The 144,179-nt window shown below is 40.3% G+C and overlaps 2 protein-coding genes and 2 non-coding genes across 18 annotated transcripts; 2 read left to right on the forward strand and 2 right to left on the reverse strand.

Moving 5' to 3' along the window:
• Positions 1-6,081: 6,081 nt before the first annotated feature.
• Positions 6,082-50,011, forward strand: ZBED3 (zinc finger BED-type containing 3). 13 transcript variants are annotated; one of them, XM_066381722.1, is made up of 9 exons: positions 6,084-6,215; positions 28,928-28,976; positions 29,171-29,219; positions 29,929-29,995; positions 31,153-31,253; positions 32,849-32,934; positions 35,763-35,923; positions 36,764-37,002; positions 45,872-50,011. In XM_066381722.1, exons 8-9 carry the CDS (start codon positions 36,912-36,914, stop codon positions 46,516-46,518), a joined length of 738 nt encoding a protein of 245 aa, XP_066237819.1. In that variant the 5' UTR covers positions 6,084-6,215; positions 28,928-28,976; positions 29,171-29,219; positions 29,929-29,995; positions 31,153-31,253; positions 32,849-32,934; positions 35,763-35,923; positions 36,764-36,911; the 3' UTR covers positions 46,519-50,011. The 13 variants fall into 13 exon arrangements, 11 of the variants coding, with proteins under 11 accessions (XP_066237818.1, XP_066237828.1, XP_066237821.1 ...); XM_066381723.1 differs by lacking the exons at positions 28,928-28,976; positions 29,171-29,219; XR_010751118.1 differs by lacking the exons at positions 28,928-28,976; positions 29,171-29,219; positions 29,929-29,995; positions 45,872-50,011 and adding an exon at positions 40,865-41,203 and having other exon boundaries at positions 6,082-6,215.
• TRNAS-GCU (transfer RNA serine (anticodon GCU)) lies at positions 16,457-16,532 on the reverse strand. The gene has a single exon. It is a non-coding gene; the product is annotated as a tRNA-Ser (tRNA).
• LOC136404760 (small nucleolar RNA SNORA47) lies at positions 33,980-34,117 on the forward strand. Its single transcript, XR_010751454.1, has one exon. It is a non-coding gene; the product is annotated as a small nucleolar RNA SNORA47 (small nucleolar RNA).
• Positions 50,012-51,603: 1,592 nt separating the features above from the next.
• Positions 51,604-90,170, reverse strand: AGGF1 (angiogenic factor with G-patch and FHA domains 1). 3 transcript variants are annotated; one of them, XM_066381719.1, is made up of 15 exons: positions 89,596-90,169; positions 87,096-87,195; positions 84,620-84,822; positions 82,710-82,874; positions 79,915-80,103; positions 76,613-76,940; positions 75,933-76,044; positions 74,529-74,580; positions 69,957-70,058; positions 68,126-68,291; positions 66,553-66,635; positions 61,898-62,025; positions 61,673-61,772; positions 59,885-60,087; positions 51,604-57,374 (listed from the first exon to the last, which is right to left on the reverse strand). In XM_066381719.1, exons 1-14 carry the CDS (start codon positions 89,803-89,805, stop codon positions 59,887-59,889), a joined length of 2,139 nt encoding a protein of 712 aa, XP_066237816.1. In that variant the 5' UTR covers positions 89,806-90,169; the 3' UTR covers positions 51,604-57,374; positions 59,885-59,886. The 3 variants fall into 3 exon arrangements, with proteins under 3 accessions (XP_066237816.1, XP_066237817.1, XP_066237815.1); XM_066381720.1 differs by lacking the exon at positions 51,604-57,374 and having other exon boundaries at positions 59,427-60,087; positions 84,620-84,681; positions 89,596-90,170; XM_066381718.1 differs by lacking the exon at positions 51,604-57,374 and having other exon boundaries at positions 59,427-60,087; positions 89,596-90,168.
• Between the last annotated feature and the right edge of the window lie 54,009 nt (positions 90,171-144,179).

The raw sequence follows: 144,179 nt of genomic DNA on the forward strand, positions 1-144,179 counted from the left end.
TTTGCCCTCCCTGTAAGTTATAACCCAAATAACTTACAGTTTGCGTCACAATCTCGGCCTTCTTGGCGGAGCCTCGATACTCTATTCGCCCGAGATCTTGTAGCAGGTCCAAGGTAGCTTCCTCACACTCTCCTTTATCCTTGGCAGCTATGAGGATGTCATCCACATACTGGAGCAGTACAATTGACGGATGGGAGAAGCAGAAAGCCTGCAGATCTTTGCTGAGGGCTTCATTAAAAATGGTGGGGGAATTCTTAAACCCTTGTGGTAGTCTGGTCCAAGTGAACTGCCCTACCAGTCTATTATCTGGGTCATTCTATTCAAAGGCAAAGATCCCTTGGCTCTGAGGTGCCAGGGGAATACAAAAGAAGGCATCCTTTAAATCCAGGGCAGAATAATAGGTATGAGTTGGAGGCAATGAGCTCAGTAAGGTATACAGGTTGGGCACCGTGGGATGAATAGTCTCTACCTGTGCATTCACCTCCTGCAAGTCCTGGACCGGACGATAGTCTTGGCTCCCCAATTTCTGGACATGAAGCAGTGGGGTGTTCCAGGCTGATTGGCACCTTCGAAGGATGCCTGCCTCCAGCAGGCGTTGCAAGTGCCGGGTGATTCCCTGTTTAGCTTGGGCTGGGACCGGGTACTGCCTGATCTTAACCGGTCTAGCAGTGCTAAGCAGTTGCACCAGGACAGGCGGTTGGTGAGCAGCCAAACCTGGGGGGTTGGTTTCCGCCCAAACCTCAGGTACCCGGGCACGCAGGGCATCTGGAACCCTTTCCTCAGCCTCCTTACCTTCTAGGACGGTGGCAAGTAAGTGTTCTTCAGACAGTAGGACAATTACTTCTATGCTGACCTCTGCCTCAGGATCTAGAAGGGTATATACTCTATAAGCCCCTATGAGTCTCTCTAGAAAGGCTGCTGGGGATTCCTCTCTTCCCTGGATGACTTCACTTACCTTGCTAAAGTTGATTGACTTTCTAGCTGCTGCCTTGAGCCCCCCCAACAGAGCCCAGCGATACTGGAGGAGCACGTCCCTTCCCCCAGTGGTATTAGGGTCCCAGGTAGGAGGTTGAGACGGGAGAACGTCTTCTATTTCCCTTTGTCCCTCCTAAGTTTCCCTTTCTTCTCCTAAGTTTCCCTTTCTTCTCCTAATACCGCCTTAGCAGCTTCTCTCATTATTCTGTCCCTTTCTTCAGAAGTGAAGAGGGTTTGTAAAATCTGCTGACAATCGTCCTATGTGGGCTGATGGGTCCAAAAAAATGGTCTCAAGGAGAAATATTAGTCCCTGAGGTTTCTCGGAAAATGGGGGATTCTGATGTTTCTAATTGTATAAATCACTAGTGGAAAAAGGCCCATAGATGAGGCGAGGAGGTGCCCGTGGGCCAGCATCTGGTGCCAGCGGTGCCTCCCAGAGAGGCAAAATAGCTGCGCCTCCTGGAGGAGGAGGCAAAATGGCTGCCCTCCCGGAGGAGGAGACAAAATGGCTGCCCTCCTGGAGGAGGAGACAAAATGGCTGTATCTACCCACACATCCATATACAGGTATTGGTCTGGGTGGGGAGCCCTATAGACCGTGGCTCTGACAGCAAACAAAATTGGAAGGTCAAAAGTGCCCTCTGTGGGCCGTCCTACATTAAATGCAGGCTATTCCAGCTGGCTCAAGGTCGGGAGGAAACCTGGACTTGGCTGCGGACCTCCGTACCCCTGAGCCCTCTTCTGGAAATCAGAAAAATTCTTCAACAGGCACTCGAGCAGGGATCCTGGCACAGACTCCTGTTGTCCCATCCTAGATGAATCAGGAATAATGAGAAAGGGTAGGATACAGGCAACACACACTATTAACACAAGGAACACACTTGTCTCTCTCACACTCAACTCAGTCATTTGAGCTCAGACAAAATGCAGCGCAGCGCAGCGCAAAACGGATTCTAATGTGACCGGTCACTCCAAAGTTAACAAATCCAAATATCCAAATTTCAGAGAGCGGCGTCCCGCTTCTGAAAGCCCTGGGTAGGTTACCAGCAGCGTCCCACCTACTACCTCAGGTTTATATGCTCCGGAGCCCAAAACCAAACCAAATGAGGATCCTCCGTGAATACTTACTCAGCTCGAGCTGTCCTTCCAGTCTCCAACCCAAAACTCCGCCAAGGGAGAATCCCAGACGAGCCCCCAAAATGTAGCATCCACCGGGTACGAGAACAAATGTTGGAGACTTTCAGGAGTTAAGATGTTACTTTATTGGCCAGTTTAACCTGCGCAGGGGCGAACTCCCGAGATGTCCGGAGACACCTTGCCCACAAGGAGCTGCAAATGGGAGCCGCGCCTGGAGCTTACAGCCAGGCCCTTATATATCCTAAGTGAGCAAGCATAGACAGAAGCAGATGTGGCAGTTTAGCTATTGGCTAGGGAGGTCACACGCAGCATAGCAACAGGGGCCGGCATAGCAACAGGGGCCGGTTTTAGCTTAGTGGCGAATTTCAAACCTAAACTTCTGATAAGGGTCTCTGACCTTCTTTGTTCCCAGCCTCACAGGAGCCATATCAGCACTTACTGTTCCTGCAATAGTTACACTCTTTGGCAGCTCCAGTACTCCCTGAATCTAACAGTTATCTTCTTCCTTTTTCCTTCTTCTCCCTCTTCCTGGTCGGTTACTCTGTACCCTAGTCTCTGCCCCTGTGGCACACTGAGGTAGAGATTTGCAGTTTATGAGTCATATATTAGGCCTCAGTCTTGTTGGTAGTCGGGGCTTTTGCAGGCTCCCACTATGGGAGAGTCCATTTTCCTGGAGCCTCTCACCTAGTCTCTCCTTCCTGAATTAGCAGCCCGATGATCCAGCTATGAAAACCCAATAAATTTTTAAAAATAAAAACCAATATTGAAATTTGTTAAGAAACAATAAAATTTAAAAAATAATAAAACAGAAATAAAAGTGGAGATATTACTACCAACCTTACAGAAATAAAAAAGATTATAAAGGAATGCTTGCACAATGGTTTATTAATATTATACATTAGATAACTTGGATGAAATGAACAAATTTCTGGAAAGCTACAAACTACCAAACCTAAAGTCAGGTTTAGAGTCAAGAAGGAATAGGCAATTTTAACAGAACTATCACAAATAAAGAGATTTATTCATTAATCTTTATTAAAGAATTAGTAATTTAAAAAAAAACTACTCATAAAGAAAAGCCTAGAACAGGGTGGCTTCATTGTTAAATTCTATTGTACTAAACATTTAAGGAAGAATTAATACCAATTTTCACAAACTCTTCCCAAAAACAGTAGAGGAAAGAATACTTGTCAAGTCATTTTATGAAGCCAGTATTACTCTGACCCCCAAACTAGACAAAAACATCACAAGAAAACTACAGACTAAAAGCATATATAGTATGACATTCGAATAAAAGCCATAAAATACATTAATGGGCTTTAGAAATAACTTCAAAGGAACTAGTCCAGTAAACAGATGAGCCCAGACTCCCAGGATGGCTAGGAGCTGAAGAGTCCTTGAGATAGAGAAGTCGTTAGACTCCCAAGATGGCTAGGAGCTGAGGAGTCCTTGAGATAAGGAAGTCGCAAGAACTCCTAAGATAGTAAATGTAACCACATCCTAGGGGATAGATAGGGATATTTCCAGCTGGGGCTTTCAACTGTATGACTGGTTACTAAGGCATGTGACTAGAATTTAATTTGGGGGAGCCAATTGCTAAACGCCAAATTCGCTTCTGTATGAACTGCTTGCTTGCTATGCTATAAAAACCCCTAGACTGTAGGCGCTCGGTGTGACTCTTGTGACTACCACTTGAGTTCACCCCTGCGCAGGTTTGTTTTGTTTTGCTTTGTTTTCTTTTTCTCTTGGCCATAAAACTTTGTCTGAAACTCTCCAAACGTCTCCAGTGTTTGTTTTACCCGGCGAGTGCAACATTTAGGACATAACAAAAGAGTGTGGTCCAAGTAAACAACTCTGTAATTTCATGTTTTTGAGGTAGTTTCCTTAAATAATTTTCTCAAACTGGGTTTTGGGGTTGTTTTGTAAGAATTAGATAGCAGATTTCAAGGCTATAATTTTTGGCAAGAATCTGGAGAGTAAATATTTTGCACAATAAAATGTATGTCCTAATGCTTTGCCAACTTCCAGGGCATGGGACAGAAATGAGTTCTTCTTATGAAAATTAAATGTTATTCCTTTATGGTTAAAAGCATGATGAAAAGGGAACTGCCACTACTAAAACAAAAACTGAATAGTATTTTTCTTGCTGAAAATTGAACAAAAATGTTGGGCAAGGAAAAAGAGTTATTAGATATTTGGTATTTTACAATTTTGTTTAAAACTTAATTTAAAATAACAAGAAAGCAGTCTTGGGGTTATAAGAAAGCATTGAATCAAGCACAGAACAGCCTCCTTTACTGTGGATTTTAAAAATAAATTAAAAACATACCCTGTTTGGATTAGTAAACATATAATTCCAGGAGTCCAAATCCTACCCCTTTTTAGATCTTAGTTAAATGCTGCCAATTTCAAGAATACGTAAGCTGTTCTCAATATGGTGTGGCACTTCATTGTTGTCTGTTACATCATTTTTCACTTCTTGGAGTTGCATTTGTTTTACTGTCTCACTGAAGTGTAATCTTTGTGAGGTCAGGAATGATCTCTTGAATCTCCAGATTCTTATTCTGGTTTAGGATAATGCTTTGCCCATAACCAGCACTTACTAAACACTATTTTTATTAACTAATAAAAATGTTATGTATCTCATTAAATGGTCAGTTTAAAGCCAAATGGATTTTTAAGGTACTCAAGTAATAAGTCTCTTGTTGAAAGAATTACCAGATATAGTAAACTTCAAACAGTTGTTTATGAATTAAACCATGAATAAGATGGCTTTAACCTGATTCATTTATATTAGCTGCTTTTCTTCAAGCGGAGGTCCACAGCTATAATTGGTCCCTTGGATGAGAAGGAAAATATTAACCTAATAGTTAACCCGCGTGTTACAAATTATCCCTTTGAAGACATCCAACCAGTTTCTTCATCTAAAACCATTCTCAGAATGGTAAGGTTAAACTCCATTAACGGACTTCGAAACTCTATTTTCTAGGAAGGATGAGGTTAAAAAAAATTCTCCTAACCAAAACATGTAAATTGGATAGTGTAACTGTAACCGGTATTTCCTGTTCTCTTTTAAAAGGATTATGCAAATCTCTGCACATTGTCATATGTATGATTTACAAGGCTTCCTTACTAGAGGAGTATACTTCCAGGCCCCATTGCCAGCAGGTTTTGTCATGTGACTTACTTTGGCCAATAGAACGTGAGCAGAATTGAGGTATGCAGAATGTGAGCTATTTTAAGAGCAGCACCTGATAGTGGTTTGTAAAAGCTGATTGTCACATTTCCAAAAACTTGGCAAGACACTTGTTAAACTGTCAGCTGCTTGAAATCAGCCACGGTGGGAGGAGTACTTACATCAAGAATAGCAAATACTACAAATCAGACTACTCTTCCCTCACAGTTGGTGCCAGCACGCAGTGAGCATGTCCCAAAAAGTGGATCTTTCACCTTGGAGCTAGAATAAAGGAGACTAGTAGAGAACAGCCAAACCTGCCAGCAGTGGAGGGAATTTCCTTGAAAAATGAATCCTTGCTGTAATAACTGAAAACAATTATCAAAAGCTGACTGCTAACACCTTGCTAGTGTTACTAAGTTTTAGTGAACACCAGTGAGCCCTAGCTCCCTTTATCTGTCCAGAGCTTGGTTCGCGGGATTTGTTCTAACAACTTGTACCATCCTGCACCTTGAACCTGAAAGGATAAAACTGCATTCAGAGACTCAAGACAGGAATCCAGGTCTTGGAAGGTTAATGTAAAGATACAGAACAGAACTTACATTTTTAGAAAATCACTAAACAATTGTTTAATTTCTAAACCTTGGCAAACATGAATCTATCACTCGTGGACCTAGATGGTTTAGGAGTGACTGCCCAGTCCCTTCAACTACAGTTCACAAGGTGCCGTCCCCCGCCCTCTCTCCCATTCCCCCCAGACGCGGAAACGGAGAGCTGTGTCTTTAAGGGGGACGAGCGGACGTTTCCATACAAGACAAAATGTCTGCGAGAATCATGGAGGGGACCAGAGATCCAACCTTCCCAGCCCGCCTCCCTTCCTCGCGCCGGGGATGATAGAGCGAGTGTGAGCCTCGAAGCTAGAGTAGCAGGTACCCAGGGCAAGGCTGGGGCGGAGGGGTTCCCGCGGTCCACTCGGGGTGTCGCTGGGGGAGGGGACGGTAGAGTAGGCTGTGGGACGAGCACGGGCGACCCCGCAGCCCTGAGTAACAAAGGCTGCTGTGCGGGAGGCGTCCTCGCCTTCTGGCGGAGGCTCAGGCTCTCTTACTCTGCAGAAAGGCACCATTTAATTTCTTTCAGGACCTCAGTATCCCTTCTCTACAGTATCCCCTGAGAAAAAGCTATTTGGGAAAACTGAAAATCATCTGCTCTCCTTTTATTAAAATTGCCTTATTGCAGTCAGACTTTTTAACAGTGGGCCAGTGGTTGGGGACCCTCTCTCTAATGTTCCCTTCGAGAAGAGAAACCCAATGCAAGCCCGATACTCAAACAAGAGACCCTACCCGGTATCCCCGTTGTTCAAACAAAAGAACTTTCTGATCCTTTCAGATAATACAGAACCAGTTTTCTGTAACTACTTACACTAATCAAGTGCTTGACTTACCAAGCGAACTTATTTTTCCCTCCATGAAGAAAAAAATAAGTACCTGCTACTTTTTAAACTTCTAATTAGCCCAGACTACAAAGACTGTGTGTTTGATAGAAAGTGTTGTGAAAATAGCTTAATAAATTGACATGATTAGGGTAATTATTTTCTGCACTTTTCATTAATGTGTTATTTGTACACCCCTTTGGGCCAAAAATAGCTTGAGGCAATCCAAAATAAATAATATTCAACAATGCCCAAAAAGGCCAAGAGTCCAAACCAGGTAATTTTCAATTTAAAAATCTTGGTTTTAGGCCCTGGCCGGTTGGCTCAGCGGTAGAGCGTCGGCCTGGCGTGCGGGGGACCCAGGTTCCATTCCCGGCCAGGGCACATAGGAGAAGCGCCCATTTGCTTCTCCACCCCCACCCCCACCCCCGCCTCCTTCCTCTCTGTCTCTCTCTTCCCCTCCCGCAGCAGCCAAGGCTCCATTGGAGCAAAGATGGTCCGGGCGCTGGGGATGGCTGCTTGGCCTCTGCCCCAGGCGCTAGAGTGGCTCTGGTGGTGGCAGAGTGAGGCCCCGGAGGGGCAGAGCATCGCCCCCTGGTGGGCAGAGCGTCGCCCCTGGTGGGCGTGCGGGGTGGATCCCGGTTGGGCGCATGCGGGAGTCTGTCTGTCTCTCCCCGTTTCCAGCTTCAGAAAAAAAAAAAAAAAATCTTGGTTTTAAAAAGGCCTTCAAAGTGCAGCTTAAAATCTCTCTAATTAATGTTAAATTATGTATTTAACAAGATAAAATGGATCAATACCCTTCTATTTAGGAATGTATCTGTTCAGTAAATAATGTAGGACTGAAATAAAAATCCACTTTAGGAGAGAACACTTTTTATAATTTTCATTTAAAAAAATACATTAATAGAGAGAAAATACTTCTGAACCTTTTGGCTAATGGTAGAGGTATCAAAGAGTTTGGCTTACAACATTTAGAGAACATCTCTGATTCACCAGATAAATTGTGTGTCGAGTAAATGTTTTACAGTCCATTTTTAACCATTTTCTAAACATTGTCACACTTGACCCTTTACTGCCTGACCCAGATATCCACACTTTACAGTTTGGTGGCATTTTTACTTGCTGTTTATTTAAGCGTTCAGCCTGGTGATTCCAAACTAATTTTTCCAATACATGGCAGTAAACTAATATTTTAGCAGAGACCAGCAGCTAACGAATGATTTGTGGTTTCCTTGATTCTTCCTTTGTCAAAGCTAATTATTTGTTTTAACTATTATATTCTGCTTTGATTTAAGTTACTAGTGGATGAAGTAAATGACAATATTTTTAGTGTTTTTACAGAAGTCTGTTTAGATTTTACATTAGTAAATTTCTTAGCTAAGATCTAGATTCAACCCACACATAATTGTTTAAAAATGTGGTGGATTAATCCAACTGAAGTGATTAGCCTTTACTATGGAAGAACAAATAAAGCTGCAGTCCATTTGTTACTTCCTTTTGAGAACAATACCTGGTTCTTTGGCCTTTAGCCTGTACAATATTTTTGTCTATGAACAAGTATTAAGTATAAAATAATAAAATTAACTTTTATGAGTGGATTATAGGATGGTTCTCATTATGATAGTCATACATTGTGTAAGTATTATCATTCTTACAAAAATTATTCATCTAGGTTTTGGTCTCTTCCCTTATTCTCTATATTAATATTCAGAGAGATCATACTGAGGAATCTGGGTTTTAATCTTACAAGTTAATAGAAGAGAAGAACTTTTTCAAAGAACCAAATCGAACTTCAAATGCAGATGTAATTAATGTAAATTTATTATCTTCCACAGGCTTAAACTTCTTTTCTTTTTTTTTTTTTTTTTTTTTTTTTGTGACAGAGACTGAGAAGGGACAGATAGGGAAAGACAGGAAGGAGAAAGGGAGAGAGATGAGAAGCATCAATTCTTTGTTGCAGCTCCTTAGTTGTTCATTGATTGCTTTCTCATATGTGCCTTGAGCTACAGGAGAGTAAGTGACCCCTTGCTCAAGCCAGTGACTTATGCTGAAGCCAGCAACCTTCGGGCTAGAGCCAGCAACCATGGGGTCAGGTCTATGGTCCCATGCTCAAGCTGGTGACCTCAGATTTTCGAACCTGGGTCTTCGCATCCCAGTACAACGCTCTATCCACTGCGCCACTGCCTGGTCAGGTGGCTCAGACTTCTTATCAACCCTTCCAGGTAATAGATACTTAATGAACTCACTCATAGGAGAATTCCGAGTCGTGGTACCAACAATACTATTCTCTCCCCTTCCATGGCATAACTAAAATCTTCTTTTTTTCCCAGCTTCTTTCCCCCAAAACTGGACTGAAAATATCCCACTGTTAATTCCTTACTAGCAGTTCTCTTGTTTGGTTTTAAGAAATTTTATTTTAAAACATGAGCTTGGAAGCCTAGTTCTATGACTAAATAATTGGAACTTTATGAGTCAGCACTAGTGGTAATGTGTTTTTTTGAATTTTGTACCCTGGGGGAAGGGGAAGGGAAGAGATGCTTACACAGGTAGCGTCTGCAGAACATCTGTGTTAGGGCCCTCGAGGCCCACCCCTCTCCCACTGTGGACACCCTGTGATGGAATTCACCCTCCTGAGTGAACCTTTACCATGGGTGTGGGAATTATTGCTGGAAGCATCTCTCACTACCAGATGGTGAGCTTCCAGAAGGAAGGAACTAATTATATGGTTTCCTCTTGGCATCCTGGAAATGAGTGAGCACGTGAGCTGGTGCACAATGAGCGAGCACCGACACAGTGAGCACTTGAAAGAAAGAGTGGATGGAGTGAACAGATGGAAGGAAAATAACCACGTTCATTGGCACCTTTCTGGTCATTTATAAACTATTCAGGGAAAAATTAAGGGACTTTTAATTTTTCATTTTCTTCCTTTTTTAAAATTTTTATTGATTTTAATTTATTGTGTTTACATGGATTCAAGTGTCCCACTCAATATAAAACCCTCACCTCCCATCCCTGTGTCCCCTATTACATTCCTTTTATTCCTCCCCCCCTCCACCCTTCCTTCTGGGATTTGCTGTCCTGCTATCTGTATCTGTGTGTTATGTATATATAGTTTTACTAATCCCTTCACCTTCTCTGATCCCATCCCCTCATCCCCCTTCCCTCTGACAGCTGTTCTCTCTGCTCCATGTGACCCTGCCTCTGTCTCTATTCCGTTCCTCAGTTCACTTTGTTCATTAGATTCAGCATATAAGTGAGATCATGTGATATTTGTCCTTCTTTGCCTGCTTATTTCACTTAGCATAATAATCACCAGGTTCATCCATGCCATTGAAAAAGGTAAGATTTCCTTCTTTTTCACGGCCGCATAGTATTCCATTGTGTATATATGCCAAAGATTTTTAATCCACTTGTCCACTAACGGACACTTGGACTGTTTCCAGATCTTGGCTATTGTAAACAATGCTGCAATAAACATGGGGGTGCATTTCTTCCTCTGAATCAGTGATTTGGTTTTTTTAGAATATATTCCTAAAAGTGGGATAGCTGGGTCAAAAGGCAGTTCCATTTCTAATTTATTTTTTTTTTTGGATTTTTCTGAAGCTTGAAACGGGGAGGCAGTCAGACAGACTCCCGCTTGCGCCCAACCGGGATCCACCCGGCACGCCCACCAGTGGGCGATGCTCTGCCCATCCGGGGCTTCTCTCTGTCATGACCAGAGCCACTCTAGTGCCTGGGGCAGAGGCCAAGGAGCCATCCCCAGCGCCCGGGCCATCTTTTGCTCCAATGGAGCTTCGGCTGCGGGAGGGGAAGAGAGAGACAGAGAGGAAGGAGAGGGGGAGGGGTGGAGAAGCAGATGGCCGCCTCTCCTGTGTGCCCTGGCCGGGAATCGAACCCGGGACTTCCGCACGCCAGGCCAATGCTCCACCACTGAGCCAATCGGCCAGGGCCCATTTCTAATTTTTTGAGGAAACCCCATAGAGTTCTCTACAGTGACTGCACCAGTCTGCATTCCCTTCAGCAGTGCAGGAGGGTTCGCATCTGTGTGTCCTCTTTGGAGAAGTGTCTATTCAGTTCTTTTGCCCATTTTTTAATTGGATTGTTTACCTTCCTGGTGTTGAGTTTTAGAAGTTCTTTATAAATTTCGGTTATTAACTCTTTATCAGACGTATTGGTGAATATGTTCTCCCATTGTGTGAGTTGTCTTTTTATTTTGTTCATGGTGGCTTTTTCTGTGCAAAATCTTTTTATATATTTTGATATAGTCTGATTTGTTCATCCTGTCCTTTATTTCACTTGCCCGTGGAGATAAATCAGCAAAAATATTGCTGAGAGATACTGGAGAATTTACTGCCTATGTTTTCTTCCAAGATGTTTAGGGTTTCACAACTTACATTTAAGTCTTTTATACATTTTGAGTTTATTTTTGTGAATGGTGTAAGTTGGTGGTCTCGTTTGATATTTGTGCATGTACCTGTCCAATTTTCCCAACAACATTTATTAAAGAGACTCTCTTTACTCCATTGTATGCTCTTACCTCCTTTGTCAAATATCAGTTGTCCATAAAGGTGTGGGTTTATTTCTGGGTTCTCAGTTCTGTTCCATTGATCTATATGCCTGTTCTTATGCCAGTACCAAGCTGTTTTGAGTACAATGGCTTTGTAGTATAACTTGATATCAGGAAGTGTGATACCTCCCACTTTATTCTTCCTTTTCAAGATTGCTGAGGCTATTCGTGTTCTTTTTTGGTTCCATATAAATTTTTGGAATATTTGCTCTATGTCTTTGAAGTATGTCAGTGGTATTTTAATTAGTATTGCATTGAATTTATAAATCACTTTGGGTAATATAGACATTTTAATGATGTTTATTCTTCCTATCCATGAACACGGAATATGCTTCCACTTATTTATATCTTCCTTGATTTCTTCTACCAATGTCATAATTTTCTGAATACAAGTCTTTAATTTCCTTTGTTAAATTTACTCCTAAGTACTTTATTTTTTTGGTTGCAATAATGAAGGGGATTGTTTCCTTAATTTCTCTTTCATACAGTTTATTGTTGGTGTATAAAAATGCCACTAATTTCTGAATATTAATTTTATATCCTGCCACCTTGCCAATGGGATTTTCTATGTACAGTATCATGTCATCAGCAAATAATGATAGCTTTACTTCTTCTTTTCCAATTTGGATGCCTTTTATTTCTTCTTTTTGTCTGATTGCTGTGGCTAGGACTTCCAGAACTCTGTTGAATAAGAATGGTGAAAATGGACACCCCTGCCTTGTTTCTGACCTTAAGGGGCTTGCTTTTAATTTTTGCCTATTGAGTATGATGTTGGCTCTGAGTTTGTCATAGATGGCCTTTATTATGTTGAGGTATGATTTCTGTATTTCCACTTTGCTGAGTTTTGATCATAAATGGATGCTGGATTTTATCAGATGTTTTTTCTGCACCTATTGATATTATCATGTGGTTTTTATCCTTCCTTTTGTTTATGTGATGAATCACGTTGATAGATTTGCAAATATTGTACCAACCTTGCCTCCTTGGAATAAATTCCATTCGATTATGATGGATTGCTTTTTAAATGTATTGCTGGATCTGGTTTGCTAATATATGTTGAAAATTTTAGCATCTATGTTCCTTGGAGATATTGGCCTATTATTTCCTTCTTTGTCATATCTTTCCCTGGTTTGGAATGAGGATAATGCTTGCTTCATAAAAGGGGCTTGGAAGTCTTCCATCCTCTTGAATTTTTTGAAATAGCTTGAGAAGGATAGGAGTTAGTTCTTTGAATTTTGGTCAAATTCCCTTGTGAAGCCATCCGATCCAAGACATTTGTTTGCTGGGAGTTTTTTGATAACTGTTTCAATTTCACTTGTTGTAATCAGTCTGTTTCGGTTTTCTGATTCTTCCAGATTGAGTTTTGGAAGATTGTATGTCTTAGGAATTTATCCATTTTGCCTAGGTTGTCCAATTGTTTGGCATATAGATCTTCATAACATTTTTTTTACAATCTCTTGTATTTCTGTGGTGTCAGTTGTTACTTCTCTACTTTCATTTCTGATTTTATGTATTTGAGTCTTTTTTTGTTTTTTTTTATGAGTTTGGTTAAAGGTTCATCATTCTTGTTTACCTTTTCAAAAAACCAGCTCTTGGTTTCATTAATTTTTTGTATTGCTTTTTAGCCTCTATGTCATTTATTTCCACTCTGATTTTTTATTATTTCCTTTCTTCTACTTCCACTGGGCTTTATTTGTTGTTCTTTTTCTAGTTCTTTTAGATGCAGAGCTAAGTTGTTTTATTTGAACTTTTTCTTGCTTCTTTAAGGTATGCCTTTTATGCTATGAACTTCCCTCTCAGGACTGCTTTTGCTGTGTTTCATAAATTTTGAATTGTTGTATGTTCATTTTTATTTGTTTCAAGGAAATTTTTTATTTCTTCCTTGATCTCGTTGTTAACCCATTTATTATTTAATAACATGCTATTTAGCCTCCAAGTGTTTGAATGTTTCTCAGTTTTTATAATGTAGTTGATTTCTAGTTTCATTCTATAATATTTTGATCAGAGAAGATGCTTGATATGATTTCAATCTTCTTAAATTTATTGAGACTTGTTTTGTGTCCTAACATGTGGTCTATCCTAGAGAATGTACCAGGAGCACTTGAAAAGAATGTATATTCTGCTCTTCAGGGTGAAAGGTTCTGAAGATATCAATTAAATCTAGTTGATTTAGTATGTCATTTAAGACCTCTGTTTCTTTGTTAGTTTACAGTCTGGAGGATCTATCCATTGATGTTTGTGGGGTACTAAAATCCCTTACTAGTATTGCTGTTGATCTCTCCTTTTATATCCATCAAAATCTGCTATATATATTTAGGTGCTCCTGTATTAGGTGCATAAATATTTACAATGGTTATTCCTGCTGTTGAATTGCTCCCTTTATCATTATGTAGTGACCTTCTTTATGCCTTACTATAGCCTATGTTTTGAAGTCTATTTTGTCAGATATAAGTATTAGTATCCCAACTTCTTTTTCATTTCCACTTCCATGAAATACTTTTTTCCATCCCTTTACTTTCAGTATATGTGTATCTTTTGTTTTGAGGTGGATCTCTTTTAGACAGCATATATATGGGTCCTGTTTTCTTATCTATGAAGCTACCCTGTGTCTTTTGATTAGGGCATTTAATCCATTTACATTTAAGGCTATTATTATTTTAATAAAAATTTTCAGGTAACGATATAGTGCTTTCTACAATGGCTGTACCAGTCAGCCAACAGTGCACGAGGTTTCTCTTTTCTCAACATCCTCATCAGCACTTGTGTGTTGATTCATTGGTGATAGCCCTTCTGATAGATGTGAGGTAATATCTCCTTGTGCTTTTAATTTGCACTTCTCTGGAGATTAGTGATATTGAGCATTTTTCTTTTTTTATGTAAAAAAAATAACTTTATTTTTCCAGACAAAAAATAGAGAACAGTGACATTGTTTAACACTTTGTAAACAGATTGTAAAAAAATTGGCAACTCTCTCAAATCTGGTTTAGTTGGAGATAGCTGGACTCTCAGATCTGCTGTAGCATTCAGTGTGTGTTGAAAAACTCCACTGTGTTTTCATAAGAGAATGAAAGTGAAAAAGACAAGCAAAATGCTACTATTATTATAATAAAAAATAGTGTTGACCTGGCTGATATCCTGACAGTGTTGGAAACTCTCAAAGGTTTCTGGCTCACATTTGAGAACTGCTATTAGAAATACACATGGTATTAATAATTGACATAATTTCTGGGTTTCACTTTAAAATACTCCATGGAAAGGGTGGTGGAAAGGAGTTACTGTGAAATGAATGAATAAATATTATCAACCTGTTGACCCTGTTAAGTCTGAGTAGTGAATCATGGTGGTTCTTTAGATCACTCTATTTTAGTTTAAAGCCGAAACTTTCCATAATAAGAAATTCTTGTTTTTGCTTTTATATATTATTATTATTTTACAGAGACAAAGAGAGGAGCAGACAGGGATGACAGACAGGAAGGGAGAAATATTAGAAGCATCAATTCTTTATTGGAGCTGCTTAGTTGTTCATTGATTGCTTTCTTGTATGTGCCTTGACTGGGGGGAGGGGAGGCTACAGCAGAGCGAGTGACCCCTTGCTCAATACACCAACCTTGGGCTTCAAGCCAGCGATTTCTGGGCTCAAGCCAGCAACCATGGGGTCATGTCTATGATCCCACGCTCAAACCAGTGACTCTGCTCTCAGACCCGGTAAGCTTGCAGTCAAATGGCTCAAGCTGGCAACCTCGAGGTTTCGAACCTGGGTCCTCTGTGTACCAGTCTGATGCTCTATCCACTGTGCCAACGCCTGGTCAGGATTGCCTTTATTATTTATTTATTTGTTTTTTAATTGATTTTAATTTATTGTATTTACATAGATTCTAGTGTCGCCCCAAATGCATTCCCCTACCCCGTATTTCCCTCAGCATCTCCCTTGCCCCCCTCCCCATAGCACCCTCCTCCCTTCCCTTCAGATTTATCCCATCCTATCATCCCCTTTCCCTCTGTCCTTCCTTTGTCTGGTTCCCTTGATCCCACCTCGGTCTCAATTCCGTTCCTCGGTTCACATTGTTCATTGGATTCCTCAAATGAGTGAGGTCATATGATATTTTTCTCTTTCTGCCTGGCTTAACATAATAATTTCCAGGTCCATCCATGTTGTCGCAAAAGGTAAGATTTCCTTCTTTTTAATGGCCCCATAGTATTCCATTGTATATATGTACCATAGATTTGTAATCCACTCATCCACTGACGAACACTTGGGCTGTTTCCAGATCTTGGCTATTGTAAACAATACTGCTATAAACATAGGGGTGCATTTCTCCTTTTGAAACACTGCTATGGTGGTCTTGGGATATATTCCTAAAAGTTGGATGGCTGGGTCAAAAAGCAGTTCGATTTTTAAGTTTTTGAGGAATCTCCATACTGTTCTCCACAGTGGCTGCACCACTCTGCATTCCCACCAGCAGTGCAGGAGGGTTCCCTTTCTCCACATCCTCGCCAGCACTTATTAGGTGTTGTTTTGTTAATGAGCGCCATTCTGACTGGTGTGAGGTGATATCTCATTCTGGTTTTAATTTGCATTTCTCTAATGATTAGTGATGTTGACCATTTTTTCATATGCCTGTTGGCCATCTGTATGTCCTCTTTGGAGAAGTGTCTATTCAGTTCTTTTGCCCATTTTTTAATTGGGCAAATTTTTTTAATTGTTTATCCTCCTGGTGTTCAGTTTTACAAGTTGTTAATAAATTTTGGTTATTAATTCTTTTTCAGACGTATTGTTGAATATATTCTTCCATTGTATGATTTGTCTTTTTTTTCTGTTCATATTGTCTTTACATGTGCAAAAGCTTTTTCGTTTGAGATATTCCCATTTGTTTTTTTGGAGGGGGGTTTGTATTTTTCTGGAGTTGGAAATGAGGAGGCAGTCAGACAGACTCCTGCATGCGCCCGACCGGGATCAACCCGGCACGCCCACCAGGGGGCGATGCTCTGCCCATCTGGGGTGTCGCTCTGTTGCAACCAGAGCCATTCTAGCACCTGAGGCAGAGGCCACAGAGCCATCCTCAGTGCCCGGGCCAACTTTGCTCCCATGGAGCCTTGGCTGCGGGAAGGGAAGAGAGAGACAGAGAGGAAGGAGAGGGGGAGGGGTGGAGAAGCAGATGGGCGCTTTTCCTGTGTGCCCTGGCCGGGAATCGAACCCAGGACTCCAGCACAGCAGGCCGACGCTCTACCACTGAGCCAACTGGCCAGGGCCTATAGTCCCATCTGTTTATCCTGTCTTTTATTTCACTTGCCTGTGGAGATAAATCAGCAAATATATTGCTGCGAGAGATGTTGGAGAGCTTACTGCCTATGTTTTCTTCTAGGATGCTTATGGTTTCACGGCTTACATTTATGTCTTTTATACATTTTATTTTTGTGAATGGTGTAAGCTGATGGTCTAGTTTCATTTGTTTTTGGAGGTAGCTGTCCAATTTTCCCAACACCATTTGTTGAAGAGGCTATCGTTACTCCATTGTATGCTCTTACCTCCTTTATCAAATATCAGTTGTCCATAAAGGTGTGGGTTTATTTCTGGGTTCTCTGTTCTGTTCCATTGATTTATATGCCTGTTTTTATGCCAGTACCAAGCTGTTTTGAGTACAATGGCCTTGTTTTATAACTTGATATCAGGAAGTGTGATACCTCCAACTTTATTCTTCCTTTTCAAGATTGCTGAGGCTATTTGTGTTTTTTTTGGTTCCATATAAATTTTTGGAATATGTGTTCTATATCTTTGAAGTATGCCATTGGTATTTTAATTAGTATTGCATTGAATTTATAAATCACTTTGGGTAACATAGACATTTTAATGATGTTTATTCTTCCTATCCATGAACATGGTATATGCTACCACTTGTTTGTATCTTCCCTGATTTCTTTTATCAATGTTTTATAATTTTTCGAGTACAAATCTTTAATCTCCTTGGTTAAATTTACTCCTAAGTACTTTATTTTTTTGGTTGCAATAATAAAGGGAACTGTTTTCTTAATTTCTCTTTCTGACAGTTTATTGTTGGTGTATAAAAATGCCTCTGGAAACCTGAAGATGGCAGCAGAGTAGGCAGATGCACAGACTTCCAGCTCACACCACTGAACTGGATTACAAACTAATAGGAACAATCAGCGTGAAAAACCAACTCTGGACTACAAGAACAGAAGCCACAACAAATGTGGTAGGGAGAGCCTGAATCTCCCCTGCTTACAGGAACAGGGTGGGGGTATGAGGCTGAGAACCCAAAAGGGCTCTGATTCCAAGGAAAAGAGTAGAAAATACTGCTCACAGCCACTTGCCTGGAATTCAGGGAATAATGTATGTTGAAAGGGCTGGCTTGCCTTCCAAAAAGAAAGGGGAGAGAGAGAGAGATAGACAGTGAGGGGCAGAGGAATGCAGGGGATGACCTGAGAAGCTGACTCATCTAGTGCTGGAGGCAGCCATAGCTGGAGGAGGGGATGATTCTTCCACAAAACAAAAGAATAAAGTGCTTCCAGGTCACAGATCTCCAGAAATCTCTCCAGCTGCAATCAGCTCAACAAGACACAGCTGAAAACAAGAAGTGAGGAGGAGGGGCAGTAACTCAGGTCTCCATGGAGATCTGAGATATACCTCCACCTACTGAAGCTGAGAAAACACCCTGCCCCCAGAGAGACAAACTGGCAGAAGAGGCCTTCAGAGTTTCAGGTTACGCCAACCACATTCCTGGATACAGCTTCAAATAAGCCCCCTGCTGAGATCAGTAAACAAGACTATCACCTGTTAAGAAAACAAACAAATCAAGACTTCAAAGCGGCCCAAATCTGAAAATGGATTACAAATAATAGCTGATGCCAACCCAAGAAGACCTAGAAATAACACAATTGAAAACTGGAAGCAGACAACACCAAGGCTAGACTCAACCAGCTCTACAAACAAAACACCCAAACACACAGACATAATGAGAAGACAGAGAAGTGCAATCCAAATGAAACCACAAGAGAAACCTCCAGGAAATGAACTGAGTGATACGAAAATAACCAAACTTGCGGATGCGGAGTTCAAAATTATGATTGTAAGGATGCTTAGGGATCTTAGAACAACAATGGATGGTCATTACAAACACCTAAATAAAGAAATAGCAAGTATAAAAAAGGGTATTGAAATATTAAAAAAGAATCAGTTGGAGATGGCAAATACAATATCAGAAATGAAGACCACAATGGAAGGAATTAAAAACAGGATGGATGGAGCTGAGGATCGAATCAGCGAGTTGGAGGACAAGTGGAATGAAGGCATGAAAGCAGAGAAGAAAAAAGAGAAGAGACTCAAAAGTCTTAAGAAACTCTTAGAGAGATCTGTGACATCATGAAAAATAACATTCGCATCATAGGGGTTCCTGAAGAAGAAGAGAAAGAACAAGGAATAGAGACTTTGTTCAATCAATCATAGCTAAAAACTTCCCTAAATTAATGAAGGAGAAACTCTCACCCGTTAAGAAGCACAGAGAACTCCATTAAAGAGAAACCCAAAGAAACCTACACCAAGACACATCATAATTAAAATACCAAAGCTAAGCGATAAAGAGAAAATATTAAAAGCTGCTACAGAAAAAAAGGCTATCACCTACAAAGGAGCCCCCATAAGGATGACATCAGACTTCTCAACAGAAACATTTGAGGCCAGAAGGGAATGGCAAGAAATATTCAAAGTAATGCAGAACAAGAACCTACAACCAAGACTACTTTATCCAGCTAGGCTATCATTTAAAATTGAAGGAGAAATAAAAAGCTTCCCAGATTAAAAAAAAAAAAATCTCAAGGAATTCATTATAACCAAACCAATGCTGCAGGAAATGTTAAGAGGCCTGTTGTAAACAGATCAAAGTGGGAAAAGAATATAGAAGAAAAGGAATACAGCTTTAAAGAATAAAATGGCAATAAACAACTACATATCAATAATAACCTTAAATATAAATGGATTAAATGACCCAATTAAAAGACATAGGGCAGCTGCATGGATAAGAAAACAGGACCTGTACATATATAAAAATGCCTCTGATTTCTGAGTATTAATTTTATATCCTGCCACATTGCTGAATTCATTTATCAGGTCTAGTAGTTTTTTGATTGAGACTTTAGGGTTTTCTATATACAATACCATATCATCTGCAAATAATGATAGTTTTACTTCTTCTTTTCCAATTTGGATGCCTTTTATTTCTTCTTGTCTGATTGCTGTGGCTAGGAGTTCCAGGACTATGTTGAATAAGAGTGGTGAAAGGGGCACCTCTGCCTTGTCCTTGATCTTAAGGGGATTGCTTTTAATTTTTGACCATTGAGTATGATGTTGGCTGCGGGTGTGTCATAGATGGCCTTTATCATGTTGAGGTATGTTCCCTGTATTCCCACATTGCTGAGAGTTTTGATCATAAATGGGTTGTGGATTTTATCAAATGCTATTTCTGCAGCTATTGAAATTATTTGATTTTTCTCCTTCCTTTTGTTTATGTGATGAATCACATTGATTGATTTGCGAATATTGTACCAGCCTTGCCTCTGCAGAATAAATGCCACTTAATCAGGGTGTATGATTTTTTTATATATTGCTGGATCTGGTTTACTAATATTTTATGAGAATTTTAGCATCTAAATTCAGCAGGGATATTGGCCTATAATTTTCTTTCTTTGTGTTGTCTTTGCCTAGTTTTGGAATCATAATTATGCTCAGTTCATAAAAGGAGCTTGGCAGTCTTCCCTCCTCTTGAGTTTTTCGAAATACCTGTAGCTTGAGAAGGATAGGAGTTAGTTCTTCTTTGAATATCTGGTAGAATTCACTTGTGAAGCCATCTGGCCCAGGGCTTTTGTTTGTTGGAAGTTTTTTGACAACTGTTTCAATCTCATTTGTTGTAATCAGTCTGTTTAGGTTTTCTGATTCTTCCTGATTGAGTTTTGAAAGATTATATGTTTCAAGGAATTTGTCCATTTCATCTAGGTTGTCTAATTTTTTGGCATATAATTCTTCATAGTATTTTTTTTACAATCCTTTATATTCTGTTGTGTCTGTTTTTATTTCACCCCTCTCATTTCTAATTTTATTTTTTGAGTCTTCTCTCTTCTTTTCTTGGTGAATCTTGTTAAAGGTTCATCGATTTTGTTTACCCTTTCAAAGAATTGGCTCCTGGTTTCATTGTTCCTCTGTATTGTTTCTTTAGCCTCTATGTCATTTATTTCTGCTCTGATCTTTATTATTTCCTTCCTTCTACTTCCACTGGGCTTTACTTGCTGTTCTTTTTCTAGTTCTTTTAGATGCAGGGTTAATTTGTTTATTTGAGCTTTTTCTAGCTTCTTACGGTATGCCTGTAATGCTAAGAACTTCCCTCTCAGTTCTCAGTACTGCTTTTGCTGTTTCCCATAAATTTTGAGTTGTTGTATGCTCATTATCATTCATTTTTAGGAATTTTTTCATTTATTCTTTGATCTCATTGTTAACCCATTCATTTTTTATAACATGCTATTTAGTTTCCAAGTGTGTGAGTATTTTTCAGTTTTTCTGTTGTGGTTGATTTCTATTTCATGCCTTTGTGATCAGAGAAAATGCTTGATATGATTTTAATCTTTTTAAATTTGTTGAGACCACTTTTGTGCCCTAACATGTGGTCTATCCTAGAGAATGTATCATGAGCACATGAAAAGAATGTACAGTGTGTCTGTAAAGTCATGGTGCACTTATGACCGGTTACAGGAAAGCAACAAAAGACAATAGAAATGTGAAATCTGCACCAAATAAAAGAAAAACTGTCCCAGTTTCATACCTATTTAGTGCAGTTCAAAGTGAGCTCACGCACAGATTTTTTTAGGGCTCCTTAGTTAGCTATTCCGTATAGTGTCTACAAACTCGTCACTGACTGATGGCCTACCAGAATGGGGTTTCTCCACCAAACTGCTGGTTTCCTTCAACTGCTTATCCCACCCAGTAATGTTATTCCTATGTAATGGCGCTTCATTATAAATGCTCCGATATTTACTTTGCACTTTGGTCAGGGATTTGAATTTAGCAAGCCACAGAACACACTGAACTTTCCTCTGTACTGTTCACATCTTGACTGGCATGGCCGTGGTCTGCTCCACTGTATACACGGTGTTGCTTCATCATCTGCGCATGCGCAGATGCTGCCACATCATCCTACAGAAACTGGGAGGGTTTTCTTATTTTTGTTGCAGATTTCACTTTTCTATCATCCTTTTTTGCTTTCCTGTGACTAATCAAATGTGCACCATGACTTTACAGACACACTATATATTCTGCTACTTTAGGGTGAAAGGCTCTGAAAATATCTATTAAATCCAGTTGATCTAGTGTGTCCTTAAGTCTGCTGTTTCTTTGTCAATTTTCTTTCTTGAGGATCTATCTAGTGATGTTCGTAGGGTATTGAAATCCCCTACTATTATAGTATTGCTGTTGATCTCGCCCTTTATATCCATCAAAGTCTACTTTAGGTAGTCCTATATTAGATGTGTAGATATTTATAATGGTTATATCTCCCTGTTGGATTGCTCCATTTATCATTATATAGTGGCCTTCTTTATCTCTTACTATAGCTGTTGTTTTAAAGACCATTTTGTCAGGTATAAGTATTGCTACCCCAGCTTTTTTTTATTATTTCCTTTTGTATGAAATATTTTTTTTCCATCCTTTTACCTTTAGTCTATATGCATCTTTTGTTTTGAGGTGTGTCTCCTGTAGACAGCATATGTATTGGTCCTGTTTTCTTATCCACACACCTACCCTATGTCTTTTGTCCATTTACATTTAAGGTTATTATTGATATGTAGTTGTTTATTGCCACTTTTTTCTTTAAAGCTATATTCTTCTTTTACTATATTCTTTTCCTCTTTATTCTGTTTACAACAGGCCCCTTAACATTTCTTGTAGCATTGGTTTGGTTGTAATGAAGTCCTTGAGTTTTTTTTGTCTGGGAAACTTTTAATTTCTCCTTCAATTTTAAACAATAGCCTTGCTGTATATAGTAGTCTTGGTTGTAGGCTCTTATTCTGCATTACTTTGAATATTTCTTGCCTTTCCCTTCTGGCCCCAAGTGTTTCTGTTGAGAAGTCAGATGTCATCCTTATGGGGCTCTTTGTAGGTTATAGCCATTTTTCTGTAGCAGCTTTTAATATTTCCTCTTTATCTCTCAGCTTTGGTATTTTTGGTGTGGATTTCTTTTTAATGGAATTCTCTGTGCTTCTTGAATTTGTTTGACTTTACGTGCATCAATTTAGGGAAGTTTTCAGCTATGATTTGATTGAACAAAGATTCTATCCCTTGTTCTTTCTCTTCTTCTTGAAGAACCTCTATGATGCTGATGTTATTTCTCTTCATCTTGTCACAGAGCTCTCAAGGGTTTCCTCAGACTTTTTGAGTCTCTTTTATTTTTGCTGCTCTGCTTCCATGCCTTCCTTTATCTTGTCCTCTAACTTGCTGATTTGGTCCTCAGCTTCATCCATCCTGCTTTTAATTTCTTCCATTGTGGTCTTCATTTCTGATATTGTATTTGTCATTTCTGACTGATTCTTCTTTATTATTTCAATGTCTTTTTTTATACCTGCTATCTCTTTATTTAAGTGTTTGTTATGTCCATCTATTGTTTTTCTAAGATCTTTGAGCATCCTAACAATCATTATTTTTAACTCTGCATCTGGTAATTTGATTATATCTGACTCATTCAAGTCCTTTTCTGGGGATTTCTCTTGATTCATTTGAGTTGCATTTCTCTGCCTTCCCATTTTGTCTGTGTATAAGAAGGGTGTGGCACTGGAATCCAATGGTATGGCCTCTGTGTTCCCTAGGTGTGGTCTGTGTGCAGGCCCACCACTCCTTCTGCCACTGCCTCAGGCATTCAGGTATGGGTGTTGCCAGTGCTGGCCCACTTCTGCAGTCACTGTGGTTTCTGCCTCTCCTCCACAGGCAGGGATGTTTTCATGTACCTGGGTTTACAAGCCTCAGCCTGCCTCGGCCTTTGCCTTGCCCTTTGGGTGGTGCTGCACACCGCACTGGGGCCGTATGACTTGGCACCACAGGCGGGGCTGCGAACCTATCATCAGTTGCGGGTATCTGCCTGTTCCTCGGCTTTTGCCCTGCCCTCACGGGCAAAGCTGCACTCACGCTCAGGCCACGAGTCCCTGCTCCATGGGGCTGTGTGCCCATGCTTTGCCACGTGTCTCTGCAGTTCCTGGCTTTTGCCTTTCCCCTGCGGGCGGGATTGCAGGCAGGACCACTCTCCCTCACCTGGCCCGCATCCTGGTTGGACCACTTTTGTACTTCCCTTCCGCCCCCACCGGGTGAGACTGAGTTGTTTTCGGACTTTAGTCTTGCCCAGCCCGACTTCCGCCTGCACCCACGGGACCACGCTTCCAGGTTCCGGCCGCTGACCGCCCTATGGCGAGTCCTCAGCAGTGTGTGTAGGGGCACTGTAGCTCAGACCTAAGCACTCAATACTGTATTCCTGAAGGCTCCCTCCTTCTAAGCGACTCTTCTCTGAGTGCCACGGGAGAGCTTGTTTGACTGGTGTCCTGCTTCCCTTTGCTGGTAGTGCTGTTTTCAGGGGAAATACTCACTTTAGATTTGGGGGGTGACTCAGCCCAGGTGTTAGGTTGGCTGTCAACTTTGTTTCCTCTTGTGCCTCCTAGATTACACTCTCTTCCTTATACTCTGGTCCTCTCAACTCTCCCAATCTTCCAGAGTCCGGGGTGAGTGGTTGTAGAAGAGGTTTTCTGCGTGGTTCCTTTAAGAAGAATCGTGGATCTGAAAAATCTCTCTCTTTCTCACAAACAGTATCCTGACTTGTTTTGTAGCTAAATACTGTCCATACGCTTCTTCTAGACTCTCGGGCTGCAGGCTGGGGCTTTGTTCCTGGGACTCAGGACTCTTCCCCTCTCTGCTACACTCACTTCCCACCACGTGAGTCCCTCTGGGCTGCTGTTCGTGCCCGGGAGCTGGGCAGCTCCCTCTGCATTTCCGCTTTTCCTACTAGTCTCAGTGTGGCTTCTTCAGTGTTCAAGGCTATTATTGATATGTACTTATTTATTGACATTTTATTCTTTAAATCTATAATCCTCATTTTCTTGGTTTCTTTTTTTTCCTTTGCTCTTTTTACAGCAGGCCTCTTAACATTTATTGCTGTTCTGGTTTGGTTGTAATGAATTCCTTGAGTGTGTTGTTTTTTTGTTTTGTTTTGTTTTGTTTGTCTGGGAAGCTTTTTAATTCTCCTTCAATTTTAAATGGATACACTTGCTGGATAAGGAAGTCTTGGTTGTAGGTTCTTGTTTTGCACCACTTTGGATATTTCTTGCCATTCCCTTCTGGCCTCAAGTGTTTTTGTTGAGAAGTCAGATGTCATCCTAATGGGGGCTCCTCTGTAGGTAGTCAAATGCTTTTTTCTTGCAGCTTTTAGTATTCTTCCTTTGTCTCTTAACTTTGGCACTTTAATTATGATGTGTTTTGGTGTAGGCCTCCTTGGGTTCCTCTTTAGTGGGACTCTATTTCTTGAACTTGTGTGACTTTTTCCTTCATCAATTTAGGGAAATTTCCAGCTATGATTTCTTCAAACAGGTTCTCTATCCCTTGTTATTTCTCTTCTTCTTCAGGAGTCCCTATGATGCAGATGTTGTTTCTCTTCATGTTGTCACAGAGTTCTCTTAGAGTTTCCTCAGTCTTTTTGAGACTCTTTTCTTTTTGCTTTTCTGCTTCCGTGGTTTCGCTTATCTTGTCCTCTTAAGTTGCTGATTTGATCCTTTGCTTCATCCAGCCTGCTTTTAATTCCTTCTAGTATAGTCTTTATTTCTGATATTGTGTTTGTCATTTCTGTCTGGTTGTTCTTTATGATTTCAGTGTCCTTCTTGATGCTTGCTATCTCTTTATTTAGGTGCTCATTATGTCCATCCATTGTTACTCTAAGATCCTTGAGCATCCTAAAAATCATTGTTTCATACTCTGCATCTGGTAGTTTGGTTACTTCCATTTAATTTAGTTCTTTTTGTAGGGATTTCTCTTGATGATTTATTTGGGTCACATTTCTCTACCTGCCCATTTTCTCTGTGTCTTAGGTAGTGCTGTCTGACTTTGAAATTTTTGTGGGGTGTTTATGAATAAGATGGGCTTGGTGGTACTGTCTTTCAGGCCACTTGTTTTCCTTGTTCTAGGAATGCTTCTTAAGGGTACTATTTTCTCTCTTCTTGTATGTGAATATTGAATGCAGTTGGTATGGTTATCCCTTCCAGCTGGCTGACTCTAAGGGGCAGCCTTGTTCATGTGTATTATACATTGTGCAATATCTGTCCTGTTAGACGTATGTATTCTGCATAGTGTCTGGTGCCTGCTAGACTCCTCCTTTGGGCATGCTGTTTGTGTAGCTTGCTGAGTCTAGGGTTGGTGCTGTGTGCCACCCACTACCAGCTGTGTTGTCTTTAGATTTTCTTGGGTTGGTGTCAGTTGTTGTTTGTAACCTGCTGTGATCTACCTGTCTGCAGATACTGCTCTTTTTGCTGTTTGTGTCTGTGTTTTCTGTGCCTGGGCAGTGTGGGAGGGGCCAACCTCTGTATAAGGATCATTCCTCCTGCTTAGAGATGACAGCATCTCTGTAAAAGCCCCAAGCTCCCTAAGATTTGTCTCTGCTTTTCTGCTGCTTCACCTTCTCTTACAGCTGCCTGGTCTTCCCACAGAGTCTTCTGTAGAAAGACTGTAGTGTGGGCCCAGACTGGCCTCACTCAACCAACCCCTCTACAGGTTGCAAGCTTGGTGGATTAGGGCAGCTGAGGTTGGAAATACAATGTTAGTGAAACCCCCTACTTCAGGGGTCTATCAGGAGCTCAGTATGGGGAATATGCCCCCTACTTCAGAGTCTATTCCCTCAGCCACTGCTGAATACTTAAATTTTATTTCTCCCCAACAAGGTGAGCAGCAGGTTCAGATCGAGTGTGGCCGACAGTTCCTTTTGCAGAAGTTCTTACAGCTGGTGAGACCCTGGTCTCAGGGAGGAAGACTGAGAGAGTCCTCTCCTGGGGCTGACTGTGCGCCTCCTAGAAAGTGGCTAAACCCCTTGACCAAATCCAACAATAAGCTCACAGGGACCCACACATTAAATGCTTCAAGCCTCTCTATCTTCCCCCAGTGGAATCTAGCACTGCAGGACAGGATATCCAGCATGCAGTCTGGCTAACTGTTAAGCTCTACCCTATCCAATGCACATGAGCCGCTATGCTGGTGCTGATCACAGAGAGTGGAACTCGCCTCAGCTGGGCCAGGTTTGAGGAGCCTTTCCTTAGAATACTACTGTAGCAAGGTTTGTTAGGTCCTGAACCAATGCTCTCCACTGCTGGTCCCTGGATGTGCCAGCCCTGGGCATCCCTGGCAGGAACCTGGCACATACCAGTGGGCGACTGTATGGCCAGTGGTCACCACCATCATGGTCATGCAGTTCTCTTTGAATTTGGGCAGAGAGTAAAGAAACAGTGGAGCCAAAAATTGTAGACCATTTTGTTTATTGAAGTCTCATACCATCAGATGAGCAAACAGGCAGGGAAGACCACTTACCTTTCATTCAGAGCTCCGAAAGCCCTGATGCATTGTCCAGTTCCACAACCCGAAAAATCTTCTCTGGTTCCTCCTGGAATCAAAGGCCCCCACCAGCCTCAGCAGAGCTCCCAAAGCCCCTCAGCTCCAGTTCCACATCTGCACTCCTTCTCTCCCTGCAGAAAACATGCTGGGGCAACAAAAATCCCTTCTCCAGCAAACAGTAGCAAAACAACAGCCCCTTCCAAAGCAGGAAGGTAATCTGCAATTTGCAATCTGCCACCCTGAGGGCAAACACCACAGCGTTCCATAGACTACATACACATAGCGCTGCCAAGGCCAATATAAGCAAAATGTAAGTGAGCAAACCTAAAAAACATATTTTACAAACTTATTTGCCCAACAGAGACACTGTGACTGGCCCTCAGCAACCTTTTTGGAGATACAAGCAATCCAGAGTTTGTGGCTGCCGCTGCTGGGCCCAGGTGCACATGGAACTACAAGCTGCACACCAAGGCTGGCTTTTACCCACACTGGGCTTGGGGAAAGTTCCACTTAAAAGGCTAAGGTTCCCTGAGTCCTGCCTCTTGCAGCCTTGGTCTGCTGGCTGCTTGTTGGGCTCAGCCACTGAAAAAAAACCTCTGCTAGAGTCTAGAGCAGCGGTTCTCAACCTGTGGGTCATGACCCCAGCGGGGGTCGAATGACCAAAACACAGGGTGTCGCCTAAAGCCAAAAATAAAATATGTATTTTCCAATGGCTTTAGGCCACCATTCGGGGCCAGGGTCGGGACCCACAGGTTGAGAACCGCTGGTCTAGAGCCTGTGGCAATTCAGGGATTAGGAAGAGTGGTGGGTGTGGCTCCGCCCCTTGGCTTCAGCTGTCAGTCTGTACAGACACTCCCCCTCTACCCCACACACTTCAGTAGGATGTGGCCTCTGAGACCCAGAGGTGTGGTCTGCCTGCACTCCGGAAAGTTTTTACTGAATCTCCTGTGAGGCGGAAGCATCAGTTTTAGATTGAGGAGCATGCTGGAAGGGGAGGCGGGGTGGCTTCCGCCTCAAAATAAAAAGACAGCGTCACTGAGGTGCCCCCTGCTTTCTGGCCTCTCAGAACAACCCTGTCTCCGTGACTGGGGTGACTGGGGTAGGAGAGTCTCCCAAGGGAGGAGCAGTTGCTTTTTTTATTTTTTTTGTATTTTTCTGAAGCTGGAAACGGGGAGAGACAGTCAGACAGACTCCCGCATGCACCCGACCGGGATCCACCCAGCACGCCCACCAGGGGCGACGCTCTGCCCACCAGGGGGCGATGCTCTGCCCCTCCGGGGTGTCGCTCTGTTGCAACCAGAGCCACTCTAGCGCCTGGGGCAGAGGCCAAGGAGCCATCCCCAGCACCCGGGCCATCTTTGCTCCAATGGAGCCTCAGCTGCGGGAGGGGAAGAGAGACAGAGAGGAAGGAGAGGGGGAGGGGTGGAGAAGCAGATGGGCGCTTCTCCTATGTGCCCTGGCCAGGAATTGAACCTAGGACTTCTGCACACCAGGCCGATGCTCTACCACTGAGCCAACCGGCCAGGCTTTTCACCAGGCTGATTCCACTCAGAGGGGACTAATCCACCCAAGAAAAATGAGTACTGCAGTATTGGAGAATAACTCAGCACAGGGGTTCTGGTGGCCGTCCTACTGCAGAAATCAAAGGAGGACAAAATCGCCCAACTTGATGAAGGAAGTAGAATCTATTAAAGCTGGCAGAGCACTTGGGGTTTGTAGCTCCAAAACACGGTGTCCCCGAAGTTGACTTTCTTACAGGCTATATACCTTTACAGTATCTAAGCCAGTGGTTCTCAAACTTTTTGAAGTTAGAGTGCATTTAAAATCCTACAAATAATTGTAGACGCACTATATACAAATTTCTGAGCCATATGTTATAATAATTAAGTCAAATATTAAAGAAAAAATATAAAGTCCAAGTGTGCTTTTATGGTAATTAAATGAAATAAATATGACAAAATTAAATTTATTCTGACATTAAAAATCATTTTTATGTTACATTTTTTGTTATGCTTTTTAGAATTTGTAAAGAAGAGGGATTAAAACATTAAAAGAAAACGACAAAAAAGGTATCTTTTTATGTATATAGATACATTCTTAGTAAGATTTAGTAAATTCAGCAGGTCCCAGTGTGAATATTAAAGAAAAAATATATAGTCCAAGTGTGCTTTTATGGTAATTAAATGAAATAAATATGACAAAATTAAATTTATTCTGACATTAAAAATCATTTTTATGTTACATTTTTTGTTATGCTTTTTAGAATTTGTAAAGAAGAGGGATTAAAACATTAAAAGAAAATGACAAAAAAGGTATCTTTTTATGTATATAGATACATTCTTAGTAAGATTTAGTAAATTCAGCAGGTCCCAGTGTGAATGTGTTCAGTTTTTTCACTCATACATATCATCTTAACTTTACACCAAACAAAGGATAGAAGAAACTTGCCTCCAGTCTTTCCGGGGAACATGGGGGGTAGTGTAAACAATCCAGCACCACAGCTTAACAGCCTTTTGCAACCTAATCAGGCAAGTGAGGTGGGGGGTTGGGCAGACTGTCAGCTTACAGCCAATTCCCCACACCTCTGTCCCCCAAAAATCTAAACTCCAAAAACCCTGTTGGTTTTTTGGTCCCCAGCAGGCACATATTTCTCTGGAATACCATAGGGTACACCTGGAAATCTTCTAGGGCGCACCAGTGCACCCTAGCACACACTTAGAACCACTGATCTAAGCAACGGGCATGTGAATTCTTTAAGGTTTCCCAGGACTCAAGGAGAGGGGAGGGAAAGCTTTGGTGGGGTCAGCAAGGGGGAAGGAGTTTCCAGATCACTGGCCATACTTACATACAGACCCTGCTATTCTTGCTTTGTATTTTAACTATGGGATACAGATAATGTATCACTGGCTGACTCGGTTACCCCCACTGGCTCCCTGCCCTTGTATTATTTTCATTTCTTCCTTCTCAGAGAAGAGGGGGCCTGCCCCTCCTGCCTCAGTCCCCCATCATGTTTCTCCCTAGGCCTCCAGATTTACACTCGCCTCACGCAACTCTATTCCTCTCAGCTCTCCCTCCACTGGAGCCCCAGGTAAGTGGTTGTGGAGAAGATTTTCTGTGCAGGCCCTTTAAGACTGAGCCTGCATCTCTGAGAGCTTTCTCTTTCTCACGGACAGAAACCTGGCTTTTTTCACCTCCAAATGCTGTGTGGGTGCCTCTTCTAGGCGCTGGGGCTCTAGGCTAGGGCTCCGGGTCTGGGACTGAGCATCCACACCTCTCAGCATGACCCTCCCTACAGTGAGAGTCCCTCCAGTCCCTTATCCACCCCTTGCTCCTGGGAGTGGGGCAGCCCTCTCCACATCTCTGCCCTTCCTGCTAGTCTCAGTGTAGCTTCTTCTGTGATCCTCGGTTATGGACTCCTCTTTGTTTAGTCCAAAGTTGATTTTTCAAGATGATTTTTCTTAAGTTGTAATCCAATTTGGTCCTGGGAGGTGGTAGTTGGAATGTTTGCCTACTCCATTGCCATCTTGGAATGTGGTTCAGAAGTCTCTAGCAACTTCTGTTTATCCCTTGGAATTTTTCTCTCATTTTCTTCTTATTAACTAACCATCTAGTTCATGTATGTGCATTTTTGTTGGGTATTGGGTAAGAAAGAAATGCATATTACAGTGCTCCAGCTAACCAGACCTCCCTGCCATCTTCCTACTTAAGTGATGAGTAACCTATTTTGCATGAAAGTCAATTTAGGAAACAAAATAAATTTGGCTGGGGAGAGTAAGTGGATCTGTGATGGTTTTTTAATTTGCTTTTGTATTTAAAAATCCTCATGAGAATTCTTCTAATTTAAACTACCTACTTACTGTATTGAATAATAGGATGTCAAAAATAAAAACACTGCCTTTTAGCCACTAAGATCTTAATGTGGGCATGTCTGTGCAGTAAATATTGATCATTTCTTTTTGTTAATCCCTTGAATTTATACAGCACTGGAGAGTCCAACAGTGAGTAATTTGCATTATCTGATTTCATCCACCAGCTTGCGGTAGATCATCTTATCATGTCCCTTGACAGATGGGGATATGGAGGCTCTGATGAGTTGGGTCTAGGAAACGTAAGAGTCGGGTTCATTGCATATACTGCAGTGTGCCTTAAGTGCCTTTCCTGTGCCAAGGAGATAGATGAGTGAGGTAGGCTGCTCACCCATGGCATCCTCCATGGTGGATACAGAATCTCTTTCTGCTTGGGCAGGGCACAGCAAACCACTGCAAACGGAACAACCCCACGCACTGGGTCCCCTCTAGGGCCAGACGGCACTCCACCCACAGGACTGTTTCCTCGCACCTACATAGGTAAGGCTGCCTCACCCTGCACTCACATACATGAGTAATGTTTTATAAATATTTTTACTTTATGTATGGTTCCGGCTGTATACATACACTACTTAAATATAAACAGATGTTCACGTGCATGCTTAGTACTTTTCCCTTTCCCCTCCTTTCACATCAGCTGTCACCCCCTCAACCCATAATTTGTTCCTTCCTCATTTTTCTTTATAACTACATATCCTATACAGATCTGTATATTATTTAATAACAAGGCCCTGACTAGGTAGAGCATCGTTCCACAGCACAGAGGGTGTTGGTTGGATTCCAGGTCAGGGCACAGACAGGAGCAGATGGGTGTTCCTGTCTCTCTTTCCCCCTTACTCTCATTAAAATCAGTGAATAAATTTTTTTAAAAATAATAATGAGATCATATACACTTTTCTGAAATTTGCTTTTCTCCAAAGAAACCAAACAGTTCCTCCAGAAATCCCTCTAGATCATCTGTCCATCCTTTATAGTTTTATTTTTTTTTAATATTTTTAATTTTTTTTCTGAAGTGAGAAGCGGGGAAGCAGAGACAGACTCCCACATGTGCCTGGCCAGGATCCACCTGGCATGCCCACCAGGGGGCAATGCTCTGCCTATCTAGGTTGTTGCTCTGTTGCAACCAGAGCCATTCTATCGTCTGAGGCGGAAGCCATGGAGCCATCCTCAGTGCCCGGGCCAACTTTGCTCCAATGGAGCCTTGGCTGTGGGAGGAGAAGAGAGAGATAGAAAGGAAAGTGGGAAGGGTGGAGAAGCAGATGGGCGCTTCTCCTGTGTGCCCTGACCGAGAATCAAACCCGGGACTTCCACACGCCAGGCCGATGTTCTACCACTGAGCCAACAGGCCAGGGCTCAATCCATCCTTTTTAAGGGCTGCATGATACTCCCTGAAGAGGCCATATATTACCATATTCCCCCATGTATAAGATGAACTCTTTTCTGAAAAATTTAGGGTCTAAAACCTGGGTGCATCTCATACAGTGGTTATGGCATTTCAAATGCCATAGATGGGCCCTGGTCGGTTGGCTCAGTGGGAGAGCATCGGCCTGGCGTGCAGAAGTCCTGGGTTCGATTCCTGGCCAGGACACACAGGAGAAGCACTCATCTGCTTCTCCACCCCTCCCCCTCTCCTTCCTCTCTGTCTCTCTCTTCCCCTCCCGCAGCTGAGGCTCCATTGGAGCAAAGGTGGCCCGGGCGCTGGGGATGGTTCCTCGGCCTCTGCCCCAGGTGCTAGAGTGGCTCTGGTCGCAACAGAGCTACGCCCTGGAGGGGCAGAGCATCGCCCCCTGGTGGGCAGAGCGTCGCCCCTGGTGGGCATGCTGGGTGGATCCCGGTCGGGCGCATGCAGGAGTCTGTCTGACTGTCTCTCCCCGTTTCCAGCTTCAGAAAAAAAAAAATGCCATAGATGGAACTGAGGACGAGGCATTATACGAAGACAGTGATTTGTCATCAGACACAGAGGAGGACAAGCTATGGATAGGAGTTTTGACAATGATGAGGAGTTGCATGAATTTTATGATGAATAAAACTTGAGTTCAATAACTTTATATAACATATTTCTTTTCAAATTTCAGGCCTCCAAATTAAGGTGCATCGTATACATGGGAACATCTTATACATGGGGAAATACGGTATTTACCAGGCCACTCTCCGCTGATAGGTATTTCCTTGTTTACAGCTTTTTGCCATACTAAAGAATACTGTACTAAAAACATCCTAATACATATGACTTTACATATTAGTACTTTTAGTTCTGCAGAATTGATTCCCTTGAGTGGAATTCCTGATTACATCTATTATTCGTAAAAATTTCCAGACTGCTTTCCTGAAAGCTTTCACATCTCACTAGTAATGCATGAGGGTACCCTTTTCGCTGTCTCCCTTCCAGCTTCAGCTGACAGACCTCTTCAATTTTTTTTTTTTTTTTCTGTATTTTTCTGAAGCTGGAAACGGGGAGAGACAGTCAGACAGACTCCCGCATGCGCCCGACCGGGATCCACCCGGCACGCCCACCAGGGGTGACGCTCTGCCCACCAGGGGGCGATGCTCTGCCCCTCTGGGGCGTCGCTCTGCCGTGACCAGAGCCACTCTAGCGCCTGGGGCAGAGGCCAAGGAGCCATCCCCAGCGCCCGGGCCATCTTTGCTCCAATGGAGCCTTTGCTGCGGGAGGGAAAGAGAGAGACAGAGAGGAAGGAGGGGTGGGTGGAGAAGCAAATGGGCGCTTCTCCTGTGTGCCCTGGCCGGGAATCAAACCCGGGTCCCCCACACGCCAGGCCGACGCTCTACCGCTGAGCCAACTGGCCAGGGCCCAGACCTCTTCATTTTTGTTACTGTGATGGATCTAAAATGAAACCTTAGTGTTACTTTAATAGCACTTCCCTGAATATAAGTGATATTCATCTTTTCACAAGTATTTTGGCCATTTGCTTTTGTGCTTAGGCCCTTTGCTTACTTACATTTCTTGCCTATTTTTTATTGGGTTGTTTGTCTCTTGTAAGTTTGTATGAGTTCTCTATGTATTAGGGTTGTGGCTAAAGACTTTAAGGCTTCACTTCCAAGGCAAATTGGCTTACAGGGGCAGTTGAAATGAACTCAGGGGTTGCTCAGCAGAGCTGGGCAGGCTGTAATGACTGACAGTCACAGAGTGCTGGTCACTCTTTAACTACTGAACAGCAGATTGTATTGAGCCAGAATGTAGCTGTATGCGGAGGACTGAGAAGGTGAGGCAGTTTTGTACCGTGCTGCCTTCCACTGGTTAAGACCTCCAAGAGCAAAGGCCTACCAAGGTAGAGGATGTCCCTCTGTCACCCTTGGAGGGGCAGCACTGAGCTGGCTGACATTTGTGGCACTGCTTGTCTGTGGCTCAGGTGAGGTGTTCCATAAATTCTAAAGGATTAAGACATCAAAAGCAGTGCTGCTCACCCTTCTTTCCACCTTAGCTCTGATAACAGATGCCATTCTTGTCAGTGGCACTCCTCTAGGCATCGCAGATTTGGAAGAAACCCAGAGATATCTTGCAAGGAGGTAAAAGCATGGCAGTAACTAGTGACCTCTGGCACTTTTAGGGTTACATCAGGGATGATTACCCTAAAACTTTGGCATCGGTAAGATAGTCTGCAGGTTATGTACAATTTTCAACCCCCAGCTCAAGATAGCATATCAGAGTGCAACGTGATAGTCGTTATTATAAAAAATTTTTAATCTTTTCATACGTAAAATAAAAATAGGAATTCACTCTACTATTTAGCCCACTTTTGTGTATATCCAATAGCTTTTTTTTTTAAAGGAGGTGTATAAAGATAACATTCAAATGTAGAAGGAAATTGTTTAAAAAAAAGAAAAAAGTGTAAAAAAAATTAAGGTACAGATGGTTTACATAAACATTTTTAAGACTAAAATCTGCTTCTTTTTACTAACCATAATGCTTACTAACCATAAAAAAAATATCTTTAAAGGTGATCTGTAACTCCCCCTCTAAACCCCAATCCCCCATTCCCTCTTTGGTAACTTCAGTAATTAAATAAATCTCTTGGGAAAAATCTGGCTCTTAATTTCTAAAGAGCTTTTATACTAATTGGTCTTCTTGAATAACCATATTCAAATCAGTGCCTAATGTATCAGAAGATATGTAACTGGCTATTTCCTTTGTTAGAAGAGGCCTGGTACTTATCTTTTCTGCCGATTCTTGTAAATTCATTATCTTTTTTCAAAATGCAAGATATATTAAATGTCATGCCTGATCCGAAGTGGACTTGCTTGATGGGAAAAGGAATAATGAGGTTTAGAAAGTGGTAATTCATCTGTAACAAGACTATTAGCAATTGAATTAAAATCTTAAATTCTATTAAGATAGCAACTTATTTTTCCTGTTCTCATCCTTGTCTTCAGTCATTCCTAGTTGCATTTAATAAGATTCTGGAACTTTATCATCTCACAGCTGCTGGTTCAAAACCTGACAGTATTTGTGGGCATTAATTATCTCACTGTGCATAATTATCCCACCTTGGCCTTGGTATTCCCCCCTGAAATGAGTTCTCAGATGAGTTCCAAGGGTCTCTTGTGTGTTCTCTTATTATCTTTAAACTTTCAAAGCAAGTCTAGACTCACCTGTTTGGTCCTTTGTGAGGTTATTTCCTAAAGAATGAACTTCACCTTTTCTAGCTCCCTTGTGTGATAGGTTACTGCAGTGGTAAATTGTTTTCCTAATAGGAAAGACATTGCAATGACAGTCACTGTGTTGTGTTTGGATCTCTTTAACACATATTTTGTTGGACAAAGCAAGAAGCTTCCTTAATTAAAAGTACTGACCAAACTATATATGCAAATATATAGAGGGGGCCAAGTAGTTGGGATGAGCTATATAGAAAATTAATTTTATTTGTTTTATGACTCAAGCAGCTATTAGAGTCTGAAAAAATGACCACCAGGACATGGTGTTAACCAGTATTTCTATCTGTCTTTAATTCTGTTTGACTCTTTTTTACCCAGCTGCTTGTCCTCTGAATTTACTCCTAGCACTGCTGTTGGCTCTCACAACTCAGGGCTAATGCTGCAGTCTTTCTACCTGAGAACTTGGGTTGGTTGGAAACCCTGAGGCAATGACAGGGACCTCAAAATTCTCAGGACATGACCCGCCATCTAATTTAAAGGTAAAGGTTTAGAAAGCTGCTTTGTATATTGCTGTTTCCTAAGTGTGCAAATTTTAAAAATATTTTAATGGTTTTTAGTACTGTCAATTTTTTCATAAACATTGTTTTCAAAATCACAGTGATACAACTGAAACTAATACAAAATTATATTGAATGTAAACTGTAATTTAAATATAAAATTTAAAGTTCTTTTTTAAAAATAAAAAATGAAAATACTTTTTTCCCCCACTTTCTTGACAGAGACAGAGAGAGAGTCAGAGAGAGGGACAGGTAGGGACAGACAGGAAGGGAGAGAGATGAAAAGCAGCAATTCTTTGTTGCAGCACCTTAGTTGTTCAGTGATTGCTTTCTCATTAAATGCCTTGGGAGGGAGGGCAGGACAGCAGAGTGAGTGACCCCTTGCTCAAGCCAGCAACCCCGTGCTCAAGCTGGTGAGCCCGCGCTCAGGCTGGGACCTCGTGGTTTTGAACCTGGGTCCTCCATGTCCCAGTCCAATGCTCTATCCACTGCGCCACCACCTGGTCAGACTGAAGATACTTTTATCTTTAAGAAAGTACCCTATTGAAACCATTTTCAAAGGCTGCTCACTACTGTACTTTTACTCCTGAAGTTTAAGAGATTAACTTTTCACTCCTAAAGCTTTATTTTCTGCTTGTTTCTGAAGTTTATTCTGCAATACTGAGAGAAGAATACAAAAGGGAACTTTGCTCTTATTTCCTTATTGTGAAAAGACAATGACTGTTTGTGTAGGAAAGCAGAGGAGACAAACTCACTTATATAGAGACTTCCTGTGAAGATGGTGTAGGTAAGTGCTGTGCTTGCTCACTCTTCTGACTACAGCAGAATTACAACTAAATGACAGGAAAACCATCACTGAAAACCATCTGGAAACCAGCTGAACAGAAGTCCTATCATAAAGATATAAAGAAGAACCCACGATGAGATTGGTAGGAGGGGCATAGACATAGAACGAGCAGATCCCACACAAATGATGCAACAATTAAGAATCTGGAGGAATATCTCAGCTACAGAGGTCTCCTCTGAGGAGCGAGAAGTCCAAGCCATATCAGGCTCCCCAGGTAAGGGTATTAGTCCCAGGAAGAGGAAACCTCATAACACCTGTCTGCTAAAACCAGTGGGGATTGTATCCAAATGAAACCAGGGATGGGAGTGAGAAGAGCTGCAGGAGATTCAGGCATCCTCTCCAGGGCATGTGCATAGATTCACTCATTCACAAACTCACTTGTTCTGGGATGTCGTGCAGGGGCAGCATATCAAAAAGCACCAGGGACAGAGGGAGAAACTAAATTGACTAGATTTAGAACAAGAGCTGGAGGGTCAGGGGTCAGAGCAGTTCTCTCCAGGATGGAAGTGCTGGCAGGAACCACTGTTCCTTTGTTGAGCACTCCTCCCACAGAGCCTGCAAGTATAGGGAAGCCCTAAATCTGTGCTCTCCATTAACCTGGCTAATATTGCCTGGTCCTAGTGACTCCCAGAGATACTGCCCCACCGAAGCCACTGGAGCCACATCAGCTTGTTTTTCTGTGCAAGTGGACTGCCTTGGCTTATGCTGCAGACTTTCTTAAAACTTCCTGAAAAGCTACAAACCCAAACAAGCAGCAAGTGGCCTTAGCATGCCCTGTACTTCTTGATAAGTGGCCTCAAGCCTGGCATAAGCAGGGACTAGTCTCAGCTTGCATTGTAACTCCCAATCCTGGAAAAAGCTGTGGTGAGTGCTGGCTTGGAATGTAGCTTCAGCTAAGTGGCCAGAAGCCTAGGACAAGTGGTGGCTGACTTCGCACACATTGTAGTGCCCACCAAATAGTCCCAAGCCCAGCACTAGTGGCAGCTGTACTCAATTCACAGCATAGCATCTCCAAAGCACGTTCAAGTCAAGCCCAAGGAGCAACCAACCGCAGATCACTTTGTAGCTCCCAGCAGGCAGCCCCAAGCCTGGAATAAATGGCAGCTGATCTTGGCCTACACCAGAGTCTCTCACAAGAAGCTCCAGAACCAACACACATAATGGCCAGCTTCAGACCACACCAAAGAAACACCCAAACAGCTCCACAAATGACACACCCAAAGGGCAGACTTGGCTGGCACCAGAGCCACTCTAAAGTGACTCCCCTTCCATGGGGTAAGCCACTGCACAAGAGATTGTCTACTGTGGTCATGGCCAGCCCTCATAGCCAGTCACCCTGAGGGTCAGTTCCACCCACTGATATGCCAACAGTAATCAAGTCTCAACTATAACAGGAGGGCACACACAACCCACACAAGAGATACTCCTGGAGTGCTAGCTCAGGTGACCAAGGAGATTGTACCACTGGTCCCTAAAGAACACCTACTACATAAGGCCATTATGATAAGACTGGGAGATGTAGCAGATCTATCCAATATATAGGAACAAACACACATAGTCAGCCAAAATGAAGAGACAAATAAACATGTTCCAGATGAGAAAGCACAGAGCAAAACTTCAGAAGAAGAACTCAACAGAATGGAAACAAGAAATCTACCACATACAGATTCAAAACATAGGTTATAAGGATGCTCAGTGAACTTGGGGGAAGAATAGATGAACTCAATGAGAACTTCAACAAAGATATGAAAACCATAAAAAAAAAAACTAGTCATAAATAAAGAATATGGCCCTGGCTGGTTGGCTCAGTGGTATAGCATCGGCCCGGCATGTGGATGTCCCAGGTTTGATTCCCAGTCAGGGCACACAGGAGAAGTGCCTATCTGCTTCTCCACTCCTCCTCTCCCCCACCTCCTCCCCCCTCTCTTCCCTTCCTGTAGCCATGGCTTGATTGGTTCGAGTGTGTTGGCCCCAAGCACTTAGGATGGCTCCATGGAGCCTCTGCCTCAGGCACTAAAAATAACTCAACTGCGGCCCTGGCCAGTTGGCTCATCAGTAGAGCATCAGCCTGGCATGTGGGAAGTCCTGGGTTCGATTCCCGGTCAGGGCACACAGGAGAAGTGACCATCTGCTTCTCTACGCCTCGCCCTCTCTCTTCTCTCGATCTCTCTCTTCCCCTCCTGCAGCCATGGTTCAGCTGGAGCAAATTGGCCCCAGTTGCTGAGCATGGCTCCATAGCCTTGCGTCAGGTGCTAAAATAGCTCAGTTGCCAAGGAGCAGAGCAATGGCCTCAGATGGGCAGAGCATCCCTGGTTAGGGAGCTTGCTGGGTATATCGCAGTCGAGGTGCATACGGGAGTCTATCTCTTTGCCTCCCACTTCTCACTAAAGAAAAAAAAAAACAGCTCGGTTGTGAGTATGGCCCTAGGGGAGTTGCCAGATGGATCCTGATCAGGGTGCATGTGGGAGTCTGTCTATCTCCCAACCTTTCACTTGGAAAAGAAAAAGAAATAAAGAATACAATATCTGAAATAAAGAATACACTGGCCCAGTGGTCGGCAAAATCATTAGTCAACAGAGCCAAATATCAACAGTACAACAAATGAAATTTCTTTTGAGAGCCAAATTTTTTAAATTTAAACTATATAGGTAGGTACATTTATCGAGGTCACACCTGCATGTGGTATTTTGTGGAAGAGCCACACTCAAGGGACCAAAGAGCCACATGTGGCTCGCAAGCCAGTTTGCCAGCCAGGGAACTAGCCTGATCTGTGATGGTGCCACCAATAAAGCGTTGACCTGGAATGCTGAGGTCACCAGTTCAAACCCCAGGTTTGCCCAGTTAAGACACATACAAGAAGCAACTATGTACTACAAGTTGATGCTTCCCACTCCTCTCCTCAACTTTCTTTATCCTCCCTCCAAAATCAATGAATAAATATTTTTAAAAGAAATTTTTAAAAATACACTAGACTAAATCAAGAGCAGGTTAGGTGAAGCAGAGGATCGAATAAGCAATCTGGAAGACAGGGTAGCAGAAAACACCCAATCAGAACAACAAAGAGAAAAAGAATTTGAAAAAATAAGGATAATTTAAAAGACCTCTGGGACAACATCAAGCACACTAACATCTGCATCAAAGGGGTACCAGAAGGAAAAGAGACAAGGGATTGAAAACCTACTTGAAAAAATGACTGAAAACTTCCCTAACCTGGTAAAGGAAATAGACCTATAAGTCCAGGAAGTGCAAAGAGTTCCAGACAAGATGAACCCAAAGAGGCCCATACCAAGACTAAAATGCCAAATGTTAGAGACAGAGAATCTTAAAAGTAGCCAGAGATAAGCAGTTAGTTACATATAAAGGAATACCTATAAGACTGTCAACTGATTTCTCAACATAAATTTTGCAGGTCAGTGGAATCAGCACAAAATTTTCAAAATGATGAAAAATAAAAACCTACCACTAAGATTATTCAACCAGCAAGACTACCATTTAGAATTGAAGGAGAGAGAAAAAGCTTCCCAGATAAGAAAAAGGTTTAGGAGTTCATCATTACTAAACCAATATTATAAGAAATGTTGAAGGGACTTATTTAAGTAGAAAAGGAAAGATAAAAAATGTGAATAAGAAAATATAAAAAAGGAAAATAATTTCACTGGCAAAGGCAAACAGTAAAAGCAGTGGATCAACCAACTAGTGCAAAGGTTAAAAGCTAGTACAAAGTAGGAAGAACATGTATTTACAACAATAAATTAAGGGATAAACACAAATGTACACACAAAAGTAGTAAAAAATAATGACAAAAATAGAGGGGATAAGTAAAAACTGTGGTGATTTAAAAATGCATTTGAATTTAAGCAACTGTCAACTTAAAATAGACTGCTATAAACATAGCCACACACACACACACACACACACACACAATTTTTCGCTCCATAAGATGCACTTTTTTCCTCCCAAAAGTGGAGGGCAAAATGCTCATGCATCTTATAGAACTCAAAAGATGGTATTTTATTAAATATTTTAACACAGCATTTGGTTCAAAATATTTTTTTTCTTATTTTCCTCCTTAAAAGCTTAGGTGTGTTGGCCCTGGCCGGTTGGCTCGGTGGTAGAGTGTCGGCCTGGCGTGCGGAAGTCCCGGGTTTGATTCCCGGCCAGGGCACACAGGAGAGGTGCCCATCTGCTTCTCCACCCCTCCCCCTCTCCTTCCTCTCTGTCTCTCTTCCCCTCCTGCAGCTGAGGCTCCATTGGAGCAAAAGATGGCCCAGGCGCTGGGGATGGCTCCTTGGCCTCTGCCTCAGGCGCTAGAGTGGCTCTGGTCACGACAGAGCAATGCCCCGGATGGGCAGAGCATCGCCCCCTGGTGGGCCTGCCAGGTGGATCCCGGTCGGGCGCATGCAGGAGTCTGTCTGACTGCCTCCCCGTTTCCAGCTTCGGAAAAAAAAAAAAAAAAAAAAAAAAAAAAAAAAAGCTTAGGTGTGTCTTATGGTCAGGTGCATCTTATGGAGCGAAACGTGTGTGTGTGTGTGTGTGTGTGTATGGTAAACACAATGGTAACCACAAACCAAAAATCTGTAAGAAAAAAAGAGAAAGGAATTCAAAGACAACACTATAGAGAGTCATCAACATGCAAGAAATAAGAAAGGAACATAGAGGCCTGACCTGTGGTGGCGCAGTGGATAAAGAGTCGACCTGGAAATGCTGAGGTCGCCAGTTCGAAACCCTGGGCTTGCCTGGTCAAGGCACATATGGGAGTTGATGCTTCCAGCTCCTCCCCCCCTTCTCTCTCTCTGTCTCTCCCTCTCCTCTATAAAATGAATAAATAAATTAAAAAAAAAAAGAATAATAAAAAAAAAAGAAAGGAACATAGAACTACAAAAACAATTAGAAAACAATAAAATAGCAATAAGTAAAGGCCTATCAATAATAAGTGTAAATATAACTGGACTAAATGCTTCAATTAAAAGACATAGGGTAACTAAATGGATAAAAAGAAAGACCTGTACATATACTCACTACAAGAGACCCACTTTAGATACACAATACAGACTGAAAGTAAAGAGATGAAAAAAGATACTTCATGCAAATACATTTTTTAAAAATTTTTATACTTACAGACAAAATACATTTAAAACAAGGCTGTGACAAGGGATAAAGAAGGGCATTTCATAACGATAAAATGATCAATCCAACAAGAAAACATAACTCTCCTAAACATCTATGCACCCAGTGCAGGAGCAACTTAATATATAAAGCAAATGTTGATGGACATACAGGGAGAGATCAACAGTAATATGGTAATAGTAGGGGACTCAACACCCATTGATATCAATGAGTGAGTCATCCAAACAAAAAATCAACAAGGAAACAGTGGCCTTAAATGACACAGATGGACTTTATTGGTATTTTTTAAGACAGTTCACTCCAAAACAGCACAACATACATTCTTTTCAAGTGCACATGAAACCTTCCTTCCAGATTAGACCACGTTAGGATATACTGCAAACAATTATATGTCAACATATTGGACAACGTAGAAGAAATGGATAAATTCCTAGTAACATACAACCTCTACAGCTGAATCAGGAAAAAAACAGAAAATCTGAAGAGACTGATAACTACTAATGAAATCAAATCAATAATTAAAAACTCCCAACACACAAAAGCCTTTGACCAGGTAGCTTCACAGATGAATTTTATCAAAGAAAATTAATACCTAGCATCAAACTATTCCATCAAATTGGAGAGGAAAGGATTCCAAATTCATTTTATGAGACCAGCATAACCCGGATACCAAAACCAGACAAAGACACTATAAAAAAGATTATAAGCCAGTATCCCTGATTAACATAGATGCAAAAACCCTCAACAATGATCTGTTGTTGTTGCAGGATCCCAAAGAAACCATGAAGGAGACCAGATGGAGCAAACATAGCCTTTATCACTTATATACAGGGGCAGCACTAATGGAAGCAGATCAGTGAAAGCTCTGTACCCCATTAGGGGGGAGTGTGGTTTTCATAATTAAGCCCTGGGCAATTGCTCAAGTGAAACTCTTTGTATACAGGTGGGTAAGCAGGGGGTAGGAGGTACACATAAGTGCCATTCTATGCTGTTTCTTCTTGATATCTGGCGACTCAGTTCCTTTGTCCTTAGTAAAACCTCAGCTAAGTTTTATTACCCCCTCTACCATAACTCATGGCCAGGGACTAGGGAGGAGGAAGAACCATGTCCTACAACTATCATCAAGTGGGATTTATTCCCAGAGTGCAAGGTCGGTTTGATATCTACAAATCAATTAATGTGATATACCACATAAAGAAAGTGAAGGATAAAAATTATATGATCATATCAATAGATGCAGAAAAAGCATTTGATAAAATCCAACATCCACTATGATCAAAATTCTCAGCAAAGTGGGAATAGAGGGAAAATACCCTAACATAATAAAGGCCATATATGACAAGCCTACAGCTAACATCATATTCAACAGTAAAAAGCTAAAAATGTTTTCCTTAAGATTGGGAACATGACAAGAATGTCCACTTTCACCACTTTTAATCAAGGTAGTACTGGAAGTCCTAGCCACAGCAATCAAACAAGAAAAAGAAATAAAAGGCACCCAAATTGGAAAGGATCATGTAACACTGTCATTATTTGTAGATGACATGATACTATTATATATACAAAGAACCCTAAAGATTCTACCAAAAGAATTATTAAAACAAATAAATGAATTCAATAAAGCAACAGGATACAAAATTAATATTCAGAATTTGATTGCATTTTTATACACCAATAACAAATTATCAGAAAGAGAAATTAAGGAAGCAATCCCATTTACAATTACATCAAAAATTATAAAATATCTAGGAATAAATTTAACCAAGCGGTAAAAGACCTGTAATTGGAAAATTATAAAACATTTAAGAAACTGAAGAAGATACAAATAAATGAAAGCATACACAGCGCTCATGGATTAACACCATTAAAATGTCCATACTGCCCAAAGCAATCTATAGATGCAATGCAATTTCTATCAAAATACTAATGGTATTTTTCACAGAACTAGAATAATTTTAAAATATACACGGAACCACAAAAGACCCCAAATAGCCAAAGCAATCTTGACAAAAATGGACAAAGTTGGAGGTATCATGTGACCAGACATCAAGCTACACTTCAGGGCTATAATTAACAAAACAGCAGGATACTGGCTCAAAAACAGACATGGATCAATGGAACAGAATAGAGAGCCCAGAAATAAACCCACACCTATATGGTCAAGTAATATATGACAAAGGAGGCAAGAATATACAGTGGGGTAAAAAGTCTATTCAATAAATAATGTTGGGAAAAATGGACAGATACATGCAAAAAGAATGGAACTGGATGACTTTCTTATACCATATACAAGAAAACCAAATTGTATTAAAGACTTAAGTGTAAGACCCAAAACCATTAAACTCCTAGAAGAAAACATAGGCAGTAAACTCTCTGACATCACTCTTTCACTCTTAGTAATTATATATATATATATATATATATATATATATATATATATATATATATATATATATATAATGATTATATGTATATAATCTTCTTAGACAAGGAAAACGAAAGAAAAATTAACAAATGGGACTACATTAAACTAAAAAATTTTTGCACAGCAAAAGAAGCCATCAACAAAATGAATGGGAGAAAATAGTCACCAGTGATACATCTAATGAGGGCTTAATACCTAAAATATATAAGAAACTTATACAAATTAACACACACACAAAATCCAACTGAAAAGTGGACAGAGGACCTGAACAGACATTTCTCCAAAGAGAACATACAGGTGACAGACATATGAAAAGATGCTCAACATTACTAATCATCAGGGAAATGCAAAGCACAATGAGATATCTTCATACCTGTCAAAATGGGTATCATCATAAGTAAACAAGTGTTGGTGAGGATGTGGAGAAAAAGAAAACTGCATTATTAGTGGGATTGTAAATTAGTTCAGCCAATACAGAAAACATACAGAGGTTCCTCAAAAAGTTAAAAATAGAACTACCATATATGACCCAGCAAGTCTACTTCTGGGTATTTATCAAAAGAAATCCAAAACACCGATTTGAAAATATATATACATTCCTGTGTTGATTGCAGCATTATTTACAATAACCAAGATAGGAGCGTAACCTAAGCACTATGGATGAATGGATAATGAAGTGGTATATATTTATAATAGAATATTACTCAGCCAGGAGAAAGAATGAAATTTTGACATTTGAGACAATGTGGATGGACCTAGGGGGTATTATGGTAAGTGAAATGTCAGACAAACAAAAAACAAATACCATATGATTTCACTTGTATGTGAAATCTAAAGAACAAAATAAATGAACAAACAAACTCATAGACACACAGAACATTTTGATGGTTGCCAGATGGAAGTGGGGTTGGAAGGGTGGGCGAATAAAGGGAAGGGATTAAGATGTGCAAATTGCCAGTTAAAAAAACAGTCATGGGATGTAAGGTACAGCATGGGGAATATAGTCAATAATATCGTAATAACTATGTATGATGTCAAATGGGTACTAGACTTAACAGGGTACCACTTCCCAAGTTATAAAAGTGTCTAATCACTATGTTGAAATCACTCCTGAAACTAATATAACATCGCATGTCAACTGTAATTAAAAAGTAAATTTTAAAACGAATGTATACATACAGCACTTACATCTTTTCTTTCATTTAAGAAGTTTGGCTTTCCATTCTTAGTATAAGTACTTGTAAGCTGGGGACCCACTTGCTTTCCAAGAGAAGTCTTAGTTTTTAGAAAAGAAAAAAAGAGGGCTGGACATTTTTAACATTCTTTTCCTGAGCAATAAATAATACTGAAAAAGAAACCCAGGTATCTACCCAAAACTAACCATAGGATTTTTATCTGTAATAATAGGAAGGCATGGTTTCTTCACAGGCAAACTGTAATCGTAGAAGTTGTTTGAGTGTATGTATATTTATGTATATGAAATTTTGCTGTAGTTCTTAACCTCTTTTCCCCTCCTATGCGGACACTGCAGAGAGAATGAGGAGCGACCAGCTGGCTGTTACCATGGAAGAGAGCAGTGCGCAGGACGATGCTGCGACGCAGGGCGGCCCTCTTCCCGGCCGCCTGGGGGCGCCATATTCCGAGACCTGGGGGTACTTTCACTTGGCCCCGGCGCGCCCCGGACAACCACCGGGCTACTGGGCCACCTGCCGGCTGTGCGGGGAGCAGGTGAGCCGAGGCCCAGGTTTCCACGCGGGCACCCCGGCGCTGTGGAGACACTTGAAGAGCGCTCACAAGCGGGAGCTGGAGAAGAGCGCGGCCCGCCGCTCGCCGCCCTCTGTCTCCGCCGCCGAGGGCGACTGGGCGCAGCTGCTGGCGCAGATGGGCGCGCTGGCCGTGCGAGGGAGCCTGCGGGAGCGCGAGCTGGCGCGGCGTGAGGCGGCTGTGGAGCAGGGCGAACGCGCCCTGGAGCGGCGGCGCAGAGCCCTGCAGGAAGAGGAGCGCGCGGTGGCCCAGGTGCGGCGGGAGCTGCAAGCGGAGAGGGAGGCGCTGCAGGCGCGGCTGCGGGAAGTGAGCCGGCGCGAAGGCGCCTGGGCCGCTGCCCCGCTGCAGACCCCGCTCAAAGAGGAACCCCAGGGGGACAGGGATGGCTACGTCATCACTAAAGTTCTCCTGTAGGTTGGCCGCTCCTGCCACTTCCACGGACCTGCGTTTTCAGCCTCAGCAGGCACCCACTGCCTCCTGATGAATGGAAACCTCCAAACGAAGGCCTTGAAAAGCCCTGCGGAAGCCTGAGCAGATCCAAAATTCATTTCCACTCAGCAGTCGAGGTGTCGATGAGCGCAAGCTCCAGTGTCTTTTGCTGGTGGCATTTCGTGGGCATATGTGCAGGAGGCGGTTTTCCTCCAAATGCCTTTGGAAATGATGGCTCCAGCAGCCCCGTGAACCTAAAGCACCCAAGATCTTATACCTTATGACTCTGCAAGGACAGAAGTTCCTTACAAACCCAAGTTCCTACATACCAGCCAGGACAACCCAGGCTGGAGATTCCATGGAAACTGGGTTAGAGCTTTTTATCCCAAAAAAAGGGGTTTGCTCCTTTTTTAATGAGTAAAACTTTGATGAGCCGTCTGCTGAAATACCACGTTCTGAAAAAGGGGCCATTTAGTTTCCACGACTGCTCTCTACCCTCATCATCTCTTAGGCCCCAGCAGGGCAATCCTGAGAACCCTCTGATTACTCTCCTCCCCAGTTTGCACAATACCAGGTGCACTTTGGTCTTTCTCTCCTCAGCTGCCTTCTTTCCCGTTTCAGACCCACTGGCAGCTGTGGTCACCCTCCCCACTTCATGCTTCACAGCTGCCTCCTTACTAGCAAAACATGACCTCATTTTTCATTGCTAGTAAGGGCGCTTCTTTCCCCAGCTGTTTTTACAATGCTCACTGCTATGTCAAAGAAAGGTTGTCACTTGAGGCACCCTTCTCTCATGTTTACATCCATTCCTTCTCCACTTTCACTGGCTCTTTGCTCCATTAGTGTTCCTCTTTTCCTCTGTCTTATTTGCTCCCATTCCCCAGACTTCCTCTTCCTCAGAATTGCCCAATCTCCCTCCAACTGAAAAGAAAGACTTACCCAGCCAGGACGCTCTCAACTGAACCACCATCCAAGGATGGTGAAATAGTCCTTGCTGCCTATACTTCCTCCCCGTTCTTTATTCCTCTACTTCATGGTCAATTTTCCATGTGACACTGGACTCTTAAAAAGCCACCACAATCTCCCCAGTGACTAAATATGATTACTTATTCATCCTTCATTTTGCTTAATCTCTCTCTTCTTGAGATTTCTCCTTTGATAGGTGGAAGCTGCTTTTCCTCCAGAGAATTCCTTTTCCTGATACAGACTGGCTCCCCCCAAAATTTTCTTAGGTCTATTTTCTTCTTATTTTTTACAGACCAAAAAATTTCAAGCATCCAGAAAACGTTGCAAGGCTAGTACAATGAATACCGCTCTATACCCTCCATCTTCTAGACTGAACAATTGTTAATATTTTGCCATATTAACTTTTTCTTCCCTTTGCCCCATACATCTATGGCATTTCGTCCTAAAGTATTTCAGTATGTATCTCCTAAGAATAAAAACATGGTTCTACATGATTACAATGCAATTACCATACCTAAGAAACAATTCCCTAATAGCCTCTTATATAGAGTCCTTAATCAAAATTCCCAATTGTCCCAAGAATGTATTTTTATCTTTTTTTAAAAACAGGGTCCAAAGTTAATATAATACTTTTGATTATAACCCTTTTATAGTCTCTTTTAGTCTAGAATATCCCCCTTACATTTTTTTCCCCATGACACTTTTTGAAGAGTCCTAGCCAACTGTCTTATAAAATGTCCTGTAACTGGATTTATCTAATTGTTTCTGCACTCACTCTTAGCTCATCTAACTGTAAGAACTGCAGTAATCACCACTGTGCCAACAACTCCTGTACACTTCCAGCCTTCAGTGTTCTCCCCTGGCCCTGCATGTTCTCCTGCATGTCCAGTCCCTTGCTGCATGTTCCCATTTCTACTTGCATAACTGCCACTACATGGAAAGTGCAAATCTACTCAACTCCACATTCCCAATCCTCACCTTTACTGGACTCAAAATGTACCAGGTACATACAGTACATGTATTCTCTGATTCTCTTCTCACAGCAGCTCCATGGGGAGGTAGTAATACTATGCGTGCTTTACAGCTAAGGAAACTGACAGAGAGGAGTTAAGTAGCTTGTATAAGAACACAGCTGTTAAATAGTAGAGCTGAGATACAAATCTAGTCTATATCTCCAGATGCCAGGCTTCTAGCTGCTGTACTGTCCTTGTTATTCAGTCACCTGGCAGACACCCGTTTCCTTCCTAACTCCAATCCCAGCACCATCAGTGATATTAGTGTGCACTAAGCAGTAACCATGTCCCAGGGCCATGCTAAATGCATTACAAGAATAATGGCCTATACCACAGTAACCCCATGGCATAGTGCTCTTACAACCATTTTGCAGAGGAAGAGACAGATCCAAGGGAGGTAAGTAATGTCTCCAGTCACACAACTACTAAGAAACAGTGGGACCTGAATCACAATTTCACTGACTCTTTAGGCCCCTGATCGACTGAGTCTATTTTACAATACAAAGTATCATGCCTGTCTTCCTTAAGATGCCACCTGTCAAGCACAGGCCCCATTCCTCATCTGGGTTCATCTTTCCATCCTTGTCTTCCCCCAATGTCCCCTCCTGACACTCAACTTGGCAAAAAGAATTGTACTAAGCCAACACTGATAACACTTTCCCTGCTCAAAAGCCCACAAGATCACCTGTTTACTACAAGCTTCAACTTTGTGGCCTGACATCCAAATCCACCCATCCTGGCCAAGTCTTAGTTGTCCCCTCACCTCCATATTCTCCAGCCAAACTGGATTCCTTGTTCTTCCTGACATACCCTGGTCTTGGGGCCTCTACGCCTCTGTTCACCTTCCCTCCACTTAAAAAGCCCCTTTAATCTCCAAGTATGAAAAAATCCATTTTTCTAACCCCAAGTCCAAATTTGACTGCGTGCATAAAGCTTTCTTGGGTTCCTCATTTAGAGATGATTCCTTACTTCTCTGGACTCATAACATTTTGTATCTCACAGCCCTTAAAAGAGGCCACCTAGCATTTGGCTATATGGGTTCTTATTTCTCTTGCCAGACCCTGAGCCCTTGGAGTTAATGCATCCTTCTACTGCCAAAACGCCTTGCATAAAATAGCTGCTTAATAAATATTTGAGGATCAAATCCACTCAATGTGTTTAAGATTTTACAGGTTAGTTTTCTCAAAATTATTAACATAACTTTTCATTTATCTTAATTCTAAGTAGAATTCATAACCAAAAAAAATAGCCTAAAGTGAAACTGTAGTAATGATTTTTTAAAGCTGTCTAGTCAATAAAAATTTGTTAAGTATCACTTACTGGGCTGTTCAGTTTGAATCCAATAAACTATTTTAGCATGTTACTATTAGGAATGTTTTTCTTAAAACTTTTCATTACACAAGTAATACAAATGCAATGCTGCAATCTGGGAAGAACTGCAGAAAAATACAATGCAACACAGTCCAGTCACCTTACTAAAATTGCTTGTAACGTGTTAATGTATTTTTGTCTTCTTTTGCAATTTTTACATTAATAATAGTATGTTATTTCTCTTAAGCACCAACATTTAACTGCTTTATGTGGATTTATAAATTAAGCTGTAAGATATGAATCTGGACTTTTTAGAAGGAAAAAAAATCCTTTATAAGTGTGACTCTTCTATTTCACAATCAGAACCATTAAAATAAGCAAAGATTAACTTTTAGAATCCAAACCACTCCTTCAAGAAAGCTTGCTAATGAGAGCCCGGATAGCAGTTCAGGGCAGGGAGAACAGTTAGCCTGGCTGCTGACTGAGTGCCAGTTGTAGGAGTTGTCACCTTGACAACCACCTTGAACTCTCTGAAATCCAGTTTTCTCATTAGTTAACTGAGGATAATAGTAACAGGGATATTATGAGGATTAAGCCTATTATTCTGGCAAATTCTGACATACAGTTAAACTTAGTAACTATGACTTCTATCTCTCTCACCTAAATGATTAGTGGACATTTGGTCTGTCCAAAAATGCCCATGGAGACATTGATTCATGCCAAAATGTCCTTAAAACTTGGTCCTGTAAAATATATTCATGTTTAGAAAAAGTCCCCGTGTTCAAATAGCTCATGAATGTTTATTTATACTTTTGGTTTACAGAATACATAAGGATACAGTACCATGTTTTACTGGCTCAGTAATTTTGTGGTGGCTATATTACCAATAACCCTTCTTGCCTCAGTAGCCTAGCTGGCAGACATAGCTCATGGAGGTGAGTACCAAATGTCTCATGGATGTTCTGGTATAGGACCAAATATCAAGGACCTTTTGGTAGGAACCCAATGTCCTGCAAGAATCTTAATGGGAGCTCAAAACCAATCCTAAGAGCCTCAGAAAGAACAGGTTCTCTGGGATGATTCCTGAGAGAATATGCATACAAGTCACCAAGGTTTGCCAAAGTCATTTTCCTTCACAATAGATCTACTTTTCAACCTAAACATAAATTTCAAACCTGATTTGCCAAATGTGCTAATTAGTCAAATCTTACAAGTAAATATTGGGTTGGGGAATAAGTTCGTAGCGTTTTTACCGAAGACTTTTATTTAAACAAAAAACAATAATTATATCAATAAGTTAATCAATTATATATTCGCCGTTGCTGTTTACAACCTCTTCTCACCTCTCGACCAATTTGTTGATGCCGTTCCGCCAAAAATCGCCTGCTCTGGTGTCAAAGAAGTTGTTGAGCCAGTTTTTAAGGACCTCTTTATTATCGAAGGTAACACCCTTCATATGGTTTGACAGGGAGTGGAAAAGATGGTAATCGGTTGGTGCAAGGTCCGGAGAATACGGCGGATGCTGAAGAACCTCCCATTCAAGCTCTTGGAGTGCGGCTTTGACGACTTGTGCAACATGGGGCCTGGCATTGTCGTGAAGGAGTATGGTTTGACCATGTCGATCAGGTCTTTTCAGTTGAATAGCCTCATTCACGTGGTGTAGCTGGGCAATGTAGAGCTCCTTGTTGACCGTGGCATTCTTTTCGAGCATTTCCCAGTTCTTCATCAAATTCAGAAGGCCTTCCGCTGCGGCACGTGTCATCGATGTCAAAGTCGCCCTTTTTGAACTTTGCAAACCATTTCCGTGCTGTAGACTCGCCTATGACACCTTCTCCATACACGTCGCAAATGTCCCGGGCTGCTTCGGCAGCTTTTTGACCTCGATGAAAAGCAAAGAAGAGCAGGTGTCGAAAATGTTGCTTTTTGCCTCCTGGGTATTCCATTTCTAAGCCTCAAAACTAATAAAAAATTAAGTAACTCAAAAATACAATTAACATAGTTTTGTAGAGCAGAAAGAGTTTTATCAAATGAATACTTACCCTTTGCCAAACAGCAAACAAATCGTTGTCAAATATAAAAACGCTACAAACTTATTCCCCAACCCAATATATCTAAACCTACCCATCTAAGTACTTTCCCTTCAAAGTAGTCACCTTGGAAGATAGCTATTCCAAAAATGTTTCCATGCTTTAAATATTTTTGAAACTCCTGTTAGTTCTTGCAGTTGCTGGTACACTCTAAAAAACATCCATAAGTTGGTAAATATTCACCTTTCCAGGAAAGATTTGATTTTTTTTATAAGAGCTGACAATTATTCAGAGCCCATTCTGATGAATGTGGTAGATGATTAACCAAATTATCTTTTCTGGACAATACAATGTGATTTTATCAAATCAATGATAATGATTTTTGTGTGGCTCATAAGTTGAACTTGATAGTGTTATATATTAAGGTTAAGTAAAGACAGTATAGTCATAGTCAAGATTAAAGCCCATTTTAGTGACTTTATGATGTGAATGAATTCAGACAGCACTGGGAGTCATTACATATTTAGAGAGCATTGAATGTTTCTTTTTATGAAAATCTTAATTGTTACATTCTCTGAAATCTGATTTCATAGTACTAAAAGGAAGGTTTTAAAGGAAAGCATTAAATACTAATGAAAGCTCTATTATTTCAGTATATATTCTCCTGGGCGTTTGGTCAAGACAAGTAATGATCAGATGAATGAGCTGGCAACCTTCCTGGCCTCTGAAGTCTACTAGAAATTGGAAGCTAAGTAACATATTGTACCATGTTAAAATAATTTAATAATCTACCAACTTCTCCCTGTCTTGCTTTCTGGGCAATGAAATACCAAGGCATTTTGACATAGATGAGGAAAGCTAGCTTTTTTGCTGGAAGAATTTCTGGAAAGTTATTCTTACACAGCAGGAAGAAGATACTGTTTGCCTCCATTCACATTAGCTGCCCCAAGTGTGTCTGCTCCTTATCCTCTGACCTTTTGATTTATGTTCTCCATCAACTCCAGTTCCAGTGACCTGAACCATATTGCATTTTTTGTACTTTAATAATTTATTGTTTAGCTTTAGAGCCCCAAAACCCAAATGTCTGAGCAGGCAGAGATACTATTATTCTCAGGTGATTAGAACAAATACATAATTAAATGAGGGGCTGCAGCATCAATAAGTTTTTACTGTTGTGCACATAATCCAAATCCCTCAAAAACATGACTAAAATCTTGAAGGCAGAATTTATAAGATTACCCTAAAAAGGTCTCATTTGGAGACAGATCTGAAAACAATAAACAATGAAAAAACAAGCCAAATGTCCCCTTCCCTCTTCCAACCTAAGAACTTTGTTTTGGCTTGTGAAAAAACTTTCAAATGAACAAAAACTATTTTGATTAATACTCTTTGGGAATCTATGAAGACCTTTGTGTGACTACTTGGGCCTTTACATTTTCCAAATGGAGACAGACAAAAGTGAAGCGTTACCAGAGGAAGGCTAGGGGGAGTAGAGAGGGACAAAAATACAGTGATGAAAAATCATTTGATTTTGGGTGATAGGTACACAACACAATCAACAGTTCAAATGCTATAGAGATGTTTACCTGAAACCTATAATATCTACTCTTATGTCACCCCGTTAAATTTAATTTCGGAAGGGAGGAAAGGAAAGGAAAAGGGAAAAGGAAAAGGAAGGAATTTAAGTTCCAAGAATGCAGAAAGTCTTACCAGTCTGTTTACACTGCTGTGTCTGGAGTACCTAGAACTATGCCTAGCCTGTGCAAAGCACCTCATAGATGTGTCTGCTGAACAAATGCATGTTGTCAAAAGATCGTCATATAAATCTAGTTCTTGGAGTTCTCCCTGCTCCCCCATGGTACTGAGTAAGGCTGGGCCTGCTAGATCTCCCTATCATTGTCCAGATAGCTCCTTCTCCAAAGTCATGCAGAATCCATCCCTTCTTTGAGGATAAAGGTTATCACAATAGCTTCTACCTTTTCTCACTTTCTCAGTACCAATCTCCTGCTCATTCTCCAATATTCATTAAGAAATCCAGCTCCTGACTCATTCTTGTCCACACCTTTCTCCTATTATGACCTCGAGGAATAAAGATGGACCATCCACTAACCTCAATCCCTGGCTTCAATAACCACCATCTGCACTCCAGGATTCTTCTACAACTGTGCCTGTGGTAACAGTAGCATGGCATAATACTACTAATAATTTCTATCATTTAAGGGTTTATTATGCACTGGACATTGTGCTTGGTGCCACAAAGACCTTATTATCTCATTTAAATTTTCAACAACCCTGTGAAGACATTAAGGTACACAGGTTGAAATAATTTTTAAACACTCAGCTCAGGAGTAGTGGATCTGTAATTTGAACCCAGGTCAGTCAGACCATTTAGTCTGTGTTCTTAACCATCCCACTGGGATGAAAAGAATCAAGATTTAAACCCTAGCTCTGCCACATGGGCTTTATGACCTTGAGCAAACTTAAAATCTCTCTAGGCCTCCGTTTTCCAATTCATAAAATAGTCAGGAATAAAGAAGATGATATAAGCTAAGTGCCTGACATGCCACAAGAGTGTTCCATCCCATCCTACCAACAAGCACTTACTGAGCCCCTCCTAAGCACCCACCTGTGGTAGATACTGAAAACAGCAGTGGATGGACAAACCAGGTCCTGCCTTCACAGGTCTGCAAGCATCTGATGTGTGCTCAACAAACATCTGATAGATAAAACAAGCCTTCGAGGAAGTCCGCCAGCCTCCACTTGCCTTTCATCAATCTGCCAGTTATCCTGCTATATAGCAATCTAATGAGGGATCTTTGCTGCTTAAAATCCTTCATCAGAAAGACAAAATCCAAATTTCTTAACACAATATGCTAGAATGGCTGTAGGTTAAAGTGGCTCAATTCCCCTCGTCATCCCACCCCACTCTACCCCCTTTTCTTTAAGCAGTGAAAATCCTTCTTCATGTATCATCTATTTGGAAGGCTGAATTAAAAACCAAATCAAAATATAAACCTATTCTGGTAACGGGCAAAAGAACTGGAGTCACCAGTTTGGCATCCTAACCCCTTTCCACCCTCATCAAGTGCGTGTGCACACACACACTACTGCAGCTTCTAAGGCAATGCCACGAGTTGTCAAACAGTGTGAAAACCAAGCATTAGATCAATGTTCCTCTAACTCAGCGGTTCTCAACCTGTGGGTCACGACCCACAGGTTTAGAACCGCTGCTCTAACTGCAGGGCACAGTCCCATTAATGGATTATGAAATCAATTTAGTAGCTGGAATCAGTGATTTGGAAAACACAAATAAGAGTGCACTACATAAATTAATGTCTAGGTATTGGTATATAAAACCTGTCACATACGTAAACAAACACACACTAAACTGTGATATAAATTGTATTTCTTATTGTGGATTATGGTCAAAATGATTTGAAAGCCATTGCTTTTTATCATCTATGTAGCCTTAATTCTTCCCATGTTTCTTGTCATATAAAACTCCCTCCGTATCAAGCCACTTGCAGTCCTCCAAACTCATCTAGCTCTTTCACTTCTGTGCCTGTGTGTAAGCTAGGCCTGGTGCTATACTAGTAATGTAAGTGTGAGAAAAACTAAGGTCTTGTCCACATGGCATTTAAGAATCTAGACATACAAATATAATACTAGTCATACAAATATAATAAGTGATTACAGGGACTAGTTACAAGCCTAGGGAATAATCCAGTGACAGTGAACTTGCTTTAATATATAATGTGAACCAAAATAAGCAATCTAAGTGAAACAAATATGGATTTCCAAAAACATTAATCAAAGGCAATTAGTCTAGGGAGACAAAGGAAGCATCTCTAAATAATCAATTAGCAGAGATCTAAAGAATATGTCAGTTAACTAGGAAATGGAGGCGGGGGGAGGAGCATTCCAGACATAACAGAATATAAGCCACCATGAGAAAGGGAAGCATGCCAGAGCCCAAAATCCAAGTGGGAGAGAGATACCAAACAGATCTGGAAAAGTGAGCAGTGACCCCGGTAGGGTCTTAAGGACTAGGATTTTGTTTTCTGTCCTTGGAGTAACAGGAAGCCACTGGAAGATTTTAACAGGTGATGATGCAATAGAAGTTGTAAAGAAACTATGACTGGAAGAAGCGATTACAGGGACAGTTACAAGCCTAGGGAATAATCCAGTGACAGTGAACTTGCTTTAATATATGAAAAATTAGGGGTAGGGGAAGAGAAGGCAGTGGTACTGAATACAGGCTGATGAGTTCTGGCTTGCAAAACTGGTTGGATGGTGCTGCCAGGTTTGGAGAAGACTGTGGGTTCGTTCTTGGATGTTACATTTACAGTGACTTTGAGTTAGGTATGTATCCTGACTAAAAGAATCTGGTGTCAGGGGTTTGCAGACGGTACATGAAAGTGGGCATACGAGAGTGGGGAAAATGTCTGGAGCTAAGCCCTTTTAAAGACCTCTCCATTTCCAGGTGTTATATTCCTACTTCTGTATGATTACACATAGTTAACTACACAAGTCTACCTACTTTAAAGTTCAAATATAGAAATAATAAAATAAAAAGTAAAATCTGTTCACTCCTTGGGTAATTAATATTAATAACTCAATATGTACCCTTATATATTTTGATGGGATTATTAAATTCCAGTTTTCCATAACCTATTTTATTTCTTAATCAGCAATATAGTGAGAATATTCTTCTATAGCAGGGTATAGATCTATTTTACTCACCTGGAGGGCTACAAAGTATTGTATGGTAGGACTGTATCACAATTTAACCAACCCCTGGCAGACAGTTACCTGATCCCACTTCTGCCCCACTTCTGCCTTGCTCAGCAAACCGTAATTCTGTTCCAACAGTAACATGGTCAGACTTAGGTGATGGTTCATGATTGGCGTTAAGTCAACTGAGGCCATTCTGTTGCCCACCTTGTCAACTTCCCTTGCAGCTACAGGTAGTCATGTTATCAGGTTCTGGCTAATGACTCTGAAAGGTCCGCTATGCGAGTTCCTGAGTAAGCTTTTGCTTTCTTGATAAAGAAGAACTCACACAAATACTACTCTCTTTACCTTCTCTTCCTGTTTTGTACATAGAAGTTCCAAAAAGCCCTTTGCAACTACAAAACCATAAACTAACACTAAGAATAAGCAGAAAGGCAGACAGAAAGCCTGGGGTGGTAAAAATAGACACACACATGAGCACCAATTCATTTTAAAGAATCCAAATGTATTTCCAGCTTAAAAGTCTAAAAAAGTAAAATAAAATGTTTTGAATCAAAGATTCAGAGACATTAAGTGATGCTCTACAAAAATAAGAAACACATTTAGAACAACGTATTAGAGACAATACTTTCAACTGTTACTGAGAACATCTTTACATGTTGGGTCCAGAAATGCCTTTCTGGTTCCCTGCCAAGCATATCCTCTGTCCTGCAACTTGAAAGGATGGCCTGCGTGCACAATCTCTCATACCGCTTGAATTACCTTGTTTGAGATTTCTATCTTCTTTTGCCTGCAATTTGAAAATGTATCAGATTAAGAACTAATCTTTTACACAAAAGCTGGAAGGTATCTGATTTGGGTAAATAATTACTTTTCTTAAATTCATAACTAGAATAAAAATGCAACTCAAAAAACTAAAAGCAAAAAAAAAATTCTCTTTTTGAAAAAAAGTGTTTCCTAGCTATTTAATTCTAGAAAACAATTTCTATTATTTTACTCTAAAGTCGATGGTTTCTTCTGTTCTCAATTTTACCAGCTTCTCATATTCTAGCAAAAATGTAAGATGTTAGATTTCTGAAGTTTAGCAACATATAGCTCCACTTAAATATACTCAAAGGCTATTAAATTAGTAAATTTATACCATGAGTAAATTATAATTAAAAATATTAGACACAAAAAAATGTGTAATCCAAAACACAGTTTACATCTATGCGTCTAAACAAACAGAAGCTCACATTTGTACTACTTTTACAGTTTACAAAGTGCTTTCATATATATTTCTTATTTTCTATTCAAGAAAGACACATACGATATTCTTATTTCAAAGTTGGAAATTGACCCAGACATTTTTCAGTGCTTTAACCACTATACAGTGTAGCTCTGAGAGTTTGATCTACAAAAGGTGTTAATAATGCAAATATCACATATATCTCGGGGTTTTATCACCATTTTAAAGTTTCCATTTTCTTAACAAAAGAAAATAAAAAAGTTTTCTGCAACCCAATAATAAAAATGTGAAATATATAGACAGTATACTAACCCAATGAGTAAGACCTACCAGAAGCTAAGTCTACTTTGGGAATTCTATAGTTATCTAATATACAGGGCACCAGTACCAAAACCACATTTAGATGAGTAATTTTTTTATTTTCGAAAAAATAATGCAGGAAACTCTTGTTGCCTCCAAATATAATGTACAGACATATGTGTTAGGGTGTATAGGTAGCCAGGAGGAAGGATACAGAAAAATACTTTATCCAGATCTCGAGTTCTAGGGCCTCTGATTACCCCAGCTTAGGCCAAAAGGAACCTGACAATTTGGTCACATGTCTCATCTTCAGTAATAAATTTATTTTTCTTTCCTCACTCCCTTTTTTTTCTAAGTATCACTTAGACTAGAAATTCCAACAAGTAGCTTTTTAATAATTTTTTAATATATACTTTATTTTACAGAGAGACATGGGGCAGTATGAATAAGAAGTAATTGCTTCACTCTAGCTGTTCACTGGTTGCTTGTCATATGTGCCTTGACTGGGTAAGCCCAGGGTTTCAAACCAGTAACCTTGGCGTCCAGGTTGGCACTCTATCCACTGCGTGCACCACAGGCCAGGCATACAGGTAGCATTTCTTTCTGAATTTTCTTCCCTACTACAGAACAATTTCCAGAATTTTCCTTTCCTATTCTAAATCTTAAAGGCATTTCTTTACAGTAGATGAGGGAGCTATAGCTTATATTCACTGGCAGAAAAGGGTCAATTCCAGCATTAATTTCCCAGCAAAGAGCTAAGAGAAGTGTGAACAGAACAGCAGAGTGGTAAGTGGCAGAGCAGTGACACCTGCAGTCAGAAGGCTGTACTGCAGTCCCCAGGTCTGAGTTCATCCTTTTGTTTCTGCTCTGCCAATTTAGAAAGGAAAGTTCTGGCTGATACTGAGTTCAAAGCAGACCCAGTATGTTTAAATCATTGGTTCAATGAATCACTCTTTTTGATGTTATAATGTTTTTATTTCATTTGAGAACATTTTCAATAAATACTTGAGTTTGAGGCCTTGGCTAGGTAATCCATTTGTAGCAGAAATCAGACTTCTCTGGCTAAAACTCCATCGCCAGCAATGGACTCCATCAAAACTACAAATGTCAGCACACTGAATATTTCAATACTGTTCTCAACTGTTCATATCTAAATATTTCAGCTATGAAACAAACCAATGTAAGTGCTTAATATATAATACAAATCAAGATTCTTCACAGAAGAAAACAATGAAAGACTAATTCTCTAAAAGTCACCTGTTCGTTAGTTCTTCAATATTACATTATTTCAAAAATAATAAAATTTATGCACCATTACACGTTTTCTCAACATTTTTTATCTAAGTTCTAAGGAGCACAAACAAGGAAGTATAAGTCAGAATTATTTTTATAAACTTTCGATTTTTTGTTGTTGCATATCTTATATTAATGAATATATGGAGAAAAGGACAAATGTACATTTAAATCATTAGTGAATTTTGCCTCTATGGCTTATACATGACAAGATAAAATAACAAAGTTCATTAAGTTCATCCATGCCCTATGAACTTTAATGCACTCATCAAATAACTTGATTCAGTCACTATTTGTTAGTTTAAAAAATTTTTTAAAGCTGCACACCATACTTTATTATACATTTCTGAATCAAGAGGGGGTAAATTGTGATACAGCTCCCTCATGCCACTCACTCCTTTGGACGAAAAAGTTCAGCAATGAAATAAGAGTTTCCAGACTCTTAGTTTAAAAAGCTTGAATTGTGTTCTATGACTGACCTTCACTCTACAGTTCCTTTGACCCAAGGCACGGTCCCTGGTGCATTTTTCTGAGGTTTAGTTTCTGGGAAGTTTTCTGCAAACCTCTCTCGTGCTTTCTCCCAGTTCTTTTTGTTCTTGTTTTGGAGAAGGTGAACATCTTCAATTAAGGATGGTTTGCCGGTTCCCAAGCCTGCATGTGTTCGCCGAAGCTGAAGCTGGATCTGTTACCGAGAGTGGAGCATAGGACTTACTACTGTACAGTCAGAGCATATTGAAATCTGCTGTGTCCAACATGGTATCTTAACTATAATGCTTTGACTTAGAAAAGATTGATGTAAAAAAAAAAACCTGTCAAAAGCATCAGATACTACAGGAATACATACATGAAACTTATACATGGAAAGTAAACTCATTTTCTACATTGCCTTGCCTAACAATAAGGATAGCTGGCTCTACAAAAAAAATAAAGTGCTCCTTAAATAGCACTGAATTTCACTGAAATACTGCAGAATCTGTCATCCCACTGTCACCAAAAGTAAGGCAATAGAGGTGTTTTTTTTTACAGCGACAGAGAGAGAGTCAGAGAGAGGGATAGGGACAGACAGACAGGAACGGAGAGAGATGAGAAGCACCATCAGTTTTTTGTTGCAGCACCTCAGTTGTTCATTGATTGCTTTCTCATATGTGCCTTGACTGCGGGCCTTCAGCAGACCGAGTAACCCCTTGCTCGAGCCAGTGACCTTGGGTCCAAGCTGGTGAGCTTTGCTCAAACCAGATGAGCCCGCGCTCAAGCTGGTGACCTCGGGGTCTCGAACCTGGGTCCTCCGTATCCCAGTCCAATGCTCTACCCACTGCGCCACCGCCTGGTCATGCGGCAATAGAGGTATTTAAATCTACTGTCCTAGCCTCACCTAAGTAAGTGAACAAGTAAGTTAAACATTAAGTCATAAAAAGAACTTGACTGCTTATTTTCAGTAAAGGAGTAAAATAGTTATTATTCTGAGATTAAAGCTACCAGTTACTGAGTGCCTAATGTATGTCAGGTACCATGCTAGGGGCTTTATCTTCATGACAGCACTGAAAAACAGTTCTTATCATCTCCATTTTTACACATGAAAACTGAAGTCTAAATTTGCCCTGAGTCCTACAGAAAGTTAAGTGATAGAGCACATATTCTAACCAGGTCTGACTAAAACCCATGTTTTTCCCATTGTAACTCAAGGAAGTGAGAAAACTTACATTACATTCACAGTGACCCATTCATTATTTCTTTAAGTATTAACTAATTACAAAGAAAGTTCTTTAGTCATATTACTTTGTAAAGTTTTTGTGAAAGAGAATTCGAACCCTGATGAACCATGGGACTGCAGGATTAAATCACTGTATTGTTTTTCAAACACTATTCTATTGCTTGTTACATGCTCTGATTCCGGAAGCCAACAAATTGTCCAGTGAATACAGAATCTGTCTATTTGTAAAGAAACACTGTAGCTGCTCCTGCAAAGCTTAGTACCAGGAAATCATAAAAAAACAACTAAAAAATACAGAAAAACTTATAGCTCAGGAGATAACATTTACCAGCTCCTCTGAAGGAAAAAACTCTAAGAGGCTTCCTGAAAAACATTAAAAACTAAATAAAATAATGCATGCATATGTATTTGGTAATCATAATGTCACAAAGGCAGAAATCATGTCTGTTTTCTCTTGCTATTATACTACTAGTTAAGGCAATGGCTGACACATATTAGATACATAGTAAATATATCCACTATAAAAATAAACAGTTAAAGAAAACACAAGTCTTACCGGAGTTTTCATTCCTCCACCATCCTTCCCTAGGCCCTCTCCTTTTTTCCAACCCATCTTCTCCAACATCTTCCGACCTTTGTTGCTATCAGTAATTTCACTTTAAAAAAATTAAGATAGTTGATTTCTAAAAGACCATTTTGATCACATTTTTAATGAATGAATAAATTAAAAACAGTTGGCACTACTACTTTAGAAAACTACTTTGGAAAAGTTAAAACTTACAAATGAACAGATGCAGGAGCATCATCTCTTTGGAAAGTTCCTTCACTTCCAATATGCTTCCTACGTTTTCCTGCTCTGTCTTTATATTTTGGATTCTTCAAGGCCTTTTCATCTTCATAGTCTGTATTCTTTATAAATGCAGAATATTCATTTAAAATAAGCTGATAAATAAAAATGTAACATCTGTATATTTGCCTTACTTAGCAAATATGGTTCAATATGGTCTCTAATAAACAATGTATTAAAACAAACCATGGCCCTGGCCGGTTGGCTCAGCGGTAGAGCGTCGGCCTGGCGTGCGGGGGACCCGGGTTCGATTCCCGGCCAGGGCACATAGGAGAAGCGCCCATTTGCTTCTCCACCCCCCACCCCATCCTTCCTCTCTGTCTCTCTCTTCCCCTCCCGCAGCCAAAGCTCCATTGGAGCAAGGATGGCCCGGGCACTGGGGATGGCTCCTTGGCCTCTGCCCCAGGCGCTAGAGTGGCTATGGTCGCGGCAGAGCGACGCCCCGGAGGGGCAGAGCATTGCCCCATGGTGGGCAGAGCGTGGCCCCTGGTGGGCGTGCCGGGTGGATCCCGGTCGGGCGCATGTGGGAGTCTGTCTGGCTGTCTCTCCCTGTTTCCAGCTTCAGAAAAATACAAAAAAAATAAAAATACAAAAAAAAAATAAATAAAACAAACCATGATGTAAATGAAGACAATTATGTTACTGAATATGCTGTTTTTATTCTACACCCTTTAAAATGTTTATTTGAAGTAGTACTTAAACACAAATTATAGAGAGTATAAATTATATGTGAATTATAATAGGTAATCATAAGATATAGTGAAACAAAGTATATTTTGACTTAATGTTGTATACTCATATTCTCATATTAACTACTAGTACTCAAAAAAATATGTAGAACTACTTTAAAAAAAAAAACAAAAAAAACCCTCCATCCCTCCTTTCCTCTAGGAATTGAAAACAAAGGACCTAAAAGAATTTGATCACTATTTCCTAGAAAGGAAAATGTAGGCAGTCATTTAAAAATTGGATAAAAAAGCAAACTCTTTAACCCTGACTATAATTGTACCTTTTTGCTTCAATACAGCTCTATCTATACATATAATTCATCAATCACTCAACAAATATTTACTGGTAAGGAGTGTGTGCTCCATGCTAGATGATGGAATGGAAAGAAATTTCTAATTCCAGAAGACAGACACACACAGTCTCTAACAAGCTACAGTACGATTGGTTCAACAATAAAGATATGCACAATACACAAAAGAGGAGGAAGTCAATTCAGCTTGGGGCTTCAAAGAAAGTTTCCCTCCACTATTCATTATTCCTTGCTGATCTTTATAGAAAAAGTCTGACATTCACCCACAGAAATGCTAGGGGCTGCTAGAGCAATTCAAGGAAAGTACCACAGAAGTTTTTACTTAATTCTGCTTTTAATCAGAGAAGAAAAACTGATCCTAATGAGTTTTTTTTCCTCCAAAAGACGATAGAGAAACTGAGTTAAAATTTTTAGGAAAATAGTTTATTCTCTCCTTAAATATTTTCCATTTTCCTCCCAAATTAGCCCCTTGACATTTTTTTGTTATGATTTATCTCTCAGTACAAAAGTAACAACAAATACATATTTTGCAAAATATGTATTATTTTGGCAGCATCTTTTCCCACATCTTCATGTGTGAAAAAGTACTAGACAAACACACTTAAGACTTACATTCTATATATCTAGCTAGTTCTGTCATTTAGTAGTATAGTAGTTGGTTGACCCTTAGCTTTAGTTTCTCAAATCTACACTAAGAAATATTAATTACCTTCTTGGGATTAAATGGCAACATTTCCTTACACCCTGATTGAGGTATATAAACATATAATAAATTACACATAAAGTGTACAATTAGACACATTTGAGGTGTTTACACCTATGAAACCATCACCACAATCAAGATAATAAACATATCCATCTCCCACAAAAGTATCCATGTCATTTTTTGTACTCTATCCCTCAGATCCTCCCTGTGCATCCTCCTTCTCTTGCATTCAGGCAACCAGACCTTTCTGTTGCTTACATACTTGCTTTCCTAGACGGTTATTTAAGTAGAAATATGTACTATGTACTCTTGTTGCCTGGCTTCTTTCACTCAGCATAACTGAGATTCATCCATATTGCAGCCGGTATCAATAGTTCACGCTTCTTCTTTGCTAAATACTATTTGACCATATAGCTATAACAACTTTATTTTCCATTCATGGGATAAACACATAAGTTTTTTCCAGTTTTGGCTATTAGAAAAAAATCTGCTATGAACATTTATTTACTAGTCTTTGTATGAACATATGCTATCATTTCTCTTATATATATTTATTATTATTCTTGGAGTAGAATAGAATCGTATCATAGGTGAATCATATATGTATTTAACTTTTAAAGAAACCACTAAACTGTTTTCCAAAGTAATCACACCATTTTATGTTCTCACCAGCAGTGTGAGTTTCAGTTCCTCCAATAACCACCAACACTTGGTACAGTTAGTCTTTTTAACTGGTTTTAATTTGCATTTCCCTCAACATCTTATCATGTGTTTATTTGCCATCTGTACATCAGCTTGAAGTGTCCTTTCAAATCTTTTGCTTATTTTTTAATTGACTTGTTTTTACTGAGTTTAAGAGTTCATTATATATTCTAGATATAAGATATGATTTTTAGCCTGAGCTGTGGTAAGGCAGTGCATTAAGTGTTGACCTAAAATGCTGACTGAGGTCGACAGTTCAAAACCCTGGGCTTGCCTGGTCAAGATACATATGAGAAGCAACTACTACAAGTTGATGCTTCCTACTTCTCTCCCTGCCTTTCTCTCTCTCTCTCCTCTCTCTGAAATTAATAAATCTTTTTTTTAAAGCAAGAGAGAGAGAAACAGCGACAGACAGGCAGACTGACTGACAGGAAGGGACAGAGATGAGAAGCATCAAATCGTAGTGCGGCCCCATAGTTGTTGATTGCTTTTTATATGTGGCTTGACCAGGGGGCTCGAGCTGAGCCAGTGACTCCTTTCTCAAGCCAGCAACCTTGGGCTTCAAGCCAGTGACCTCTGGGCTCAAACCAGTGACTATGGGATCATGCCAATGATCTCATGCTCTAGCCAGGGACCTTAGAGTCTGGGACCTCAGCATCCATGGTCAACATTCTATCCACTGCACCACCACTGGTCAGGCAACAAATATACTCTTTGAAAAAAAAGGGCCCTGGCCTTACCTGGTCAAGGCACATATGGGGGTTGATGCTTCCTGCTCCTCCCTTCTTCTCTCTCTCTCAGGGTTTCTAACCGGCGACCTCAGTGTTCCAGGTCGACACTTTATCCACTGCGCCACCACAGGTCAGGCCTATTAATATGTTCTTTTATGGACTGTGCTTTCAGTGTTAGATATCTAAAATAATCTGCCCTTTTTAAAAAATTTTTTATTTACTGATTTTTTTATTTTAAGAGAATGAGAAACAGAAACATCAATCTGTTCCTATAAATGCGCTGACTGGGGATTGAACCCATGTTCGTGTAATCAGGACGATGCTCTAACCAACTGAGCTACTCAGCCAGGGCCGCCTAACCATTTTTTTAAGGTTTGCTTCTACAAGTTTTATAGTTTTTGGTTTTAAATTCTTATCTATGATCCATTTGTGTATTATATAATGTGAATCAAAGTTCTTTTTGTTGCTGTTTTTGCACTTGGCAATCCAAATGTTCCAGTATGTTTGTTGAAAAAGATCATCCTTTCTCCACCAAATTGCCTTCACACCTTTGTAGAAATCACACACATATACACACGTGTGCACACACACATACACATCTGTTTATATGGATCTATTTCCGAATTCATTATTCTGTTCCCCTAACCTATTTGTTTATTTTTATGCCATATTATACTATCTAATTCTGTAGTTTACAATAAGTCTTGAAATCAGGCAGGGTTAGTCTTTCAACTATGTTCTTCAATGGTAACATTTTAATGCAAGTTTTTAAAACCCAGAAATAGCTACTCAAATGTAGAGTACTATTATCATTTTTCTACTTCAACCGTAACAGTTGTTAGGGCAACAGTAAACAACCAAAACAATTACATCAACCCGAAAATCATTTTAAATACCGGTAACTTTTTTATATTTAAAATGGACTAGCCCTGGCCGGTTGGCTCAGAGGTAGAGCATCGGCCTGGCGTGCAGGGGACCCGGGTTCGATTCCCAGCCAGGGCACATAGGAGAAGCGCCCATTTGCTTCTCCACCCCCACCCCCTCCTTCCTCTCTGTCTCTCTCTTCCCCTCCCGCAGCCAAGGCTCCATTGGAGCAAAGATGGCCCGGGCGCTGGGGATGGCTCCTTGGCCTCTGCCCCAGGCGCTCGAGTGGCTCTGGTTGCGGCAGAGTGACGTCCGGGAGGGGCAGAGCATCGCCCCCTGGTGGGCAGAGCGTGGCCCCTGGTGGGCGTGCTGGGTGGATCCCGGTCGGGCGCATGTGGGAGTCTGTCTGACTGTCTCTCCCCGTTTCCAGCTTCAGAAAAAAAAATACAAAAAAAAAAAAAAAAAGGACTATGCATATCTAAAGGCATTTTTACTCAAAACCAGGTATATAATTTTGAACACATACAGCAATATTTAACATCCTTACCCGCAAACCATATTTTACTCGTATTTTCTTTAATTCTTTTCTCCTTTCCAACTCTTTTTCCTCCTTGCTTAGTGTTGGACCAACTAAAAGGAAAAAGTGAGTTTGGTTTAAAAAGAAAATCTCAATAAATCTAATAGATTTTATATAAATTAATACTCTTATTTAATAATAAAAAAACTAATTTAAGCCTGATCAGATGGTGGCGCAGTGGATAGAGTAACGGATTGGGATGCAGAGGACTCAGGTTTGAAACCCCAAGGTCACCGGCTTGAGCATGGGCTCATCCAGTTTGAGTGCAGGCTCACCAGCTTGAGCGTGGGGTCACCGGCTTGGGCCCAAGGTCACTGGCTTGAACAAGGGATTACTCGCTCTGCTGTAGCCCCACCTCTACCCCCTGGTCAAGGCACATATGAGAAAGCAATCAATGAATAACTAAGGTGCCACAACAAAGAATTGATGCTTCTCATCTCTTTCCCTTCCTGTCTGTCTGTCCCTCTCTTTGTCACAAAACAAAAAAAAACTTATTAATAATATTAGCATCCCATCTATAGATTAATCAAAAGTGCAAATAAACATTAATATAAAGGCATCTTGGGTTGTGATGATGTCCTTTCAGCATTTGGGTAATTAAACCTACTTGGAAAGTACACCAAAACTCAAAGATTATAGGAATCTTACAGTATAGATAACAAAAGAAACACCACACATTTCAATTTTTTGTTATTATTATAAGAGCATCCAAATGTAGAAATACTGTGAATCTTCCAAAGAAATGTAGACATGTGCAAAAGAAAAATTACAGAACCCAAGATTCACATTATTTTATGTGTCATCCTTATTTTCATAATCTACAATCAGAAGACAGAAAATATACAATGACCATGAAAAATTAGTATCTATTTAGGGGAAAAGCTGAGGTGAAAAATTAGTTTTTACTAGTTCAAAGTATTTAAATTTTAAAAGCTTAGATGAGTGGATTTAAAGCAAGATGGCAACTTTCTACAATGTTATTTACTATAGAAAATAATAGTATATACACAGATGATATATCAACATAAACTGCAAGTAGGAAAGCAAATGTATCAATAACTTAATATCTTGGCTAATATTTTCTATATTACTATTATATGACAGAGTTTAACTGTGGATAACTTTTTCATATCAGTAAATAGATGTTAAAATAAAACAATCTTTATTATAGTTATGTCACAATTACTCTTTTGAAGATTTAGCTAATATTGCAGTGCTGTGCTTCAAAAGCCTATTAAACTAGATTAGCAAAAACAGAGCTAATGATTAGGTCAGAAAGTGACCTAATGCTATAAAAGCACAGCTAATTATTACATAGAAAAATCAACTACAATCATAATTGACTAGCCTAGGTCTCAAATTTGAAATACATGTAATTTCTTAGTCTCTTTTGATACTATTCACTGAAATATAAATTATCTCAATACAGTATTATATCAAAATGTATTATATAGATATGAAACTTATAGCCAAGTGATACATTTTTAGAACACTCCAGTGAATTAAGTTATCATGCCAACATATAACAATATGTTTCACATACCAAAAGATTCATCTTTCTTATCAAGACGCAGGTGAGCTCTAACCTGCCCTGGCTCACAGCCGTCACAGGTGTCACTGCCCGGGTGAATGTGAAAGGACAGCACAGTCTCTCCAATTTTCACTTCATCTCCGTGCTCAAGTATGTAAGGGTCACACTTAGTTTTAGGCTGAAGGGGAAAATTAGAAAACAAATCCAAAAGAGTTGCACATGATTATTTTATGTTAAATAGAAGTAATGTCTGTCTGATTATATCAAAAATTTTGAGATGAGTCTCAATAAGATAGATACACATAGGCACACACATTTTCACAACTTGAGGATGATCCATATGATCTACTAGTGGAGAAAATGACTGAGCTGACAAACTTCTAATTTTTATATTATCAAACACCACAATCTCCTATTTTCATTACTAATCCTATCAGAGAAATGCCCAACCCAAATTTCAAACAATCTATTACCAAAATGAATAATCACAGTAAAAAAGATAAAAGGTAAGGAGGATAAGTACATCATTATTCTTTTTCCTCTTCTTTTCTCTTTAAAAATCAGTTTTATTTCATTTTTGATTCTTACAGACTAAGAATATGGCCTTCCTTCCAGTGCCAAGCACTTTGCTATATGTTGAAGATAGAAGAGTTAATTGGATAAACACAGCTCCTGCCTTCAGGGAGTTTAATTAGTTTAGCAACATTTACATTAAAACAAATTTTTTAAAAACTCAAAAAAGCCTGACCAGGAAGTGGCTCAGTGGATAGAGCGTTGGACTGGGACATGGAGGACCCAGGTTCGAAATTCCAAGGTCGCCAGCTTGAGCACGAGCTCATCCAGCTTGAGCACAGTCTCACCAGCTTGAGTGCAGGGTTGCCAGTTTGAGCATGGGATCCAAGACATGACCCGATGGTCGCTAGCTTGAGCCCAAAGATCACTGGCTTGAAGCCCAAGGTCGCTAGCTTGAGCAAGGGGTCACTTGCTCTGCTGTAGCCTCCCCACCCACAGTCAAGGCACATATGAGAAAGCAATCAATGAACAACTGAGCTGCCACAATGCAGAATTGATGCTTCTCATCCCTCTCTTCCTGTCTGTCCCTATCAGTCCCTCTCTCTGACTCTCAATCTGTCAAAAAAAAAAAAAAAAAATCAAAAAAGAAGGGCCTCTAACGTCGCTGTTAAAATATTTATTCTGAATAGCTTCAAAATGTATTTATCCCTAAAAAGAAGGCATGGATATATAATTAGAAGTCTAAAATCAGTAGTAAAGTATCCACTTATTATATACTTCTTCAACCCTTTCTGGGAATTCCCTTTCATGTAACACATTTGGCATTCAATAATGACCTAACCAAATGATATGCATAATAACCATGTCTTTCAGAAATAAAAAATTTCAGTTCAATTTTTTAAAATAATGTGCAAGTAGGCTCTGGCCGGTTGGCTCAGTGGTAGAGCGTCAGCCTGGCGTGCAGGAGTCCCGGGTTCGATTCCCGGCCAGGGCACATAGGAGAAGCGCCCATCTGCTTCTCCACCCCTCCCCCTCTCCTTCCTCTCTGTCTCTCTCTTCCCCTCCCCCAGTCAAGGCTCCATTGGAGCAAAGTTGCCCGGGCACTGAGGATGGCTCTATGGCCTCTGCCTCAGGCGCTAGAATGGCTCTGGTTGCAACAGAGCGACATCCCAGATGGGCAGAGCATCACCCCCTGGTGGGCATGCCGGGTGGATCCCGGTTGGGTGCATGCGGGAGTCTGTCTGACTGCCTCCCCATTTCCAACTTCAGAAAAATACAAAAAAATAAAAATAAAAAATAATGTGCAAGTAATTAATACATGTACACTCACCTGAAGAATCTGTTTACCGTTAACAACTGTACCATTCTGACTGCCTTGATCCACAAGGACGTAACTTTGTAAGTCATGGTCAAAATAAATTTCTGCATGAAACTTAAAAAAGAAACCAGATAAGTATAAGCTAGCATACTTCTTTTTTTAAACCATAATTTAACTTTTACTAGTTTTAATACTTCTTCTGATTACAAAAGTATTATAAGGCTTCTAATAGAAATGTGGAGACTACAAAGAAAAAGTCACCTGTAATTCCACCTATGACTACCACTGGCAATTTAGTGTCTACCTTTCTTACTTTTATAATTCAGTTGAGACTACTACATAAACAATTTAAAATTACTTTTTCACCTAATATAAGCATTTGTCTATTCAAAGTCAACTTTTCAGAGTTTTCCAGCTTTTCAATACCCAGGACTAGTCACTCTCTCCTTCCTCCATAGTACTTTGTTTATATAACACATTATATGAAGTTATCACATATGTGAATGTCATTGTACTGCTTACAATCATTGCTTACATTTTTGCTTATCTCTCAGTACATAACACAGTGCCTCATATATACTAGACATGTACTCAATACATATCTCTTTAACTGAATAAAAAGCTGAAGAAACATTTAAAATTTCAGGCTCTGGCCCGTGACTCACTGGATAGAGCATGGTCCCAGTGCACTGAGGTTGGGGGTTCAATCTATAGTCAGGGCATACACAAGAAGCAACCAATGAGTACACAACAAAATGGAATAACTAAATGGAACAACAAGTTGATGCTTCTCTCTCTCTCTCTCTCCCACCTTCCCCATGCCTCTCTCTCCCTTCCTCTCTCAAATTAATGGGAAATTTTTTAAAAATAAAAATAAATTTTCATATACAATACTATAGGGTAAAAATGTAAAATGCTGCAGCTGCTTTGGAGGGGTCTAGCAGTTCCTCAAAAGGTTAAACGGAGTTCCCATATAACCCAACAACTCTACTCCTAGGTATATATCAAGTAAGTCAGAAAGAACTAAGAACTGTGTGATTCCATACATAGGTGGAACACAAAATTGAGACTCATGGACATGGACAAGAGTGATGTGGTTACCAGGGGGGAAGGGGAAGGGAGGAGAGGGAGGGGTTGGAGGGAGGAGAGGGGAACAAAGAAAACCAAATAGAAGGTGACAGAGGACAATTTGACTTTGGGTGATGGTTATGTAACATAATTGAATGTCAAAATGACCTGGATATGTTTTCTCTGAGTCTATGTACTCTAATTGATCAATGTCACCCCATTAAAATTAATTGTCTAAATTAAAAAAAAAAGAAATGAAAACATATATTGAAACAAAAACTTGTACATGAATGTTCATAGCAATATTATTCTTAATAGCCAGAGTGGAAACAATTCAAATGCGCATCAATGGATAAATAACAAAATGTAATATATATCCATACAATGGAATATTATTCGGCAATAAAAAGAAATGAAGTACTGACATGCTACAACATGGAGGAATCTTCAAAACAAGTTAAAAAGATAGTTACAAAATTACATGCTATACAATTTCATTTCTATAAACTGTATAAAACAGGCAAATCCATAGACAGAAAGACTAGTGGTTGCCTAGGGCTATGGGAGTTGGAAGAAAATGAGAAGCGACTACTATTGAGTCTGTTTCTCTTTATGGTGATGAAAATGTTCTCAAATTGATGTTATATTTACAGAATTCTGTAAATACACTAAAAACCTTTGAATTATACACTTAAAAAAGGGCAAACTACATATAGTATATAATAAGGCTTTTCCTTAAAAATTTCATAAACATGTTATATTTCAAACACACAAAAGAATAACTGAACCTATCTACTGTGACCCAGCTTTAATATATCTTGCCATACTTGCCTCAGATATTTAAAATAAATTATCCATCGATGTGTACCTCATTCTGTCCATCCCTAACCATTTCCAGAGGTTTGATGTTTAATCATGATACATCTCTTTATACTTTTACCACATATGTATGTAGCCATAAACAATATTTTGCCTGGTTTGGAACTTGATATAAATGAGTTGGACTGTATGAATTTTTTATTGTTACAATTTATATATAGAAAATTCATAGGACTCAAATGTATAGGTTTCTTTTATTTTGCATCTTTGGCTTAATACTGTACAGCAGTGGTCAGCAAACTCATTAGTCAACAGAGCCAAATATCAACAGTACAACAATTGAAATTTCTTTTGAGAGCCATAATTTTAAAACTTAAACTACATAGGTAGGTACATTTATCGAGGTAGCGCCCCCATGTGGTATTCTGTGGAAGAGCCTCACTCAAGGGGCCAAAGAGCCGCATGTGGCTTGCGAGTCTTGCCGACCACAAGTATGTCCAGTTGTTGTGCAGTTGTACCATTTTGATGAATGGTAATCTGATGTATAGATGTACCATAATTTATAGTCTTCTAATAATGGACACCCAGGTTTTTCCCAAGGTTTTATCATGTTTTAAAATGTTTCTATAAATGTCCTTGTACATGCAACTTTCTTGTGAACAATACAAGGGTTTCTCTGGGGTATATACTTAGGAATGAAACTGCTAAGCTATAGTGTATGCAAATCTTAAACTTTATTAAATACTGCCAGTTTTACAAAGTGGTTATACCAATTTATATTCTTAACAGCAAAGAAATCGTGTTGCTCTATATAGCCTTAACTAACACTTGGTGTTGTCAGAATTTTGTTTTTGCAAATATAATAGGTATGAAATTAAATATCACCATTGTGATTTTAATTTGCATTTCCCTGATTACTACTGAGACTGACACCTTTTCTTACATTTATTAGCCATTTGGGTTTCCTGTTTTGTAAATATTCTCTTCATGTTCTTTGGTACATTTTATTCAATTGGGTTGTTTAGAATAATAATAACTATGCTGCTCACAAAACTTAAGGAATATTTGATCACTTCATATTCATTTTGAGATATCCCCTAATTTTTGTGAGCAGTATATATGAAAGGCTTTAAATATTTTCAAGTCTTTTGACTTGAAACTTTATTCCAAAGAGTTATTCTAAAAAGTGCTCCCAACAGGAGTGATATTTAATAAATATGGTAAATGAAAACTAACATCTTGGATTCTTTGTATTTCTTAAATTACTAAAAAGATTTAATGGCTTTCATATGTTGACCATGATTATTTCTTCTACTGTGAACTGGTTATGTACTTTACTCATTTACCTATTGGTATCACAGTGGGCTTGAAAAAGTGAATCTGGATGAGCTTTTAAAATGTAAAGGATATAATACATATTTTGTCATATTTGTCTAACCTACTGCCTTTTAAATTTATTTAACATATAAAGAACTTTAAATTTAGATTACTTAAAATTGTCCTCTATGATTCTTTTTTTTCTTTTTAACTTGGAAAGTCTTCTCCCACCCAGTGGTAAAATACTTGTTTCTGTTTTTTCCCCTAACATTATTAATATAAAATATGTATGTGGGGGGGATAATTCAATTTTTTCATCTACCTGAATATGTGTGATATAATATATACTGTTAAACTGATTCCACATAGCTAATAAATTATTTACCCCACCAGTGGACATGCATGTTATTTTTAAAAGAGAGAAAGAAAAGGCAAAAATGCCATGAGAAAACTACCTATATTTTTAGATTGGAGAGGGGAAGGTCTTCTTTGCTATTTAAGTTATACATTGGGCTTTCTTTGGGGGCAAAAGAAGAAAGGGTCATAGGAAAGTTAAAATTATGAGGATTTACTCCTCTCTGAATGAGTCCAAACACAGTAAAAATAACTAGAGCTTCAAACTAATAATGAGAAACAAATTTCATTCCAAAAAGACAAAAATCATATAAAATACATACTTTAGATCCATATTATAGTCCCATTAAATAGAAATAAAATGGGAATGATCAAAGGTCAAAAAAAGAAAAGAAAGAACAAAAAGAAGGAAAGATAACAATCTTAAAAGGGAGGGGGAAAACTATAAAAAATATAGTAAAAAAAAGATAAATATGAAGTATAGATTCTCAGTAGCTAAACCTTTGGGTTTTTTTAACCTATGATTTAAGTTGCAATTCTGTCTCTATTGTTTTGAAAACTTAACTGTTCTTTTTCCCCAAATAAACCTATTAGAGACTCAACTAAGAACAACTGTGAACGAAGAGCCTTGGGTAGGAGAGAAGCGCTTGTCCTTGGGCTGTAAAACACTGTGGACTCAAAGTAACCATCAGCTAAAAGTAGCCTGAATCCAGGTCTGATTCATTTTTGAACTGCTGTAATATCGTATTTATTTCACTCAATAAATACATGTTATATACATGTATATGTTAAATAGGTATTACTTTAATACCAAAATTAATACACATTTTCTACTCCTGCTCCAGACTATTATAACTCAAATTGTAATAAAGAATCTTTATTTTTTCAAGTCTGCATTGATTTCATTAGCATTACTACACTGATTATTAACCTTTCTATTAAATGGGAAAAACCTTAAGCTTTCTGCCATATGGTGATATATAAAATTCCATCAAGATGTATTTTTTTTTAAATCAAAGAGCTTACCTTACTGACACCAACTTCAGGGATTCGAACAGTATGCTCCATATCTTTTTCTCTGCAGTTAGGAAAAATTATTTTAATAATTTTTTTTTAAATTTTATTTATTCATTTTTAGAGAGGAGAGAGACAGAGAGAGAGAAGGGGGGAGGAGCTGGAAGCATCAACTCCCATATGTGCCTTGACCAGGCAAGTCCAGGGTTTCGAACCGGCGACCTCAGCATTTCCAGGTCGACACTTTATCCACTGCGCCATCACAGGTCAGGCCAATAATTTCTAAAGCATCTATAAATGCAGCACTTAAGAGACATGAATCAATTTTTTTAACATTATTTTTGTTTTAAAAGATAGTGTTAAAAAATATATATGTTAAAATGCAAGTCTATCACACTAAATCCAGCTTCCTTAATTTACTCTTTCTTACTTAAAAGGAGGTCCCAGAATTATTCTTGGGTACATCTATCCCAGGCTAATTAACATCCTGTGGAACAAAATATCCTATGAACTAATGTCAATTATTTACTCCAAATATGTTGACTATATTCCCATTTCAATTACTACATATAAAAGGAGCACACTATTCTCCAAGAATTTAAAATTAAGATATTGCACAGAATCTGAATTAAGGAAAGATTATCTTTCCAGTTAGGAAGAAAGGAAATTATCCTAGTCATGATTAAAACCTACCTCTCTAGCAAGCTGGTTATGAGCTACAAAGAGGTAAAGGAAAAGAAGCAGAGGAGGAAGCCAATACTGGGTTTAGGTAAGTAATTTAAACCTAAAAAAAAAAAAGGCAGTACAAAAGGTAAGAAAATGACAAAATATCTGTGAAAGGTATCACCAAGATTTCATCTCTTGGCCCTGGCCGGTTGGCTCAGCGGTAGAGCATCGGCCTGGGGTGTGGAAGTCCCGGGTTCCATTCCCAGTCAGGGCACACAGGAGAAGTGACCATCTGCTTCTCTACCCTTCCCCTTCTCTTTCTGCCTCTCTCTTCCCTTTCCCTGAAGCCACAGCTCATTCTAGCAAGTTGGTCCCAGGCACCAAGGATGGCACCATGGCCACACCTCAGGCGCTAAAATATAAAATAGTTTAGTTGCTGAGCAAAGGAGCAGATGGGCAGAGCATCGCTCCACAGAGGGCTTGCTGGGTGGATCCCAATCAGGGCACATGTGGGAGTCTGTCTCTCTGCCTCCCGCCTCTCACTTAATAAAAAGATTTTATCTCTTTATATAGACAGTCCCTTTTTGGGACTGATTTACAAAAGCAAGCAACAAACAAGTTGCTTGAGTACAACAAACAAGTAGTACCTGAGTAACAACTGCCATGCACATTTCATGATAACTGCTTAAGGGACATACAATCCACTAGAATAAGACAAATATACAAATGTAATAATATTAAATATTATACCTTCCAATTGTAGCAGAGTTTACAGCTGTAATGATAAAAAGTGATCCTGTCTGTAACACTGGTGATCTAATAACAATTATTCTAATACAAGGGGGCCAAATTTTTTCTTCATCTGCCAAAGATACAAGTGAGTAAATATTAATTCAAATGCTACAGAAAAAAAAATTAGAAATGTCTACAGATAGTAGGAGGCACCCATAAAATAAAAACGTATTGATCAAAAGTCTTAATTTGGTTTTAAACAAACTTCTTAAATCCTGCTATATGACATAAGCTAAAAGGCTTACTACTATTACCAATTTAAAGAGATCAACCTAACGGTATTCAGCAAAGTCAGCATATATCACGATTATAAAATGATCAACTTTTATACAGTCTTGGATTTTGAAAATATCGCAAACAAGCATTTTTATATTAAGCTAGAAAAACTGAGTCTAACCTTTTCAAATATATATGAAATTCCAGTACAAACAAAATATAAGCTTATATACCCCAATTAATATATATATAATATATGAATAATCAGTGGTAGCCCAAATAACTTTCAATGTCATTAAAATAAGCAATTTAAAATAATCGGTTTCTTTTTTGGCAGATTATACTAACATTTTTAACTGTGTTGCTCTATTTACAATGGACTGGGTTACTTATGTAAAACTAAGTAATGGTCATTTACTCACCTTCATCCTCAGTATCTTCTGCAGTTACATTGTCTTCACTGGTAATGTCATCGTAACTGTCTTCAGTCTGAGAGTCTGTAATTTCACCTTCTTCTGGCTCACTATCAGTCTCTATGATTTTCTCATCTTTAAATGAAGTCAAATTATAGATGTTTTCATTAAGAGGAGATACTATAGACTTTCTGCTAACTGAAGCAGTGAATTTGTGGGAACTATTTTTGTAACAAATGTCTATTTTGGCCTTCTTTTTCACATTTGCACAATCTTCTCCCTCACTGCAGTTTATATGTTCAACAATGAATGCTTTCTGATCTTCTGAATTCAAATCCTAAAAAAAGGTGGAGGGGGAGGATAATCTTAAAAATGACCATCTTATAAAGAGGTAAATGCTACAATGAATTAGTGAAGATATATGCACAGTGAAATAATAATAGCTATTATCTGTAACCCCTCTTCTGCTCATGTTCCCTTTCTTGGTTAAAGACATTACCATTCACTTAGCATCCACATCAAAAATCTAAATTATCTTTGACATCCTCTTAACCACTACATGAAATCAATTACCAAGCAATACAGACTGTGTTTACAATTTATCCCAATTCTCTCTCCTATCCATTTACAATGTACTGATTGTCTCAGTCCAGGCCCTCATCATACATTGCTTGGACTAGGTGACAGTCTAGTCCAATGCTGTCCAATAAAAAAATAATGTAAGCCATATTTAGAATTTTAAAATGTCCAGTACCCACATTAAAAAGACAAAATGAAGTGAACTTCATTTATTATTTAATCAACATAGCATTTAAAAATATATTTATATTGAATCAATATAAAAACTACCAATGAAATATTCTACATGGATTTTTGTACTATTCTCAAAGTTGAGTGTAGTTTATACTTAATTGGGGCCAGCTACATTTCCAGTGCTGTAGCCACATGTAGCTAGTGGCTACTGCACTGGACAGTGAAGGCCTAGAGACTACATCTACCCTAAATTTTCTTTTAAACTTTTAACCAGTTATCAAGTCAGAACATAAAATACAGAACTGGCTTTTATTACAGCAGAAATTTAAAGATCCAAATATACTTAACATAACAAAACAGTTTTGCTAAAATTTAGCAGTTTATATAGTATGATAATACACAAGAGTTTCAAGTATAGATGAATCAGTTTCATCTTTTATTCCAAAATTCCAAATTATCCAGCATAAGCCTTTTATTATTTATTATACAACTGTATCGGGCAGGTTTTTTGATACATAAACAAATTTTAACCACAGAAGCAGCAGAGTTATTTTCCTGTTTTTTCTTTGGTTTGTAACATACTGAATTTTCTTTCTACCTTGAACCCACATGATAAAGAATTCAAACATTCTTTTGTTATTTTATAAAATATAAGAGCATGTTAAAAACATATTTTTAACAGCAGCATAAATTCAGTCTGAAGACTGGCTAAACACTCACAATGTGATAAACTATATACTCTTTCAGCAATACAAACTAACCAAGGACAAGAACAAGAGCCAAAAGCTGAACAACTATGAACTTTAAAAGCCACTGTAAATTATAGCAGAAATTTCCCCTATCTACATATACTTTTTTAAAAAGTTCCAATCTTGCATTATTTTATTATTACTGCATATGTGCAAAGGAAAAGGTGAAATTGCCAGAGGTTGTGACTTTTTAAAAACTTTGCCAGAATGTTAGATAAATAATTCAAAACAGGTAAGAAAGGGGGCCTACATGTGGGCATTGAGGCATACGTGCATATTTCAAGTTATTTACTCCAATCTTCTCACTCTACTGTATTATTTTCACATATAAATACACCTATAAAAAATGAGGCTCAAGAGTATCTTAAAACATAAAGGTGAGGATGTCTTAATTGATCTCCCATGCTTCACAACTATCTTTTAGAGTCCTCAAGGAATTTTCAAAATAATCAGGATTTTTTCCTTAAGTCCCTATCCTAGAGTTCATATACTTCTGAAGGAGTATATGGATAAGCAGATATGACAGCTAAACTGAACCAAAATTTCACTGAATGTTTTCAAATTTCATTCTCTAGTTTGTCAAGAAAGGCCTTTTGCTAAACCCTATAAGTTCTTTTCTTATTGCTAGGGATGAGTACTTTTACAACCTATCCTCTCCAACAGTTCAACCACTAGTAACAGGTGGGAGTCATAAAAACACAGTTCTTGAAAGCAAAGAAAAAAATCATTTTTAGTATTTTAGTCACATACTCTTCTATTCCTAGGTATTGGCAGTGAAAAAAGTAGAGAAACAAATAAATCAGATAGAGAACAGAAAATAAATTCAACAGAATCCCAATTTCATATTTGAACTTTAGTATTATGCATGTAAAAATATTTTTCTTTAGTTAAGAAAGAAAAAAGATGAGATAAAATTTCAAGAGTAAAGTATCAAATAGTTGCCACAATTCACAAAACGCCAATATAACAGGCTTCCTTTCCTACCTACAAACCATCAATCTTATCTGTAGAGAGAGCAGAAATAAGAGCATTAACTTTTTAAATATTTTCTTTACTTTCAATTTAACATAGTATCATAACTGTTTTTAAAATTCCCCTCACTCTTTATTATAACTACCATTTTAAGGTACGCTTTTTCAATTAAATGTACTATCATTTTCTTAACCAATATCTTGTGGTCCATTTGAACTTCTAATTTTTTTCTGTTCTTATAAATATTGCTATATAATTATACAAAGGCATTTTCCTCTCTTTGGATTTAAAAAATAATAATTAATTGCCACAAACAAGATTTTCTAATCAAAAAGTATCAACATTTTTACAGTTGATACAGCCAATCTACATATTTTCCAAAAAGATACACTCCTAATAAATATGTACCTACTCTTATTTGCCAGAAATGGAATTTTTAAACGTTAGCAAATGTTAATAACAGGTAAAAAATTGCTCAACATAAGAAAGTTGAACTTTTATGTACATCTACTTACAAATTATGTTTTTGTTTTATTGTGAATTGTGCACTGACATCAACTTATCAACTAAGGGTCTGAAAGTTCTTCCAAATCATGTAACACAAGGTCTGCTCTAAATCACCCTCCTTCAAACTTTTAAAAATTTCCTTCTATTTCTGGTGACAGATTTTGTGAAACAGACCCATGTGATAGCTCCTTGGTTAACAGATTCTGATACCTTGTTATCTTAATGGATATGTCTGAAATACAGAGTTACTGAATGATTTTCAGTTTCACCAAAAATTTTGCTTTAATTATATAACCATTATGTAAATTTTGAAAATTAGAAAGGAAATACCTTTTCCTCATTTGTTGTAGAAAAATCTGGATCCTTTCTTTTCTTCTTCCACTTTTTATCTTTATTTTGTTTTGTGCCAGAAGTCTGATAAGGTTGCAAATCTATTCGAGAATGAAACTGATACCGACCACTTTCCACATCACAATAGTAATAAATTCCAGTGGAAGGATCATAATAAAGTTGATTTTCCTTTTAAAATCAAGAAAATAAGTACTATTTATGTAAGATAAAGTACAAATAAACAGAATGTCAAACATTCAAGTATAATAAATGTTGAAGAACTATAGTATTTTCTGAATAAATAAAAATACCAGAATAAAAAATCCTTGTAATTTTTCAAAATACTTTACCATTCAATATCTGCTCTAATTTTCTTATGGTGAATGAGTACATTCAAATATTAAGTCATGAAATTGCCAACATTTGACCATTTCATAAGTTACAGAGCCAGCAACAAAAAATTATAATAAGAATCCTTTTAGAAATTATGAAAACTAAGGTATGCATCAGAAAAGCTGAGCACAAGAGCAATTCCAGACTCACTATCCTTAAGATTACACAATAATGGTTTGGTAATATAAACCCCCAACCCTTCTCTCAATGTCATAAAACAAAGATTTGCCTTTTAATGTTCATGATTATAAGTCCTAAAAAAAGCCCTGGCCAGTTGGCTCGGTGGTAGAGCGTTGGCTCAGCATGTGGAAGTCCTGGGTTTGATTCCCCGCCAGGGCACACACCATCTGCTTCTCCACCCCTCCCCCTCTACTTTCTCTCTCTCTCTCTCTTCCCCTCTGGCAGCCAAGGCTCCATGGGAGCAAAGTTGGCCTGGCGCTGAGGATGGCTCCATGGCCTCCGCCTGGCTCTGGTTGCAGTAGAGCAACACCCCAGATGGGCTAAGCACTGCCCCCAGTGAGCATGCCGGATGGATCCCAGTCAGGCACATGCGGGAGCTGTCTGCCTCCCTCCCTCCGCTTCTCACCTTGGAAAAATAAAAATAAAAAATAAAAAAGGCCTAAAAGAAATCTGGAAAAGGTTCTTAAATCCTAAAACATAACATTCTATACAAAGAAATCAATAAAAATCAACTTAATTCTTAATAATTTAATCACCTTAATTAATTCTACAGTAACTAAACACTTTCAAGTAAAGGAGCCACACAAAAATGAATTTTGGCAAATTATGTATGAAAACTAGGAAGATAATATTATGTAATCATCTCTTAAGATACCAAGATTCAGTTGAAAGTCTGTATTTTCCTTTTATCATAAATCTATGCAGGTCAAACCTGGAAACGTCTTATGATGTACTGTGATTAAACTAAAACTTCCTGAAAAAGCATAATTTATTTTTCTAACTGTTGATACTATAGCAATTTATTGTCTTTAATCCATTTTGCAAATCTCTTACATAAATATTTTTATTTCTATACTTTTCTTAACTAAAAAGCCAAATGGACGCATTCTAACCTTTATTTCTAGTAATAATAGAATGTTTATAACTCAAATGTTCTAATCGGTTGTCTTTCAGTCCAAAATATTGACATTTTCAAAAATATTTTGAAATTTTTAATTGAAATTAAATGAAAACTAGCACAATAAAAATGGAGAAACAATGAAGTCCCTAATTTACTGAGACATATAACCTGCAGATGCAACTAACCATTTACAAACTAGATGTCTGAAGGAAAGAGAAAGGAAGGAAGAAGAATGACAAAGACTAATGTTATATACTACTTAGAAATTGCATTTTCCTAGAAACCAAATAAGTAATAGCTACTCTCTTTAGCAATAAGAGTTGAAACATTAATTTTCTGGGTATTAACTAGCATTGTCAATTAGCATATTCTTGTGAAAGAAAACCATCTCTTTACAAAGGATTTAAAAAGTACATAGACCAAATGCAAACTGACAAGCCAATGACATCCCTATCTAACTAAGACATTCAGCATTATCATTATGCTCCCTAGATTAGTAAACAATCTTCCAGTAACTGGAATGGTGAACATCTGGTCTACTTTGGGGCACTATATTCTGTAATTCCTGAGGATCAGATCACATGCCTAGACCATCAAGGTTGAAGTACATGGGTACGTAAGTTCCATCATCATCATCATCAAATCCTGATTAAAAATCCAATTAAGTACCAGACTTCAACAGCCATCAGACTGTATTATAAATCAAGAACTTAATTTTCTGGTTCTGTCCTAGTTAGTGGTCCATTATATTCTGATTCCACACTAACTTTCTAGCTCTGTTAACAGGTTGATCTTTAAAAATTAAAATGCTTAAAAGCCACAGAATATAGAACACTAAAAATAAACACACCCTTGGAAAAATAAAGAAAGACTCCCTTTGTGGCCTCAAATAGTTCCTAAGTATTATTATTTGAAATAAACAAAAAAAATCTCACCCCAAGCCTAGAATTAACAATGTCACTTCCTTATAAATTCTATTTAAAAATTTTAGTTTAGGTTCTTAAAATTTTTCAACAATGTAGTTAATTTGTCTGCTCTTATTTATAAATGCTCCAACATTTCTGTATATTCCTTTATACATGAAAGGTTATCAGACTTCTCTAAAATATTAATTTATAATAATCACAATTTATTTAATTATAAACCTAGAAGTATAGCATCAGAAGCTATTTTATAATTCTTTTCTCTTGTCAAATACCTTTGAATCAAGCATACTTTTTAAATGCAGCTTCTTGCTTTTCTTAGTCCAGCTTGGGGTTTAATATTTCGTATCAAGCATCTAAGTATACAATTGCAGCATTAAAAGATCTGAGACACTTACAGAATCATAATAGAAACCAGTGCTGTGGTCAAAATAAAGTCCAGTATTCTCATCATAACTAAATCCAGTCTGTGATACAGCAGCTTCTGCTGCAGCTCTCAAACTTTCAGCTAATGATGAACCTTCTAAGGATGTATCTTCTGTTGCTAACGCGGATTCTGGCTCCTAGGTAAGATATATTCATGTCAAGACAAAAATGTCCTTATATCAACTTAAAAGTTAGCAAAATTTGAAATAATAAATACACTAAAAGCTATTTTAATAAGACCAATTTCTACAATAAAAAGGATGGCTATCAATTACAATTTGATCCACTTTAAAAAATATTTACTTGGCTCAGCGGTAGAGCTTCAGCCCACGTATAGATGTCCCAGATTCAATATCCAGCCAGGGCACACAGGAGAAGCACCCATCTGCTTCTTCACCCCTCCCCCTCTCCTTCTTCTCTGTCTCTCTCTTCCCCTCCCCCAGCCAAGGCTCCATTAGAGCAAAGTTGGCCCAGGCACTGAAGAATGACTCCATGGCCTCCGCCTCAGGCACTAAAATGGCTCTGGTTGCAAGGGAGCAACGGTCCAGATGAGCTGGGCAGAGCATTGCTCCCCGGTAGACATGCTGGGTGGATCCCGGTCAGGCACATGCAGGAGTCTCTTTAACTCTCTGCTTCTCACTTCAGAAAAATACAAAAAAAACAAAACACACACATTACTAGTATATCAGTTAATTTAATTTTGACCTGTTGTGAAGACACTAAAAGAGAGTGAGTAAGCATTACTCAAAAATAAATTCCTGATACCACAGGGAAGTAATCCACAAAATAACAAATATGTACTCTGAATTTTGCTTTTTTCTTAGGAGTAATAGTGTAGTGAGACAGACTCTCCTGCATATGCCAAGTGGGATCCACCCAGGGCCAATGCTAGAGTCAACCGAACTATTTTTAGTACCTGAGGCTGATGACTGGACCAGTCAAGCTACCCTCAATGCCCAGGGCCAATGCTCAAATCAATCAAGGTACTGGCTTCAGGAAGGGAAAAGGGAGAGAAGGGGGAGGGAGAAGGGAAGAGAAGCAGATGGTTGCTTCTCTTGTGTGCTCCGACCAGGAATTAAACCCAGGACATCCATATGCTGGGCCAATGTCCTATCCACTGAGCCAACCAGCCAGAGCCTGAAGTATTCTTTAAGACAAAGGATCTAGATTCTTCCATAATCACAGGTTCAAAGGAAAGAAAAGTTCAGAAGAGAGATGGAGGACAAAGCTATGGATTATGTGAGACTTATTACAGCTTCAGCAGTTGCACTGGTATAAACCTTACTGGGATCCTGATTCAAACACACTATAGAAAAATTTTATATAACATTCAGAGAAATTTGAACAGCGGCAGAATATAAGACATAAAGGAAGCTTTAAAAAGATTTTGGCCTGGCTTGTGGTGGCACAGTGGATACAGCCTCAACCTGGAACGCTGAGGTTGCCTGTTTAAAACCCTGGGCTTACCCAGTCAAGGCACATACAAGTAATCAATGAACAACTAAAGTGAAGCAACTATGAGTTGATACTTTTTGTTCCTCTTCCCATGTCTCTCCTCTCTCTGTAAAACTAATAAAATCTTTAAAAAGAAAAAAATTTTGCTATGAACAGGTTATTATGGTGATTACACAAAAATTTTTGATTGAGTCAAATTATATTAACAAATATTTTTTGTTTTAGTTTATGTATATCACAAGTTTTTCGAACATAAAGTAGGAAACATATATAAACCAGGCATTCTAATTATTGTTTCTCTAAAAGTATATTCTGCATAATTATACACAGAATATTTACAACCCTTGAGTTTGTTTTGACCAAAGAAGCAAATTTGCATAATAATGAAGGATAAATTCTTGGTATCAACAGTTAAGCATTTTATTACCTGTGAATTTGAGGCAAAATTCTCCTGTTGTCCACATTCAACGTTTTCCGTTACATCAGTACCTGCATAAGCATCATTTTCTATTTGTGACTGGTCTTTAGAGTTATAAGCAGAAGCTTCTATATCCTGATCTTGCTGAACTGATAGTTCTGTCTTTTTATTTGGAAGACTAATATCCTTATAGTATGTCTCATAATAATAATCTATAGCAAAAAAAATTGTGATACATATTAGAATGGTGTATATAAAAAGGACTTAATTCTAAAACATTGGCACTGAACACAAATGGCACACACTGCAAATAAACCATATTTTTTAATTGTACACATCTTAAAGGATTAAAATTGATAATGCAGATAAATCTGCAGATGCTTCTATCTTTGATTCTAATATCACTTTAAGTATCTTGACTGTCAAGCTAAAAAAACAAAAATGTTAAGCAGATTTGGATTTTCCATAGCAAGACTAAAAAAAGAGATATATAAGTTGTATTGTGTCAAAAAGAATAGCAACTCTAGCCTGACCAGGTGGTGGCACAGTAGATTGAGCGTTGGACTGGGACGCAGAGGACCAGGTTCAAAAGCTGAAAATGCATTATGATAGCTACTTGATGGTGATTGTACTGTATTTCGTTAAGCAAAAAGCAAACATTTAATATTCTAAATATTTTTTAGCCCAAATATCATGACATTGAGGATTTTTTTTACAAAAAAGTGTGCTGTCCTTAATATGTGAAGTTGATACTACTGATCTGTCAATACCAAATGTTAGGTTAAAGCAGGGGTCCCCAAACTATGGCCTGCGGGCTGCATGCGGCCCCCTGAGGCCATTTATCCACCCTTGGCTGCACTCCTGGAAGGGGCACCTCTTTCATTGGAGGAGCATAGTTCCCACTGAAATACTGGTCAGTTTGTTGATTTAAATTTACTTGTTCTTTATTTTAAATATTGTATTTGTTCCCGTTTTGTTTTTTTACTTTAAAATAAGATGTGCAGTGTGCATAGGGATTTGTTCTTAGTTTTTTTTATAGTCTGGCCCTCCAATGGTCTGAGGGACAGTGAACTGGCCCCCTGTGTAAAAAGTTTGGGGACCCCTAGGTTAAAGTGTTTAATTTTTATTTATTTTTCTGTTGCATCAAAAAATGACTTACCAAATTTGTGTATACACTGTTATTTACACTATTCTAGAAAAAAGGTCAATATTGTAGTGACCTTGCTCACTTCTAACAGAAGTAAAACACTTTCAATGAGAAAAAGAAAACACAACCCTGAGGTCGCTGGCTTGAGTGCAGGCTCACCAGCCTGAGTGTGGGATCATAGACAGGACCCCATGGTTGCTGGCTTGAGCCCAAGGTTGCTGGCATGAGCAAGGGGTCACTTGCTCTGCTGTAGCCCCTTCACCCCAGTCAAGGCACATATGAGAGAGCAATCGATGAAGAACTAAGGTGCCGCAACAAAGAATTGATGCTTATCATCTCTCTCCCTTCCTGTCTGTCCCTATCTGTCCCTCTCTCTGTCACACACACAAAAAAGAATAGCAACTCTAAACAATCTTTAACCACATACTTTAATATTATTGCTTATTAAATAACAATGAAATAAAGACAGTATGTCAAAGGTTGATTTCTCTGTCAAATTACTCTCAAGATTCTGACTTTAAAAAAAATATATTACTGACCCTAGCTGGTTGGCTCAGTGGTAGAGCATTGGCCCAGCGTGTGGAAGTCCCGGGTTCAATTCCTGGTCAGGGCACACAGGAGAAGAACCCATCTGCTTCTCCACCCCTCCCCCTCTCCTTCATCTCTGTCTCTCTCTTCCCCTCCCACAGCCAAGGCTCCACTGGAGCAAAGTTGGCCCAGGCGCTGAGAACCGCTTCATGGCCTCCGGCTCAAGTGCTAGAATGGCTCCAACTGCTATGGAGCATCGCCCCCTGGTGGGCATGCCGGGTGGATCCCAGTCAGGCGCACGTGGGAGTCTGTCTGACTGGCTCCCCACTTCTAACTTTGGAAAAATACAAAAAAAAAAAAAATTATCATACAGACATGTAATATTAATGTTATTGCTGTGTTTAGCATTTTGCTAAATTATATATGGAATAAAACAAGGCAAAACAATAGGAAAAATCACTGCTTGTGATCCCTATTTATTAAAACTCAGTTGGCTCAGATATTTTGCCTCATAACATAATGTCACTGATGAGGTCATGCTGTGGGCTCACCATTCGCCCAAAGGCCTAAGAGGCTGGCACTGAAAACAATGCTAAGTGGAATACATCAAAAAGAAAACATGTCCCTGGTCACATGGAAGAGCAGCCACTGAAAACATCACAGCAATACTATGTATTCATAGGAATAATAATATAGGTTTACTTTTGCTTCAGAAGAGCAAATAGATTGTCTATTTTAAATTTAAAGAAAACTTCAGGTTAGCATGTTTTGAATGTGATAGTGTTAGGATATCAACTATCAACTGAATACCTGAGCTTGACCAAGGAGGGTGGTTCTCTGTTTGTACTTCTACATCAGACTTATTATCTTCACTTCTTCCACAATAGAGTATTTTACTAAGTTCTTCTACCTAAAAGAAGACAAGGCTTTAGGAAAATATAAATCATATACCCATCTAATAATATACATGTCCTTCTCCTGAAATTATTGTGATTATTTTTTCTTAGTAAAAGTTTTAGATAAGTACCAACAGAAAAACGAAAAATACTATCACTGACTTTTTCATCTTTTACATTTGCAGATGTTTTTAACTCTTATACTCTCTTGTTAAACCTCAAAGTATCCCCTTTAAAGATCAGATTAAAAATACTTTAATGTATGCCTGACCTGTGGTGGCTGCAGTGGATAAAGTGATGACCTGGGATGCTGGAGTTGCCAGCTCAAATCCCCAGGCTTGCCCGGTCAAGGGACGTATGAGAAGCAACCATAACGTGATGCTTCCCACTCCTCCTCTCTCCCCTCTCCTCGCTCTAAAATCAATAAATAAAATCTTAAAAAAATACTTTAATGTTTTTCTTCTTTAAATAGTCTTATGACCAAAAAAAATCTACAGCAGAAGAAAACAGAAGTGACTGCCTCAAAGAGGCATCTGTTCTCCCTGTGCCTCACTGACTACCAAAGCCAGAGAGAACAAGAGTGCAGAAACACCCCTAAGCAGATGAGGAGCTGGCTCCACAATACTCTTCAGATAAGATCTAAGAATGAGATGTCTATTACAAACATGAAACTAAAAACCAAGCTTCTAAATACTTCTTTAATGGTACATAAAGCTTAATAGAAGGAAAATGATAAAACTGATTATATACAGATCTAGGCACTTCATAAATTATCAGGTCTGCTGGTACAACCAGGACTAGAACTAGGGTGAAGCAAGCAAGGTACCTAGAGAACAAAGGAAGGAGGACTCAGTATCAGCTTCCTGCAAGTACAGGGTCTACACCTGAGAACAGTGCCTCCTTCAATGTTTCCCCTGACTACAGATTGTTTTGCGCTAGTCTTGGATCTGCCACTACCACTATTATGGTGAACTAGGTAATTTTGTACATGCTAGGCACTATATATACTATATTTGGTACTTTGGATAACATCTTTATTAATTCTGACAAGCACCTTACAAATTAGTTCCTCTAATACTCATTTTACATATGAGAAATCTGAAGAGACAAAGTAATTTTCACAAGTTTTTTTTTGTGTGTGCCTCCTAAGTCTGTACATACTATAGTTTTCTAACAGCTCACCCTCAATTCTCAACCCACCTTTTACTGCTCTAGAGAAAATACTTAGTAATCAGAGGTGACAGTTAACAACCAACCAGCACCACCACCAGGGGAGGCTCACTAGGAAGAGTAAGGAGTTATTACTATCACTAGTACAGTCAGGCCTTTCTATGCATTTCAGTTTTCCAAAGATTAGAAAAAATGTTTTCTTTTAGGATCTCTATAGCAATCAGAACTTGAACTGGGAAGTACAGTATAAAAGGGTTTTTTAAAGGCGTCATAATTTGCTCCTTTTCCCTCAAAATATTTAATATTTGTAGTTTCCTAGCACAGTCCTTATACATTGCAGGTGTTCAAGAACTAGCTGTTGAGTAAATAAATTTAAACTTTCTCTGTAACATCAATAACTCTATGCAATGGGCACACCAAATCATTGCAGTTATTTTCACAGATCATTTGAGAATAAAGCATAACAAAGTTTGATGACGTTTTAGGGTTCAAACTACATATGTAGTTTCAGGAAAAGTACCAGTATGTTACAAAGAACTAGACAACAGAGTAATTGAAATGAATAATTATGTGAAAATAACTTCTCAGAATAGTGCCACTGCCAAACAAATGAGGTTGGGAAAGGTATTACGCTCCTGATTAGATGTTTTCCTTTTAAGTGTGAGTTTAAATATTTGTCCTTACTATATTTTATAAAAATGGAAGTTAGCCACTTAGTCTCTAACAAAGAAAGTTTATCTTCCCGTCCACTAGAAAACACAAAATGACAGAATGCCCCAAATGACAAACTTACACAGTGTCCAACAGTTTGTACATAATCTGTTCACGTTTAATCTGATTTAACCTTCACCTGTGTGGTACTACCACTCTCATTTCATGGGGAACCGAGGTCTGTATCGGTTCATACATTTAGTGACAGATGGGATTCTGATTCAAGTCTAGCGCCTTAACAAACCCAAAAGTGATCTAAAATAAACTATTACAAATGTGCCTATTGCCAATGGGCAGTATCGACAAGTGAAAATGAAGACAATCTGAAAGGACAGAAGTTCAGTTCACATCAGCCTAACTTCTGCTCACGCACTTATCTAAATCGAGTAACCCGAACTCTTAGGCTCCAAACACACTTGTGATCGTAATCGCACTGAACTTCCGTTTCTCTTAAGGAGTGTGAGCCCGCCCAGGAGGCCCCCTCGGACTGAGCGGCCCCGGAGGCCCCGTCTCGGGTTGGGGGCGGGGCGCACCTGCGTGCGGAGCTCCTGGTTGTTGCTCTCGGCGCTCCGGTACAGCCGCTCGGTCTGATGCAGCAGCTTCTCGACCTCCCGCACCTGCCGCCTGCAGCTCCGCAGCTCGCGCTCCAGCTTTTCCACCTTCCGCCTCAGCTGGGCCAGCTCGGGCTCTGGGGAGACGGGCGGTGACGGGGAAAGCGACGGAGAAGGCGCCTCGGAGGCCATGGGGTCCACGGGAGGTGGCCGTGGGCGCGAAGGCGAGGCGCTCAGACTGAGGTGGACGCCGGCGGCCCCGGAAGCCACGCGGGCGCGCGAGCAGAGAACAGCGGCCTCGCACCCGCCCGGCGGCGGCCCCCGGCCATGACGCCCAACGCTCCCAGCCCGTGTCTGAGAGGAACTGCGGGCACCGACCAAGGGGAGCGCAGCGGAACCCACCCAGTCCACCGGGCTCTAAAACGAGAAAGCTTTACTGGTAAATACCTTCCCCAGGGACCGGTAAAGCCCCAGGAGAGCTAGAGAAGTAGGAGAGCCAGAATAAAAAGGGCCAAAAGCGCGCAAACGGTGCCTAACCTGAACCGGAAACGACGGCGCCGTGGTGGGCGGGGCCGAGGCAGAAAGGGAAGTGACGGGAAGCTGGAAGGGCCCCACATCGCACATGCGCACTTCCCGTCGGCTGCTGGGGGCGGGGCAGTTTGTAAAGGTCTGGGGAAGTGGCTGATGAAGGGCTAAAGTGACAGAGAAGGTCTCAGCCTTTTGTCTTTGTGAAGCATACTAGTTGATATATTTTTCATTTTGTAATTTTTTTTTGTTATTATTTTGTACCTCAGATTGTAATCATGTGCCTTAGTTCATAGCAGAGCATCAACAGTGGCCCATTGTTGGGCTGATAAAATATATTGATAGTATGCTCACTTTGCTAAAGGCACAGCCTACGTGGAAGCCTGTAGCCCAGGTGATAATATTAGTTGTCCTTCTTGCTTGGGATGGGCGTAATTATATTAATGTGTGTTGGGGGAAGGCTTTTGTGTTAAAAGGTTTTAAAAGGAAGAGAGATCACGTTGTTCCAGGAGAGGAGTGATTATGTTCTAGGAGGAGCTCATGCTGAGAGGAGAGTAGAGAAAGGCCAGGTGTAGGAGAAGAGAAGCAGCCAAGATGTCAGAGTGCTGAAGCCAGTTTTTGCAGAGTTTGTGCAGAGAGAAGGAGATGGGGAACAGAGGTGAATAAGGCTTGTGAACCTTTGATTCTAGGAAACTCAGATAAGTCAGTAGCTTTGTGAGCACTGAATAAGTGGGTTTTGGAGCCCAGTGTGTGTTTTCACTTCCCCGCCAGGTGCAAGCTAGAATTAAAGGTAATGGCCCACCAGTTCTTGGCTCCGTTGTTTCATTACCAGCTATCCAAATCAAATATGAACCTGCATGGGCCAAGTGGCTGTGATGGTGGCCTTGGCTACTATACTAGCCTTACATTTGGCGTAGTCTGTGGCAGGATTTGATACAGATCAGCAAGGAGCCACCACCACCTTTAAGCAGTGGAATAGAGAGGACTGACTGGCTGCTGTTATGGTTCCCCATATCTGTCCTTTTGGGAGCCGTAGGCTGGCTGACTTTTACAGCCATGTGTGAGGAAACCGAGAGTTCTGTGGAAGAGGCTGCCCAGGGACCTGCAAACTGAGCAGTGGAAGGAGCTGGAGCAAACGCGGGAGAGATGCCGACCCTGGAGCTGAAGCAAGCACCGGGGGAGTCCAACCAGGTTCGCGAGATTTGCTCGGAAATAGAGCAGCCGCTGGAGAAGGAATCACAGGTTTGTGAGTTGCAGCATGCCCCGGACGTTGTGGAGAGCCAGCAGCTGTGGGAGGCCGGGACTGAGACCGGAGCTGGGGCTGCAAGACCTGCTGAGCAGAAGGCAGCGGTGGCCTGGGGCTCAATTCCAGCAGCAGGAGCTGGTGTTTCCAGTTCCTCCTTGGAGGATGAGGAGAATAGGTCTAGAATTGCAATCTGCAGTCTCCAGAAGATGAGCACCCAGCAGCAAGGAGTACCTACTACGCCTCTGGTAGGTCTGCAGTTTTGGGACATAGGGGTAGATGCTATCAACCTCTCCGGAGCTGAGATGGAAATGCTGACTGCCATTGCCACATGCTCCTCTTTGGGACAGTGTAAGACCTGCCAGGATGGCAGGGATGAGGGGGGTGGCTGAGGCCCCATGTACTTGGACAGATTCCTGGACTACGACTGGAGTGAGCACTGGCTCCTTTGTGGGCTGGACTTATGGATTTTGGACAATGTGAAATACCCTGATGGGGGTCAGGGGTGGCTTAGCTGTAGGCCATCCACTGCCCCGGGAAGTTTTTCTCATGCCTAGAAAGAAGGCCGAGGACATTCTGCACTTTTGGCAAAGTGCTCAGAGACTGGTGAAACGTACCCTTGTAATTGTTGAAATTGTATGATTTGTCATGTTGTAATTTGTGTAATGTGCCAAATTTCCTTGCACAGGGATGCTGGTGGTGTAGATTGTGGGTAGTAAAGTGAGCATAGGGGTGGATTGTTGGGCAGATAAAATATATTATGCTCACTTTGTTAAAGATGGCGCTGTCCACATGGAAGCCCATCGCCCAGGTGATAATATTAATTGTCCTTCTTGCTTGGGATGGGCGTGATTATATTAATGTGTGTTGGGGGAGGGCTTTCGTGCCAAAAGGTTTTAAAAGGAAGAGATATCATGTTCAGGGAGAAAAGGGATTATGTTCTAGGAGGAGAAGAGAGCAGCCAAGATGACGGAGTGCTGAAGGAGAAGCCAGTTTGTGCAGAGTTTGTGCAGAGAGAAGGAAGGAGATGGGGAACAGAGGTGAATAAAGCTAGTGAGCTAGAAACCTTTGATTCTAGGAAACTCAAATAAGTCAGTAGCTTTGTGAGCACTGACTGAGTGGGTTTTGGAGCCCAGTGTGTGATTTTACTTGCCTGTCACATGCAAGCTAGGATTAAAGATAATGGCCCACCAGTTCTTTGGTCCGTTGTTTCATTACCAACTGTCCGAATCAAATGCGAACCTGCATTGGGCCAGGCAGTTGTGATGGTGGCTGTGGCTTCTGGCTTTACACTTATAGTTTGCATTGGACGCTGGGTAGCGCCAGGTATATGTTGTCTGTGATATTGCAAATTACCTTCCTGCTTGGGAGGGGCTATTGTTTTGCTAATGTTTGCTGGAGGAGAGATTTTCAAGCCAGAAAGTTTTGAAAAGAGAAGGAGAAAAGGCATAAAGAAGCCATGTTTTCAGGGAGAGCAGAGAGAATACAGAGTACTGAAGAAGCCAGTTTTGCAGAGAGAAGGTGTGCAGATGGGAAACAAGAGCTGAGGGGCTTTGTGAGCTCCACTGAGACTGGTGAGGCCTTTGATTCTAGGAGAAACCAGAGAAGATTCTCCTGGTTGTGGAACCAGACAATGTGTCAGAGCTTTGTGAGCGCTGAATGAGTAAAAGAGAAGTATTTTCCCTGCTCGTCGGCTGGTGTAAGACTTTAATAAAGAAATGGCCCACCATTTTTTGGCTCTACTGTTTTCTTTACCATCTGTCTGAATTCACTAAGAACCTGCATGTGAATGGCCATGACGAGGGTGGCCACTGACCTTACATCCCCATTCCTCAGTCCTATTACCGCCTTTCTGTCAATATAAGCTCCTACTCTCATGTGTGAGATTTATATCGGTAAATACACATCTGTCCTTATAAAATGTTTCATATGTATTTCTTTTACATAAATATTGATAGAATTTGGTTAAAAGGTATTTTTAAAAGGCATGTATCTTAATATATAAAAATCTAAGTACTGAATCCCACTCCTGACACCAAAAAAAAAAAAAAAAAAATCTAAGTGCTGGGTAGTATCCCAAGATATATGCATACGACATTTTATTTATCCATTCCACTGCTTGTCAACATCTAAGTTATGTCCAATTCTCTATTAATGCAATCAATAACAATGAAAATCCTTGTTCGTGCAGTTTTGTTGACTTGTGCACTTATTTCTTTAGGATATGTAGTGAGGAATGTGATTTCTGATTCATAGGTCAAACATTTAATTTTACTGTGTTCCAGTAGATTGCTTTCCAGAATGGCTGCATAACCTTACCCCAGTGGTTCTCAAACTTTTTGAAGTTGGGGCACATTTAAAATCCTACAAAAAATTGTAGGCACACTATATACAAATTTCTGAGAAATATGTTATAATAATTAAGTCAAAAATTAAAGAAAAAATACAAAGTCCAAGCGTGCTTTTATGGAAATTAAACAAAATAAATATGAGAAAATTAAATTTATTCTGACATTAAAAAACATTTTTATGTTACATTTTCTGAGTTATGCTTTTTGCAATTAATAAAAAAGAGGTTAAAAAATAAATACAAAAAAGCTATCTTTTTATATATAGAAATACATGCTTAGTAAGATTTAGTAAATTCAGCAGGTCCCAGCTTGAATGTGTTAAGTTTTTTTATTCTTGTGTTTATGATAAACATGATCCTGACGTGTCCTAGCGATTTCTTTAATGTTTGGGCGTATATTTGAAAGACAAAACTCTCATCAATGTATTTCCTCATCAATACATTGAAGAGTTCCTCTCTTTTAATTATGCTGAGTGCAGAAAACCCCCACCATACATATCATCTTAACTTTACACCAAACAAAGGATAGAAGAAACTTGCCTCCAGTCTTTCCGCGGAACATGAAGGGTAGTGTAAACAATCCAGCACCACAGCTTAACAGCCTTTTGCAACCTAATCAGGCAAGTGAGGTGGGGGGTTGGGCAGACTGTTGGCAACACCTCTGTCCCCCAAAAATCTAAACTCCAAAAACCTTGTTGGCTTTTTGGTCCCCAATAGGCACATATTTCTCTGGAATCCCATAGGGTGTACCTGGAAATCTTCTAGGGCACATCAGTGCGTCCTGGCGCACACTTTGAGAACCACTGTCTTACACTCTCACCAACAGTGCACAGGAGTTCGGTCCTCCACATCCTCTCTAATACATAATGCTAGTCACTCCTGTATTTTTTTTGCCATTTTTATGAATGTAATGAGGTATTTCATTGTTAAATTTACACTTCTCTGATTACCAGAGGATTTCATATATTTGTTGAAATGGCTATTTGAACTTTCTTTTCTATGAACTGCCTATTCATACCCTTTTGCCTAGTACTTATTTTTTGTTTGTGAGGAGCCACTGAGCCACTTCACCCGCAGGTGTTGTAAGGTGCCAAAAACTACAGAATTAATATTAATATTTTAAGAGGCTTGGAGAACATTTTATTAATTTGGATTAAGGTGTGCAGAGAAATTGTGAGAATAGTCTCTGTACTGTGTGATTGGCATAACCAGGATTACCCTTGGCATTGTATTGTAACTGCAGGGGAGGAAAAACATGGATTCCCAGACATTCCACCACGCCTGTGGGGAAAAGAGTAAATGGCTAGCCAGGTGCAGGGAGAGAAAAGCCAAAATAAACCTTTTCTTATAGCAATGAGCCATTTGCGGGCATTTGTCCCCACTGAAAGTACCTCTCCTATGTAAATGCGTGTGGTTAACACGTGTGACTCTGGACAGAGAGATGGCAGATAAACATTAGAAAATATAGGAATGCCTTTAATATGTAAAGAGACATCTTTCTACCATTGTGTTGGCTTGTAAATTTTGTTTTCTCCAAAATGATGTATAGCTTGCAAATTGAACGTGGTCCTATCATGTTAAAGGACATATGACTATAACCAATAGTGGTAAAGGGCTCCTAATTACAATTTTTGCTTCTGTACTTCCCACTTACAAAACTATAAAAACTAGATAGAACAAAGGGCCGGCGCGTTCTCCTTCAGATTTCTGTCGGAGCTGCTGCTGCTTGGCCAAGTTGGACAATAAAGCTTTGATGTGTAAACAACGGACCTTGTTCTTGTCTTCAATGATTTGGGTCCCTTTGAATTTGGCAAACTTTTATCAGTTCTGGATTTTCAGATATCTTCTCACCGTCTGTCACATATCTGTGAATCTTGTCTATGGTATTTTTATTGAACAAAAATTCTTAATTTTATGTAATTAAATCAGTATTTTATTTAACTTCATTTTATTTTACATTCTTTATGATACGGACCTTTGAATCGTATTCATGAAATCTTTTCCCATCTCAGGTCATATTTTCTTCTATAAGTTTAAAATTTTAATGTTCACATTTACTTTTTCACTCCAACTGGAGGGATTTGATTGTATTTCTCCACATAATGTCCTAGTTTTCTTAAGACCATTTTCTTTACATTCCTTTGTAGTGTCACCTTTATCATCTATCAAGTTCTCATATATGTGTGGGTTGATTTCTGAGTTCCCTATTCTGTTTTGTTTGTATATTAGTGTGTTCCTTATGTAGAAACATTCTATTTTTATCACTTTGATTTTGCAGTATGTCTTAATATCTGGTAAGGCAAGTCCCCACTCTGCTGTTATTTTTCAAAATTCACTTATTCATGAACCTCTTTTTCCATATAAATGTTGGAATAAGATTGTGGAGTTCCTCAAACAATCCAGTGGAATTTTTATTAAAATTTTATTGATTTACTTGGAAAGAATTAACATAAAACTTTACTATGTTAAGATATCCCATCCACATATATTCTTTTTGTTGTTGTTGTTCCATTTATTCATTCTTTTTTGTACTTTAACATGTGCCAGAATGGAATACAAAAAGCCAAACAACACTTGGAGAGTAGGAGAACCGGTTTATTATGCCAGCAGGCTCAGAGGAGGTTAATTCTCCGAAGTCTGGGCCCCAACTGACAGGATCTTTGGGGTTTTAAGGTCACACAATTGGGTGGGGTTACAAAGTGTGCAGAATGCATAAGTGAGTTTACAGAAGCTAAAAAGGTGAAATGAGTAAAAGCAGAACAAAGAAGCAGTGAGAGCCAATTAAGGTGAAGCATTTTGCTTTGTTATCATGGAGTCATAGCCACACCAATAGAGTTCTAATACTTTTTCTGAAAAATGCCTTGGGCATTCTTTCTAAGTTTATTTCCTGGGCACTCTATTGTCCTCCTGTGAATAAGGTTATATTTTCAGGTATAATTAACAGAGAAAGAAAAGTCCAAGTAACGGATACATTTCTAACTTGGACAAAAGAGGTAGGAACTATTGAAAGAGAGTTGCATGGGGAAGGAAAACATGCTTTAGTTTTTATTTTGTTGATAATATTGTGTATGCAGTACCTGCAGGGCATCCATTACAGATATTCAGTAAGTAATCAGCATTCCAGAAGCCCATCTGAAACTTAAAAAACAGAAACTAGTAGAACTAGTGTTGCAGGAATGCAGGCAGTGACTCCTGGAGGACAAAAGATGCTCAGACAAGTGCTGAAGGAAAATGGATTTATTTAGCTGTCCAAACAATGTGGCCTAATAAACTTCAAAACATGAGCTGTTTGAAGTCAGATCTTACATTTTATAGACCTTTTCAGTGTTCATGCACAGGGTGCGTGATTCCTTTGTCTGTAAGCATATGTAACTCTCGTGTCTCAGGAGGGGAGGGGATGTGAGGGGAGTTTTGGACCATTTGTCTAAACTATTTACAAATCCCATTTTTCTTGCTTTATGCTGCAAGTTGTTCCAAGAAGCCAATAAGGGAACTGTAATTAAGCTGGTTGACTGTCATTCCTGCAAACTTTGTCCCTCCTCATTCCCCCCTTTGAGACTCCAGGAAAGTAGTCTACTTTATGTTGGAGATTCTTTCCTCATCTGGACTCTGATTATATGTACAGGTCCCTTTCTGAGTTTTTTTATATTTATAGAAATTGTAAAACAGCAGGGTGGTAGACACTTTTTGACCTTCTTTAGTGACATGGACACATAATTTATAGTTCTCTGCCCCAGTTTCTCTCCCTTCCTATAGTCCAGTTATAAAAAGCCCCATGACAAGGTTCCTCAGGTTTTGGGCAGGCGTCAACCAGCCAGCTCCTGGTTTGTGGCTGGAGCAGGGCATGTTGTCTTTCCTAATGTCAATTTACAAGGGTTGACAGGGTCTGTCTCTGCTGTCCATGGAGTTGTCTTTGTAGGGGCTGCAGGCTTCAGCTGGTTGTGGTGAATCCAGGCCAGTATGCCTTATATCTTGGCAGCCATAGTTAGGATCATAGTGTAGGGTCCTTTTCATTTGGGCTGGAGCAGGGCTGGATTCCAAACCTCGACCCACACCTGGTCTGGGGAAAAAGAATGAACAAAGGCAAATAAACTGATCAGAGCCCTTTCTAACCTCCAGCCTGAGATGGTGGCAGCCAACCTCCCTAGAGTCTCTAATTGCCTGTGCAGTTCTGTCTTTCCTAGCTCTTGGAGAGTCACTGGAAAACTGTGTAATACTGGACCTGTGGTGGCGCAGTGGATAAAGCGTCGACCTGGAATGCTGAGGTCGCCGGTTCAAAACCCTGGGCTTGCCTGGTCAAGGCACATATGGGAGTTGATGCTTCCTGCTCCTCCCTCCCTCTTCTCTCTCTCTCTCTCGCTCTCGCTCTCGCTCTCGCTCTCGCTCTCTCACTCTCTCTCCTCTCTAAAAATTAATAAAAGTAAAAAAAAAAATTTAAAAAAAAAAAAAAAAAAAAAAAAAAAAAAAGAAAACTGTGTAATACTGGATGAGGCCTGTTGTGTAATCCCTCATAAGGTGAATATCCGGTGGTTTTGGATGGGGTGCATCAGATCTTAAACCATATTAAAGCTAAGGCTTGCACCCATTTAAGACCTGTTTCCTGACATAATTTGCTAAGCCCTGACCTTAGAGTCCTATTCATGTATTCCAGCTTTCCCGAACTTTGTGGTGGTCTATATGCCATGTGAAATTTCCACATGATACCTAAAGCTTGAGACGTCTTCTGTACTACCTTAGCCACAAAATCAGGGCCATTGTCAAAGCCTATTTGAAGAAGCATTTCAAACCTTGGAATAACTTCTCTGAGCAGTGCATTTGTTACTTTTTTGTTCTTTTCAGTCCAGGGGGGGTAGGCTTCTACCCATCCTGAGTAGGTGCATACCAGCACTAGCAAGTAGTGGTAGCCTTGGCTTTTAGGCATCTTGGTGAAATCCAACTGTACACTCTTGAAGGGGGCTGTCCTGTAGGAGTGGATACCAGGGGGCATTTCCCCGGGCTTTTATTGTTTCCCCCTTATATTCTCTCATCTTGTATATTGCCCCATGTATTAGGAGAGTGAGAAAGGCAAAATGGGAATTAGTAAAGATATTTACTCTTTTTCCTTCACTGAGCTCCAAGGCTCGAGTCAGGGCAATACGTTCTGCTCATTGAGCAGAGGTGCCTTGGGGTAGAGGCTGCAACTTCATAGTCTCTGGTAGAGTTACCACTGTGTATTCTGCCTGCCTTTCTCTCCTTGAGTTGATGGAGCTGCTTCCATCTACATATAGATCCCAGACTGGGTCCCTGAGAGGCTGGTCTAGCAAGTCCAGCCAGACAAAAGATTTTGCTAGATTAGGAAGGCCCAGCGCTGGGGCAACCTGCAATTTCTTTTTGAGAGTCTTGTTAATCCAAATTCGGAGGGACCCGAAATATGGAAGACAGGAACAAGGTCCATTGTTTACACATCAAAGCTTTATTGTCTAGCTTGGCCAAGCGGCGGGAACTCCGACAGAAATCTGACGGAGAGCGTGCAGGCCCTTTGTTCTACTTAGTTTTTATAGTTTTGTAAGTGGGAAGTACAGAAGCAAAAATTGCAATTAGGAGCCCCTTACTGCTGTTGGTTATAGTCATATGTCCTTTAACATGATAGGACCACGTTCAATTTGCAAACCATACATCATTTTGGAGAAAACAAAATTTACAAGCCAACACAATGGTAGAAAGATGTCTCTTTACATATTAAAGGCTTTCCTATATTATCTAGTGTTTATCTGCTAACTCTCTGTCCAGAGTCACACACGCATTTACATAGGAGAGGTACTTTCGGTGGGGACAAATGCCCGCAAATGGCTCATTGCTATAAGAAAAGGTTTATTTTGGCTTTTTTTTTCCTGCACCTGGCTAGCCATTCACCCCTTTCCCCACAGGTGTGGTGGAATGTCTGGGAATCCATGTTTTCCTCCCCTTGGATTTACAATACAATGCCAAGGGCCATCCTGGTTATGCCAATCACACAGTACAGAGATTATTCTCACAATTTCTCTGCACACCTTAACCCAAATTAATAAAATGTTCTCCAAGCCTCTTGAAATATTAATACTAATTCTGTAGCCTTTGGTGCTTTACAACACCTGCGGGTGAAATGGCTCAGTGGCTCCTCAGTCTGAAAAGCAGAGTCCTGATCAGGTCCCCATTTTATGGGTTCCTTTTCTGTCCCCTCTGTGGCCTCATGGAGGGGCTTTGCCAGTACTGCAAAGTTGAGGATCCATAAATGGTAGAATCCTGCTGCACCCAGGAACTCTCTGACTTGTCTCCTGGTGGTGGGGACTGGGGTATTTTGTCTGGCACAGGATGATAATGCCATGCTCCTTGAGTCTCTGCAAATGTACCTGTATTCCTTCCAACGCCTTTCAAGGAATCGGTTACTGTTTCTGGCTAACAGGCAAGGCCCCAGGCTTTAACTCTTATTCGCACTGGTGCTTGGTTTGTTTCCAGCCCAGGTAGATTGTCCTCAGACCAGACTCCGAGACACTTCTGTGTCATTTTTTGGCTAGGCATTTTCCCAAGTTCAATGGCAAAAATCCTCCATTCCTCCTCTCTGGGAATGGCTAGCGTTAAAACAAGCCTAAGCTCTGGCACCCATAAGTCTAGCTGGCCATTGTCAGGAAAAGATAGTAACCCTTAATTTTCTGAGCAAGTCATGGCCTAGTGGGCAGTGAGAAATATACAGGAACTGATGCATTACTTTGTGACCTCCTATGGAGCACTTGAGAGGCATGAAGAACGCTTGTCTGGTCTGTGCTCCAGTAGCCCCTATGAGGTCGGCCTTACTGGGAGAGAGCAGTGCCACTGGGCAAGTCACCACTGAGTGCCCTGCCTCCATATTAATTGGGAAATCTATTTGCTGGCCCCCTCTTCTCATGCAAACCATGGACTTATTGGAGGCTCTTGAATTCAATTGTCTTCAGTCAAATGGAGACTCCCCCACTATGTTGAACAGGGTGCATTCCCCCTTGGGGGTGGCTGGAAAAGTTGCCTCCCTCTTCTTCTGGTTTGGACCCTAATTTTTCTAATGGCTGGTTTCCAACAAATATCATACTGGTCCCACCGCTAGGGAGACTTGTCTGACTGCTTTCCATTAACCTCGCCTGCTTCTTTGCCCTTGTTGGAAGGGGCCGGGCATTTCTTGGCTTCCCTGGTTGAGGGTTGCAGCTATGAGGTCAGCCTTTTTTCAGCATCCTCTTTCCTTCTGCATTTAGCCTCTTTGTTTACATAAAACTCATTCGCTACTTCTATACAGAAGCTGGGAGGTATTCATCCCTGAAAGGCCCTCCAGGTTTGGAGCTTTGGAGTGTGTGTGTGTGTGTGTGTGTGTGTGTGTGTGTGTCAGAGAGAAAGAGAGAGGGACACATAGATACAGACAGACAGAAAAGGAGAGAGATAAGAAGCATCAATTCCTTTTTTTAAATTTTATTTTAATTTATTGGGTGTACATAGATTCTAGTGTCCCCCCAAACCTCCCCCCTCCCATTGTTCCCCACCACATCGCCCTTGCCCTCCTCACACGCCCTCACCCCGGTTTTGCTTTTCTGCTTTCATCCCATCCTATCTTCCCCTTTCCCTCTGCCCCCTTTCCCTCTGGACCTTTTGATCCCATCTATTCCGTTCCTCAGTTCACAATGTTCATTGGATTCCTCAAATGGGTGAACTCATATGGTATTTTTCTTTCTCTGCCTGGCTTATTTCACTTAACATAATCATGGATGGACAACAAGGTCCATCCATGTTGTCACAAAAAGTAAGATTTCCTTCTTTTTCATGACCCCATAGTATTCCATTGTGTATATGTACCATTACTTTTTAATCCACTTGTCCACTGACGGACACTTGGGCTGTTTCCAGATCTTGGCTATTGTAAACAATGCTGCAATAAACATGGTGGTGCATTTCTCCTTTTGAATCATTGATGTAGTGTTCTGGGATATATTCCTAAAAGTGGGATGGCTGGGTCAAAAGGCAGTTCCATTTTTTATTTTTTCAGAAATCTCCATACTGTTTTCCACAGAGGCTGCACCAGTCTGCATTCCCACCAACAAAGCATGAGGGTTCCCTTTTCATCACATCCTCGCCTTATTATGTGTTGTTTTGTTAATGAGCACCATTCTGCCTGGTGTGAGATGATATCACATTGTGGTTTTAATTTATATTTCTCTAATGACTAGTGATATTGAACATTTTTTCATCTGCCTATAGGCCATCTGTCTGTCCTTTTTCAAAAAGAGTCTATTCATTTCTTTTGCCCATTTTTTGATTGGATTGTTTATCTTCCCGGTGTTGAGTTTTACAAGTTTTTTATAAATTTTGGTTATTAACCCCTTATCAAACATATTATCCAATATCTTCTCCCATTGTGTGGTTTGCCTTTTTATGTTCATATTGTCTTTAGTTGTGCAAAACCTTTTTAGTTTGATATAGTCCCATTTGTTTATCCTGTCCTTTATTACCCTTGCCCAGGGAGATAAATCAGCAAATATATTGCTCTGAGTGATGTCGGAGAGCTTATAGCCTATCTTTTCCTCTAGGATGCTTATAGTTTCACGATTTACATTTAAGTCTTTTATCCATTTTGAGTTTATATTTGTGAATGGTTTAAGTTGGTGGTCTAGTTTCATTTTTTGCAGTTAGCTGTCCAATTTTCCCAACACCATTTGTTAAAGAGACTGTCTTTACTCCATTGTATGCTATTACCACCTTTGTCAAATATCAATTGTCCATAAAGGTGTGGGTTTATTTTTGGGTTCTCTGTTCTGTTCCATTGATCTATATGCCTGTTCTTATGCCAGTACCAAGCTGTTTTGAGTACAATGGCCTTGTAGTATGACTTGATATCAGGAAGTGTGATTCCACCCACTTTATTCTTCTTTTTAAAGATTGCTGAGGCTACTCGTGTTCTTCTTTGGTTCCATATGAATTTTTGGAATATGTGTTCTATATCTTTGAAGCATGTCATTGGTATTTTAATAGGAATTGCACTGAATTTATAAATTGCTTTGTGTAATATAAACATTTTAATGATGTTTATTCTTCTTATCCATGAACACAGTATATGCTTCCACTTGTATGTATCTTCCTTGATTTCTTTTATCAATGTTTTATAATTTTCTGAGTACAAGTCTTTAACCACCTTGGTTAAATTTACTCCTAGGTACTTTATTTTTTTGTTGTTGCAATAGTGAAGGGGATTATTTTCTTAATTTCTTTTTCATACAGATCATTGTTGGTATATAAAAATGCCTCTGATTTCTGAGTATTAATTTTATATCCTGCCACCTTGCTGAATTCATTTATCAGGTCTAGTAGTTTTTTGACTGCGACTTTAGGGTTTTCTATGTACAGTATTATATCATCAGCAAATAATGATAGTTTTACTTCTTCTTTTCCAATTTGGATGCCTTTTATTTCTTCTTCTTGTCTGTTTGCTGTGGCTAGGACTTCCAGAACTATGCTGAATAAGAGTGGTGAAATGGAGCATCCCTGCCTTGTTCCTGATCTTAAGAGGATTACTTTCAATTTTTGCCCATTGAGTATGATGTTAGCTGTGGGTCTGTCATAGATGGCCTTTATCATGTTGAGGTATGTTCCTTGTATTCCCACTTTGCTAAGAGTTTTGATCATAAATGGTTGCTGGATTTTATCAAATGCTTTTTCTGTTCCTATGGATATTATCATGTGATTTTTGTCCTTTCTTTTGTTTATGTGATGAATCACATTGATTGATTTGCAAATGTTGTACCAGCCTTGCCTACCCAGAATAAATCCCTCTTTTTCATGATGTATGATTTTTTTCATGTACTGCTGTATCCAATTTGCTAATATTTTGTTGAGAATTTTAGCATCTAAATTTATCAAGGATATTGGCTTATACTTTTCTTTATTTGTGTTGTCTTTGCCTGATTTTGGAATCAGAATTATGCTCACCTCATAAAAGAAGCTTAGAAGTCTTCCCTTCTCTTGAATTTTTTGAAATAGCTTGAGAAGGATAGGAGTTAGTTCTTTGAATATTTGGTAGAAGCCTGTGAAGCCTTCTGGCCCACGGCTTTTGTTTGTTGGGAGCTTTTTGATAACTGTTTCAATCTCTTTTTTTGTAATCAGTCTGTTTAGGTTTTCTGATTCTTCCAGATTGATTTTTGAAAATTTTTTGAGGAATTTTTCCACTTCAAGTAGGATGTCTAATTTTTTTGGCATATAGTTCTTCATAGTATTTTCTTACAATCCTTTGTATTTCTGCTGTGTCAGTTGTTACTTCTCCACTCTCATTTCCAATTTTATTTATTTGAGTCCTCTCTCTCTCTTTTTTTTTTTTTTTTTTTTTTTTGGTGAGTCTGGCTAAGGGTGCATCTATCTTGTTTACCTTTTCAAAGAATCAGCTCTTGGTTTCATTGATCCTTTGTATTGTTTTTTTAGTCTCTATGTTATTAATTTCCACACTCATCTTTATTATTTCCTTCCTTCTACATCCTCTGGGCATTACTTGCTGTTTTTTTTCTATTTCTTCTAGTTGCAGGGTTAAGTTGTTTATTTGAGCTTTTTCTAGCTCCTTAAGGTATGCCTGTAACTTCCTTCTCAGGACTGCTTTTGCTGTGTCCCATAGATTTTGAGTTGTTGTATGTTCATTTTTGTTTGTTTCAAGAAGATTTTTATTTCTTCCTTGATCTCATTGTTGATCCATTCGTTATTTAATAACATCTTGTTTAGTTTCTAAGTGTTTGAGTGTTTTTCGGTTTTTCTGTTATGGTTGATTTCTAGTTTCATGCCATTGTGGTCAGAGAAGATGCTTCATATGATTTCAATATTCTTAAATTTGTTGAGACTCATTTTATGCGCTAATATGTGGTCTGTCCTAGAGACTGTACCATGAGCACTTGAGAAGAATGTATATTCTGCTGCTTTGAGTGAAAGGTTCTGAGATATCTGTTAAATCCAGTTAATCTAGTATGTCCCTTAATTCTGCTGGTTCTTTGTTAATTTTCTTTCTAGTGGATCTATCCAGTGATGTTAGTGGGGTTTGAAATCCCCTACTATTATAGTATTGCTGTTGATCTCACCCTTAACGTCCATCAAAGTCTGCTTTATATGTTTAGGTGCTCCTATATTAGATGCATAGATATTTATAATGGTTATCTCTTCCTGTTGGATTGCTCCCTTTTTCATTATGTAGTGACCTTCTTTATCCTTTACTATAGTCTTTGTTTTAAAGTTTATTTTGTCAGATATAAGTATTGCTACCCCAGCTTTTTTTTTTTCGTTTCCATTTGCATGAAATAATTTTTTTCATCCTTTTACTTTCAGTCTACGTAAATCTTTTGTTTTGAGGTGGGTTTCTTGTAGACAACATATGTACGGGTCCTGTTTTCTTATCCATTTAGCTACCCTATGTCTTTTGATTGGGGCATTTAATCCATTTACATTTAAGGTTATTATTGATATGTAGTTGTTTATTGCCCTTTTTAAAAAAATTTATATTCCTCTTTTAATATATATATATATATTCCCCCCCCCCCCCACTGTGTTTTGTCTACTGCAGGCCCTTAACATTTCTTGCAGCATTGGTTTGGTTGTGCTGAATTCCTTGAGGTTTTGTTTTTTTTTGTCTGGGAAGCTTTTTATTTCTCCTTTAATTTTAAAAGATAGCTTTGCTGGATAAAGAAGTCTTGGTTGTAGGTCCTTGTTCTGCATTACTTTGAAAATTTCTTACCATTCCCTTCTGGCCTCAAGTGTTTCTGTTAAGAAGTAGGATGTCATCCTTATCAGGGTTCCTTTGTAAACTGTTCTTATCTTACAGCTTTTAGTATTCTTTCTTTACCTCTTAGCTTTGGTATTTTGATTATGATGTGTTTTGGTGTGGGTCTCTTCGGGTTCCTTTTTATTGGGGTTCTCTCTGCTTCTTGAACCTGTATGGCTCTTTCCTGCATCAATTTAGAGAAATTTTCAGCTATAATTTCTTTGAACAGGTTCTCTATCCCTTGTTCTTTCTCTCCTTCTACAATACAGGAGCCCCTATTATGCGGATATTTTTTCTCTTCATGTAGTCAGAGAGCTCTCTTAGAGTTTCCTCAGACTTTTTTATCCTCTTTTACTGTTCTGCTTCCATGTTTTTGCTTATCTTTTCCTCTAAGTTGCTGATTCGATCCTCTGCTTCATCCAGCCTGCTTTTAATTCCTTCTAGTTTAGTCTTCATTTCTGATACTGTGTTAGTCATTTCTCTCTGGTTCTTTTTTGTGATTTCAATGTCCTTTTTGCTACTTGTTATCTCTTATTTTGTTGTTCATTATGTCCATCCATTGTTGTTCTAAGATCTTTGAGCATCCTAACAATCATAATTTTAAACTCTGCATATGGTAATTTGGTTATTTCCATCTCACTCAGTTATTTTTCTAGACATTTCTCTTGTTGATTCATTTGGGTTGCATTTCTTTGTCTTCTCATTTTATGTATACTGTTCCTTTGGGTGTATTGTTTGTGTAGCTAGCTGAGTCTAGAGTTGGTATTGTCTGCCTCCAATTTTCAGTTGTGTTGTTTCTAGGTCTTTTGGGGTTGGCATCAGCTGTTGTTTGTAATCTGCTGTGGACTGCTTATCTGCTATCGCTATTCTTTTTGCTATTTTGTTGGCATTTTCTCTGTCTTAGCTGGATCAGGCGTGAGGAATCCTTCCTTAAGCTACCTCTCTAATAGGGTTGTTAGGTCCTGAGCTGATGCTCTTCATATCTAGCCACTGGATATGCCTGCCCTGGACCTTTCTGGCTGGAGCCTTGTGCTGATCAATGGGGGTCACTGCTTATGATGGCTTTTATCTACCTTTTTGGAACTACAGATGATCCAGATCTTGTGGCTGCCTCTGCTGGGCGCAGGTGCCATTGTAAATATCAGCTAAACTCCTAGGCTAGCTTTTATCTATTCTTGGCCTGGAGAAGTTCCTTTGAAAATTCAAGTTCCCCTGAGAACCACTTTCTGATGTCTGTTATTGCTGGCTACTTGTTGGGCTCAGTAGTGTAATTCAGTGATTAGGTATGATATTGGCTGTGGCTTGCCCCTTAGCCTCAGATGTCTTTCTATCTAGACTTTTTGTTTTATTTTACTTTGTTTTTTCCTTCCTTTTCAGCACTCAGAGGGTGTGGTCTCAGGGGACCGGTGGGTGTTGTCTCTGTACTCCCGTTGTGTGGTCTGTCCTCTGCCTCCCTGCCCCCCCACTGCCACTGTTGCCACCTGGGGCGTTTGGGCTCCGGAGCTGCTGGTGCCAACCCCCCTCTGCGGTCGCCACGGCTTCTGCCACCCCTATTGGGCCTACACATACCCGCTCAGACCAACTCCAAGGTCTCCTGGGCCCAAGCCACCGCCAAGGGTGGGCTAACACCACAAGCTAGATTGCGCATGAGCACGGGCCTCCACAGCTGCCTTAGGACCACTTCTGCTGTCACCTAGGCCTCAGCTGCCAGTGGTGGGCCCAAGCTGTAGGTGTAATTGCACGTAGGCCCGGACTTCCCCCATAGCCACTGCACCTCTGTCTCAGTGGGCGACCTGCGTGCAGCCACTCAGACCACCTCCACTGTCTTCTGAGCCCCCTCCTCCTCCAAGGACGGGCAGGATTGCACGTGAGCTTGGACCTCCGCAGCCACCATTGGGGCCCCGTGCGCCACTAGCCAGCCCCCGAGCTCCTGCTCTCGGACTTCCTCTGCAGTCTCCCGGGCTCAGCTGTGGGCGGGTTTGCACAGCATATGCTTTCCGATCTTTACAGCGGCTGCCGCAGCCCTCGCCCCTGCGAGCAGCCTGCATAGACCGCGCTGGCTCCCAAGCCACCATCCCGCCTGTCCCGGGCGATCACTCAGCAGCATGGAGAGGCAGTGTAGTTCAGACCCCAGTACTCACTAGCTGTGTCCCTAACGTGCTGCCTGCCTCTCAGTGCCTTCCTTCTAGCTAGGGCAGGGAAGCCTCCGGTGGGCAGCATAATTTCTTCCCTTTGCTGGTGTTGCTGCTCCAAGGAAAAATGTTCTCTTTAGATTTAGGGCATGCTTCAGCCCAGGGGTTAGGGTGTCCATCCTTCATAGTGTCTCCCCCTGTGCCTCTGAGACCACACTCTTTCCTGGCGACTCCAGTCCTCCCATGCTCCCCTCTCCCAGATTTCCGGGCAGGTGGCTGTGAGTGAGGCTCGCCTAGTGTCCCTTTAATACAAAGCCTGGGTCCTCTCAAACAGTATCTAGGCTCCTTTCTCAGCCAAATACAGTCTGTTTGCCCCTTCCTGGCTCCAGGGCTCTAGGCTGGGACTCCAGTTCTGAGGCTGAAGACCCACAACCTACAACTCATCGGGCAATCATCCCCACCACAAGAGTCCCTCCAGGCTGCTGTTCACTCCCAGGAGCAGGGCAGTTTTTTCCACATCTCCACCTCTCCTACCAGTCTCAGTGTGGGTTCTTTGCTGGTCCCTGGCTATAGAATCCTCTTTATTCCAAAGTTGGTCTTTCAAGATGACTGTTCTCAAAATTAAGTTGTAATCTACTTTGGTTCTGGGATAAGGGAGTTGGAATGTCCACCTACACTGTGGCCATCTTGGGGTCCTGGGAAGCATCAATTCTTCATTGCAGCTCCTTAGTTTTTCATTGATTCCTTTCTCATATGTGCCTTGACTGGAGCTATAGCAGACTGAGTAACCCCTTGCTCAAGCCAGCAACCTTGGGCTCAAGCCAGCAACCTTGAGCTTCAAGCCAGTGACCTTTGGGCTCAAGTCAGTGACCACGAGGTCATGTCTATGATCCCACTGTCAAGCTGGTGAGCCCATGCCCCAGCTGGATGAGCCTGCTCTCAAGCTGACAACATAAGAGGGTTTCATACTTGGGTCTTCTGCCTCCCAGTCCCACAGTCTATCCACTGTGTCACCCCTGGTCAGGCTGGAGCTTTTTTCTTATGTCTCCTGCATCCTGGCTGACAAAAGCCATATGAATTATTCTCTGGTTTTATGGACTTTCTAGATCAAAAGGAGTAAAATTCTGTAGGCCTCACATAACTTCTTATAAAAATCACCCAGATTCTCATTCTTTCTCTGCAGTCTCAGTCACTTTGTTAATGTTAGTGACTCTCTGGCCTCCCTTTTATAATCCTTGAAGGAGGGCTTCCCTGTATTTCTTCAGCTACCTCAGGCACTCCTTGTCATTTGGATTCCCTTTAGGATCTTCCCTTGGCAACTGGGCCCATGCATACTCCCAGGGATTCTGATGTTCCTCGAGGGCCTTTTCCTCTAGCCACTTACTTGCCTCCTGTATTACTCAGCATCTTTCCTCTCTATTGAACAGAGCAAGGAGTAATTGATGGCAATCCACCCATCAATTGTGAGTTTGGGATATGGATTGCATGAGATCTGTTAAGGCCTGAGGGTTTTCTGTATACGAGGGAGTATGGTGCTTCCAATTGAGGAGGTTGGTGGTTGTGAAAGGTTGATACACCAGCACCTGCTGTTCTACCATGCACCCCTGTCTATTATTGTGTTTCTCACTTCTCTCAGAGGCATCTGCACACTGGACACTGTCTTCGAGCCAACTAGTGGCAGCTTCCTGAATCACAACTCATATCTCGGAATTTTGCTCATATCTCAAACAAAAATACGAACCGAGTCGCAGCTCGTATCTTAAAAAAATTCATATGTTGGTCTGCTCTTATCTCCAGATACCACTGTATAGTGTAGACAATTAAAGCCTTTAAGCCAATATACAAATAGGGAAGTCTCTGATACAAAGCTAGTTATCTGAGGCATAAATGGGATTCCTCATAAGAGTGTACCAACCACATCATGCAACAGTCAAGGGTGTGGAGAAAAGCTTAGTGTTGAGAAGGGTGTTGAGAAGATCTTAGTATTATAAGGGTGTGTGGAAGATCTTAGTATTAGAAGGGTGGGGAAGAGCTTAGTCTTAAACTAAGCCCTTGTGGTAATGTGCCAGAGAACTGTAAAACTTAGTATTGGCAACACCATTTTAAAGAGGAAAAGTCAGTCTTTCTGTCCTGTCTTTTCTTTGGAAAATGGAGGGAAAAGGATATAGAAGTCTCCTGACTTACAAGGACAACTGGGTCATTTGGTTTAAGTTCTCTGAAAGGATTAAGGTTATCTGAAGAACTACCTTTCCCTTTCAATAAGAGCCAAATTTTACATACCACCCTACCCTGATTTTGGCACTCCCTCCCTTCCCAGAATCCTGAGATTAACATGTACCTCTAGGCAAAGGAGGATAGACACGAAAAGGTTTATGAACGTCTTTGATTGTATTACCTTGAAAGTTTTAATGTTTTTTGTAAATCCCCTAGACACATGTTATAATCTTGTTAATGACTGTGTCATGTGGTCATGCCCCCCCAACCTGTATGTAGTCAAAAGGTATATAACCAGCCTCTGAAATATACTTGGGGCTGCATGATTGGGGTCCGAAGAATCCCTTGTGTATGCCACTGGCTTAATGAATAAAGCTCCTCAAAATTCATTTTTGGATTTGTTGTCTCAACGTTAACTTGCTAAGTGAGGTACGGTACTTTTCAGAATCTGGGGTACGGTACTTTACAACACCCTAAGGATTTTGTCAGCTTACAGCCTGTCTCCCATGAACACCCCCATGTGGATGTCCCTAGATTCCTTTTCCTGAACTGTGGCCATGTCACTCATTGGTTGGAGCTCCACCCCTAAAGCCTGAACCTCATCCCCCTTGGCCTTCAAACCTGAGGCTTTGCCTGCTGCCTGTTTCAGCTCCGAGGTCCCACTAGTCTCTCTTCCACTTCCTTCGCTGAGTCCTGGGACTCAGCCCATGCAGCATGAGAACACTTTCTTAAAGTTCTTGATCATTGTGGCCAAGGGAGTGGGTTTTCCTTGTGAATCCCCCATATCTCTTATGACAAACACTAGTCATGCCACAAGAAGGAATTTGGGAAGGGTAAGGGAAATTTGGAAGGAGACGTCACTTGCTTCATGTGTTGCCAGCCACTCCCCTCATGGAGATAGCAGACCCTCTTGGCTTATGGCAGGCTGATATAAACTGTCAGCATGCAATTCTGCCTCTTAGCCATAGGAGGCACCCTACAGAACCACAGTTCAGTGATCAACATTCGCTTTGGCCCTGTGGGAGAGAGTCGGAACCTTCTGCCATTGTCCATTTCATTCCCTCTGTACTCTCTTTCACAGAACTTCCCACAACCTGTGGAGGGTGACGAGTCACCACTCCTAACCAATGGAGGGTGATCAGGCCTCCCTTCTGCCGAGTGGGGCAAGACCTCAGCTAGCTACCCTATGCCTGGTATGCCTTAGCATGATCCTGGCATGCCCCCTGCTCTTCCATTTCTTCATTGTCTGATCCTTGCTGGGACTGGCTGAGGGGATTCCCCTCTCTGTCCTGCAGAGGCATCCACATGGGGAAATCCCCCGCATATGCTCAGTAGATGCATCTACAGGGTGGCTCGGGGGCTCCCCAGTGGGATGCCTGAAGTCTGCCAATTGCATGCATCTTTCCTCCTTGCTTCAAGTTAATGCATCAGAAACTGTTGCAAGAATGCAGGAAGTGACTCGGGGAGGACAAAAGACTCTCAGACAACATGCTGAAACAAAGGAGATTTATTTAGTGGGCAGAGAAACGTGACATAATAGGCTTCAAAACATGAGCTCTTTGAAGTCAGATTTCTTACATCTTATAAACCTTTTCAGTGTTCATGCACAGGGTGCATGATTCCTTTGTAATCATATGTAACTCTCTTGTCTCGGGAGGGGCGGAGGTGTGAGGGGATTTTTGGACCACTTGTCTAACCCAGTGGTAGTCAACTTGGTCCCTACCACCCACTAGCAGGCATTCCAGCTTTCATGGTGGGCGGCAACGGAGCAACCAAAGTATAAATAAAAAGATAGATTTAACTATAGTAAGTTGTTTTATAAAGATTTATTCTACCAAACTTAGCGAAAATCTGACATAAAGTACTTGGTAAGTAATCATTATTGTATGCTTTAACTTGCTGTAACTCTGCTTTATAAATTTTATAAAGTTACTTCTCTACTTTATGAATCACCATTACTGTAGAACTGGTGAGCAGTTAGAAAATTTTACTACTAACAGAGATACAAAAGTGGGTGATAGGTATAAAAAGGTTGACTACCCCTGGTCTAACCTATTTACAAATTCTGTTTGTCTTGCATTACACTGCAAGTTGTTTCAGGGAGCCAATAAGGGAACTGTAATTAAACTGGCTGACTCAGTCATTCCTTCAAGCTTTCTCCCTCCTTGCTAGTACTGTTTAAAATAAACACAAATGGCCCCAAGGGCTAAGGAGGTAAAGTAGGTGAATAGACAGAGCAGGGAACAGTCACTACTGAGTTCTGGAGAACAGCAGAAATGTAGGAATGTAGACCCAGTGTTGTGGAGTGTTGGTCAAATAAGTTTGTAAATATGATATATATGTTTGCTCGCTTGTGACTTATATTGGGTGTGGGGGACAGGCTATAAGCAGGCCAGGTCGTTGTAGCCTAAGGTTTGGTTTTGGGACTAAGCTTTTCCCCACACCCTTGACTGATTGCATGATCTGGGTGGTGCACTCTCATGAGGAATCCAATTATGCCTTGGATAGGTGACTTTGTATCGGAGACTTCCTTGTTTGTATACTGGATTAAGGGATTTTGGTTTTCTACGCTATAAAGTGGGACAGACCAGGAGCTTGCTCACTCAGTTCCTGCTATCACGATTGCAGGGGCTTCCCTGATCCCTTGCCCTTCATGGGAAAAGCTGGTTTTCTGCTTTTCCCTTGTCTTCTTTTGTGGTTTGCCTGTCTTGGTGAGACACCAATAAATAAGATGGCCCACCATCCTCCGACTCGCCGTTTCTTTACCATCTGCCCGAATCCAATGGGAACCTGCATGGGGCAGGTGGCTGCTGTGATGGTGTCAGCCATGGCTCCTGGCCTTACATGGAGCTTCTGATTTTTTTTCCAAGAAAAGCCAGAAATTTGAATTTTTATGTGAAATCTCTGTTTAAAAATAATGGTTCAATTTGGAAAGATAATTTCTGTGATTTTATTATTGTATCTTCTTTTCTGTACCTGTGTGCTCAAGGTACTGCTCCAATATCCACTCTTTTTTCCATCACTGCCTTGTCCTCCCCATTCTTTGTTTTCTTTTCTTTCTTTCTTTTTTACAGAGACAGAGAAAGAGTCAGAGAGAGGGATAGATAGGGACAGACAGACAGGAACGGAGGGAGATGAGAAGCATCAATGGAGAGGGACAAGATGGCGATGGAGTAGGCAGACGTACCAACTTCCACTTCGCAGAACCAAAGTGGATTACAACTTAATTTTAAGAACCATCATCTGGAAAAACCAACTTTGGACTAAACTAAGAGGACTCTTCAACCAAGGAACACTGAAGAAGCCACACTGAGACTGGTAGGAAAAGTGAAAATGCAGAAAGTGCTACTCAGCTCCCCGAAGCAAACAGCAGCCAGGAGAGACTCGCTTGGCGGGAAGTGAGTTTAGCAAAGAGGGGAGGGTACTGAGCCCCAGGAACAAAGCCCCAGCCTGCAGCCCCAGAGCCTAGAAGAGGCGTATGGACAGTATTTACCTGGAAACAAGTCAGGATACTGTTTGTGAGAAAGAGACTGATTTCTCAGACCCAGGATTCTTCTTAAATGGACCGTGCAGAAAACGTTTTACACAACCACTCACCCAGGGCTCCAGGGGACAGGGAGAGAGGAGAGAACCAGAGCATCGGGAAGAGAGTGTAATTTAGGGGGCACAGGGAGAAATACTTTGAGGGGACAGCCACCCTAACCCCTGGGCTGAGTCACTCCCCAAAGCAAAAGTGAATATTTCCCCTGGAAATAGCAATACCAGATAAGGAAAGCAGGACACCAGCCAAACAAGCTCTCCCGTGGTACTTAGAGCAGAGTCATTTAGAAGGAGGGAGCTGTTGGGACTACAGTAGTGAGGCTTAGGGTCTGAGCTGCAGCGCCCCCACCCACACGGCTGAGGGCTCGCATGAGGGTGGGCAGCAGCAGGATGCCGAAGCGTGGTTCTGTCAGCAAGGGTGGAAGTCAGCTGGCCACAACTGAGGACCAGATGTGAGCTCAGTCTTGCCGTGCTGGGACGGAGGGGACGCATGAAGGTGGTCAAGGCCAGCTGCAGGCTGCTGGCAATCCAGTCTGCAGCGGAAGGGCAGGAGCCCCGGGAGGGGCAGAGACCCGCCCTTGAGTAACGGTGCAGGAGCACAACCTCGCTGGCCCGCAGAACCGAGGCTTGTGGCCTGACTCATGAGGCGGCTCCTCCCGCGGGAATGGAGCAAAAGCCCAGAACAGGCTGAGTCCCGCGACTCTGCAAAGGCATGCAGCCTCGCCCAGCCCCTGCAGCTAAGGCTTGCAGACATCCCGTGAGCAGGCTCCTCCTGCAGAGGCAGAGCAAAAGCCTAGAATCAGGCAGAGACCCGCAACTGAGTAAAGGTGCTCATCTCCTGCCCTCAGGGTTAAGGTTTGCAGCCAAGGGTGGTGCATAACCCCACCCAAAGGGGTGGGGCAAAGGCCAAGGACACTGAGGCTTGTATACTGGAGCACGTGATCGAAGCCCCACCTGTGAAGGAGAGGCAGAAACCACAGCAACAGTCCCAGTGGTATGGCACTGGCAACCACCATACCTGAACACCTTAGGCAGCAGCAGCAGAGAGGGTGGCGGGCTTGCAGACAGACCACACCTCAGGAACACAGAGGCCACACCCAGTGGACTCCAGTGGCCAAAACCTTCTTTTACACAAACAAAATGGGAAGGCAGAGAAATACAACACAAATAAATCAAGAGAAATGCCCAGAAAAAGACAGGAATGAGTCAGATATAACCAAATTCCCAGATGCAGAGTTTAAAATAACAATTGTTAGGGTGCTCAAAGATCTTAGACTTAAATAAAGAGATAGCAAATATAAAAAAGGACATGGAAACAATAAAAAAGAATCAGAAATGACAAATACAATATCAGAAATAAAGAACACAATAGAAGGAATTAAAAGCAGGATGGATGAAGCTGAGAATCGAATCAGCGAGTTAGGGGACAAGAGAAATGAAGGCATGGAAGCAGAGCAGAAAAAAGAAAAGAGACTCAAAAAGTCTAAGGACTTTCCTCTAAGAAAGCTCTGTGACAACATGAAGAGAAATAACATTTGCATCACAGGGGTCCTGAAGAAGAAGAGAAAGAACAAGGGATAGAGACTTTGTTCAAACATATCATAGCTGAAAACTGCCCTAAATTAAAGCAGGAAAATGTCTCACAAGTTCAAGAAGCACAGAGAACTTGATTAAAGAAAAGCCCAAAGAAATTGACACCAAGACTCATCATAATTAAAGTACCAAAGCTAAGTGATAAAGAGAAAGTATTAAAAGCTGCTAGAGATAAAAAGGCTATCACCTACAAAAGAGCCCCCATAAGGATGACTTCCAAATTCTCAACAGAATCACTTGAGGCCAGAAGGGACTGGCAAGAAATATTCAAAGTAATGCAGAACAAGAACCTACAACCAACACTACTTTATCCAGCAACGCTATCATTTAAAATTGAAGAAGAAATAAAAAGCTTTCCACACACAAAAAAAAACTCAAGGAATTCACGACAACCAAACCAATGCTGCAAGAAATGCTAAGGGGCCTGTTGTAAACAGATCAAAGGGGAAAAAGAATATAGCAAAAGAGGAATACAGTTTTAAAGAATAAAATGGCAATAAACAATTAAATATCAATAATAACCTTAAATGTAAATGGATTAAATGATCCAATCAAAAGACATAGGGTAGCTGCGTGGATAAGAAAACAGGGCCCCTACATATGCTATCTAAAAGAGACACACCTTAAAACAAAAGATGCACATAGACTGAAGATAACAGGATAGAAAAAAATATTTCACACAAATGAAAATGAAAAAAAAAGCTGGGATAGCAATACTTATAGCAGACAAAATGGACTTTAAAACAAAGGATATAGTAAGAGATAAAGAAGGTCACTACAAGGATGACGTCAGAGTAATGGCGGGGTAGGAAGCGATACCGATAAATCTCCCCCAAAACTCAACAAGATCTTCAACCAGAAACAGAAAAACCTATACTTGGAGCTTCCAGATGCTTCGCAATACACCCAAAGGTATGATTGAGTGAAAAATTGGCTAAATATATAACCAAACCCCGAAGGAATTAGGGAGTAAGAAATGCTCCGCCTTCCTCACTAACCTAAACAGGGCGGCTTTCTCTGGTAACTGTGAATATAGAAACTGAGGCTGGCAAAGGGGGTGAATACATCCAGGCCGCGAAACAAACGGCCAAACCAGGCTGTGGCACGGAGATCCAAGCCGAGGAAAATCTGATCCTGTGGCAACCCGGGCAATACAAGCTAACACTCGCGCCAAACCCAAACAAAGAAAGACAAGCGGCGCGGCCATTTTACCCGGTCTCCTGGCTGGTGCGCAGTTAGTGGGCGAGAGATTTCTTCCTAGGCCCCGGGAGTCAGTGCCCGTGTTGCCTCACGGAGAGGCAGGGTCAGAGGCCTTTCTGTGGGCCGAGGGCAGAGTCTCTGGGCAGCCCCAGCGCCTTGGGAAAGCCACGCACGGGAGGGAGTGAGAACTAATTCCAACGGTGGAGATTTTCCGTACTGGAGGGTGTTTCACTCAGAGGGAAAGCGGCCGGCCTCATATCCTGGTTTGCGCGCGCAGATAAGGAGTGAGCGATTCCTCCGAGTGCCTCGGCAGTGCGCACCCGTGTTATCGCACAGAGGAGCAGAGTCAGGGGCCTTTGTGTGGGCCAAAGCGGAATCTCGGGCCGCCCCAGCGCCTTGCAAAAGCCGCGCACGGGGACGGAGCGAGACTCAATTCCAACGCTGCAACTTTTCCCTGCGGTTGGGGGTTTCACTCAGAGCGTGAGACTGCTGGCCGGATATCCTGGTCTGCGCGCGCAGCCAGTGAGTGAGCGTTTCCTCCAAGCGCCCCGGAAGTGGACACGCGCTTGTGTTACCGGACAGAGTGGCAGAGCCAGAGGTCTTTGAATGGCCGGAAAGCCCACCTGATTATGCTAGCAGCTCTGACTGACTGAGCCTTACCCAGAGCCCTGTGCTGAGTGGAAATAGAGTGGGGAGTTGCCAGCTCTTTGAGCCTCTTACTATCCAGGCAGAGGCAGCAGCAACCCCATAGCTGGATTATCAGGCTACTAATTGAGGAAGGAAAGACTAGGAGAAAGGCTCTAGAAACACGGACTCTCTCACTGTCGGAGCCTATAAATGCTAATAGCCTAGACTGCCAACAAGACTAAAGCACAATACATGACATTGCCATAGAGACTTATCAACTGCAAACCTCCACCTGAGCGTGGCAAAGGGGCAAAACCCGGGGTACAGAGTCACCGACCAGGAAGAGGGAGAGAAAAGAAAAAGCAAGAAGATAACCTCTCAAAATCAAGAATAATCTGCAGACTTTATAACCTATCCCATTTTATTATATTTGTTCGTTTGTTTCTCTTATCTTCATTCTTGATACTTTTTTTTTCCTCCTCCAATTTGGCCGATTAACTCTCTACTGGTCTTACTCTCTCCTCTCCTTGAACTACACTACCCATAAGTGTTACATCTCCCATTATCTTTTCTCTTCTCTTCCTTTCTCTCTATGAGGGTTGCACTCCAAAACCCTTAACTCTCTCTCTCTCTCTCCTTTCTTTTTTCTTCTTTTAGTGGTTCCCTCTTTTTTTTCTCTCTCTCTCTTTCTTTTCTCCCTCTATATTAGTTTCTTCCTTTCTCCTTTACATCTCCTCTCACTCAAACCTCAATAACAAACAAATTATCTTATCTGGGACTCAAACTTATGTTTGTGGCATTCTGGGGGGGTTTTACTTCACCTTTTTAACTCACTAGCAGTGCTCCCATCCCTGGCTCTCCATATTATCTAGTTCTTGTTCCACTAAATACAATAGTAATTTTTTAATTTGTCCCCCCGTTTTCCTCTTAATCCTCTCATCATAACTCTTAGACAACCAACACCTAAAAGCAAATCATTTTATTCTTGACCCAAATTTTTTCCTTATTTGCTTTTTGTGGGTCCATACGCTCTTTCTTTTTTTCTTCTTTTTTCTTTTTTTTTTTTTTTTTTTTTTTTGCCCCTTTATTACTTTTCCCCAATTCAGGCCCTCCATCACAGGCATTGTTTGTTATAATTCACAGTCCACCACAAGATTTTATCAAGAAAGAGGGGAGAGGAGAGGAGAGGAAAAAAGGAGGGGGGGAATAATTTCCTTTTTTTTTTTTTTTTTAATTTTTATTTTATTTTATTTTTCTTTATTACATTATTAATTTTTTTAAAAAAAAAAACAACTTTTTTCGATTTTTTTTTATTATTTTTTTAAACTTTTTATTCTTTATTAAATCTCATTAATACTATCAACAAAACCACCCTCAGATGCCATTAAGGAAGAGAAAATCGAACATCATGGATACAAAAGAAAGAGAGGTAACACAGCTAGATGAGGAAAAATCTATGGAGAAAAAATTTAATATATTGGAAACCTTGGAGCTAAATGACAGAGAATTCAAGATAGAAATCCTAAAAATCCTCCGAGATATACAAGAAAACACAGAAAGGCAATTTAGGGAGCTCAGAAAACAACTCAATGAACACAAAGAATATATGTCCAAGGAAATTGAAACTATAAAAACAAATCAAACAGAGATGAAAAACTCAATTCACGAGCTGAAAAACGAAGTAACAAGCTTAGCTAATAGAACAGGTCAGATAGAAGAGAGGATTAGTGAAATAGAAGACAAGCAACTTGAGGCACAACAGAGAGAAGAAGAAAGAGACTCAAAAATTTAAAAAAATGAGATAGCCCTGCAAGAATTATCTGACTCCATCAGAAAGAATAACATAAGAATAATAGGTATATCAGAGGGAGAAGAGAGAGAAAATGGAATGGAGAACATACTCAAACAAATAATAGATGAGAACTTCCCAAGCCTGTGGAAAGAACTAAAGCCTCAAGTTCAAGAAGCAAACAGAACTCCAAGTTTTCTTAACCCCAACAAACCTACTCCAAGGCATATCATAATGAAATTGACACAAACCAACAGCAAAGAAAAAATTCTCAAGGCAGCCAGGGAACAGAAGAATACAACATATAAAGGAAGGCCCATTAGATTATCATCAGATTTCTCAGCAGAAACTCTACAAGCTAGAAGAGAATGGACCCCAATATTTAAAGTCCTGAAAGAGAGGAACTTTCAGCCACGAATACTATACCCATCAAAGCTATCCTTCAAATATGAAGGAGAAATAAAAACATTCACAGATACAGAAAAGATGAGGGAATTTATCATCAGAAAACCCCCACTCCAGGAATTACTAAAGGGGGTTCTCCAATCAGATACAAAGAACAAAAAAAAACAGAGCCACAAGTAAAAGCTCCAAGAAGAACACAATAAAACCAAATTTAAACTGTGACAACAACAAAAAGAAAGAGGGGGAGAAGATGGAGATTAACAGTAGCAAAGGACGATGGAGTGCAAAAGTACTCACAAAATAGTTCGCTACAATGAACAGGGTAGGGACCCTTTTCATTATTCAAAGGTAACCACCATTGAAAAAACCACCACAGAAGCACATGAGATAAAAAAGATAGCAACAGTGGAAAGATGTATGGAATACAACCAAATAAAAACAAAAAATAGAAAAACAAAAGAGAAGGATCAAACAAGACACAAAACTAACAGAAAGCAAGATATAAAATGGCAATAGGGAACCCACAAGTATCAATAATTACACTAAATGTAAACGGATTAAACTCACCAATAAAAAGGCACAGAGTAGCAGAATGGATTAAAAAAGAAAATCCAACTGTATGCTGCCTACAGGAAACTCATCTAAGTAACAAGGATAAAAACAAATTCAAAGTGAAAGGCTGGAAAACAATACTCCAAGCAAATAACATCCAAAAAAAAGCAGGTGTAGCAATACTCATATCGGATAATGCTGACTACAAGACAGGAAAAGTACTCAGAGACAAAAATGGCCATTTCATAATGGCTAAGGGGACACTGAATCAAGAAGACATAACAATTCTTAATATATATGCACCAAACCAAGGAGCACCAAAATATATAAGACAGCTACTTATTGATCTTAAAACAAAAACTGACAAAAATACAATCATACTTGGAGACCTCAATACACCGCTGACGGCTCTAGATCGGTCATCCAAACAGAGAATCAACAAAGACATAGTGGCCTTAAACAAAACACTAGAGCACCTGGATATGATAGACATCTACAGGACATTTCATCCCAAAGTGACTGAGTATACATTTTTCTCCAGTGTACATGGATCATTCTCAAGAATTGACCATATGTTGGGCCACAAAAACAACATCAGCAAATTCAGAAAAATTGAAGTTGTACCAAGCATATTTTCTGATCATAAAGCCTTGAAACTAGAATTCAACTGCAAAAAAGAGGAAAAAAATCCCACAAAAATGTGGAAACTAAACAACATACTTTTAAAAAATGAATGGGTCAAAGAAGAAATAAGTGCAGAGATCAAAAGATATATACAGACTAATGAAAATGACAATACGACATATCAGAATCTATGGGATGCAGCAAAAGCAGTGATAAGAGGGAAGTTCATATCACTTCAGGCATATATGAACAAACAAGAGAGAGCCCAAGTGAACCACTTAACTTCCCACCTTAAGGAACTAGAAAAAGAAGAACAAAGACAACCCAAAACCAGCCGAAGAAAGGAGATAATAAAAATCAGAGCAGAAATAAATGAATTAGAGAACAGAAAAACTATAGAAAAAATTAATAGAACAAGGAGCTGGTTCTTTGAAAAGATCAACAAAATTGACAAACCCTTGGCAAGACTTACCAAGGAAAAAAGAGAAAGAACTCATATAAACAAAATCCAAAATGAAAGAGGAGAAATCACCACGGACACCGTAGATATACAAAGAATTATTGTAGAATACTATGAAAAACTTTATGCCACTAAATTCAACAACCTAGAAGAAATGGATAAATTCCTAGAAAAATACAACCTTCCTAGACTGAGTCAAGAAGAAGCAGAAAGCCTAAACAGACCTATTAGTAGAGAAGAAATAGAAAAAACCATTAAAAACCTCCCCAAAAATAAAAGTCCAGGCCCTGACGGCTATACCAGCGAATTTTATCAAACATTCAAAGAAGACTTGGTTCCTATTCTACTCAAAGTCTTCCAAATAATTGAAGAAGAAGCAATACTTCCAAACACATTTTACGAAGCCAACATAACCCTCATACCAAAACCAGGCAAGGATGGAACAAAAAAAGAAAACTACAGACCAATATCTCTAATGAATACAGATGCTAAAATACTAAACAAAATACTAGCAAATCGAATACAACAACATATTAAAAAAATAATACATCATGATCAAGTGGGATTCATCCCAGAATCTCAAGGATGGTTCAACATACGTAAAACGGTTAATGTAATACACCATATCAACAAAACAAAGAACAAAAACCACATGATCTTATCAATAGACGCAGAAAAGGCTTTCGATAAAATACAACACAATTTTATGTTTAAGACTCTCAACAAAATGGGTATAGAAGGAAAATATCTCAACATGATAAAGGCCATATATGATAAACCATCAGCTAACATCATATTAAATGGCACTAAACTGAAGGCTTTCCCCCTTAAATCAGGAACAAGACAGGGTTGTCCACTCTCTCCACTCTTATTTAATGTGGTACTAGAGGTTCTAGCCAGAGCAATCAGACAAGACAAAGAAATAAAAGGCATCCATATCGGAAAAGAAGAAGTAAAGGTATCACTTTTTGCAGATGATATGATACTATACATCGAAAACCCCAAAGAATCCACAAAAAGACTACTAGAAACAATAAGCCAATACAGTAAGGTCGCAGGATACAAAATTAACATACAGAAGTCAATAGCCTTTCTATATGCCAACAATGAAACAACTGAGAAGGAACTCAAAAGAACAATCCCCTTCACGATTGCAACAAAAAAAATAAAATACTTAGGAATAAACATAACAAAGAATGTAAAGGACTTATATAATGAAAACTATAAACCATTGTTAAGGGAAATCGAAAAAGATATAATGAGATGGAAGAATATTCCTTGTTCTTGGCTAGGAAGAATAAATATAATCAAGATGGCTATATTACCCAAAGCAATATACAAATTTAATGCAATTCCCATCAAACTTCCAATGACATTTTTTAAAGAAATAGAGCAAAAAATCATCAGATTTATATGGAACTATAAAAAACCCCGAATAGCCAAAGCAATCCTAAAGAAAAAGAATGAAGCTGGGGGCATTTCAATACCTGACTTCAAACTCTATTATAGGGCCACGACAATCAAAACAGCATGGTATTGGCAGAAAAATAGACACTCAGACCAATGGAACAGAATAGAAAGTCCAGAAATAAAACCACATATATATAGTCAAATAATTTTTGATAAAGGGGCCAACAACACACAATGGAGAAAAGAAAGCCTCTTCAATAAATGGTGCTGGGAAAACTGGAAAGCCACATGCAAAAGAATGAAACTGGACTACAGTCTCTCCCCCTGTACAAAAATTAACTCAAAATGGATCAAAGATCTAAACATAAGACCTGAAACAATTAAGTACATAGAAGAAGACATAGGTACTCAACTCAGGGACCTGGGTTTTAAAGAGCATTTTATGAATTTGACTCCAATGGCAAGAGAAGTGAAGGCAAAAATTAATGAATGGGACTACATCAGACTAAGAAGTTTTTGCTCAGCAAGAGAAACTGATAACAAAATAAACAGAAAGCCAACTAAATGGGAAATGATTTTTTCAAACGACAGCTCAGATAAGGGCCTAATATCCAAAATATACAAAGAACTCATAAAACTCAACAACAAACAAACAAACAATCCAATAAAAAAATGGGAAGAGGATATGAATAGACACTTCTCCCAGGAAGAAATACAAATGGCCAACAGATATATGAAAAGATGCTCATCTTCTTTAGCTATTAGAGAAATGCAAATCAAAACGGCAATGAGATACCACCTCACACCTGTTCGATTAGCTGTTATTAGCAAGTCAGGTAACAGCAAATGTTGGAGAGGCTGTGGAGAAAAAGGAACCCTCATACACTGTTGGTGGGAATGTAAAGTAGTACAACCATTATGGAAGAAAGTATGGTGGTTCCTCAAAAAACTGAAAATAGAACTACCTTATGACCCAGCAATCCCTCTACTGGGTATATATCCCAAAAACTCAGAAACATTGATACGTAAAGACACATGCAGCCCCATGTTTATTGCAGCATTGTTCACAGTGGCCAGGACATGGAAACAACCAAAAAGCCCATCAATAGATGACTGGATAAAGAAGATGTGGCACATATACACTATGGAATACTACTCAGCCATAAGAAATGATGACATCGGAACATTTACAGCAAAATGGTGGGATCTTGATAACATGATACGAAGCGAAATAAGTAAATCAGAAAAAAACAGGAACTGTATTATTCCATACGTAGGTGGGACATAATAGTGAAACTAAGAGACATTTATAAGAGTGTGGTGGTTACGGGGGGGGAGGGGGGAATGGGAGAGGGATAGGGGGTGGGGAGGGGCACAAAGAAAACAAGATAGAAGGTGACAGAGGACAATCTGACCTTGGGTGGTGGGTATGCAACATAATTGAACGACAAGATAACCTGGACTTGTTATCTTTGAATATATGTATCCTGATTTATTGATGTCACCCCATTAAAAAAATAAAATTATATAAATAAAAAAATAAATAAATAAAAGAAGGTCACTACATAATGATAAAGGGAGCAATCCAACAGGAAGATATTACTGTTATAAATATCTACACATCTAATATAGGAGCACCTAAATAGATAAAGCAGACTTTGATGGATTTAAAGGGCGAGATCAACAGCAATACTATAATACTAGGGGATTTCAATACCCCAATTACATCACTAGATAGATCCTCAAGAAAGAAAATTAACAAAGAAACAGCAGACTTAAAGGACACACTAGATCAACTAGATTTAATGGATATCTTTAGAACCTTTCACCCTAAAGCAGCAGAATATACATTCTTTTCAAATGCTCATGATACATTCTCTAGAATAGACCACATGTTAGGGCACAAAAGCGGTCACAAATTTAAGAAGATTGAAATCATATCGAGCACATTCTCTGATCACAACTGCATGAAACTAGAAATCAATCACAAGAGAAAAACTGAAAAATACTCAAACACTTGGAAACTAAATACCATGTTATTAAATAAAGAATGGGTTAACAATGAGATCAAAGAATAAATAAAAAATTCCTAGAAATGAACGATAATGAGCATACATCAACTCAAAATGTATGGGACACAGCAAAAGCAGTCCTGAGAGGGAAGTTCATAGCATTACAGGCATACCTCAAGAAACTAGAAAAAGCTAAAATAAACAACTTGAACCTGCATCTAAACGAACTAGAAAAAGAACAGCAAGTAAAGCCCAGAGTTACTAGAAGGAAATAATAAAGATCAGAGCAGAAATAAATGACATAGAGGTTAAAAAAAACAATACGGAGGATCAATGAAACCAGGAGCTTGTTCTTTGAAAAGGTAAACAAGATTAATGAACCTTTAACCAGACTCACCAAGAGAAAGAGAGAGAGGACTCAAATAAATAAAATTAGAAATGAGAGTGGAGAAATAACAACTGACACAACAGAAATACAAAATATTGTAAGAAAATACTGGGGATGATGTCAGAGTAATGACAGGGTAGGAAGCGATACCGATAAATCTCCCCCAAAACTCAACAAGATCTTCAACCAGAAACAGAAAAACCTATCCTTGAACCCTCCAGATGTATCGCAGTACACCCGAAGGTAGGATTGAGTGAAAAATTGGCTAAATATAAAATCAAACCCCGAAGGAAATAGGGAGTAAGAAATGCTCCGTCTTCCTCACTAACCTAAACAGGGCGGCTTTCACTGGAAACTGAGAATATAGAAACTAAGGCGGGCAAAGGGGGTGAATAGATCCAGGCCGTGGCACAAATGGCCGAACCAGGCTGTGGCACGGAGATCCAAGCCGAGGAAAAACTGATCCTGTGACAACCCGGGCAATACAGCTAACACTCGCGCCAAACCCAGAAAAAGAAAGACAAGCGGGGCAGCCATTTTACCCGATCTCCTGGTCGGCGCGCGCAGATAGTGGGCGAGAGATTCCTTCCAAAGCCCCGGGAGTGTGCGCCCGTGTTGTCCCACAAAGAGGCAGAGTCAGAGGCATTTATGTGAGCCGAAAGTGGAATCTCCCGGGCCCCCCCCCCCCAGCGCCCTGGGGGAGCCGCGCACGGTGAGGGAGCGAGAACTAATTCCAACGCTGGAACTTTTCCGTGCGGGAGGGGGTTTCACTCAGAGGGTGAGGCTGCTGGTCTGATATCCTGGTCTGCGCGTGCAGATAGTGAGCGAGAGATTCCTCCTAGTGCCTCGGCAGTGCCCACCCGTGTTATCCCACAGAGGAGCAGAGTCAGGGGCCTTTGTGTGGGCCAAAAGCGGAATCTCAGGCCGCCCCAGCGCCCTGAGGGAGCCGCGCACGGGAAGGGAGCGAGAACAAATTCCAACGCTGGAACTTGTCCATGCGGGAGAGGTTTCACTCAGAGGGTGAGGCAGCTGGCCTGATATCCTGGTCGGCGCACACGGAGAGTGGGCAAGAGACTCCTCCCAGCACCTCAGGAATGGGAGCCTGTGTTATCCCACAGAGGGGCAGAGTCAGGGGCCTTTGTGTGGGCCAAAACCGGAATCTCAGGCCACCCCAAGCGCCTTGAAAAAACCGCACATGGGGATGGAGCGAGAGCCAATTCCAACGCTGGAACTTTTCAGTGCGGGCGGGGGATTTCACTCAGAGGGGGAGACTTCCGGCATGACATCCTGGTCTGCGCGCACAGATAGTGAGCGAGAGTTTACTCCAAGTGCCCCGGGAGTGGGTGCCCGCCCATGTTACCGGACAGAGTGGCAGAGCCAGAGGTCTTTGAGTGGGTGGAAGCCCCGACTGAATATGCTAGCAGCTCTGACTGACTGAGCCTTACCCAGAGCCCTGTGCTGAGTGGGAATAGAGTGGGGAGTGGCCAGCTCTTTGAGCCTCTTACTGTCCAGGCAGAGGCAGCAGCAACCCCATAGCTGGATTATCAGGCTACTAATTGAGGAAGGAAAGACTAGGAGAGAGGCTCCAGGAACACGGACTCTCTCACTGGCGGAGCCTATAAATGCTAATGAGCCTCGACTGCCAACATGACTAAAGCACAATTCATGACATTGCCATAGAGACTTATCAACTGCAAACCTCTACCTGAGCGTGCCAAAGGAACAGAACCCAGGGTACAGAGTCACCGACCAGGAAGAGGGAGAGAAAAGAAAAAGCAAGAAGATAACCTCTCAAAATCAAGAATAATCCACAGACTTTATAACCTATCCCATTTTATTATATTTGTTCGTTTGTTTCTCTTATCTTCATCCTTGATTTTTTTTTTTTCCTCCTCCAATTTGGTCGTTTAACTCTCTGCCAGTCTTACTCTCTCCTCTCCTTGAACTACACTACCCATAAGTGTTACATCTCCCATTATCTTTTCTTTCCTCTTCCTTTCTCTCTATGAGGGTTGCACTCCAAAACCCTTAACACTCTTTCTCTCTCCTCTTTTTTCTTTTTTCTTCTTTTAGTGGTTCCCTCTTTTTTTCTCTCTCTCTCTCTTTCTTTTCTCCCTCTATATTAGTTTCTTCCTTTCTCCTTTACGTCTCCTCTCATTCAAACCTCAATAATGAACAAATTATCTTATCTGGGACTCAAACTTATGTTTGTGGCATTTGGGGGGTTTTTTACTTCACCTTTTTAACTCACTAGCAGTGCTCCCATCCCTGGCTCTCCATTTTATCAAGCTCTTGTTCCACTAAATACAATAGTAATTTTTTAATTTGTCCCCCCATTTTCCTGTTTCCCTCTTATTCCTCTCATCATAACTCTTAGTCAACCAAACTGTAAAGCCAGGAGCCAAGGCCAGGGCCACCATCACAGCAGCCTTCTGGCCTATGCAGGTTCGCATTGGATTCGGACAGTCGGCAAAGAAACAGCGGAGCCAAAAACTGGTGGGCCAAAGACTGCTGTGATGGTGGCCCTGGCCTTGGCTCCTGGCTTTACATTTGGCATAGTCTCTGGCAGGATTCGATACAGATCAGCAAGGAGCCTTTGAGTGGTGGAGTAGAGGACTGGCTGCTGTTATGGTTCCCCATGGCTGTCCTTTTGGGTACCATAGTCTGGCTGACTTTTACAGCCTTGCGTGAGGAAACCGAGAGCTCTGTGGAAGAGGCTGCCCAGGACCTGCAAACCGAGCAGCGGAAGGAGCTGGAGCAAATGCAGGAGAAACCGATGCTGACCCTGGAGCTGGAGGAAGCGCTGGAGGAGGAGGCCGACCAGGTTTGCGAGATTCGCCTGGAAATGGAGCAAACGCTGGAGGAGGATTCAGAGGTTCGTGAGTTGCAGATTGCCCTGGATGTTGTGGAGAGCCAGCAGCGGTGGGAGGCCAGGGCTGAGGCTGAGGCTAAGGCTGAAGCTGAGGCCGGGTCCAGAGCTGCAAGGTCTGCGGAGCAGAAGGCGGCGGCAGCCCAGGGCTTGATCCTGGCAGCAGGAGTTGGTGTTTTCAGTTCCTCTTTGGAGGATGAGAATTGGTCTTGAGTTGGGATCTGCAGTCTCCAGAAGATGGAAGCCCAGCTGGAAGGAGCACCTACTACGGCCCTGGTAGGTCTGCGATTTTGGGACATAGGGCTGGACAAGCTTGCCGGAGCAGAGATGGAAATGCTGACTGCCATTGCCATGTGCCCCTCTTTGGGACAGTGTAAGACCTGCCAGGATGGCAGGAATGAGGGGGGTGGCTGACGCCCCATGTGCTTGGACTGATTTCCTGGACTACGACCGGAGTGGGCATTGGCTCCTTTGTTGGATGGACTTACGGATTATGGATTTTGGACAATGTGAAATACCCTGATGGGGGTTGAGGGTGGCTTTGCTGGAAGCACTCCCCTGCCCCAGGAAGCTTTTCCCGTGGCTAGGAAGAAGGCTGAGGACATTTTGCACTTTGGGCAAAGTGCTCAGAGACTGCTGAAGTGAACTGTTGGGCAGATAAAATATATTATGCTCACTTTGTTAAAAATAGCACTACCCACGTGAGGCCGTTTCCCAGGTGATATTAATGTGTGTTGAGAATCCTTGTAGCCTGGGGCTTGGTTTTGGGATTAAGCCTTTCCCACCCTTTTTGATGTGGGGTGGTACAATCCAATCATGCCTCAGAGAAGTGACTTTGTATTAGAGACTTCCCTATTTTGTATATTGGATAAAGGGTTTGGATTTCTACACTATAAAATGGGGACAGAGCAGGAGTTTGCACTCTCGGTTCCTGAGATTAGCATGAGAGAGCAGAGGAGAGCAGAGAAAGGTCACGTGGAGGAAGCCAGGAGAAGCAGCCAAGATGGCGGAGTGCTGAGTGAGATGCCAGTTTGTACAGAGTTTGTATCTGGGATAAGGAAGGAGATGGGGAACTGAGGAGAGTAAGGCTGGTGAGCTAGAAACCTTTGATTCTAGGAAACTCGGATAAGTCAGTAGCTTTGTGAGCACTGAATGTGACTGGGTTTTGGAACCCAGTGTGTGTTTTTACTTGCCCGCCGGGTGCAAGCTAGGATTAAAGACTATGGCCCACCAGTTTGTGGCTCCATTGTTTCTTTGCCGACTGTCCGAATCCAATGCGAACATGCATGGGCCAGAAGGCTGCTGTGATAGTGGCCCTGGCCATGGCTCCTGGCTTTACACAAACCTAAACGCAAATCCTTTTATTCTTGATCCAAATTTTTTTTTATTTGCTTTTTGTGGGTCCATACCCCCCCTTTTTATTTTTATTATTTTTTTATATTATTTTTCTTTGCCCCTTTATTACTTTTCCCCAATTCAGGCCCTCCATTACAGGTATTGTTTGTTCTATTTAATACAATATAATTCATAGTTCACCACAAGATTATCTCAAGAAAGAGGAAAGAGGAGAGGAGAGGAAAAAAGGAGGGGGGTAATAATTTTCTTTTTTTAATTTTTATTTTATTTTTCTTTAATTCATTATTAATTTTTTAAAAAAAACAACTTTTTTCGATATTTCATTTTTTTTAACTTTTTATTCTTTATTAAATCATACTAATACTATCAACAAAACCACCCTCAGATGCCATTAAGGAAGAGAAAATCGAATATCATGGATACAAAAGAAAGAGAGGTAACACAGCTAGATGAGGAAAAATCTATGGAGAAAATTTTTAATATATTGGAAGCCTTGCAGCTAAATGACAGAATTCAAGATAGAAATCCTAAAAATCCTCCGAGATATACAAGAAAACACAGAAAGGCAATTTAGGAAGCTCAGAAAACAACTCAATGAACACAAAGAATATATTTCCAAGGAAACTGAAACTATAAAAACAAATCAAACAGAGATGAAAAACTCAATTCACGAGCTGAAAAACGAGGTAACAAGCTTAGCTAATAGAACAGGCCAGATAGAAGAGAGGATTAGTAAAATAGGAGAAAAGCAACTTGAGGCACAACAGAGAGAAGAAGAAAGAGACTCAAAAATTAAAAAAAAATAAGATAGCCCTACAAGAATTATCTGACTCCATCAGAAAGAATAACATAAGAATAATACGTATATCAGAGGGAGAAGAGAGAGAAAATGGAATGGAGAACATACTCAAACAAATAATAGATGAGAACTTCCCAAGCCTGTGGAAAGAACTAAAGCCTCAAATTCATGAAGCAAACAGAACTCCGAGTTTCTTAACTCCAACAAACCTACTCCAAGGCACATCATAATGAAATTGGCACAAACCAACGGCAAAGAAAAAATTCTCAAGGCAGCAAGGGAAAAGAAGAATACAACATATAAAGGAAGGCCCATTAGATTATCATCAGATTTCTCAGCAGAAACTCTACAAGCTAGAAGAGAGTGGACCCCAATATTTAAAGTCCTGAAAGAGAGGAACTTTCAGCCACGAATACTATACCCATCAAAGATATCCTTCAAATATGAAGGAGAAATAAAAACATTCACAGATACAGAAAAGATGAGGGAATTTATAATCAGAAAACCCCCACTCCAGGAATTATTAAAGGGGGTTCTCCAATCAGATACAAAGAACAAAAAAAAAAAAAAAACAAAGCCACAAGTAAAAGCTCCAAGAAGATCACAAAAAAAAAAAATTTAAACTGTGACAACAACAAAAAGAAAGGGGGGGAGAGGATGGAGGTTAACAGTAGTAGCAAAGGACGATGGAGTGCAAAAGTACTCACAAAATAGTGTGCAACAATGAACAGCGTAGAAACCCTTTTCATTACTTAAAGGTAACCACCATTGAAAAAACCACCACAGAAGCACATGAGATAAAAAAGATAGCAACAGAGGAAAGATGTATGGAATACAACCAAATAAAAACAAAACATAGAAAAACGAAAGAGAAGGATCAAACAAGACACAAAACTAACAGAAAGCAATCTATAAAATGGCAATAGGGAACTCACAAGTGTCAATAATTACACTAAATTTAAACGGATTAAACTCACCAATAAAAAGACACAGAGTAGCACAATGGATTAAAAAAGAAAATCCAACTGTATGCTGCCTACAGGAAACTCATCTAAGTAACAAGGATAAAAGCAAATTCAAAGTGAAAGGCTGGAAAACAATACTCCAAGCAAAAAACATCCAAAAAAAAGCAGGCATAGCAATATTCATATCTGATAATGCTGACTACAAGACAACAAAAATACTCAGAGACAAAAATGGCCATTTCATAATGGCTAAGGGGACAGTGAATCAAGAAGACATGACAATTCTTAATATATATGCACCAAACCAAGGAGCACCAAAATATATAAGACAGCTACTTATTGACCTTAAAACAAAAACTGACAAAAATACAATCATACTTGGAGACCTCAATACACCGCTGACGGCTCTAGATCGGTCATCCAAACAGAGAATCAACAAAGACATTGTGGCCTTAAACAAAACACTATGATAGACATCTACAGGACATTTCATCCCAAAGTGACTGAGTATACATTTTTCTCCAGTGTACATGGATCATTCTCAAGAATTGACCATATGTTGGGCCACAAAAACAACATCAGCAAATTCAGAAAAATTGAAGTTGTACCAAACATATTTTCTGATCATAAAGCCTTGAAACTGAATTCAACTGCGAAAAAGAGAAAAAAATCCCACAAAAATGTGGAAACTAAACAACATACTTTTAAAAAATGAATGGGTCAGCCCTGGCCGGTTGGCTCAGCGGTAGAGCATCGGCCTAGCGTGTGGAGGACCCGGGTTCGATTCCCGGCCAGGGCACACAGGAGAAGCGCCCATTTGCTTCTCCACCCCTCCGCCACGCTTTCCTCTCTGTCTCTCTCTTCCCCTCCCGCAGCCAAGGCTCCATTGGAGCAAAGATGGCCCGGGCACTGGGGATGGCTCTGTGGCCTCTGCCTCGGGCGCTAGAGTGGCTCTGGTCGCAACATGACGACGCCCAGGATGGGCAAAGCATCGCCCCCTGGTGGGAAGAGCGTAGCCCCTGGTGGGCGTGCTGGGTGGATCCCGGTTGGGCGCATGCGGGAGTCTGACTGTCTCTCCCTGTTTCCAGCTTCAAAAAAAACAAACAAACAAACAAACAAACAAAAAATGAATGGGTCAAAGAAGAAATAAGTGCAGAGATCAAAAGATATATACAGACTAATGAAAATGACAATACAACATATCAGAATCTATGGGATGCAGCAAAAGCAGTGATAAGAGGGCAGTTCATATCACTTCAGGCATATATGAACAAACAAGAGAGAGCCCAAGTGAAATACTTCATTTCACACCTTAAGGAACTAGAAAAAGAAGAACAAAGACAACCCAAAACCAGCCGAAGAAAGGAGATAATAAAAATCAGAGCAGAAATAAATGAATTAGAGAACAGAAAAACTATAGAAAAAATTAACAGAACAAAGAGCTGGTTCTTTGAAAAGATCAACAAAATTGACAAACCCTTGGTAAGACTTACCAAGAAAAAAATAGAAAGAACTCATATAAACAAAATCCAAAATGAAGGAGGAGAAATCACCACAGACACCGTAGATATACAAAGAATTATTGTAGAATAGTATGAAAAACTTTATGCCACTAAATTCAACAATCTAGAAGAAATGGATAAATTCCTAGAACAATACAACCTTCCTAGACTGAGTCAAGAAGAAGCAGAAAGCCTAAACAGACGTATTAGTAGAGAAGAAATAGAAAAAACCATTAAAAACCTCCCCAAAAATAAAAGTCCAGGACCTGACGGCTATTCCAGCGAATTTTATCAAACATTCAAAGAAGACTTGGTTCCTATTCTACTCAAAGTCTTCCAAAAAATTGAAGAAGAAGCAATACTTCCAAACACATTTTATGAGGCCAACATAACCCTCATACCAAAACCAGGCAAGGATGGCACAAGAAAAGAAAACTACAGACCAATATCTCTAATGAATACAGATGCTAAAATACTAAACAAAATACGAGCAAATTGAATACAACAACATATTAAAAAAATAATATATCACGATCAAGTGGGATTCATCCCAGAATCTCAAGGATGGTTCAACATACGTAAAACGGTTAACATAATACACCATATCAACAAAACAAAGAACAAAAACCACATGATCTTATCAATAGACGCAGAAAAGGCTTTCGATAAAATACAACACAATTTTATGTTTAAGACTCTCAACAAAATGGGTATAGAAAGAAAATATCTCAACATGATAAAGGCCATATATGATAAACCATCAGCTAACATCATATTAAATGGCACTAAACTGAAGGCTTTCCCCCTTAAATCAGGAACAACACAGGGTTGTCCACTCTCTCCACTCTTATTTAATGTGGTACTAGAGGTTCTAGCCAGAGCAATCAGACAAGACAAAGAAATAAAAGGCATCCATATCGGAAAAGAAGAAGTAAAGGTATCACTTTTTGCAGATGATATGATCCTATACATCGAAAACCCCAAAGAATCCACAAAAAGACTACTAGAAACAATAAGCCAATACAGTAAGGTCGCAGGATACAAAATTAACATACAGAAGTCAATAGCCTTTCTATATGCCAACAATGAAACAATTGAGAATGAACTCAAAAGAATAATCCCCTTCACAATTGCAACAAAAAAAATAAAATACTTAGGAATAAACATAACAAAGAATGTAAAGGATTTATATAATGAAAACTATAAACCATTGTTAAGAAAAATCGAAAAAGATATAATGAGATGGAAGAATATTCCTTGTTCTTGGTTAGGAAGAATAAATATAATCAAGATGGCCATATTGCCCAAAGCAATATACAAATTTAATGCAATTCCCATCAAAATTCCAATGATATTTTTTAAAGAAATAGAGCAAAAAATCATCAGATTTATATGGAATTATAAAAAACCCCGAATAGCCTAAGCAATCCTAAAGAAAAAGAATGAAGCTGGGGGCATTACAATACCTGACTTCAAACTATATTATAGGGCCACAACAATCAAAACAGCATGGTATTGGCAGAAAAGTAGACACTCAGACCAATGGAACAGAATAGAAAGTCCAGAAATAAAACCACATATATATAGTCAAATAATTTTTGATAAAGGGGCCAACCACACACAATGGAGAAAAGAAAGCCTCATCAATAAATGGTGCTGGGAAAACTGGAAAGCCACATGCAAAAGAATGAAACTGGATTACAGTTTGTCCCCCTGTACTAAAATTAACTCAAAATGGATCAAAGATCTAAACATAAGACCTGAAACAATAAAGTATATAGAAGAAGACATACGTACTAAACTAATGGACTTGGGTTTTAAAGAGCATTTTATGAATTTGACTCCAATGGCAAGAGAAGTGAAAGCAAAAATTAATGAATGGGACTACATCAGACTTAGAAGTTTTTGCTCAGCAAGAGAAACTGATAACAAAATAAACAGAAAGCCAACTAAATGGGGAATGATATTTTCAAACAACAGCTCAGATAAGGGCCTAATATCCAAATATACAAAGAACTCATAAAACTCAACAACAAACAAACAAACAATCCAATAAAAAAATGGGAAGAGGACATGAACAGACACTTCTCCCAGGAAGAAGTACAAATGGCCAACAGATATATGAAAAGATGCTCATCTTCTTTAGTGATTAGAGAAATGCAAATCAAAACTGCAATGAGATACCACCTCACACCTGTTAGATTAGCTATTATTAACAAGACAGGTAATAGCAAATGTTGGAGAGGCTGCGGAGAAAAAGGAACCCTCATACACTGTTGGTGGGAATGTAAAGTAGTACAACCATTATGGAAGAAAGTATGGTGGTTCCTCAAAAAACTGAAAATAGAACTACCTTATGACCCAGCAATCCCTCTACTGGGTATATACCCCCAAAACTCAGAAACATTGATACGTAAAGACACATGCAGCCCCTGTTCATTGCAGCATTGTTCACAGTGGCCAGGACATGGAAACAACCAAAAAAACCATCAATAAATGACTGGATAAAGAAGATGTGGCACATATACACTATGGAATACTACTCAGCCATAAGAAATGATGACATCGGATCATTTACAGCAAAAAGGTGGGATCTTGATAACATGATACGAAGTGAAATAAGTAAATCAGAAAAAAACAGGAACTGCATTATTCCATACGTAGGTGGGACATAAAAGTGAAACTGAGACTTTGATAAGAGTGTGGTGGTTATGGAGGGAGGGGGGAAAGGAAGAGGGAAAGGGGGAGGGGCACAAAGAAAACTAGATAGAAGATGACAGAGTACAATCTGACTTTGGGTGATGGGTATGCAACATAATTGAAAGCCAAGACAACCTGGATTTGTTATCTTTGAATATATGTATCCTGATTTATTGATGTCGCCCCATTAAAAAATAAAATAAAATTATGAAAATACTATGAAGAACTGTATGCCAAAAAACTAGACAACCTAGATGAAATGGACAAACTCCTTGAAATATATAATCTTCCAAAAATTAATCTGGAAGAATCAGAAAACCTAAGCAGACCAATTACAACAAATAACATTGAAAGAGTTATCAAAAAACTCCCAAAAAAGAAAAGATCTTGGCGTGATGACTTCATAAGTAAATTCTACCAAATATTCAAAGAAGAACTAACTCCTATCTTTTTCAAGCTATTTCAAAAAATTCAAGAGGAAGGAATACTTCCAAGCTCCTTTTATAAGGCGAGCATAATTCTGATTCCAAAACCAGGCAAAAACTACACAAAGAAAGAAAATTATAGGCCAATATACCTGATGAATTTAGATGCTAAAATTCTCAACAAAATATCAGCAAATCGGACCCAGCAATATATGAAAAAAATCATACACCATGATAAAGTGGGATTTATTCTTAGGAGGCAAGACTGGTACAGTATTTGCTAATCAATCAATGTGATTTATCTCATAAAGAAGAGGAAGGAGAAAAACCACATGATAATTCTAATAGATGCAGAACAAGCATTTGATAAAATCCAGCACCCATTCATGATCAAAACTATCAGCAAAGTGGGAATACAGGGAACATACCTCAACATGATGAAGGCCATCTATGACAAACCCACAGCCAACATCATACTCAATGGGCAAAAATTAATAGCAATCCCCTTAAGATCAGGAACAAGGCAGGGGTGCCCCCTTTCACCACTCTTATTCAACATAGTTCTGGAAGTCCTAGCCACAACAATCAGACAAGGAAAAGAAATAAAAGTTATCGAAATTGGAAAAGAAGAAGTAAAACTATCATTATTTGCAGATGATATGATATTATATATAGAAAACCTTAAAGTCTCAGTCAAAAAACTACTGGGCCTGATAAATGAATTCAGCAAGGTGGCAGGATATAAAATTAATACTCAAAAATCAGAGGCATTTTTTTTTTGTATTTTTCTGAAGCTGGAAACGGGGAGAGACAGTCAGACAGACTCCCGCATGCGCCCGACCGGGATCCATTCGGCACGCCCACCAGGGGTGACGCTTTGCCCACCAGGGGGCGATGCTCTGCCCCTCCGGGGCGTCGCTCTGCCATGACCAGAGCCACTCCAGCGCCTGGGGCAGAGGCCAAGGAGCCATCCCCAGCGCCCGGGCCATCCTTGCTCCAATGGAGCCTTGGCTGCGGGAGGGGAAGAGAGAGACAGAGAGGAAGGGGGAGGTGGAGAAGCAAATGGGCGCCTCTCCCATGTGCCCTGGCTGGGAATCGAACCTGGGTCCCCCGCATGCCAGGCTGACGCTCCACCGCTGAGCCAACCGGCCAGGGCTATCAGAGGCATTTTTATACACTGACAATGAACTGTCAGAAAGAGAAATTAAGGAAGCAATCCCCTTTACCATTGCAACCAAAAAAATAAAGTACCTAGGAATAAATTTAACCAGAAAGATTAAAGACTTGTACTTGGAAAATTATAAAACATTGTTAAAAGAAATCAGGGAAGATACAAACAAGTGGAAGCATATACTGTATTCATGGTTAGGAAGAATAAACATCATTAAAATGTCTATATTACCCAAAGCAATTTATAAATTCAGTGCAATACCAATTAAAATACCAATGACATGCTTCAAAGATATAGAACACATATTCCAAAAATTTATATGGAACCAAAAGAGAACTCGAATTGCCTCAGCAATCTTGGAAAGGAAGAATAACGTGGGAAGTATCACACTTCCGTATATGTAGTTATACTACAAGGCCATTGTACTCAAAACAGCTTGGTACTGGCTTAAGAACAGGAATATAGATCAATGGAACAGAACAGAGAACCCAGAAATAAACCCACACCTTTATGGACAACTGATATTTGACAAAGGAGGTAAGAGCATACAATGGAGTAAAGACAGCCTCCTCAACAAATGGTTTTGGGAAAATTGGACAGCTACCTGCAAAAAAATGAAACTAGACCACCAACTTACACCATTCACAAACATAAACTCAAAATTGAAAAAAGACTTAAATGTAAGCCGTAAAACCATAAACATCTTAGAAGAAAACATAGACAGTAAGCTTTCTGGCATCTCTCGCAGCAATATATTTGCCGATTTATCTCCATGGGCAAGTGAAATAAAAGACAGGATAAACAAATGGGACTATATCAAACTAAAAAGCTTTTGTGCAGCTAAAGACAATAAGAACATATAAAAAGACAAACTACACAATGGGAGAACATATTTGACAATACATCTGATAAGGAGTTAATAATCAAAATTTATAAAGAACTTGTAAAACAACACCAGGAAGACAATCCAATCAAAAAATGGGCAAAAGAAATTAATAGACACTTCTTCAAAGAGGACATACAGATGGCCAACAGGCATATGAAAAAATGGTCAACATCACTAATCATTAGAGAAATACAAATTAAAACCACAATGAGATATCACCTCACACCAGTCAGAATGGCGCTCATCAACAAAACAACACAGAATAAGTGCTGGTGAGGATGTGGAGAAAAGGGAACCATCCTGCACTGCTGGTGGGAATGCAGACTGGTGCAGCCACTGTGGAAAACAGTATGGAGATTCATCAAAAAATTAAAAATCAGCCTGACCAGGCGGTGGTGCATTGGATAGAGCGTCGGACTGGGATGCCAAGGACCCAGGTTCGAGACCCCGAGGTCGCCAGCTTGAGCGCGGGCTTATCTGGTTTGAGCAAAGTTCACCAGCTTGGACCCAAGGTCGCTGGCTCGAGCAAGGGGTTACTTGGTCTGCTGTAACCCCACGGTCAAGGCACATATGAGAAAGCAACCAATGAACAACTCAAGTGCCATAACGAAAAACTGATGATTGATGCTTCTCATCTCTCTTGGTTCCTGTCTGTCTGTTTCTATCTATCCCTCTCTCTGACTCTCTCTCTGTCTCTGTAAAAAAAAAAAAAAAAAAAAAAAAAAAAAAAAAAAATCAAACTGCCTTTTGACCCAGGTATTCCACTTTTAGTAATATACCCCAAGAACACCATAGCACTGTTTCAAAAGGAGAAATGCACCCCCATGTTTATGGCAGCATTGTTCACAATAGCGAAGATCTGGAAACAGCCCAAGTGTCCGTCAGTGGACAAGTGGATTAAGAAGCTTTGGTACATATACAGTGTGTCCGTAAAGTCATGTTGCACTTTTGACCGGTCACAGGAAAGCAACAAAAGACGATAGAAATGTGAAATCACCAAATAAAAGGAAAACTCTCCCAGTTTCATACCTATTCAGTGCAGTTCGATGTGGGCTCACGCACAGATTTTTTAGGGCTCCTTAGGTAGCTATCCCGTATAGCCTCTACAGACTCATTCGTCACTGACTGATGGCCTACCAGAACGGGGGTTTCTCCACCAAACTGCTGGTTTCCTTCAACTGCTTATCCCACCGCGGAATGTTATTCCTATGTGGTGGCACTTCATTATAAATGCGCCGATATTCATGTTGCACTTTGGTCATGGATTCGAATTTAGTGAGCCACAGAACACACTGAACTTTCCTCTGTTCCATCCACATCTCCACTGGCATGGCCATGGGCTGCTCTGCTGTATACACGGTGTTACATCATCATCTGCGCATGCGCACATGCTGCCACATCATTCTACAGAGACTGGGAGGGTTTTCCTTTTATTTGGTGCAGATTTCACATTTCTATCGTCTTTTGTTGCTTTCCTGTGACCGGTCAAAAGTGCAGCATGATTTTATAGACACACTGTATACTATGGGATACTACTCAGCCATAAGAAGTGATGACATTGGATCATTTACAACAACATGGATGGACCTTGATAACATAATAGTGAGTGAAATAAGTAAATCAGAAAAAACTAATAACTATATGAGTCCATAGATAGGTGGTACATAAAAATGAGACTCAGAGATATGGATAAGAGTATGGTGGTTATGGGGGGGCGGGGACACAAAGAAAATTAGTTAGAAGGTGACGGAAGAAAATTGGACTTTGGGTGATGGGAATGCAGCATAATCAATGTCAAAATAACCTAGAGATTTTTTTTTGAACATATGTACCCTGATTTATCAATGTCACCCCATTAAAATTAATAATAAAAAAGAGAAGCATCAATCATCAGTTTTTTGTTGTGGCACCATAGTTGTTCATTGATTGCTTTCTCATATGTGCCTTTACAGCAGATCGAGTAACCCCTTGCTCAAGCCAGTGACCTTGGGTCCAAGCTGGTGAGCTTTGCTCAAACCAAATGAGCCCACACTCAAGCTGGCGACCTCGGGGTCTCGAATTTAGGTTCTCCGCATCCCAGTCTGATGCTCTATCTACTGCGCCACCGCCAGGTCAGGCTCTTTCTTTGTTTTCTAACTTGTCTCTTTCTTTTCCTCTCTTCCCCCTTGATTTTATGATTTTGTTTAAAAGTTTATCTCTCTCTGTGTATATATAATATATATTTGTATATATATTATATATGTGTATATATTATATATATTATATATAAATATATTTATATATACATATATTACATATGTATATATTTATATATTATGTATACATATACAACATATGTATATATAAATATAGATATATATATAAAATTATTAGTCAGTAATAGAACTGTTTTATTCCAGGAAACTCAGTTCTACAGCTAATTTAACCTTCAGTTTTTTATTATAACTAGTAGGTGCTGTGTAAATCACAAACTTGCCCCAATTTTTAACCCATCTTGTATCCACATTCTTTTCCTTGTGACTTTGTGGTTTTCTTCACTAAAGAAGCAGACCTCCCCTCCACCTTTGTATCTGGGTTTGACCTTGTGATTTGCTTTGGCCAGTTGAATGAAGTGATTGCAAAACAGTAGATTAGTTCCTAGCCTAGATCTCAAAAGTTGTTAATATGTATGCCTGCTTTCTTGACTTTCTGAAAAACATAGCAAGGCATGTCTTCTAGTCTCAGAAGGAGGATAAATGACACATGGAAGGAATCTATTGCAGGTAAAATACTCCAGCTCAGCCAGCCTAGAGCAGAGGCCCCAGGAAACCCTCAGACAGTTAGCAATAACTAATAGAAAAGATCATCCATTCCCCCCACCTCACCCCAGACTTGGGAGAAATCATAAATGATGTTTGTTGAAAGCCACTGAGTTGGGGGTATTTTATATATAAAATTATTAACTGATACTCATCCTGATCTAGAGCCATTCCAGGAGCCTGTGAGTTTCAGCAGGCTAGAGTCCAAGTACCAGATATACTACTATATTCCATAACAGAGGAATATTGTAAAATAAAACCTGATTTATATCCTATTTCTTTTAGAGTAGCATCAATTCTATTTAATGAACAGTTACTTGTAATAATTTATGTTGATTACAATAGGTAGCCAACTCACTCCTATTTGATCCTCCTGTTTGATGTCACACAAGAATATCTGGGGAGACATAGCATTTCAATAGAAATTCTGATTTATTGCTCCATATTACTTTTAGTCAATTGACCATTACATGCTTCTTCCCCCTAGAGGCCCAAGGAAAGAATAGGTAGATGTAACACCAAAACATCTGTGTGATGATAAAGGCAGGAAGCCAAAGGAAACTAGGCAGATCCCTCTTCTCTGGCCCCAACTGAATACTTACATTTTGCACCTTTATTTTATGGTTATATAATGAGAAAAAATTACTGTACTTTTGTAAATTTTTTCATGTTTCCCAGTTTCAGTTGTGGGGAGCCTATCCTGAAGGAATATAAGGCTAGTGTTTAGGAAGAGAAAGAACTATCCCTGGAGAAGGCAAGGAGCTAAAGGAAGGACAGGTTTTATCTAAGACCAGAAGGAAACAAGAGAATGGGAAAGAGGAAGCAGGGGGCTGAGCTGAGAGCCAGGAAAGGTTGCTCAAGAAGAGAGAGCATGCATTGCACTAGAAGAGTTAGGGAGGTTGATCAGAAGAAGGACCACCATAAGGGCTATTTATGCAGGGCTTAAGAACTGCTTAAAAACTGAGGCATCAGGCCCTGGCCAGTTGGCTCAGTGGTAGAGCGTCAGCCTGGCGTGCAGGAGTCCCAGGTTTGATTCCCAGCCAGGGCACACAGGAGAAGCGCCCGTCTTCTCCACCCCTCCCCCTCTCCTTCCTCTCTGTCTCTCTCTTCCCCTCCTGCAGCCGAGGCTCCATTGGAGCAAAATTGGCCCAGGCACTGAGGATGGCTCCATGGCCTCTGCCTCAGGCGCTAGAGTAGCTCTGGTCTCGCAGAGCGACACCTTAGATGGGCAGAGCATCGCCCCCTGGTGGGCATGCCGAGTGGATCCCAGTCGGGCGCATGTGGGAGTCTGACTGCCTCCCTGTTTCCAACTTCAGAAAAAAATACAAAAAATACAAAAAAAAAACCCAGTCAGGTCCGGTGTCTTTTGTGTAAAAGACACAACCTCTTTAGAATAAAATTAATCACACCTTCTTCTGGGCTGGGACTATATTTTCAATATCTTTTTAATCATTATACATATGATATTTTCTGATAATTATCTATATGCATGCTTCTTCTTACTAAGATGTGTGTACACTGGGTCTAATATGGGTTTTAAGGTATTATAGTAATAAAGAGAAGAAATGAAAGAAGATAATTAAATGAAGAAGAAGAAGAGAGAGGTGAAGGAAAGAAGAGAGAAAGAAAAATGTTAGATTTCTTTCTTTTTTCTCAAAGAGATCATGATTAAATAACCAATTTGTGGCATGCTTAGATCCTAGTAGATTGTTTCCCAAATTGGGAAAATTTCTGCTCCAAGTGGGAAAAATTGCTTTCAAATATTTTTGAAAAATTGTTTGAGAAAGGTAAAGTAGATGACCTTAAATAAGTGATTGACATCTGTAATAAATAGAAAAAAAATGCTGCTGATTTAAGAGGCAAAGACAGACTTTCAGTTCATTTAAATGAGAGCAAAAGAGTTGAACTGGAGGCTCTGAACTCAGGCAGGCCTGCTCGAACCTGAGCTTCACCCTTGCTAGCTGCACATCCTTGAGTAACTTACCACCTTCCAGCTTCTGGGGGTTTTTTTTTTTCTTCTTTTTTTTTTAATATTAATTGATTTTAGAAAGACAGAGAGAGAGAGAAAGAGAGAGAGGGAAGCATTCATTTGTTGTTCCACTTAGTTGTACATTCACTGGTCACTTCCATATGTGCCCTGACTGGGGATCGAACTCGCATCCCTGGTAATTCATGAAGATTCTCCAACCAACTGAGCTGACCAGCCAGGGTCTCCAGCTTCTGTTTTCATATCACACAAAACGGGTACAATAATACTTATCTTATTAACATTTAGTCTACATTGGATAAATAACTGCATCTAGCTCACTGATGGGCAGAGCCATTTAGATGTTTATTTTTTATTTTTTTACAGAGACAGAGAGAGAGATAGACAGGGACAGACAGACAGGAATGGAGAGATGAGAAGCATCAATCATTAGTCCTTTGTTGCGCATTGCAACACCTTAATTGTTCATTGACTGCCCTCTCATATGTGCCTTGACCGCAAGCCTTCAGCAGACCGAGTAACCCCTTGCTCGAGCCAGCAACCTTGGGCTCAAGCTGGTGAGCTTTTGCTCAAACCAGATGATCCCTCGCTCAAGCTGGCGACCTCAGGGTCTCGAACCTGGGTCTTCCACATCCCAGTCCGACACTCTATCCACTGTGCCACCACCCGGTCAGGCTAGATGTTTAGATGTTAGCATTTTTCCATGCATAGCAAGCACTAACTTAGAATATATATATTTCTTCCCACTAATATATATATATATATATATATACACACACTTATACTTAGTATATATGTATACTTTGTATGTATTATATATACATATATACACATTTATATATACGTACTTAGATATATAGGTATACATATATTTAGAACAAATGTATATTTTGTATTTATAATACATACAAATATATACACATATATCTAGTGAGTTGGAATTGGGGACTCTAGGTGGTGAGTAAGGAAGGAGATGTTAAGAGTGTTGTGTCGGCCCTGGCCGGTTGGCTCAGCGGTAGAGCGTCGGCCTGGCGTGCGGGGGACCCGGGTTCAATTCCCGGCCAAGGCACATAGGAGAAGCGCCCATTTGCTTCACCGCCCCCCTTCCTCTCTGTCTCTCTCTTCCCCTCCTGCAGCCAAGGCTCCATTGGAGCAAAGATGGCCCAGGTGCTGGGGATGGCTCCTTGGCCTCTGCCCCAGGCGCTAGAGTGGCTCTGGTCGCAGCAGAGCAACGCCCTGGAGGGGCAGAGCATCGCCCCCTGGTGGGCAGAGCTTCACCCCTGGTGGGCGCGCCGGGTGGATCCCGGTCGGATGCATGCGGGAGTCTGTCTGACTGTCTCTCCCCGTTTCCAGCTTCAGAAAAATACAAAAAAAAAGAAAAGAGTGTTGTGTCAGCTGAAACATATTCTGATTTATCATAGAGTAAATATTTTTGGGCAAAATGGTAAAATCGAGTTTCTGGGCCATCTAATTTGAGGCCCGTGGATTGCAAGGGCCTCCACAAGAGGACATGAGGATTCTCTGAGGACTGGGACCATGTCTAGTTCAATTTTAGGTCCCAAGTGCAGAGCGCAGAGACGGGCACACCATGGTTGGCAGTGCGTTGCATTGGAGGAGTGAATTCATGAAATTACACTCACAGTCCTGTCTGAGCCTAACTGCTGAAGTCTACATCAACAGTGGAGCCCAGAGCAACTAACAGAATTTGCATTGATGACATCTTTTAAAAACTTGCGCCTGACCAGTGGTGGCGCAGTGGATAAAGTGTCAACCTCGAAATGCTGAGATGGCTGATTCAAAGCCCTGAGCTTGCCTAGTCAAGGCATATATGGGAGTTGATGCTTCCGGCTCCTCCCTCCTTGTCTCTCTCTCTCTCGCCCCTCTCTAAAGTGAATAAATAAAATCTTTTAAAAAACCACATTATAATTAAAAAAAAAAACACCCCCCCCCAAAAAAAGCTTGCATAATAGCGAGCAGGAAAGAAGTAGGGCTTCATGCTTCCTTGACTTGCCCCACCTCCCATTTTCTCTCCAAGCAAGGAAACCTTTGACAGCTCTGTGGCTGAGAGACAGCCGCTGTTCAGCTGGGGAAATTTTCTAGTTGTGTGAGAGAGTTTCAGTAGAAACCATCTCCACTCTTACTCTCCAAAAAATAAAAAGGAGAAGAATATTAGAAATGATATTGACTTCCCAAAACAGATGTATGCTTTCTCTTCTGATTTTATTTTTATGGGTTATTAATTGGTTCAAACTTACATAATTTTTATGATTTATAAAGTTCTAA

The sequence above is a fragment of the Saccopteryx leptura genome, chromosome 4 (assembly GCF_036850995.1).
Source record: "Saccopteryx leptura isolate mSacLep1 chromosome 4, mSacLep1_pri_phased_curated, whole genome shotgun sequence".
In the NCBI taxonomy this organism is placed as follows: Eukaryota; Metazoa; Chordata; class Mammalia; order Chiroptera; family Emballonuridae; genus Saccopteryx; species Saccopteryx leptura.

What these genes read in the sequence shown, in the direction of transcription:
- AGGF1 (XM_066381719.1), bottom strand. Translation starts at nt 89,805, where the DNA reads ATGGCCTCCGAGGCGCCTTCTCCGTCGCTTTCCCCGTCACCGCCCGTC. An exon ending in ATTTTGCCTCAAATTCACAG is followed by an intron (nt 82,875 to 84,619) that starts GTAATAAAATGC and finishes TATCTTACCTAG; the next exon opens with GAGCCAGAATCCGCGTTAGC. An exon ending in ACGGTAAACAGATTCTTCAG is followed by an intron (nt 68,292 to 69,956) that starts GTGAGTGTACAT and finishes TTTCCCCTTCAG; the next exon opens with CCTAAAACTAAGTGTGACCC.
- ZBED3 (XM_066381721.1), top strand. Translation starts at nt 36,912, where the DNA reads ATGATGCAACAATTAAGAATCTGGAGGAATATCTCAGCTACAGAGGTC. An exon ending in AGCCATATCAGGCTCCCCAG is followed by an intron (nt 37,003 to 45,871) that starts GTAAGGGTATTA and finishes CGGACACTGCAG; the next exon opens with AGAGAATGAGGAGCGACCAG.